Here is a 124,763-nt window from a genome sequence, read left to right on the forward strand (position 1 = left end):
ACAAATACACCCAGATAAGTGTTGCACTGAGCTTTGTGTTCTTAAAGTTTACCAAAGTTCTTCTTTTTTGAACTAAAGATGATTTATTAATAACAATGAATTAATTAATGCCTTGTAGCTTTGTAATAAGCCATTATAAGTCAGAGCAACAAAGCTTCTCGGCTCCAAAACTTTCTCAGTGTTTTTTAGTCAAAAGTCAAAATGTTAATTATTATTAAAAAGTATCTTGCGACATTTAACCCATACGTGCTGTAGCACATAACAGAAATGGTCAAAGGGTATTTCTGAAGCTCTGGTAAAGGAGGGAAAACGCAGCTTCTCAGCCTTCCTTCAGCAATTTTGTATGTGTCTCTAATGAATGTAGTTCAGAAATGAGTGAGGTACAAAGAGATGGGAACTATCTTTGAAACTCTGTGCTTGACCATCATCGCTGTCAAAAGCCTCAGTTGCTGTTTGCACTGTGCACCTACATTATCAGCACAGCAGGTATAATACACACCATCATTAAATAACTACACTGCTCTGTTTTTCTTACTTCTCCACTGCTGTTGTATGTCACAGAACAAACCTTGACAAAATGCTTACAAAGCAGCTATCCACACATGACTAATCAGAGCAGTAGGGTCTAAGAACTAGTAGGGCCCCCACAGTTAGGCTGAGAGACAAACACACACACACGAATCAGGACTGGTGCACCTCCTTTTTCCATTAGCTGGTGACAGACTCCCAGATGAATAAAACATAGCAGATGATCACGCTGCAGCCTTCAGATTAGACTGCACACATACATGCATGCAAACACACACAGATACTGTACAGTCTCATTTATGGCAGTACATGAGAAACCAATTCCTATTCGTCACACCCACCTACAGGTCAGAGATAATCATAAAAAGTAATTGGTACACACTCTTGAATATATTAGTGTTTGATATGCGCTCCATCGAACTCCCACATATCCATTCTCTGGACTGGCAATATGGCACACCGTGTTAATCAAGATTTTCCTCTTCTCCCAGGATTTTTCCAAATGATTTCCGTGTGGCAAAAATATATACACACAACAATGTAGGAATGCTGGTGTCTTCTTTTTGATTCACAGGCTTTTAGGAACTGACCTCATTTCTAATAAAATGTTCTCTCTTCAGTTGTATCACTGTCCTCGGTAACAACATAAACAGCAAAAATTGTGTTTTAGCCATTTATAACCCTATGTAACCTGCCAAAAACATAAATGCACACAAATCCTCAGTTAAGCCATCAGAGTTTGAGGGAAATAATAAAGAAGTTTAAAGATGAATTTAACGCCAGAACCTTTTCGCCCTCAGTGGTTGTGATGGTCCTACGTTGGGCTGTCATTTGTGTAATCCCACTTTTTCTGCTATAGTTTAAAAGTAAGTATCACCATGTTTAAGAACAGTGGAATTACAAAATCTCCAGATACACATGAGAATAGGAGAACGCCATGTATTTGACAGCCTCTTGTCTATTTTTGAGTAAGAGCAAATATTCACCACATATATTATGAGGTAGAATGAGTAAGAATACCACCACACCAGCTTTTAATGGCCTCTACGCTGCATTATATATTAGGTGTGATCACATCAGAGTTTGCAGGGGACAGACAGAATCATAGCACAAAGAAGGCAGAGAAAAAGGAAGCACAGATTTAAGGAAAATCTGCTCTTATTTTGTACTAGCATTTACAATAGCACCTATTTATTTATGTCAATTCCACCAAGGCATCATAACACATTTCTCAATGATATATTGATATTTTAAAATGCTATGTGCAGCAGATTTAAGTACCTCGCAGTAATAACTCCCCAAAAGAGCATCTCTGTTTCCCTCTATTTAATCTCCTCTTCCCCCACCCCCACCCCCCTGCCTTCTGCAATGTCTGGGTGTCATTAATCTGATGGTAGTGGAGTGGTACCCATTACGGTCGCACACCCTAAATCAATGACTGATATGTGTGGGTGTATGTGTTTGCACAGCTGAATATTGCAGTGAAGAATTTGTGATACCCTTACTCCTCTTTTGATTCTTCTTCCTTGCATTGCTGATGATCTTACTCGATAGGAGGGCCTAATGAGTTGATGTGCCATCATGAATAAACAGAGACAACCCTCGCACACATATGTGCACGCACACACATACACACAAATGACTCGACTGTTTGTTTTAAAGAGTGTGATAAATCACAAATGCTAGTTAGAAGTAAATATTTGCATGTGCTAATTGGACTCATTAATGACAGAAATATGAGTGGGGGTGGGGAGGGAAAAGAGATGAGTGACTACTTAAATATACACCACTGATCAGCTATCTAATTGGAGCTTTGTAATGCACATGCACACACTCTGCACTGTTTGTGTATTGGTGTGTTGGGCTGTGGGAGAGGAATGATTAATACCTGTTTTAGACACCCATGTGGACTCTCTCTCTCTCTCACACACACACACACACACGCTCAGACACACACAAACGGACAAAGACTCACTGAACCCCCATCTCCAAAGAGGCTTTCAAGTAAATTGAGTTTGGGTTTAGGGTCCTGTTTATATTAATGAGTCCACTGCCGGTTCAGTTAGGCCCAGTGCTCTGTGTTATTACCTGCTTGATAATGAATGCCAGCTTGACTAGCAGCAGTCAATGGAGGATGCCTCACACAGCAGATAATGCTGCAACTTGCCACTGGCTTGCAAGAATAGATTAGCTGTGATTTTCCCAGACTGGAAAATGTTGGCAAATAGCAAATGCAGAGAGAGACTGTGGTGGACTTTGCTGCTTGAAAGACTTTCACAATTACTCTATATGGAACTTTGATCAAACAGGATTAGCAAATAATTGAATGCATTTGTTTCCTGAAATAACAGATTGCTGGCATTTGTCACACAGGACGATACAATGAGTGCAAAGTGTAGACTGTTTTAGAGGTAATGTGGTAAAGATTTGCTGGTTGACAAACAATAATTTTAAAGCTATGGAGCAAAACTCAGGTGTTCCATTGATATTCACTGGACAACAAGAACAATGATGGTCCGTACAACAGCATCTATACAACAACACTTTCTACAGATGAACAAAAGTTGTGTCTAGTTAGACCATTTTTGTGCTTTTAGCAGAATACAGACAAGATGGTTAAAATACATACTTTAGTGCTAAAGTTATGTTCATCTAGGAAGCACAGATAACTTCATGTTCCTGCTTATGACATACAACATAAGCTTGATTTAATCAGTTTAATTAAAGCACTAAGCACAACATGTTATGGTTTATTTTCCACCAGTATAAAAATATATCAAAGCAATTGCTCTTCCCACCCACATGTTTATTGCAGAAAAGAATTCTGTTATGACCCAAAACACCAGCCAATTTCCACAAAACCTCAAGGTGGCAAAAGAGAATCCAATCAAACAAATGACAGAAATATTTAACTCATTCATGTCATTTATATAACATCATTCCATTTTACATACATGTAAGTGGCTAAAGTAATGTGAGCCTGTAGGACTGGCAGTTTATTTGAAGGTCAAATTAGAATCCCTCTGTTCGGAGGTATTTTTACTCAGTGAAAGATGCCAGAGAGTTGCCCGTTTACTTTAACAACAGTGATTTATCAAAGTCCGATCTTCACAATGTGTTTGTGGAAGTGTATAATGGCACAGACAACAGTTGTTGCTCATCAGGCTCGAAAAGGTTGCACAACAAACTCTGTAGAGTTTAGACTCCACAAATCTACAAACAGACTGTGTAGAAATGGAGAAATTTTAGTCCATTCTTACCCTCTTTACGGGTGTCCTATCACTCCAAAAACTCGTCATGGAATAGGCCACAGGGTTAACAAAGTTACCTTGTGGCAGAGTAGCCTCCAAGCAGCTAATGGCCTCTCTCACCTATTTATGCAAAAGAAAATTGTATATGGCTCACAAACTATCAAGCAGAGCTGTATATAATACAAATTAGCAATATACAGTGTATGTTTTTGATTTCTCAGGGGTGCTATTGAACAAACTAAGTATAACAGCAGGTAGTAATAACCTAAAATGCCATAATATTGCACATGACAAAACAACTTTTATACACATTTCAGGTTGTAAAACAGTATAGTACATTGAGTGAGTACAGAAATGTTGGTGGATGTTAGGGGTGGGAATCTTCAGGTTCCTCATTTTTCCCTGAACCTGCACTGCAGCCAAAACCTGCCAATAATTACAGAGCTAGGTTGCAACTCAGAACAATTTGGCCTTTTATTTTCCATCAACTGTTAAACTAATAAAACAGAAATGCCATCAGAATGAATCTTTAAAAGGTTAGAGAGTGCACAGCAGCAGCAGCTCTTCATAAATTTTGTCTGAGTCTGGAGCTGGGTTCAGCTTACAAGCAGTGAATATTGTGAGACAGGTGAGATGATTTTTTTTCTTCTGCAGTGAACTGTAGTGAGAGTATTCTATAGCTGGACATTCGAAAGGCTTGAGTAGTTCATCTGCAGTTGCAAACAGTGAAATCCACAAGCTTTGCTCAGCATGAGCAGTCAACATTCTTCATGTGTAGCGATTGTGAGTATGGTACCCTGTGGGTAATACATTGAACTGGCCTCTCAGTGTGTGTGTGAGTGTGTGTGTGTGTGGAGTCTCAGTGGTCTGCTGGTTTTCTATGAGTGAAGCTTCAGCAAGCTTTAATAATTCACCAGTCTCTTTTAGCTTCCAGACAAACTGAGTTTTCACCAACAGGGGATTCAAGGAGCAAGCACAGAGGCAGCTTTGATTTAACTGGAGTCCAGTTTCTCTCTCCAACATGCACACACACATACATGCACAGAGGCTTATAATACAGTCCTCTGATATGCTCCCACAAATACTCCCCTCAACAGTAGCCCATGCAACCCCAGTGAAGAAAAAATGCTGGAAGTCTGCATTTTAATGCCAAATAAGTCAGTGCTTGTCGACATGTGCTGTTCTAGCTTAAAAGTTTCCCCAAACATGGACAGCTATTGCTTGAATTTGGTGAACACAATCATTGTTTCCCATGGTACAGGTAGGGTAGGAGATTTTGAAAACTCAGTGAGAGTCAGCCAGATTTAGAAAGTAAACGCAATGAAATCTCCTACCCTACCTTTAAATGACATTTTTGTGTTTCATTATGTCCAAGTATGGCTAAGCAGCAACGTTCAGGTGTGAGACATGAAGCCCACACAGAAGACAGCCCCTAGAGGCTGCAGGGAGAACTGTCTGTCCTTATGACTCAGCTGTGTTGAATTACAGCTGTTCCTGTTCAGCAGATATTTTTAATTAGCAGACTGTTGCTATGCGTAACACACTGTTGATCACTAGGGAGGGTCATGTCCAATGCACTAAATCTTGATCAATACTGTCACTGAATAATAATATTTAAATCAATATTTGGTGTCAGGTTATTATATTTATTAAGTAGCCATTTAATAAGAAAGTGATGTGCAGCAATGTGGTCATTGTGACCTGTGGTCATTTTAAACTAAGCTTGTCACTCTTACTCTTTATTTATATTAACTCATCTCAAACAACCAAACTGACTAATCAATTATTCTGACCCCTATGAATGAGGAAGTGGTTACAAATAGTACAGGGGCATTTTCAGCTTGCCCTTTGTGTCCTAAAATACCCACATTGATGGGTGAAATATACATCTTGATGGGTGTGTATTTGAATGGTTTTCTTTACCTAAACATAAAAAATGTCCTTGTGTCCAACCTGTGAGTAAAACCAAAGAGAAATGTTATTTGATGATGTCAGAAGAAATGAACATTTGTTTGTCCTAATCTTAATTTATTAAATTATTTTAGTTTTGTCAAATATCTTCCTGTAATGACAGCTTGGAGAGAAGAACATTGGCAGCACATAACAACCAAACAATACGCCAGGAAGCCCAGATCCAGCAGAAATACAACGTTCACAGTACAGTACATTTAAAATAGAAGCAGGAAAAAATAAATGAGAGGTGGATTTTCAGGAATCTCATTCAATCTTATAGTAAGTATTCCTTCAAGTATTTACACATAATGGTGCGAAGCTCTGAACTTTTTCAACTAAACATTACAAAACTCATAATCTGTTTCTGTCTATATATCCTGAATTAAATTAAACCCCTGGAGATATCCAAATGTGTTAAATTTGTGACACAAGCTTTCCTAACTTTCTTAAGAAAAAGAACACACACACATACACACAAACTTGTCTGACAGTGATCAGTATTGAAAAGGCTACATTGTAACCCCATGTCTAATTTCACAGATGCTGAACAAATTGTCCTCTAACCTAAAGAACGTGTTCGTGCGGGTGGTATAATTTGTGAAACTGTGTATGTGTGAGTTTTTTTGTGTGCATATGTGTGTACTCATCTCAGATTCAGACAATGAGAGAATGTCAGGGAGGCGTGACGAGAGCACAAGATGCAAGAGGAATGTCTACGTGATTGTGTCTGTTCATACATCCTGACACTGTCAGAGAGTGTGTGTGTGCTTGCACACAAACAAGGGTGGGGGTTGCAGCCAATACCATACATGAGTACATCTCTGCATTAAGATACAGAGCAGAGCAGCCGGCAAAGCCTCACACAGACACACACACACATCTCTTCAAGATTCGAAAACCATCACGTATCCATTTGATGCAAGTTCACTTCTAAACCGATTTACACTAAAATGATTCATGCAGCCTCACTCACTGCTGCACAACCAACTAATAGCCAAACAAGTCATTTTTCCTCTCACTAGAATTGTTATTTTGTTTGATTGATTGCTTAATTGTGCGTGTGCATGTGTGTGTGGTTATGTATTGATTTATTTATTACATTTTTTTGTATCATGAGTGTGTATGGGAGTGTAGAGTTTTGATTTTAATGGACGTTGGTAAAAAGTAAAGATTAGGGCCACTGAGAAAAACTCTGAGGAAAAAAATAGATATAAAAAATAAAATAAAGACAACCTAACTCGAATCTCAGTCTTACACCAGAACCGTGAGGTAAAAAGATCCACACTCATGTTCTGTCTATCTCCTGTCCTGTTTTTCTTTCATCAGTTTCTCTTTAGTATTTTTCAGGTTAGGTTCTCAGACATTGGCATTGCTATTAAGTTGTGGCACTTTTCTTTTAGGATGAGTTAATCTTCCAGAATTAGGACTCTGGTTTTTGTGTCCTCCTCACTTTGGATGATCTGGCTCTCTGCTGCAGTTGGTCACTGAGCGCCTTGTTTTTGGCAGCCAGATGGTTCTTCTTCTGTTCAGACATTTCTGAGTGAGGTTCACCGTTGTTATGTTGGAGCAGACTCAGCTCCTGACTTAGAGCATGTGTGTCAAACTCAACGCCCTCAGGCTATCTGGTCCACACTGCAATGTCCAAAACATAAAAGATCTGGCCCAAATTTTTTTTTAAATGTAAGATTTTCATTTTTCATATAAATTTAAACTACCCACGATGTTCCACAGAATAAAACCACAGTGATACTAACAAAAATGATGTATTTTGTGCAGCAAAAATAACAGCAAAGATCAAAGGTAGGCGCTCCTCAGGCCGCTGTTGGTGAGAGAGCACAGCTTATAACTTTAATTGTTGTACAGCTGTTAACAATAAAGGTGTTTCAAGCCAAAAAAAAAGTGGATGATGACTTATCTACAAAGTACAACTAACAATCATAATAAACTGGAAAGGTTTCCACTGGCGGGAAAAACACAGAAGGAAATGTTTTTAACGTCATTTTAAAACTTAACTAACCTAATCAAAGAATGAATTTAAAGTAAGACTACACAAAACCACACAAACATACCAGCTGTATTTGTTGAATGATGGCAGGCAGAGGAACAAAGCTGCTTATACAGCTGAGAACCTTCATCGTTAGCCATTTGCACGTGTTCACTGAATGTGTGTGTGTGAGAGATCGGTTGTATTGTATATGTCCATTTCCCTGTTCTCTTCCCTTCAGAATTACATCAATACTCCACTAACTCCAGGAGCCACATATACATTTCAATTGTAACATTCATGGATGTTTACATAAATTAAATTGTGGTCTCCAGGAGATGATTAGTGCTACAGACCTATCAAGTCATGTTAGACTCCAGGTAAGAATTTATGGCGTGTAAACTGTTCTTCTGTGTGGGTCTGAGAGGCAGTTCCAGGACAAAAGTCCCAATAAGAAAATGACAGCTGAGAGGCTTACCTCGGTAACCACAGCCAGGGCAGAGTTTAACCTTATTACAAACAATAGCTCCCTGATGGATACCCAGCTGGATGTGAAACTGTACTGTGTGTGAGCGTGAGAGTGTGTTTGACTTTCCTCTTTATAGTGTGTATCTTTGAAAACACACCTATGCCTCACACACATCAATCTACCTCCCTATAAATGAACTGTCAAAAAAGTTGTTTGTGTTCAAAGAGAGGCCAGATAGGAAGCAGGAAGGAAGCCAGAGAGTGGAAAAGAGACAGTGACAGAGGAGAGATCAAAAGGAAAACTGAGCACAGAGCAGTGGGTCTGATTCTGCCAACAGATCCCGCCTGCTGGGTTTGAACCCAATCTAGAGAATACATGTTTCCAACTGTTCCTAATTACAGACTGATTTGGACATTTTGTCAAGAAAAAAAACAATTGACTAATGAGATATTAATTGTAAAGACTGGATTCTGCTATGACATACATGATTAATAAAAACTGTCCACAGATTAGAGTCATTTGTCCATGTGTCCAGCTCACTGTTATCTTCAATATAAGATGACAACACATTGTGACAGGCTGATCTTTCCCAGACTGTTTCCAGTCCACCCACACAATCCATCTGTAAAGAGCACAGACGCAGTCCCTGAATATTACAGTCAGATGACATTTATGGCATGACAGGACACTTTTAACACATTCCCCTCTGTATGCATAATTGTGTGTGTGTGTGTTCATATTTGTGTGTGCAAGCCCTGGATGTGTCGCTGTCTGGTCTAATGTGACACTTCCATGGTTAGAGCCTGCAAGGCCAAAGCCTCATTAAAGGTTATCTGTTAATTACAAGAACAACTTTGGGTCATATTGAGGTTACAGTGTCCCCTTCTCCCCTTTTTTAGAAACACACAAGTCAAATGTGAGATTAATAAAGAATAGGTGTGGAATTCATCAATGTGACATCATTTCCTGTGCATCAACCTGCGAAAAGTTACCAGTTATTGGGAAACAGCAAAAAATTTAGCAAAAACTACAGTATATTAGGTCTGCTTTCATATCCTACTCATTCTGCTTGACCAGCACACACCAAACCCAAATGGATTGTTATCACTAAATACAATTACACACTGCAACACAAAAGTACAATGCATCTCCTCACCTTCTAGACTAAAGAATTAATGGGTCTGTCTTCCTTTTCTCTGGCCAAAGCAGCATTGACTAGGAGAGTATGTCTCTTAGTCTCCTAGAGTATGAATTTTTACTGCAAACTATAAATTCAAGCTGTAATAACAAACTTTTCATACTTCACAAGAAACGTGTGTAGTCATACGGCTCTCCCACTGCAGCGTGCAGCGCATATCGTGCGCACATACAGGTTCTGACGTTTCCAAAACCGAGAAATCCCAAATAGTAGCAACATCTTCCTCCTAAACTGCTGCTTCTGCCGTTCAGCAGCGTAACGTCAAAATTGTGCTATACAATATGGAAAGGAGTGTGAGTGTAGTTCACTTGTGGTAGCATGATAGTCTAGCATGAAGAAAAGAAGAAAACAAGTTCAAAACTAAATGTTGGTAACCGCCACACTTGATCCAAGACTGTGCACATTTTTCAAGAACAATGTTCTGACAGCAAGAAGGGTGATCACCGGCTTTTTCCTCAGCAGCAAAGTGTCCTTAAATTGATTTGACTTGGCAGCAACGAAAATACACACCACGGCTCTGCTGACTACAAAACATCAATAGGTAAGCTACCAAATTATAAGACAATATACTACGCCTCACACTGAAAGATGTCCATATGTGTTTGTCTTTCTGACATGCAATGAAGCAGACATTTAAAGTGTAGCTTGGTTCAAGTTTTCTAGAAGAAACTGGCCTCATTCTTCCATGTTAATATAATCATATTACCACGCAGGAAAGCTACTGTCATATACTTCTGTCAAAAAAGTAATGGAAATGCTAGCAGGGCTTATATAAGTAAGAGGAGAACAGGGCCTTGCATAAGAGCAGAGCAGTGTAAAAAGCCTATGTGCAGGACCTAATTTCATGCAATCAACAAAGCCACTTTGTGTCAAACCTTTGCTCTTTCTAAATCCTCCTTTAAAGAAGCTGCAGGCCTCTGAATCAAGACTTGGACATGCCTCACAGAAGCTCACAATTTCATTTCACACTGAATGGAATTAGCCAGTAGACCAACCTTACAAAGTGGCTTTAAAAGATTTTAGTTACGCCCCAAAACACTTGGCATGTGGCTGTGAATATGAGCGCGTGAATGTGCATGTGTTTCTGTGTGTGAGCACATCACGACAGCAATGTGAAAAAGAAATAGATTCATAAAGGTCATGACTAAAATGTTCTTTTACTTTAGAAAATTACCCAGTAATGCTCCACTGCAGAGACGGCCTTTAATATCAATAAGTCCATTTCATCTAGAGCTAAGACTTTACTTCTCAGCCATCGCTGCTAAGAGAACATGAGGGGCAAGCAAGAGAGAAAATGCATAGAAAATGACTACCTCTCCCCTCCCTCTTTCTATCTGTATGTGTTCTCGCTGGGGGATGCACCATGCTGGATTTTTCCTGTTATTCAATATGCTGTCACACAGTTCTGGCCCAGCTGCAAATGGCAATACCGATATATGCATATATTTTTATACAACATTCCACTTTCAAACTCATTATGTGCATGCGGTTGATACTTGTGGTATTCTCATTGGGACCAGTTGTGAGGGCCAGGCATAGATTATGCACACATCATCTTCTCTCCAAATAACATACTGGGAAGCAAGCAGCAAAAAAATGTAACATATCAAAATAATGACACCAAGTTGTCACTGTGCATTTTAGGTGTTTTTAGCATTTTTGCACAAACTATAATTTATTAAATGTGAAGAATGATAGCCATTTAATCAAATAATAAGAATATTCAAAACTTTATAAGTTGTTGCTGTAAACAAGTTTTGACAAATTATATTTGAAGTTTGCACACTGTCTTCTCCCTGCTTCAGCAGCACTGAGTCTGTGAAATTATTTTACCATTATGATCTGAATTAGCAGAGGAAATTTTACCATCACTATTAAAGAAGTTAAATTAATGTGATGCATGTGCACAAACAGCAGAGAGAGAATTCCTAATAGATCACAGATGGATTTGTTATAGTAATGAAATAAATACAAATGCATTTTTTCCCATTTGTCTGCCATAACACATTTCACATGCCCTACCACAAACTTTACCAGGTAGGTAGGGTAGCAGGTAGGCAAGCAGGTTGCCCTGTTTAATGTAGCAGTAGGGCTGGACTAATCTGACCTCTAACCTTTACTGCTTATTTTAGGAGAAAATTATATAAATCCCTGCATATGACTTGGCCTCAGGAGCTGATTATTTGATTTTGTTTAATAAACAGTCACTGTGAGCACCTTTAATGTGTTCTCTGCATATGTCCTACTTCTCAGTATAAAACAGGCAGCTTCTACAGGGCAGAGGTTGTTTTCTCATATTTGTCTCAAAAGAAAATTAATTGTCAACAAATTCACAGGTTCAGTTGCTAAACCATGTTTTTAGCACAACAATCCTACGATAGTCATGAAGATTAAAACTCTCTCCAGGGGCCGCTGTCATTGTTAGGATTTATAAGACCCTTAAAACAACTCTTTCTCCTCCTCATACAGGAAACATACAAGGCTATAGAGTGAAAGTGATTTAGTCAGGCTAGGATTGGATATTACTGCTGGATGAAGCTACTTGAGAGACATGTTAAAACGACTAAAAACAAGCACCCTTTAGTTTCTCTAAGCAGTCCCAGTGTTGTTGTTCTATCCTGTTGTTCAATCCACCCAGAATATTTCCTTGTCAGACTACAGAGGGCTCTAACTGCCGGGCATGAGCTCAGTAACATGGAAGAAAGTCCAAATAAATATTTTAAAAAAAGATGCCCATTTGTCACATAAAAAGTCAGACTTCAGGCCTCTCACACATATTGGGTCGTTGTTTTGGTGCTACTGTTCTATCTAGCACTGGGATATGATGAAACAGGTAGATTTGGACTTATGGATTTTAAACTGTTTAAAGCCATTTACTACAAAGTGCAGTCTCAAGCTCTGTAAAAATAATGAATTCACTTATACATACATATACATATATATATGTGATCACATATATAATTTATGGCAGCTCCCATTATCTTCAAGCTGTGTCGTCATAGCAACATGTCATGCCATAATTACAAATGTTTGAATAAAAGCTAGTTAAAATAATTTAAATAATTCATCATGTTAAATGGTTATTATTGTATACACTCATTTTATTTGCAGAAAACAGCAAACAGAAACTCTGATTTCTCAGTTTCTGACACTTTAAAGACTTCCATTCTCCTGACAAATCTGTGGTTCTTTTACAGTGAGACACTGACATGATTTGTGATGTGTGAATATGAGTATTAGACGTCAGTCTCTGTCTGTCAATGTTCTTTTTTAAGGCCAAAACTGATATTCCATTTTAAAGTCACTATCAGTCAACTACATGTTTATATTACTATGTGTCACTTGTTTTGCATATTCTTCCCTGTCTATCCATCAATATCCGGTGTCTAGTTTTAGCAGATATAAGAAGACAAAAGCACTTCAGGTAGAGTAATGAAAAGAAAAAAAGCTTGACTGGCGCATAATTACTCATCCTCCAGAGGCAAGCTCACTGTGCTGTGTTTGGAGAGGGACCTTTCTAGGGCTGTAGGCCAGGGTTCTTTTGACCTGCATTAAACTTTCTATGTTTTGATTATGCAGTCTGACTTCACTTTTCCCTCCTTAATAACTATTGAAGTTGTAAATATTTGAACTGTCTCCATTTTTAATCATATCTTCAATTCCTATAATTATCCATGTATAAGCTAATAGATTAATAGAATATGTATAGAAAGGCAGAGGAAATTTAAACCAGAGAACAACAGAAAAAGAGAGTGTGTGTCGATCCTCTGTGTGTGCTGCGGTGTGGCTCTGGCCGGGGTCCAACATGGCCTGAGGACCCAATGTTGCAGCTCTGATGAAGAGAACTCTGCAGCCTACTCTTCACTTTGCTTACTCACAAACACTCCGTCCTTTGAATATTTCCCTGGTCCCCATAGTTCCTCCTTGCTTTCCCCTTACTTGTTAGCTTTCTCCACACCTCTCACTCCCTCCTTCCCTGTACCCTGCCAATGTGATCCATGTGTTGTGCTTCAGCACAGACTTGCTGAGGCAGCAGAAAGAAGGAATATTTACAGATCAGTCAGATGGGGTTGAGCGCGGCTCCTGCTGCACACTCACAGTTCCTCGTCAATCACTGCTACAACAGCTGCAACACACAGGCAGGGAGACTGCTGCACACACAGGCATTTTAGCCCCCGAATGTAAGTACACAAACAAACTACAATAGTAGTTAAAAAAATACATTTATCCCTGAATATTAAATAAATATTACTGAATATTAAATGGTTTTCATTCTAGCGTGTTGGTAGAAATTTTACTTACAGTGTTTACTGTGTTTGTATGTGCTTATAGTGCGTATGAACAGTGGCCCTATTATAAAGGACTCAAGAGGCTGTATATTGCCTGTGCGTGGGCTTCGGCAAATTTAGACATGTGATGTGAGTGATACCGGAAATAGGACAACGCTCCCTCCTTTTAAAAGTCCCACTGCTCTGTGTCCAAAATCTGTGGCTCTTTTTTTATTAAAATCATTTTCTCCATTAACAGACTCCTGTTGGACCAGTGTGCACAGCTGTAGTAGCCCAAACATTTGTGTGTGTGTGTGTGTTGCTGCTGGCTGCTTCTCCTTTATTCTCAGACAACACTCAGAAAAGAAAGTGGACATAATTGGCATGCATGCTGTGACAGGCAGTTGTTGCATGTCTCTGCCATGTATTATTGGGTAAACATTTCCCAAGCTTAATATTGTCATCAACCTGATATCATTCAAGATCGTTTTCTCACAGATCTCTGATTTTAGCCAAAACCAATTCTTTCTAAACCTAATCAAACAACAACAAAAAAGAAAAGTAAAAGGATGCCCCCAATGAAACATGAACTTCAAACTGCTTGGTGGGTCAACACAGACAGTAACCCCACCTCCTCCATTTGTGAACATCTGTGAGTCTTTAAATCTCATTATATAGTTTAGGAATAAAATATATTTTATGAAAAAGGAGCTGATACATAAACAACATGTTTCAAAATGTTAAAAGACAAGCAGAAAACATGTATAAAGTGTTACCAATACTTTCTCCACAAAGTTTTCAGGATATAGGAATAATCTGCAAATCCCCTTTGATCATATAAAAGATGTCCTACTTGAGAGATAGAATAGAAACTAAAGGAACTGGACCTGATGAGGAAGAAGAGTAACATCCACATTATATTAGCTACTTAAACTTCAAACTGTACGTTGCCTCTTGGGATGATGCGCAGATCGAACTAACTCTCTTTTCATCTTCACACAGGAGCACACACACTGATTCTAGGTGCTCACAGCAGGGATCCAATCAGAACAGCATACGAGTACAGAGTGAAGTTATATGAAAATGCAGGTCCAGCAACTACTTGTGTACGTGCAAGTAAATGCTGCCCTGCAGTCTTTTTGCAAGGACAACATATGCCGATATGTCAGACAAAATGAAAACTCACTGTTGCTTGATGCTCTTCTCCTATTTTTATATTTCATCTTTCAACTTGTGTCTACAGTACATAAGGGATGAATCAAGTCCAGTGTGGGTTTAACACAGACAATGCTACACACAGACACCCACAGACAAACTGCTGGGCTCTAAGCAAACAGGAGTTGCTGCCAAAGAGAGGTGTTGCACCTGCTAACTCTGTCAGCCCAACAAGGTCAACATTCAAAGCACAGGCAGCATGTGTGTGTTTGTGAATGTGTGCATGCATAAGTGTGTGGGAGTGTTTGTGTGGAGTACGTAAACAACATGGGGGACCTTGACATCCACTTTCTAAATCTACTACACAGCTGGGGTAGATCTACTGCGCCCTGATCACCCTGTTGCTGCGCCGACACCCTGCCAGCACCCTGTCAATCACGTTGACCCTGCCCACCTTCCGGCCTTCACGCACACATTACAGCACCTCTTCGTCCACCAACACACTTTTGGTCCTCACCTGCCAGTGAGGTCAACCGGAGTCATGGTAACAGTTTACCCAGCAATGATGTCACTCAAGGACAAACAGTCACACTGAATCAATGCAGCCGCCACGACCTATTAAAAACTTTTTTTTCATGCATTCATTACATACAGTATAAGGTTATCAGCTCCCACATATCTGACGTGACACTCACACTTGCAGGCTTAATGTCACGCTTTAATGCTTTGAAATCACACTTAACACTAATTGGAGATGACATGAGTTATCAGTCATTTTAATGGTAATACTCCAAACAGCATGTGTAATTTATGTGTAGCACATTACCAGTATAGCTAGTAGCGCATGGGTCGACATGGTCCACTTGCTGACACATGAACCAGCTGAACTCAGTTAGGAGCTGCTGTGACTTTGAAAAACCTTACAACAGTATGTGCTTATTTTAAAAGCTAACATTAAGTGTATACAAATCATATTAGATGTCAAACCTAAATGGTTTGTATTTTTCACTTTACATTGGGAAAGAAAACATGTCTTGAACAGCTGACCTACATCCATTTCCCTCATAGTTTCTTTCATACCCAATTACCACTCTGCTCTATGTAAAACTGATAACTGGCTTTTTGCATTTAGGGTCTAGGATTTATTTTCATGTCATACAAACAGACAAAAATATTCCATAAATGTGAAACACTTTGATCATCCATTAAGTTATTTTTTAACCTGATTTACGCTTACACAACTCTAGTGTGAAGGCTGTGGGCTGCAATATCTTCCACACCCTTCAAAATGATTTACTATTTACACATCAGTGACAACAGACTTCTTGGTATCCAACACATTGCCTCAAACTATACAAAACAGCACTTTTTTTATTTTTTATAATGATCAACATGGTTATTTGTAGCACTGTTGTGAGCTGTATGGTCATAGCTATGATGCATGTATTTCTTTTGTTTGGACTGCAAAAAAGAACTGACAAATTCCATTTCACTTGCAGGAATAAATTATCAAGCATGTATACCACATCCTGTCTGTGGGCTCTCTTCATTTTTGCTGTCATTTTCCTGTCTGTTTGTCCACCTGCCTGTGCCAGGAGTATTGGATAAGGAATGCCTTAAGTAAAAGTTGAGCCAACTCTCACCCAGACATTAATAATTGAGGAGGGCAGGAGGCGAGAGAATGGCTCCTGCAATATTCATATGTCATATTGACTTGACTGCCAGCCACTCGCCCAAGCTCCCAGTACTTATGAAGTCTCACAGATGACTGAGGATGCAACGCAATGTCCTCTCCCACCCTCCTCCTCCTCCTAGATCTCTCTTTCCTTTCCTCTATAAATTTTCTCATCTTCCATCCATATGCCACCTCCTCTTTCTCCACTCCCACCCTCCCTCTGCCATGTCTCCTCTTGTCCCTTTCTCCTCCCTCTGCCACTTCTTTTCATCCCCTTCTCATCTGCTGCCATCTCTCAGAAGAGTATGGCATGCCCATGGGCCAAATTCAATTATAGACCAAATTAAAGAGATGCTTCTCAACTCCCTGTACAGACAAAAGGAACACACATATGCACCAGATGCACTAGCGTAACAACCACACACACAGACACACACACAGCCACATCCTGCCCACCCAGCAACCACCACACACAGATATTCACACTTTCCAGCCTCAGCAGTGTGCAAAAGAAACTGACAACCACTGACAAGTAAATGGACAAATTGTAATTTCAGTCCTGCTCCCTCCCCAGTGTTACCATCACTGATGAAGTTTTCCTATTGTCCTCTCTGCTGCTCCCTGTCTCCAGGCCACAGATGCAGTCATTAATAAACCATATTAATGGTAACATAGCTGTGAATAAGAGGCCAGCTGCCTGCTCCAAATCAAGACAATTAGACAGAACCATCGTTATCAGCGCCTGCTTTTTAGCATTTAGCCATAAAACATCAAATTCTCAAAAAGAGTTTCTGAGGTCAACCAATTATTGAGCGCCGCGAGCTACACAGGCTGCCTTTCAACGTGATTAGATCTGAACCCACCGGAGGACATCCAATCCACTTGTTCTCTTGTACAGAGAGCTGAGATTAAAAAGCTCAGAATGGAATAAAAAAAATGGATTTTTGTATGCTGTATGTTTCATGTCTGCTGTTTTAAGAAAGGGGAAAGAGGGATGCCTAAGGCTCAAAAGGTGCAAAAATGTCAGAGGCTACAGCTGCTACTGTTAAACTACATCACTTACACTGTTCATACCTAAAATTACTTTTTTTAAAGTGCAGAAAATGCAAACCAGGCTACTGCAGAACATCCTTGTATTCCTTGTATGGCTGCACATAAAATGGCATTGCCTTATCATCACGTGATGATCACATTCAAGAAACAGACAACAAGATATAAGATTTATGCATATAGCTCCCCTGGGTCTGTGCCATGACCTTGGTGTTAATGCATGTGTAGAAAGTTCCTCAGGTCTGTCTAGGTGTGTGCATGTGTGTTGTGGAACCTAGCAGGTGGTAGAGGGAGTTGCTGTATATCACCTTTGCTCTTCCTGGGGATAAATAATAATTCTCCACCAAGCTGAATAGTTAGAGCTCAAGGCTTCAGACTATACATGGAAACAAAAATTTACACACACAAACACACACCCTTGAAACCATAAACCAACAGCCGCCCACACCGTTCTCACTGAACCGGGCATATAACATTAGTCTGCACCAACACCCAGTTAATCACACACAGACAATATCAATTTGTGGAGCACAAGCACAGCACAGTAATAAATATGTAAATAACCTCAGTTTGTGTATGTGCATTAAAGGAAACAAATAGTACCCACACACAGAGTAGGTGTAAGCTTTTATGTCATCATGCATTGAGATGACATGCCCAACAATGTGCAAGTCCGCACTCAACATCCACAAATAAAATGACGTATCCATGACAGCAACTGTCTACAGATGGATCAACAAATACAAATGGATCAATTGGAAAGAGTTGCATCCCATACACAACAATCCTAACACAAACACACGCTATCCATGGCTGTGACAGCGGGATGGGAGAGCGGGTGTGTGTCATTGTCCTGTAAGGGGATATCTGAGCTGATGTTGGCGACTTATCCACACTCTTCATAATCCATTGTGTGTGTGTATTTTTGTCCATGATGGTTTGTGTATGTGTGCAGCCAGCCAGGCCTGGTGTTGTTGATAAGGGCTGAGGGCTTAGTCCTCAGTCACAGGGACACACTCAGAGCATTAATGAGCCCACAGCACAGAGGAGAGCCTCTGCCAAAAAGGTCTATATCAGCCACTAGGATGTGTGTGCATGTGTGTGGTGTGACAATGAGAGAGGGATGGGGAAGAGTCCCTGTGTTTTCTGTTTTTGTTATTTGAAGATTGGACAGTATTTTTGGAAAAAGTATTGGTGATCATGCGTCTCACTCTCGCTCCCTCTCCACACACACACACACACACAGTGTTGCCTTGGTAGTGGATATAGCCTGAAGGTGATGCTGGAGGTTGAGATGCAACCCACAGCAGTTCTGTCTGAGAGGCCACATCCATCACATAGACAGCTTAAATCCAGTATGTGTATATGTATGTGTGTGCATGTGCCCATGCATATCATATCAGAGGTTAGTTAGTTGGGGAATGGGGTGATTTTGTCAGAGCTACCTCAGCCAAGCAACAAGGTGATTGAATGACAGAGCATTATATTGGTTGTCAGCATGAGGCAGGTGGATAAACGTCAGAAACAAAATAGAGACATGGACAGTATGACATGAGGAGAGAGACAGGGTGACGTAGGTTGCCAAGAGGAAATCTCTGCATTTCTGTCTGCACCAGACTGTTGCACAGAACATAAAAAAAGATGTGAATATTTCTAACCTCCAGTTCTCACATGCACAACAAGAGTTGTGTAGACAAAGCCAAATGAAAAAAAAAGCACTCACCGGCTTGAAACGCAAGAAAAAACAGTTGTCATCTCTTATTTTTTGATAAATGGCTTTCCCTCCACTCTGGCTCTCATTTGTCTCGTTTCAGTAACCAGAAGGCATTGCTTTTATCTGCAAAACGTACAAAGCAGGAGGAGGAAGTATGATGACATAAGGAGGTGTGATATATGCTGTCTGTGAAGCATCTGGATTTTATTTATCATTTACTTTTGAATTATTAAATAGAATCAACAAATCAATCAAAAGAGCAGCCAATCAGTCAGTCATCCAAAGAGAGACAGATGAAAACGAACCAGGCAAAAAAAAAAACGCCAAAGAGTATTTTTGAAGTGTTTCAGGTTTAGGATTGCACATTAAGAATTTATAGGATCTAAGCGATGCTGGTTTGAGATTACAGCAGGGGAGGATATTCACTGAGCTGATACTGGTGCGTGGCAGGGGGAAACTGCTGAGTTGTGTGCACATTTGACAGTAGGAGGGGATTCTCAGTTATACACATACAAGACAGGGAAGGGGGATAAAAACAAAAAGGGTCTGAGAAGAGTGATGAAAGAAAAAAAAGGTCTACACTAACAAACAGAACAAACAGAAGTCGGCCATATTGGGTTTGATGAAAGTTACAATAAACATCGATGTGGAGTGCACATTTAAATAGAGGGAGAAGCCGTTCCCACAGTTGAATTGTAAAATGAGTTGAGTGGATGTACAATGGAAGCAAGTATCAGAAATGATATCACGAATCAGAGGTGCATACTGAAAAAACTGAATTATTAAAACTGAATTATCATGTCTTCAACTTTCATCTTTTAAGTGAGTAGTAGGATCAGAGGTAAAACTAAGAACTCAAACGGGTGGGAAAAAAACATCTTTACACATACAACTGCAGAATAGATTAATTGCCAGTTCATCTCAAAACTAGTCCTGCCTTCACAGGAACATTTTATATTAACCTATATATACTATACCTATATACCAGGAAAAGGATGGGATTGTATATATATACACAATCCCATCCTTTTCCTGGTGAGACAGGGTAGGAAAACACTTCAACTTCTCCAAGTTCTTTATCAAAATGTACAGTATGTCCTTATGACTTTGAAAATTGACTATATGAAATAACACACAACCACATAAATACGTATACTAACAAACAATATGCAAAAGGATGACTACATTCAGAGGGATGAAACTGATTAGATCAGTATGAGAAGTTCTTATGAGGACACCAGCTCCACCTGATAGGAGACAGATTACAGTGTCTGTACTGCCTGGATACAGAAGAACATATGCTCACATAACATGTCTGGTTCCTGAAAAAGCATGTGTCTGCTTCCCTAGCCCTCGAGTAATACCAGTCATTACCTCGCCCGAGCAACACGAGCACACACTCACATGCGCACATTGTCCAGCAGGTTATTACAGTGGCAGTGTAGCTTATTACCCTGCCTCAGCACCACTCAATTATTCAGCCTGAGTCCACGGGGAAAGGAGAAGCAGCTCAGTGTGCTACTTACAATATGCCTAAGTAGGCCAAAGAGACCGACTAAAGTATGACATACAGACGCACCGCAGCACCACAGCACAGATGGTAGGAACTGGTAACTCTGGGCATGGGTGACACATTTTTTGTGCAATTCAATGCATATATCAGTATTTCACCGACCATTATATTGTGGGGCAGGCAGTGCTAGATTGGATTCAGGTCTGGAGAACGGGCAGGTCAGTCCATAGCATCAATGCCTTCATCATGCAGAAACTGCTGACACACATCAGTCGCATGAGGCCTAGCATTGTCATGCATCAGAAGGAACCCAGGGCCCACTGCACCAGCATGTGGTCTCATGCTACCTCTAGGGGTGAGAGCACTGACAAAGTGCAAAAGTGAGCAAAACATCAGTCAGAAAAGATGAGAGCAGAGAAATGGTCTGTGGTCAGCACCTGCAGAACCTCTCCTTTATAGGGCTTGTCTTGATAACCCTCTTATTTCCACCTGTTGTCTGTTCCATTTGCACAACAGCAGCTGAAACTGATTCACAATCAGTGTTGCTTCCTAACTGTGTTCCCTTTTTTTGAGCAGTATATATATTTTGTATATACCCCAGATCATAACAGAAGTCATTTAAGGTTACCTTTCCAATAGAACAGATATATACCCTCTTCTTTTATTAAACAAGCTACATAGCCCTATGTTATTAATCTTTTTTTTACACGACGGCATGTCATTTCTCATAATACTCATGTGCAGGGATATAAATCTGCCTGCACTTAAGGGGACTTCCTTCTATAGACACAAAGCAGAAATCCATAGTGTAAGTCATTAAACATTTAGGTAAAGCCTTAGATTATGTAACTAGACTAAGGTTAGGTTAATGTGGTAGGGTGATTCTCCAGTAATTTATTCAGTGTAATGGATAACCGGCAGCCACAGGCAGCCTAATATATCAGTGACTGAAGGAATCATTAACATACTAAATCTCAAAATGGTCCTAATTCTCCTTTTTTGCCAAATTTGTCACCATCACTGAAAAACAAGCTATTTTCTTCTGACAACATTCCTATTATTAGTATTATAACTGGTATCATGCAGTCATATATTGCCATACTGCTTACATGCACACAAACCACAGAGGTCGATACAACCTTGCTTGATCCCCTAGTAGTTTATTTAATACTTTTACAATCTCGCAGAGAAATACAGAGACAGGAGGCAGAGGGGCTGAGGAGGAAGAGAGAGGAGGGAGCAGATCTATTTTAGAGTGAGATTAAGCAGAGCTGCGTTGAAATAGAAGCCCTGACCGACCAAGCCATGATCTGGGGACTTATTAAAGACTCTTATTAAAAGTTAAGGAAGGCCCTAAGAACCTTACTATAAGCGAGGTGGGTGAGAGAATCATACAGTGGAGGGGGTGATGCGTGTGGCGGAGAAAGGATTGAGCTTAAGCCGTCTTCCCGTCTTCTCTCTTTTTCCATTCTTTCTTTTCTGTTTTCACACACACACGCCATGACCGTCTTTCTCCCCACTCATCTGCAGCAACTCCTCCTCACTCTCCAACCAGGTCAGCTAAATAAAGTCTGTGGTTTTTAGCCTAATTTCTGACAGCCTGAAGACTTCACACAAACACAGTCTGAACACACAAAAGCATTTGTGTGTGTGTGTAATTGCTGGTTATAGATTTTAGAACAAATCCTTTTTCCTGTTCTTCTTGACAGTGTGTAGCACAGTCAGTGAGCATAACACAGGCCTGATGGAGGCTGATTTGGTTTGCTGCAGTCCCGTGTAACTGCAGCCTATCCCGTAGAGAGTAAAGGAGTGCTGTACCACCTGCTTATTGATCATTTAGAAGATAAGGCCTGCTAGAACTAAACATCTGACGCCAAGGGAAGTGTTAGTGTGGAGCTGCCTTTCTACCTTCCCTGTAACCCTAGGGATGTGGATCGAAGACCACTGTGTGTGTGTTCCTGTGCTTGTGTGTCTGCGTGAGAGATGACCTTAAACAACCAGTAACTAAAAAGAAAAAAGTTTATCATACATTTTTCTTCGATGTTTGGCCCTTCTGTTTCCCTCTCTCTCTCTAAATATTACCCATCATCAGTGCTTTGTCCTTCAAACAAGAGCAGGCAGGAAGCATAATGGAAACCATGGCAACAAGACAGCAAATAGACAGCACTGCATAGAGTGAGTGAGAATGGATGAAGGTACAGATAGATGGGGTTTTCTGAGAGGACGACTGAAGGGGAAGTGAACTCAGAAGACATGTTAGAGGGGGAAAAAAATGATTCTCACTGCTAGTTTTCAACACCCTCCCCCTTACATGCGTATCTGAATACCAAAGAAATACATACACATACTGTGGAACTTCATTTTCTTGGCAGATCTGTAGGACTTTGAGTCATAATGTAAGCTGGTGCTTTGGTTTAATAAGGGCTCTGCAGGGTTTTCTTCACAATTTCCAAGACTCTGCTATCAAAGTTATTCATTAAACATATAGCTACAGTACAGACTACAGAACTGAACTGGACTCAAACCAAAGGAAAGCATGCAGTTCTTCAATAAGGTTTTGCCACTAAGTCTATTTTATGAACCATAGCCAACAGCATGTAGTGGCTTAAGGTTTCCTAAGATATTATGCTGGGTTCCCCCTGGCAGTAAGCTGGAATTATAATGTTACATTTAAAACGAACGTCACTGAAACAAACGTACCGGGATTAATGTGAATTTATTATAATTTATTCCAGGTTTAATCCCTCATAATATCCCTCATAAGTAGCTGTAAGCAGACAGATGCACATACACTCACACACACAGTAAACCTTTCAGTCAGACCCAGTTTCTCAGCAAACACCACCAGGACAATGTAGAATTTGTCTTTCTTGTGCAGATTTATAAAACAACACAATTAAATGGCTAATAAAGCAAGAAATGTACCTTTAGACTGGTTTTGTTTACTGCAGTAGAACTTGTTACAAAAAGTGTACTTTTAACCTAGCTTATTTCATGCCATGTGTGCTAGTGATGAGTTTTAATCTTTATGTAAAAAATGCCTGCCTATAAGCAATCCAACTACTCTTTCAGTTCAGCATAATTTAGCCTAATAAATATAAACTTATGGACCATATCAGCATATTATAGCCCACTGTAGGCTAATTATCCCAAACATATCCTGTAATTCTAAAAACGTTTGAGCCAACATTTAAATTTATAGCATGTTTGTTTTTTACAAACAATACAATATAGCATGGTAAGCCTGTGTTATTAACCCTTTCTTGTACCAGGGATCAGTAAATTAACCAGGAGGGACGACTAACCAGAGTACAGTGTATATAAAAACTCACCAAAACGCAGGGTTAGTGGGAGCTCTGACCCTGTTCCTCTGCATCACGGCGGTGGCAGCCGAAGCGTGTCCCTTGCAGTCTACTCCATGATTTAGTTTTGGGTGCTGTCACAATAGAAACACGTCTTCACTATATGGCACAAATATACTAGTTGTTCACAGTATCAGTATTACATTTAACCACATTAAAAATGTGTCAAAATAATAAATAATTATTAAATATCACATCCCTATGTTAAATCTGAACATTCATGCATTATGATAATAAATCTTTAGTTTTGTGTTACATGTGGTGCTTTATAAAACATTAGCACAGTGGAAGTATCAAAGTAATGTAAAACCACGATAAATAAAAGCTCCGACTTGACACTGCAGCACATTTTTAGGATGAATTAAGGTTGAGCTAAAGATATATTATTTACTTTATACTTGTTATGAACGTACATACATGCGGCGCAGTGCACTGCCTCAATGTAACTTCCCTCCTCTTTGAGCAGCATCAGTCACCTTAGCTAGCTAGCATAGCTAGCAAGGAGTGCTTAATGACGTAAAGTGCATTCAAATTGAAAAGCGTTGTTAACGTAACTCCTTACTTACACAATAAATTCCACTTGAATCCACAGTCAGTCGCACAGCAGCTGTTCCCCCTTTTTTAGAAGTGTTATGGAGTTTTTTTGTGAGCCTCGGCTGTCGGTCTTCAACAAAACACCGCCACTCAAACTTTCTGCCACTCAGTGTGACGTCACGTACACGGCATCATTATGTTTTTATTTATCAAATTATTTGTAGATCAGAGTCATGTCAAACACCTGTGTGAGGTGTGGCTCTGGACTTGTTATGACTGCTGTGCTATAAAGACATTAGATAGATACATTAAAATAATAACAATAATTTAAAATGCACCATCATTTCATTTTATCTATGCTATTAAATTATTAAAAAATATGTCTCAACCGATTGGTGCACTAATGAGCTGGCTCAGATATCTGAGAGTCGACCATAAACATACAAAATTGAAACAAAAACATTTTATAACTTAACATTCTTGTTCATGGTGTTCTTATGTGAAAGCCATCTAAAGACTCCTGCTGTGATTTGCCAGTTACCTCAGGTGAAGACGCACAACCAGGTCCGTCACAGTGGGTTGAATCTGTCTGACAGTGACTGACAGTCACCCCCCGTGTGGTTCTGAAGGATTCACAGGAATCACAGAGGAGGAATACAATGCACTGCTGCACAGACGGACACAGACATGCATAGGGGAGTGTGCTGGTTTTTGTTTTGTTTACCCTTAGTGGACATCTTGATGGTCAGGGGTAATAGGAGGCAAATGTAGATGATCTAACTCGTAAAATGTACTTAACCATCAATTTTCTATGTCAGCTTAATGTCAGTGCCTGCACCTGAGTAAACGGCTCTGTTACACGCTGTTCATTTTGCTCACAGGCCTGTAAAAAGAACTTGTAGAACACAATCCTAATACACTTACCCTGAGTGATTTGATCTATGCACTCCAACACTGAAAGTAACTAGTGTCAAAGCAACTGAGGAAGACCGATTTAAACAATTTCATCTCATCTCATTTCCACATCGTCTGGTCCCCCTCTGCTTGTGCAATCTTCCTTCCTCCGCTCCCTTCATTAAACTGCACCCTCTTCTTGTTGAAAAAGCTGGAAAAAAAGTTGGTTATTCAAATTTAAATCAACGCTGACAGAGAAACAGATGTAAAGAGAGAGAGAGGGGTAAAGAGAGCTACAAAGCTTGTACCTGATGTTGTTAGTATTAATGTGATTCCACTGCGAGGGTTGGGATCGATGCAGTCAGATGAGGGACTGTGTTAACATCCTAATCTCTAATAGCATCAGAGCAGCCAGACTATAAAAACCTCTACCAGTTCGACCATGAACACACACACACACAAGCTCAGATCAAGATGATAAGACAGACTGAGAGGACGCGAGGAGCCATTAGAGGAAGCCCTGTGTTGTGTGTTGAAAGAGAATACCCAGATAGCCTTGATGACCCCATGTCTGTTCTTCACAGTTGTTCACACAGTAGCTCAGTTCCTGGGGAAACCACAAGCCCAAAGAGGGTGAGTGTCTATTTTCACACCTATGAATTTACAGGTGAATCATTTGCCTATACTGCCTATGCCACCTATGGATTTGAAACCATACTCAAAATGAAAGTGGAAAATCACATCACAGGCTGATCCAACTTGAGTGGAAGTTCCTCAAGACAAGTCAGAATGAGGCTCAGTAGTGTGTGTGGCCTCCACGTGCCTGTATGACCTTCCTACAACACCTGGGCATGTTCCTGATGAGGCAGCGGATGTTCACCTGAGGGATCTCCTCCCAGACCTGGATTAAAGCATCAGTCAGCTCCTGGACAGTCTGTGGTGCAATGTGGTGTTGGTGGATGGAACGAGACATGATGTCCCAGATGTGCTGGGTTGGATTCAGAGACAGATATGTATATACTGCAACACTAAAACATCATCTATAGTTTCTCTGCAGCTTTAAGGCTGCACTAGACAAGGTTTGTGTGTGGGACAAAAAAAGGCTCCGATACCAGCCTACTTAAATGAGACCAGACTACACCAGAGACAAACAACCCCAGCCCAGCTTTCCTGAGCACCACAGTTTGCCCTATTTGCTAAAAATACAGTGTTGGTGCCAGCCAGGTAGTCAGTGAGGAGAAATTCAACCTTGCTCAGCAGTTTATCCAGAACAGTGATACAGAGATGAAGACAATAACATGCAGCTGTCATTCAAGTTGTGTTCTGTCAAGGTGTGTAAATACATATGGTGTGGTCCTCACATTAACTGCCAGACATTAGCCTATTGCTGAGGTTACTCTCTGCCCAACCCTTCACATGGCTCATAACCAAAAGGACGATGTCCATTGTCTTCTGGTCTGTATGAGTTAGACAGCAATGAAGAAGAATGAGCAGTCTTTCTTTCTCTATGGGCTCCATTGCTTCAAAACATTCCAAATGTAATTCTGACTCATTAGCAAGCCTCTGGAGTACTTCTGTCTCATACTGCAGACACAACCTCTGAGAATTGCATGTGTGCGTGTGTGAGACAGCATCTTTAATTACCCAGGTAACACAGCCAGATGCTCCATCACTCTGGCAATGGCAGTGATTAAAAGCAGTAAAATATTCATTTCAATCAGACACCCACATGCCACATGTATAATTAATGCACAGCGGAAGGACACGGCAACTTTTACCAGAAATGCACACATACATACACACACACACTTTTCCCCTCGCCATATTCCCTCTGCACATCACATCACAGCCAGCTGCCGTGCATGTGTCTGTGTCTGGGCGGATCCAAGAAATGGAACTGTGCATGAGCCATTTCGAGTTACACTCCACAGGGAGGTCAGGGGGCAGCCAGACTGCATTCTGGGACATCATTCAGCCACCTACACAGCAGATGTGTCGGTTGCTCCTTCACTGCCCTGACTCTCTCTGGGAGTGTTTTTGTTGTGGAAACAGCATCTTGAGTTTGCCATCTATCAGGCATTCAGCTTTCTCTGGTGTGGGTGTGCTGCCTTTACTGCTCCTTCTTCTACTTTTTAACGGCTCTGCGCTCGTCAATACCTCAAAATACCTGTGAGCAGTTTGTCGAAGGTCTCAAAAGCTGTCTGAAGTCCCTGGTGGGAGGAAGAATATACAAACACAAACAACTGAGACTTGAGGTGGATTTACAGACATAAAGTAGACATTTGATTTCTAACTTTCATTCTGAAACAAATTCTGTCCGCCCAAGGCTATGTGTGAGAACGCAAAGACAGCACACGGACTAGGACATCCAGCATGATAAAACATGAAAACACCTGATTCACATGTAAATCACACCAAAAAAGATTCTCCCTTTCACACTCTTGAAATAAAATCTTCTCTTCTCCTGTCAATCCCCAACATTTCTTAGTCTGTTTTCTATTTCTGTCCTTTCAATCCATCTGACTGCTGTCTCTTTGTTTTCCTTGATTAAGCCCTCTGCCGCAGTATTGTTTAGACTCCAGCAGTAGGCTACAATTACTCAGCGCAGTGTGTGTATTGTATCACACTCATTACAATTACCTCTAGGTGGGTGTGTGTCATCTGTTGCCTGCTCATGTTCCAATTTCTCTGTGAGTGGCGAGGAAGCCGCATCCAGCTGCTTGAGTGTGCATGCAGCAATGTGACCAGGAAATAGGAAGTCTCTATTATAATGACTGGGAGCTGTGCGTCCAAAAATATCCTGGAAAAAAAAGGTAACAACAACAACAGGACTATAACCAGGAAGAGGAACATTGGAGTTTTAATTCACTCTTGTCTCCAGCAGCAGATAGTTAAAAACAAGTCTCAGAGCTGTTTAACACACAGAGTCATCTTGTATTCAAGAAGCTAGAACTTGGCAAAGATTACAAATGATCTACGACGCGGATGACTGATGGGAATTCTAGTAGCTTTCATTTGATTATGACTGGCTTGGGGTAACGATGTCTATTGCAATCTAAGCAGCTGTGAGGACCCAGCAAGGATATTCCCCTGGAGCCCTGGCATCAATAGGTAACTGGCAATACTCACATGAACACTTGAGAAGAAAATAATCTTTCACTCAATGTCTAATTGGTTGGCGTGACGATGAAAAGGTTGTAATGTGCAATATAAAATGTCACACAGACGGATGATTTCACAAAACAACAAAGTTTTTTTTTTTATTTCTCACTTGCTGCTCGCACATAACACAGTTCTACTGTATTATTGATATGCAAAACCAGTATGCCATCAGTTTGTATTGGCATTGTTTGGACCAAAACAATCATTGATCACTTATTTCAGTGCAATAAAAACAAAGCCTCAGCAGGTGCAAGATCCTTGACTGGTGCTTTATAAGCTGACATAAGCTCTGTACCTAAAAAGCATGACACAAATAAAATAATTTATCCCAAATGAAAACCCTGTTGTGGCAATTTGATTTCACAGTCTAACCAAGTGCATTGTTTTATTTCAGCACACACACATGAAAGATTACCCAGATCTGAACCGTAACTGGCCTCCCCTATTCACTGTGCTCCCGCAGGCGATGGCTGTAAATACAAATGTTTTCTCAGTCAACTTGCCTTGTTAAGTAAGATTTGATAAAATCCCATGAAAGATTCCTCAAGTCTTGACAGCTGATATTGGCATTCTTGTGCAGAAGTCTGCGTTTTAAAACCTGTAAACAACCCAGCATAAATTTACACCATTAGGTCCCTCTGGCTAGAAAATGCATGAAGTGTTGTGTGTGTGTGTGTGTGTGGCATGAAAATGCAGTAGTCATAATGAGAATGTAGATGTCCTCTGCCTGCCATGGACACAGCCTCCAACATGCACACGTAAGTGCTTACTCTCGTCTGTTGCCTTGTGTCAATGAATAATGCACATATTAATCTTACAACGTATGGAAGCTTTTCTAATTAATTCAGTATTTCAACTTTCAAGGTTATCTAATTAATGTAGCATCTTCTTAGTCACGAGGCATGGATAACACTATTTTTGCAGGGTTTTACCTCCTATTTTCTCCTTATTGTGGCGGCACCTTGACCAACCAGCAGTGTCTGCATTGGTGAGCAGGGACTTTACTCTTACCTTTTTACTACCTGTGCACCCAGGGGCTGTAAAATGTAATAGGCAAAAAGGAAAAAGGCTTTCAGCAGCAGCAAATACTGTCAGTCACATTTGCTGAAGGACATTTGTGAGGATTTAACACTCCTGTCAACTCTGCAGTGCATGCTGGGATCCTTCCCCTGCAGCAGCAGCAGTGACTGGTGCTGCTACAGCTGCTTCTGAAGCTACATCTGGGACCGGGCCTTTACTCGACTGATCCACATTTGAAGTAGGAGGAAGTACAGTCTGGGCAAGCAATGCTGCAGGCAGCCCTGTGGGGAGAGAGGTAGTGCTGTAGGACAGGTGAGGCTTGTGTGCTCTCTCTGGCCCTGTTCCTCCCTGGTTTTTGGTGTTTTCCAGTAACACATGGACACTCTTGGAGAAGACAACCCGAGGGTCAGTAGCAGGTAGAGCTGGGCACATACAACTTTCCCTCAGCTCCAGTGCCTGGAGAGAGACGATGAAGGACAGACACAAAGATACCACAAATGTATCAATGCAGATATTCTTATATAGTGCAGCTACACTACAAAATCCAAACAAATGTAGTGCAGAGTTTAATGCATCTGAACACATTATCACCTGCAGAGGCAAGAAAGCACTTTGATTTCATGCAATGTCACATTTCATAGCTATACATTTCATTTCAACCTGTCTTTTCCCGACAGCAATGATGTAACCAGCAGCTCAGCTTTCGTCCAATCACAGACCAGTGTTTAGAATGTAGTGACAGCTATGAGTCAGGTTGGAGATTGCAACCAACTCCCTCACCCCTCCGTGTCCACGCATGTAGGATAACCTACAGAAGCTTTTAAGGCAGACCTTTATTTGACAGCAATATAGGTATTCGTAGTCACACAGCCACGTCTGTGTGAAAGGGAGAGTGAGCGTGGTGAAGTTGGACTCTATGTGAGGAAACCCGGTCACCATTCTAAGCTCACACAATTTGTAGTTACAGGTGATAATAGACACATAATAAATGTGTGAAGGCTATATTTCACATTTATGCTAACAACACAGAACCTTTAAGTTACCAACATTAACACTACATTAGTACTACATTTAACCAGTTAGCCAGAAACAACAGGGTAATTCTCAATCAGCCATCAGAAGCTGATAGTATGATAGCAGCATGTCTTTACTGAGATTTACCTCTAGATCTAAGTGGTGGCTTAAAATATAACTATAAACATAACAGCAGGCTACTTCTCTATAGGTTGATTAGACAAAGCTAGTAGAACTAACCACAGCCCCTTCACCAACAGTCCAAAACATTTCCCCTGTCTGTCTTTCTCCCTCTATCACACACATGCTCATTAATCTTACAATCACCTACAAGACTGAGCACATACATGCACTTGGATTCCCACTCAACAGGCTCTCGCTCTCATGCTGCCAATGGACTTAATGCGCTTTGCTTAAGGATGATGAGTGCACTAGTGGAGGTGGAGTGCACCCAGAGGAGTTGGGTTAAGTAGCTTGAGGCTGTCACCCTTCACAAGGTTAAAAACATCACATTGTGCTTCACTTTCACCTGACTGAGTTCAGCTGTTAACTGGCTCATCTGTGCACCTACGCTGGCTATGTATTAAGAGATAACAGAAGAAGAGGGTTTTCTCAGCACGCACACACACACGCACACGCAACAGGGCAATTAATCCCCAAACAACAGTCTTCATCACCTCACTGCCTGTGGCTTGACAACCATTGCTACTAGAGGTCAATCCACCACACAGTGACGTGATGCACGGGCACATACATGGGACACACGTTCTCAGCGACACAGGCACCTGATGGACAATTAGTGGTTTCCCCATCTGTTCATTTTTTGTGCTTGGAGCATCTGACAGTGTACCAACAGTCCAATTAAGAGGCAAGGTTAACTTCACTGCTACAATACATTATAAATCTCTCTCCCATCAGTTACAAATATTTAAGGAGTTTTGAATTGAAGCTGCACTTTAATCTACTTGTTGATTCCTCATTCCCACTGCTTATCGAGCTAGTGAGAAGTGTGTGAGTTGCTGATGTGGGACTGGTTTGTTTCAGGCCCTGGTGCAGCAAAATGTTTTTCCTGTCTTCGCTGCATCTTTCCCTTTCGTCCCCAAGTCTCTCCTTCCTCTCTGCCCTCCTCTACGTGTCTGCAGGTGGATATACATCTCTCCAGACGCATCATTAGTTCCATTAAGACTCCTTCCAACAGTTTCAAAAGCTTCACTGTTACTCCTAAACAACAAACAGGTGGAGGGCTGTCTCACACTTTGGAGGTCCATGAATATGGACTGTGTGTTTGTGTATATACCTGTGGAATAAGACGGTCCAGCTGAGTAAACCTGTTCCTGTGTGATGGGTGTGTGGACAGCCACTCGGGGAAAGAGGACTCTCCTGTCAGTTGGTCTCTGATTTCCATTTGCTGCCAGAATACGGGGCCTGCTCGTACATCTGCACACGCCTGGAAGGGACACAGACAGACACACACACCCACATGAAGGCATACACACACTTCATGAACTCAGACACACCAACACAACTTCTGTCTTGTCTTGTACTGAGCTGAAAATCTATACTGACAATTTGCCAGAGTTAAGTTTGGTAACAGTGCCCCCTAATGCTCTGTAGACAGATTACAAGGTTTGGGAGCAACAGTTACATTAGAGTATAACAACTGTAAAATTACATTCTGATGAGACTATAGAGAGCAAACTTTTAAATGAGTTCTGAATTGAATCCCAAAAAGGACCAAAATGGGCAAAAGTAAAGCAAAAGACATGAAAATAGAGAGGCTTTTTTCCCACATTACAGTCAAGATGCACTGCAGTATCCTCAAGCTTGGTTTCCTTTTTGATTTTTTTAGTCTACAGGCCAAGCTGAAAAACCCTTAATGATGTGATCAAGGCTGTGTCAACCTGTGTCAAAGTTTCTTTTGGATAAAAAGTAAAACATCAAACCTTTAGTTCAACACAGACATACAATCACCTGAATGACAATTCTCACAGGTAAAACCCCAAAGTGTCTCTAATTTCAGTCCTTTCAGGTAATTACAGAGTGATCACGATACCTTTGCAGCCAACTGCAATCCCACTTCGTCTGCCTCAGCTTCCAGTTTTCGACTGTAGGGACGGCTGAACATCAGCTAAGACACAAAGAAATAAGTTGCAAGTATGTGTGTAAGAGATTCCTGCACACTTTTCTTACATAGTCTTTTTTCATATTGAATCCAACATGGCTTTAATGGTCTCCATATATGCTGAGATGATGAAAAGTAATGTCTCACCTCTGTAAGCTTACCCTGTACCCACTGCCCCAGCAGCGCCAAGCTGTCTCGAGGACACATGGCCCAGATGGCTGTCAGCAGTACGAGAGACAGGAGGTCCACAACATGAGACAGACTGGCCTGTTCTGCCTGAGGTCGGGTGGGGTGGGGGAGAGAGAACGATATGGGATGAAGGAGAAGGTGACAGAGGACACAAAGTGTCAGGACTGGTGTACAAACGCAGAATGGACTAGGGACAGAAAAATAGAAGTTAAAAAGTTTTTGGGAGGTGAATAAGCAGCTGGAACATATTGATTGTTCCCATCTATTTTACTGGAACATTTACGCTGTAACAGATTTAGAGGTTTTAACAGCCAATCCAATAGAGCACACCTACTGGGTAATACCAAGCACATCGATGCTCATTCCCTTCATCTAATTAAAATCTCCTTCAAGCATTTCCTCAGAGGACGTTTAAAGTCTTGAAATACCCACAACTTCATTAGACACTTTTTGTAAAAGAAGAAGAATGGGCTTCTAAAGTGGGAGAAAAACAGCCATCTGTGGAGAATTAATACAGTGCGACAGTGCCCGAGGTTGACAGGACTTTGGTCATCATAGCGCAGGCAGGCTTAGTGAGTGTTTGGAGGTGATTGTCAGTGAGTCTTTTATCAGTGGATGATGCAACAACACTGCAACTGATGTCAGCCAATGTTTTTCTATTGAGATACAGTGGGGGTGAATAGTCAGAAGATTTTCATGTATAATTGCAGTATATATGACACCTATAAGCAGGGCCACAAGTATTTTTTACAGACTTGTGTAGGAGAGACTTGGAAGACATCCAGCTGTAACTTCTTCTCTGTGTGCCAGAGGCTTGTACATGGCGAAGGTTTGATCTATTTGCACTTCAAGTGTTTTCAGTGACTCATCGTCATGCACAACAAGGTCTGCTTCTGATCAGCTAAGCCTCTAAAATGTCAGCATACAGCACAGGTCTTTGTACAGCACACCACTTCAATGTCAGAAACTAAACCGGCAGACTTTTTTATATTAAATGACATATATAAACACACAGTTTAAACATTTTGAAGTGCATGAGGCAATTCTGTGATACATATTTTCAGATAATTACTGATATACTGTGTGAGTCGCAATGACAAGATCCAAAAATATATTATAAGTTTAACAGAAGTAGAGGGTAAAATCAATGCAACAGCAATCATAGCCTGAAGCCTATGTACTCACGGAGTGCCCCAATAAGGCATGAGCCATCTCATGTCCCAGGACAACAGTAAGCTGGTGAACATCTGCCACAGTGTCCAGCATCCCCGTAAACATAAACACTTTTCCGTTCTACACAAAAAAATAATAAATTATTAAAATAAAGTCTTTACAGGTGTTCAAAAAGTACACAATGCTTAAAGTCAATGAATTTCTATTGTTTTGCCTGTTTACTTTTTACTCACTGGCAGGACAAAGGCATTGACGTTGGGACTTTGCACCACATGGACACTCCAGGTGACATCAGACACTTGCGGGATGTCCTTGTTCCTTTGTGCCAGGTGCTGCACCACCCGCTCCACCACCTGGTGACGAGGGTCAGTGACTGGAACCAACAGCTCTGCAAACTCCTCCATGTACTGAGACACAATGACAATTTGATTTGCCTTTTAATACATTCTCATATTCTCCATTATTCCACTCTGAGCTTTTTTGTTATCACTGTTTTAATAGCAGACTCACTAAATCTTGTAAACAAAAATATCTGCAGTCATCTAATCATCATGATGTTTGCCTCCCTTCTCTCACCGCCTCTGATGTCAGAGCTGCCAGCTCCATGTAGTTCTCTCTGCTGAACACCAGGAGGCGGGTCCGTCCTGTCACTGGGGACTCATCCAGGTGGGTTAGGAGAAGAAGGGCTACAATCACCATAGCAACACCTGCCCCTGCTGTCAGATGCCATCGGCGCTGCCAAGCCCATTCTCGAAGGAGCTGCCGGCGGTTGTCTGGTAAAGCCACCCACCACTTTCTTAAACTCCTGAGTACACAGAAAAAAATCCAGACTGTAGCTCACACAACCTCATGCATCCATCAATCATCTGAACCCGCTTTGTCCTGCACAACCTCATACAGTACATCCAAAAATACTCTCTTCATTTATGAAGAACAGAGGGAAGCACACATTTTGCAAATAAGTAAAACAGTGGGTAGAGAGCTCACTTTGGCAGATGTTAAATGTTGGGGTTGGGAAAGTAAAGTATATATATATATATTGTGGTGTGGCAATTTGTGTATTCATTTGTTTTGTGTGGACACAAATTCACTGCTATCTGCCTAAAACATACATGAAAAATCATCACAACCACCAAAAATGCTCAAGTAATTCAGCCTAAGGGCTCAAACGGCATGCTCAAATATTTAATAAAACAATTGGAAAATGAGTTGGTATGACTAAGAAAAACAATTCCTACCAACCCAAAATAAACCCAATTAGATTATGAGGTGTCCCTGAGGGCATTTGTTATGGAGGCCAATGTTTGCCAAATGATGCTATGATAGTCACTTCATTTCAGTGATTCATTTGAAACTGTTAATTAAAAGCAGGTAATTAAAAACACAGAAGCTATTTAGACAGTTATTTATTTGTTCTTGTTTAAATAATACAATAACTATAGTTGTTGATAAAACAATTAGAAATGTGTTCTTTATTTAATTAAACAGCATGTACCATGTAATACTGTGCCAAAAAGCAACAGGAGCATTTTACAATATATATGCATTTAAACATAAAATGACTGTTTAGAATTTGTCTGCTTTCCTATTGGCCCAGCTTACTCTTTAAATTGGTTGTTGTACATTTTATTATTTTTTTAATTGCTTAAATAAGTGTGGAGTCTGAGTTTCCTGAATATTAACAAAACATTTAAGGCATGAGTCATAATAACACCGTACCTGCCCAGAATTATCGCCATAATCTTCTGCAGAGGTTTGAGTACCATCCATATGAGAGGACCAGGCAGGGCCCTCAGGCGGGCTGAGGTGTGGAAGTGATGAACCGGACCGAGCGGCAGTGGTAAGGTGATCCTGGAACGGATCTGGACCGTCCGTCCATTGCTGCAGAATAACAAAGGTGGTCCAGTCGGTGTGGTGGTTCTCAGGTGGACAGAGTTTGTTGATGTGGGACAGCTGATGTGAGACAATACGCGTCCGGGCTTCTTCACAGGATGACCAGCTGGTGTGGAGATCTGGAGGTTTCGTGTCAGATGTGAAGAAATTCGGAAGCGACTACCCCTTAAAATACTACCGCAAAGTAAAGCCATCGTTCTTTACGGATAACACAACTCTTCAGTCACGCACATACAGAATAATATCAGAATAATATCTGACAGGGCACGAAATGCTCGTCATCAGTGTGACATTATGGTACTAGGACAGTAACGACGCTTTTTAAAAAGTTCTACTTTAGCTAACTTCATATCGAGCTGTTCTCAGCTGTCAATGTCACTGCTAATAGTGCACGCTAGCTACAAGTAACCTTGTTTACCTCCGTCCCGCAGCGGAGCACTGAAATGTTTGCAGCGGCCCAAAGTTCGTTTTACAAAACCACTGCACTCCTGAATTTAAGCATTTTATTCGCTTTCAACGCGATACTTCTGCAACGAACCCAACAGAACTTTGCTTGTTTGCCCCATAGTTTGACGTTCCCTCCTCTCAAATAAACCCCCCTGGAAACAAGTCCCTCGCAAAGGTTCCGGGCACACATACAGCTTAAAGTTGCATGTACCGGTAACAAAAATGATACAGCTCAGGACAGACTCAACTGATTGCAAGGTAAGTTATATCAAGAGTTTGGTTGCTGGGCAACCAAACTAATTACATTAAATATACACTTGTTTTTAACAAGAAGGAGCAGACAAAGCCTTTTGCAACACTATAACATGCACTGATGCAAAAAAAACAAACTCAAATGCAAAATATGAAAATACATTTTTATTTTCTTGTTTAAAGGAGAACTTTAACCCTAACTCCATACAAAACATCACCTGTCTTTAACAGACACATACAAACACACACACACTCTGACTGGCTGGTTGATGGATTGAAACATTAACATTTTTTAAAACTAATTGAATAAGTTGGCAATACTGAAAAAAGTTACTCCGTGTTAAATAATGTACTATAGCACAAGTATAATTGACTAGTTGGTTCTTCACAGTAAATAGTCATGTTCTGTTGACAATACAGAGCCTAGATTTAACACTGCAATGCTGTTTTTTTCAGAATCTTCTTGTCCTTCTGGAGGTCTCTCCTCACTGATGTGCTGTTCAAAATTGAGGACAACTGAGTCCACTGGCTTAGTTTTGATGTTTAAAGATTCTCCCTCTTCCAGGTCTGAAGATTGCTGCTTGGAAATAAAGTCTGAATGGAAAAGGGTCTGGATCTGGGTAAGGAAGTGGTCTCCCTCTTCACCTGGCAGGGGTTCCAAGTACTTTGCCAGAGATGCCAGCATCTAAATGGAGAAGGTCAAATAAAGAGGCAGAATACAACAATAAAAACAGGTGCAACAAATCCATAAGCAACCAATTGGCAGGAGAGATGGGTCAGATGTACCTTCTCTAAACAGGTGAGATGGGAGTCTCTTCGGAACAGTCTGTCCATCCGCACACTCCTGACAAATAAAACAAAAACAAAGCTTTGATCAGCATCAGACCACATGTTTCAGAATGGCCACTAGTCTTACTCACCCTGGTGTTTGAGCATATTTATGGACAATCCACTGAGCCCTCCTCATTGTCTGTTCCCAGTCTGGGATGTCTTGTGATGACAGGAAGTCGAATCTGTAGGGCAGCTCTGGGGAGGAACAGACGGAGACACTCAGCCAGAGGATAAACTGTGTTATTGTGTACACAAATCACTGACCTACATTGTCAGCTTGATTTCAAAGCTTCTTGATCTTAACTGTTTTGATGTTTTGAATCATGTCTTTGAGTGTGTGTGTGTGTGTGTGTCAGACATACTCTGGGGGCCTGAGGGCTCCTGGCTCTCTTTTACCAATAAGCAGGTCGTTTGGGAGTGCGGGGAGGGATTGGCTGGGTCATACGGGCTCACAATCATTCCAATAAATGGAGCTCCGCCACGTGAAAAGTAACTCTGAAAACAATCCGGAGAAAGAAAATCAAATCTTATGTTCACATGTGCTAAAACCCACGTGAGCTCACCGATTGGTTCAGTTTTACCTGGAACTGGTCTTGTGTGTTTATGTCCCGTACTGAAGGGTTCGGGTGAAAGGAGGGATGTGAATGGTACCAGCCCACAACACTGAAACCCAGGGATGATAACACATCACAGGCCTGTGTCTGGGACACGGGGTCCATCTCACACTGCATACCTGTGCTCACACTGTTACATGGCTCTGCAACACAGATCTAAATGCAGAATGACTTGTCACTACATGCAGGTTTTAGAACATCTTGTAAGTGACGTCACGTCAGTCCAACATCTCCTACCCTCAGTACTTTTGCTTCCTCATTAAAAGTTCCACCAAGCAGACCAATGACTTCACCTCGGGACACGTGGGCATGCTGAATGCAGGATGAAAATGTATGCAATCAAGTTTGTTAGAAACATTAAAATGAAGGAGGCTTTTAGTTTAAAAAGAAGCATGACAGTTAAATTGCACTGCATTATATGACAGCAAGACCAGGAATGAATCCCTGATACATTTCTCACTGATTGCAGTAAGTGCTTTTCGCATGTGATTGTATGTATGTACCATGTCCATAATGAGAAGAGTCTCTGCACACACGATGACCTGAAATGGTTCCTGGGGAAAAACAGTGTGAGATTTAATAGACTTGATAAGATGATGAAAAAGATTCTGTTTTTCTTTTTTTTAAATGTGATTGGGTGTTGAGAATTCAATGCAGCATGACAGACAGCATTATTAGTATCTGGCTGATAAGAGAAATGATCACTGACCTGGACATTCTCTTCAAAGGACCTGCACAGAATAAGCTGGAAGGGATCAACAGACCTAAGAAACAGAGAGAAATTACAATGAGTATTCATGTGTGTGTAATTTGGTTCATGTCTCAATAGTCTATTGTGCTCACTCTCTGTATCTGGACATCTTAGAGGTTTTTGGCTGCTTCTTCATCTCCTCTCTCCGAAGAGCTAGTTCCCCAGCACTGAGATGCTGATAAACACATCAACAACACACAATCAGTAAAATATTCTTGTGAATTCATTGATTTACAGTGTTTATGTGTGGGTGTCTAAACCTCATATGTCTGTCCCTCCAAGTCTTTAGCGTCACACCAGTTTCCCCATATGTCCCGCACACGCCGCTTTCTGGTCCGCTACAGCCAAAAAAGCAGTTATGTCAACTCTGTAGTTTAAATAGTGTAGCTGTGTACAAGTGTATGTGTTTGTGTGTCCTTACCATGCTTTGCAACCTTTGGGCAAGCTGATAGGCCTCAAGCACATCTTTTCCTTCCTTATGCTTAGAACGATCAACCATCCTAGGGCGATTATACACTGCTTGCTCTGTAGGAAGAAGGTCAGGGCTCCAACATCAACAGAAAACCAGGAAGCAATATTCACAGATAAAAGCAACACAACTTAGTGCCGTTATAGACCCAGTGAGTTTACCACAATTGAAATTAATGGCCCCAATGAGTTCCAGGTATGTGTGTATTCTCCCTATGCAATTGACATCTCCACAGTTCTTCAGACCAGGGCGGACTGATGTCTTGTTCAGATACTTGGGCTTGCTCTTCAGCCTACAAGACAAAAGACTGCTTTAACACATCATGCAATGCTGAAAATAGTTACTAAATGTGTGTACTGGTACTTTTGTACCATTGGTCCAGGATGTAGTTTCTTATCTTCAGATATCTTTCAGGGGTTTTGGATGGTCGTCCCTCAAAGAACTCAGGAATGGCTTGTTTCTCGTCCTCAGTGATGGTCTCCATGTCCATCTCTATCTCTTGTTCTGGGACCTTGAGCTCCTCCTCTTCTTCATCATCGTCGTCACCCTCCTCATCCTGGTCATTGTCTGGCCTTTCACTTGGGCTGTTATCAGCAGCATCTAGGAAAAAAATATGTTAGCAAAGGAATGTGGAAAAACACAGGTGTGATCCTGAACTAGATTTACAAAAAGTAAATTACCTTTTTCATTGGGATAGGTTTCTTCATGTTGACCCGTCTGTGCTGCGACCTCACACTGGGAGCTCTGGTCCTTATTTGTGTCATCCTGGTTTTGTGTCTGGAGGCTTTCTGGAAATGAAGATATTGTCCTGTTGATGTCACCATCTAGCGCAGCATCACCAGGGCAAGCAAGGGAAGATGAGAGTTGAGGACTTAGTGCAGGAAGAGAGCTGTGGCTGGGTTGGTCCTTCATCTGGCAATTGCTCTCTGTTTCACTTAAGTCTTCCTGTTCTTCTGTAAACTGATCTGCTTGCATCTCAGTTTCCACTTCTTGTCCACAGACCTCAGTTTTGAGTACAGCCTGTGGTTTACCTTCTGCCTCTTCATCATCACTCAGATCATCAGTGATGTCTACATCCTCATCCTCATCGTCAGACAGCTTCTCTATGCGGACAGCATTGGCCAGAGTCGATGCATGACTAGATGTGGGCTGAGGAGGTTGTGGGTGCAGCAAAGGGCCTGCAGAGGGCGCTGGGGCTTTGGATTCAGATTTAGCCTTAAAAGAAAAGAAAAATGTATTTTTTTCCCAAGCCTTTATATGTCACTTTGAAAGCAGGATAACACAGGTAAGAACCAGTAAAACACAGTCTTACCTTATGTTTGAAATACTGTCTGGCATAACTCTTGACTTGAAGAACAGTACGACTTTCCATCAGCTTTGCAATCTTTGTCCATCTTCGACCAAACTGAGCCTACAGAAAAAACCCACACCTCAGGCACCTGACTGTGTAGACAATTAACTCACAATAAGCTAAATCTGTTACAGACCTACAAACAGCAGAGGAAAGGCTTACCAGTCCTTTCTCAAACAGTTCTTTCTCCTGTTTGGACCAGCGAGAAGATGAACTGGAAGCTGAGTTCTTAACTGGAGACCTGAATACCAGCAAGATGAAGAGTCAGTGTAGTATGCTCATGTTAAATTTTATAAGAAAAACCAACTTACTTCTTTACTTTGGGCTTTTTGTTAGCCTCACTTTGCCAGATGTGGTCAGGAATCTCCTTTCCTGTCAAATAATATCTTAGTAAAGTTCAGAAGAACTGCAGATTAAAATTGCCATATCTTTCTAACCTGCAGTCTGCAATGGAGCTGGAACAACTAGTGATCTGCAACTATTGTAACAACTGAAGGTGGAGTAAGCCATTCTAATACAGTATTTAGATGAATACCTTCTTGCAGTTCACATGTGGTACATTTAGTGTGTGCTCTAAAAATAAGTCACATTCCTAGTGACGTAAATCGACAAATAACAGGAGCTGGAGAGCTGTATCACTGTCTGGAGATAGTGTGAAAGCTTGGGAAGAATGCCTTGTGCTTTGATAAGTTGCAGCTTGTAGCTTGTAGAGTGCCATTCCTCTTAGTATTCATGTCAGATACTGCGCCTCTTTAGGTGCTGAGCAACACATATTGCGTCTATTTCAAAGGGATGGTTTGCCAAATCCACTCTACACAGTTCAAGCAATTTTGAGTGTTTACTTTGAGTTAAGTGTGCACATAGTTGGTGGGATTAGCTCTTAAATAACACGTAAAGCTAAGTGAGACGTAGTTAAGACAGATAAAAAAAATCCAGATCTGACACATCCTCAGATAAACCACAAATAATGGAATGAATGAAAGTAACCTTAATGCAGCTCCTGTGCATCTGTCCACTGTGTTTAATGTCAGTAAAAGGATACTGTTCCTCTAGCAGCATCTTCTCTATCACTTCTCTGTTCTCCGGGCTGATGGAGCTGTCCAGCTCCCAGGGCTGTGCAAACGAGAGAAACACAGTCAACACAAACAACCACAGCCACAAACATACAGGACAAACTCGTACCAGTATCCAGGCGCTGCTCTTCTCCGCTGACTGTACGAACTGCTCCGGAACTACACCTCCTCCCGCCATGTCACTGGACAAACAAGAAAATAAACAGTGACTGGGACTGTCAACGACAGACACATACACGCACAAACACACTTGACAACAACACAGCTTTCTACAGCTGTTATTCTGCACTGTGTGGGGCTGAAAACGACACACAGTCCTCGCACCGCAACGCAAGACACCAGCAGACACTATGGACATAAGATGTTGATGAAGATTCTCAGTCATCCAGGTCATCATACGTAGAGAAGATTGAAGCAAGGCGTCTGGACTTGTAGAGTTTTCTAGAAGACGTTTCGCTGCTCATCCAAGCAGCTTCATCAGTTCTAACTGTTTGGTGGGGAAACATGGTTTATATGTGGTTACAGACCTATGTGGGTGGGTCTGGGTAAAAAACTTAAAAAGCTTAAAAACAATAGCACTAAATGTTTCCATACTTACCTGTGATATTCTGGCTGACTGGCTAATGACTATGAAACTGCCGGAGGTGGACTGGTTGACAGCCCTTTGTTCTGATGTCTGAGGCCACCACCTCTGTTAAGGGAAGGTTTTTCCAGCTTAACATAGATGGTTTCCTTGACTCCTCTTTCAAACCACCTTTCCTCCCTGTCTAAAATGTGAACATTGTTGTCCTCAAAGGAGTGTCCTTTGTCTTTGAGGTGGAGGTGAACAGCTGAGTCTTGTCCTGAGGAGGTGGCTCTCCTGTGCTGAGCCATTCTTCTGTGGAGTGGTTGTTTAGTTTCTCCAATGTACAGATCAGAGCATTCCTCACTGCACTGGACTGCATATATCACATTGCTGTGTTTCTCCCTGGGAATCTTGTCCTTCGGGTGAACCAGTCTTTGTCTCAGTGTTGTCATAGGTTTGAAGTGGACCGGGATGTCATGGTTGTTGAAGATCCTGCGGAGTTTCTCTGATACTCCTGACACATATGGAATATGTGAGTGAGTTTGGTGAGTGCCCACCACCAGTGGGCACTCACCAAACGTGTCCACTTCAAACCTATGACAACAGTCCACCTCCGGCAGTTTCATAGTCGTTAGCCAGTCGTCAGACACACCTGGCCCAGTCAGCCAGAACCTCACAGGTAAGTATGGAAACATTTAGTGCTATTGTTTTTAAGCTTTTTAAGTTTTTTACCCAGACCCACCCACTGAGGTCTGTAACCACATATAAACCATGTTTCCCCACCAAACAGTTAGAACTGCTGAAGCTGCTTGGATGAGCAGCGAAACGTCTTCTAGAAAACTCTACAAGTCCAGACGCCTTGCTTCAATCTTCTCTACTATGGACATAAGTTACGCAGAATAAGTTAGCCTCCTTACCTCACTTTACTATCAAAGTCGTCTCCCTCGATGTCAATATCCACCTCATCCTCCATGTTGCTGAACAAACGTAAACAGCGCAGAGGAGAGAGGGACAGCTGAAGAAGTCGCTGCACTACGTTACTCACAGCGACACCTGGCGGCCGGATGTACGCTTTTACTGGCGTTTTACTGTTTTCAAGGCTTCATGGCAGCTGGTGTGGCTTTAGCGCCTCCTTCTGGACTGTATTATTATTATTATCTAAATGTCTGTAATTACAGGTTCTCTGGTGTGGATTAATGCCCTGCCTTATACTCGATAGTTTCTACTAGACAAATTAAACACTCAGGCATTTACAAAAATGTATGCATATGTCCTATGATTTAGCACCATGGGGATTTCAAACTATAGAGATTTAGATATTTTTTCCCTTAACTAATTGTTTATTTCGATAAATAAATTGATCATTTCTGGTACATAACCAAATTACGATATTATATTCATATCAGGAGCAGAAAGCCATCCATCCATTTGTAAAATGTGTTGCATCATATGGGGCAGCAAACCTGAAGGGCTGAGTCAGACACTGTGGAAAACAGATTAAAAGATAATTATTATTTATTTTTTTTTAAAGTTTTGTAGGTCTCTAGATCAGTGTTTCCCATCCACTGTGCTCAGCCACATTAGTCTATCATTAGAAATCATCAGGCGTGCTGTGGGAAATTATCTAAATTCATTTAATTGGTCCGAAAGTTATTATCCACTTACCATGCCATGGGATTTTTTAAAAATGTAACATGCGTGCATGGCTCAATAAAGGTTGGGTAAAACTCTAAACACACTGGGGATCCAAAATAAGTATTTTGACTATATTTCCTTTAAAATACTGAACCCTTTTGTCTTCCTTTTTCATGAAGTCTTTTCATGAAATCACAAAAAAACCCAAAGACAAAATGAAAGACAACAAAACAGTTTTATTTAGAAAGAATTCACAGTTTCTAATGGCACTACAGTTTTTGTAGTAACTCACTCCTGCTCAAAAATACTGTGCAGTACTCAGAGAGAAAGAGAGGGAGAGAGAAGAAAAAAAAGATAGCACTTGACATAAGGTAGAAAAACAAAAAGGCGTGAGAAGTCATACAAAGTGCACACTGAGCTCCTAAAATTTCTCTCCAACTTCCTTCTCCTCATTTGCCGCGTTAGATTTAAAGTAGTTCACAGACTCACACTCACACCAGATACTAACCAAAAAAAATCTCACATGCATACAGGTTTTTACACAGATAAACATACACATTCAACAAGGGTTAAAAAAAACCTCAGGGTTTGCTCGGCTTGTGGAACATAAACATTACATTAATAGTGTCCCAAATTTATCTTTGTTGCGTTCCCTTTATTCAGCATCAATTCATTTCCTCCTCGCAAACAGCCAGTCATTCAAGGTGGGGCAAACCTCAAACACATTGAGCCAAAGAGCAATGACAGGTGAGTAAAAAAAAAAGAGTTTACAGTGAGAGAGGAAACACCGTCACAGAGAAAGTCATGCAGTGGGTTGATATGTAAAGGATGAGAAGCAGTAGCAGCTGGTCAGAGGGAACAACGACGAGAGAGTAGCATTAAAGCAAAGTTCTGTCTCTGTCAAAATGTACTCAAGACCAACCGACCTCACAGAGCCGCTCAGAAACTGCATGTACACAGAAAAAAAAAACAATCTTCAGCGTTTAAAAACAGATAAAACTGAATAGCCCTCTTTCACATTTGCAGCCTCCTGCAGTCTTTAAACTGTCAGTGACGATGTAACAAACAGGGCAACATTAAAAATAAGTTAGCTCATCTAAGCAACGAAGACACACTTAAACACACACACGCGCACACTCACAGTGGACAAAACAATATTTAGTCCTTTTTTACCACTTCTAATTACCCAGCAGCTCTGAACATATACAGAAGCAGCAGTGTGAAGATCCTGATGTACATGTTGCAATGTAAATCAATAACGATGCTGGATATAAAATGAGACAAAAAGGCAAACGATAAAACAGGAAAAAAAAAAATGAGGCCGAGCCATTCACCTTTACTGTGTGTGTCGGTACCGCCGAGTAATATTTTTCTGTTAAACACTTGCATGAATAAACTACTGTGACGCTGAAGGAGTAGGAGGCTGACAAACCAGCATCTAGGTTAGAAAACTCTCTAGTCATTTAAATAAATAAATAGATAGATAAATAAAACTGGCTTGTCATGCATGTCTGCAGGGTCTCAGTAGGTAGGTGTGTGTGTGTGTGTGTGAAGAAGTGTAAACATTCAGCTCTGCTACCCACATTGTATCAAAGGAAATATTTCCTCCATACAATTAGTGAAGATAATTTAAACAAACTAATGATAAGGTAATGGCTCAGCTGTGGATGAAGGGAATAATGATGTATAATGTAAGGAAAACAGAATATAATAGTCTCTGGCCTGTCTACCTTTATCACAGTTACAAAATCCATTATAAAAGCATACTTTCTCTACATGGGATGTGTGAGCAGTGTTTCTGGGTCCAGCCCAAACTAACTGAACTTGTAGGATTCACAGACTGCTACTACTGTATTTGTATTTTAACTGCACACTAAACTAAAAGGGTTAACACACATTCAGACTGATTCACACCATAGACACGTATTTTCTTCATTCAGCTCAGATGGTTGGTTTAGAACACACTGACAGAGACAGTGGAGAAGAATAAAGAGAGATGCACAATGAAGGTTTAACGCTCTGGTCCCATACAAACACCTGCAGTCCTTTCAGGACTAAGACAAGAACGGATAAGATTAACCCATAGAAAACAGAAGGAAGTAAGGATAAGAGAAGTCATCTGTCATGCTTCACACAATTCATCCTAAAGAGCAGCCTAATACTTCCTGAAGGAACGTAGATCTGAGGCCAGCACCTCTCTTCACTGTGCTCAGAGTTGGGGGTGAAAGAAAAGTAATCATTGGTGCTCAACTGTCATGAGATAATGTGCTTATCCGGCAGGAAAAACATTTTGATGGATCTCATAGTGATGTTCTCCCCACCACGGTGTCTCTCTGTGCACATTAAACTTTCTTTCAATTTCACGGTTGTAGAATTAAAAGATACAAAGGCACATAACCGTAAAGGTCTTTGACAGGAGTGGGTAAGGACTGGATGACTGAGCTACTGCTGTCATAGCCACTTCAGTTCCACGGTGTGCCTGCTCATGTGGTTCTTTGGGATGTGGTCAAACCTCTTCTCCTTTGTAAGTCTGCTACGGTATAGTGTGTGTATTTGTGTGTGTATTCACGTTTGTATGTGAAAATGTGACTATTCAGACATGTCCGGTGACGGCTGCCACTCCTATTGTCCCGACACTCATTTCCTTGTTTCCCTTCATGAGCTGCTGCAGGCTGGGCAGAGAGCCGACACTCCTGTCCGTCATGTGGGGAAACGGCAACTCTGTCTGTCGAGACTTCCGCCGTTTCGTTGAGCGCTTCTCCTGACGGGATTTGGCAGGAGGCTGGCTGATGGGGAAAGGCAGGCCGTGGCCGTTGCACATACCAGCTGAGGGGAGTATGGGTGAGGGCGGGGGGAGGCGGCTCGTGTACGACTCCTCAGAATGTGTGGATGAGCTGCAGCTGCTGGTCTCTGAGGGGACTTCCTTGGAGGCGCACGTGGACAATGGTGACACCTCCTCTGCACAGGGAAAGGGAGGTAGCAAGGGAAGAGGAGGAGCGAGTGGAGGAGGTGGGGGTGGTGGCTCTGGGAGACATGGGTGGAAGCCGTTACACTTGATGTCCCCGTTTGTGAGAGGAACAGAGGGGCTGAATGCCTTCAGTGTCTCAACCTTGTCCAACGACTTTGACTTGCAGCGCTTTTTCTACAGGAAAAAACATAACAGAGGTGGAGAAAATATTTTAAACACTTCCAAGAAAACCAAGATACATCTAATAATGTGAAGCCATGTTAACCACTTTTGTGCCTGACACTGATGCCACACAAACTGGTGAGAAAAGGGCAGGAAAGTTTCAAAGGAAATGATGATGGAATACAGCAGGAGTGATAAACTAATGCGAGTGCTGTGCTGTAGTATAAAACCCTAGCACACCTTATTTTTACTCAGCTAATAAGAATAAAACACCAGACACAGTGGCAGCAAAGAAGTGGTTAACATGTGGGCTGAATCTTAACACATCTCGTCTGATCCCTCATCTTCTCTACTCACACATCGCTGACTGACGAAGAAATTGTCATTCCCTGCTCTAACACACTCACTGGTAAGACTAGAAAACACAGCTTTATGTAAGGCGACCATCACAGCCAACAGACACTGTACCTTTTTCTCTGGAGAAAACCTTAGAGGTTCTACAATGTACAAGTCATCTGGACCTACTGGGGAGGGGAGAGAGGGGCCAGGTTAATGATGGAATGGGAAACAGGAATACATACATGTAAACAAGCATGAAATGACCTTGCAAGTAGTTTCATATAAGACAACAATCTTTTCTTTTGGGAAGTAGCACAAATTATTTGATTAAAACTAAAAAAAACTAGCATTGGGCAGAAACCACAGGAAAGCATGGGTTATTTCATTATTGATTACTACTTGCAAATGTCTACTATGAGCTAGCAAAGCACTGTGCTCTATTATTACACTCCATACGCCTGCATGTGGACACAAGCTGGCAATGACAGTCTCTCAGCCTCAAGGGCAATGTCTGACACACACACACACACACAGGCGCACACACACTTAAGGGATAATGAACAGCAGGGGGAGTTTTGGGTTTCATGAGTCAAAGACTAGATTCTTTCATTGTTTGCACCAGCCTGTCCCCGTGGGTGTGTGTTGCTTCAGGCCTTGGAAACACTGCAGATATCAGCCACTAAAAGCCTGGCAACATGTGTGAGAGGAAACGGCGAAAATATAAAGAGTGAAAGATGTCGGGGATGAAGAAAGCCTGGGTTGTGTTTGGTTATGGTCAGCGCTGCAGAGCTTCAAAGCATTTTTGCAGCACGCTCTGACTGGAGATTCAAATCAATGTTGCTCATGTTTTAGTGACACAGGCAGGGGAGAAAATCATACACGGTGAAACAGAGAAGGTATGTTTTTAGGGAGAGACTTGTGTATTGTATGTGTGTGTGTGTAAGTGTGCAGTGCGCTTACTTTCTGTAGAGGACAGGTGGAACGACTTGGAGCGAACAAGCGGGCAAGTCACCCTGCGCTTTAGGCTCATATCATCATAGGAGGAAAAGCATCTGTCAAAGAACAACATGACTGACAGTTATGAAGTGTTTACACTGTAAACAGGTTCTTACAGTTAGTGGTAGGACAAGAGTGACAGCATTTGCACTTTGCAAATGCTGTCACTTTGCAAATGGATAAAATCTGAAAAGTTGTCTAGTCAAGAGTAGAGTCCTGACACAGAGTTGGAATCATGGTGACAGATCTGAACAAGTCAACAGATAAAATGCCTGAATTATAACCAGGAGTGTGTCTGTGTGACAAACCTCTTGGGGCTGGGGTAGTGGTTGCTCTTGGGAAGAACAGCAGTGTTGGTGCTGGGGCTGGGAGATGAGCTGCGGCAGCACTGCATACACAGCAGGAGGCCTAAAGACAGACACAGAACCAGAGAGACCACCAGGTAGCTCTGACGGTCCGATACCTGCAGAGGACATATATAAGACATGTATAGGACATCATACAAGTTTTTCCATTGTTGGAAAGTTTTACACTGTGACCTGTGGTAGAGACTGTATACTAGATATATTATATATAACATATCATTTATCTTATTTCCTCTATAAATGTAACTGTACATTTTCAATAAACGTATATATTTTCCAAAAGCGATTTTACAGCTATTGACTCCTGCATTCCAAAAGCATTTATTACTTATGAACCTACTGTTTGCATTTAATCCTTGTGTTCCAAAAACAAAAGAAAACAAAAGTTTCTGCCAAACCAGCTGAAAAGTAAGCTTGACATGTTTTAGAAGAGTGTGAGTGAGATTTAAGAATTTGAATAATCTTTATCTATTTAATATCTGTGCAAGAAAATTCTAAATTTGGCTTGTGTTTCTCGCCCTTTCTACATTTACTTGATTTACTTGCATTGTTTCCAACTTATCCAACTTATGAGCTTGCAGGAGGAACTTCACATATTACTAATAAGATCCCATGTATGGAACACAGCGTACAGTCAGTACATTCCCACATGGCCTGTTCAGTGTGAGAATGACATACCTTTGACACCTACACTACTCACCAGGAACATGCTTATTACAGCGTTAGCTCTTGAAACTAATAGGATAAATGGATTTTAAATGAAAAATGAAGCAATATGCAATCTAATCAGCAATCAGTGTTGTGTGTTACCTCTCTCTGCAGCTGGCTGACTGTAGCTGTGAGATTAACCATCAGTTTAGTAACGTTCTCCAGCTGGCTCTGCAGGACCTGAATGGATTCAGTCTGCTTCTGGTCCTGAAAATATACAAGCAGTCACACAGTTGTCAGTCAGCATTAAAATGCGACTCTTTCCTGTTCATTGCTCTGATTCAAGTTAACACAAAGTGACCTGTTCCTCAGCGATGCGGGAGGTGTTCTGCAGTTTGATGATGGTTTTATTGAACGCTCTCTGCATCTCCTCCATCTGTTTACGATACCTGGAGACCAAAGGAATCAGGATTAGTGACATGACTTCACTTTCTCAGAGGACCTTAAATACTTCTAATGTTAAAAAAAAATGTAATAGCAGCGTTTAGCATCTCACCTCTGGCTAAGCTCCTCCAAGTATCTGCTGGACAGACTCATGTTCATCTCCAGGGCTTTGATCCTGTTGTTAAGCCTCATGAAGACACTCTCCTTCTGACTGGACCCGTGAACTGCTCCACCATTCACTAACACACCGTTTCCATTAACCCCTCCACCATTATAGTCTCCACCATTCTGCAGCTCTGCATAAAAATCTGTAGCTGTCCGGTGGACGTTCCCATTCCCATTAGTGCCTAAAAGTTCCTCTTCTACTGTGTCTTCAACCCGATGGGTGTCTCCTGTCTGAGACACAGATTCTGCATTCTCACCTTGGATCTGAGAAGCCGGGACATTTTGTCTCTGTGAGTCTCCACTATCTGTGCCAGACTTAACTGTGTCTATGGAAGCTTCAGTAGGTGGTAAAACCTTTGGCAGTTCAGTAGGAGGAGGAATAAGGTCATCAGGTCTTGATGCAGTAGGAAGAGGTTGAACAGGCTGCTCCTTGACAGGAGGGACCACAACCCCAGGAGAGGCTGTCTCAGAGAACAGAAGCTCTGAGGGAGAGCTGATAGAAAGGGTGGGGGTGGCACTGTTGGCCTGCTGTGTCTCTGGGATTGAAACATCTTGGAGGGGATGGGTTGGGATGGGGTCAAGAGCTGCATCTTTAACTGGAGGTAGCAGCTTCTGCTCATGGGTGGGGGTGGGCCGTGTCAGGGAGCTGTGGATATCTGAGAAACTGTGAGGTGGGATGGTGGACGTTCTACTAGGCTCTAAGAGGATGCTGAGCTCCGGAGTGTGTGCATCAGGTGTAAAGGTGTTGAGATGTGTGTTAATGGAGTGTACCTCACCTTGAGGTGTACCCTCAATGTGGCCATTAAAAGGCACCTTGGGTTCAGGAACTGTTTCTGTGAGAGGAAGAGCTTCTTGGGGAGGTGTTGGGACGGGGACAGAGACCTGGGGAGGTGAGTGTGTGAGGACAGGGGTGATCACAGGAGGGTCAGTCTGTGTTTGAGCACTAAGCTGCCTCTTCTTAAGGGTGCGTAGTCTCTCTTTGGCCAGCCTGGCGAAGCACCAGCGATGGAGTAGCTCTGGCAGGGTGGCCATGCAGGACAGAGACAAGGAGGAGAAAGGACAGTATGTCTGGCTCTCCCACTGGTTCCTGTCGGGCTCCTTTCTTGTCTCTTCCTCGCTCTTCTCTTCTTCCTCCTCTACTTCCTCCTCCATAAGAGTGACAGTCGACTGTCTGGGCTCTTCATCCTCCTCCTCCTCTTCTTCAACCAGAGTGACAATCTGTCTGTCCTCAGGGGAGTCAGGTGATGAGGGAGAGGATGTGGAAGAGTCACTGGAAATGTGAGAGTCCTCGTCAGTTGCAGATTTTTCTGGCTCTGCAGACTCCGGCCTGAAGGAAAATATAGGTTGCATATTGGAGAAGAAAACAAAACATTAAAAGCATTGACATCATAATCATAATTTCCATGATGCATAAATAGAATATTTATCTTTCTTTTTTGTTCTTACACTGCAGAGTCTGGTGGGGATTCAGCTGGTTTAGGTTTATCATCTGTCCTCGCCTTCTCTTCCTTTTCTTCTGTTGTTGTGTTACCTGAAAAATATACAACAATTAACAAACATACAATAAGATTGTTGCAACTAGACAGAAGCACATACCCCAGCAGTAACATACTGTGCAGCTGTAGAAGGCACAGTGTGGCTGAACGCCCATGTTTGGCAAATAGGGGAATTCTGTGAACCGGTTTGGTCCAGTTAGAACTGATTCCTCTGCTACAGCCTATTTCTTACTCTGTGGGTGCACATTTCCATAGAGCCAGCTGTAACAGAGACAGTTTCTAAGTTGAATTTGTGAACTTTTTTGCTTTCCTAAAGGGTTGCAGGGCTGGAGAGCACTAAAATATATGATATAAAGAACTTTGTAAAACCTTCAGAGCTGCCGAGGAAAACCAGAGTGAGAGCTCTCCGTGTGGTAAACAAAACTACGAGCAGGCTGGACGTCACCGCCCCACCCCTCAGTCAAAATTTAGCTGAGCTCTTGGCCAAGGAGAAAAACACAGATAGCCAAAGTTCTGCTGAAACGCTGCAGGAGACCCCCCACCGACAGCCAAACAAACATCTGGCTCTCTCAACACATATATACAACGTGAACATTCAGGCAATGCATATGTTAGCACTTTAGAGAAAGAGAATAAAGTGACCCAGATTTCCAGGCAGTTAATCCAAACAATATGTGGGAAGACAAGACTGGCCGGTGGTTAGGAAGTGAATGAGAGAGGGAGAAAAGGGTAGCAAAAATGCAGCAGCATGAATTTCAGTTTAACTTTAAAATATATAAAAACATTTGATTATTTTTGTTTGACATACCAATACTGAGTCTGCAGAGGAAGCTGAACTACATGTAGAAAGCCGAGTTGTTTTTATTGCATTTTTCTTGCATTTTTTGTTTACTGGCATTTGCAGTGGCCACCTCGGGCTCAACATAAAAGGGTTTTGTTGACACTGACATGGATATAATCTATTATAATATTATAATGGATTATATAATTTATTAACTAAATGTTTATTAACCAACTAGATGTTTAGCTAAGTCCTGCAAACATTAGTTTAGCAATGTAAATATATCAGCTGATAAGTGAAAATGCTATGTTTAACACAAACAGGAAATCAGAATGAGTCAGCTGTGGTTTGTAAGCAGTTGCACTAGACATCTAGTCTATTTTTATATAAAAAAAAGTTCTAGTTTATCCCTGCCTATGGTAATATGTTTATATATAGTTATGGTAATAATGACTTTTAATGCGTACTGTGATGAATCAACAAATGGCTGGATGGATCGCAGAGGCAGAATCTATGTATGTATAATTATCTTTCGAACATTGTATAAAATAAGTGCCTGACACCATAGCATGCTTGAAGGTGTGCTGTAGGATGTCTGTGGAAATACCAGGAAAGCAGACATTTAAAAGAGGAGTGAGTTGTGTTTTGAGGATGATTACCTCCCGTTTCTGCTCCGCCCTCCAGTTCGGGCTTGCCCCCTAGCACATTAGCAGCAATGTTGTTTACCATGTTGAGGATAGCATCTGAAGGGAAGGAACAGGCACACACAAAACATTTATTATGCAAAGGTCTCTGACAGGAGCCGCTTTAAGCCAAAACACATGAAGAACTACAGGCTCTGCACTGTTTCTCCTTTTTCCCCCAATGACCCTCAGTGATGACGCTGTTCTGCTTCAGTTTCCCCCTCTTACATTTCTGTCATGAACTCTCTTTTCCACATTTTCCTCCAGGCTTTGCCACTTTTTTTAAAACTATCTTCTGCTGTTTTGGATGATTTTGTGGTTAGAGGCCTAAAGATTTGTGTTTATGATATGGAGTACATGAGCAAACCACGTCTTGGCAAATTCAGGAGGCAGCAGGACACCACTTTATTTGCGCATGTGGTTGAAGAAAAAAAAATCCACAGTTCAACCAATCCTGCTAAAAACACCCCAGCCAAATGGGTATGTGTGACACCAAGTGGGTTATTCATGTCTGTGACACTTTGAAATGAATCTAAATCTAATCTAGCAGTATATAACTGGTTTGTAGTTTGACTTCATTTATATTAAAATAGCATGAAACGGAAACATATTCTACTTTAACATACTGTGGTTGACCTTACAATTTAGTCTGAAGTCTCTAAAGTATGCACACCGATGCTGTACATTTCTATAACTTGCACAGCAATGTACCTGCATAAGAATGTGTGTGTGTATATACATACTTGTTGCTGACCCAAGCAGGTTTTTAGAGGCCTTGTCCTCTGATGGTTGGTAGCCGGGAGGGTAGTCTACATAACAAACACACAGAAAAAAAATGTTACAAATAAAACACCTGATGAAGCAAAGTGCAGCAGTCAGTGTAAATGGTTGGTTTTGGTACAAATGTATTCCTTAACTGATTTGTTACACAAGACAAGTTATTATGCTCTCATTTGTGGTCAGATGATTTAAAGTGAGGGTGCTCAATTGTTCATATTAAAAATGCATTCATGTTTTATAGCTGAACAACATAATAATAAAACAATTAACATTGGACATTACCATAGTCTTCATCCAAGTACTCCAGTCTCTCTGAGGGGTACTGGGAATCTGCAATCTCCTCATACTCCTCCACCATGCTGGTACCAAACACCCTGGACAACACACACACACACACACAAACTGCATTACACAAACATACCTACAGGAAAAAGACCTTTAGAGTTTTTACTGTAGACAATCTGTAGGACATTTCTGCTGCCCATTTAACCCCCACCAGCAGAACGTGTCCCTGGTGACCCCAAGGACAAACATGTGTCTACACATGTTTAAGTATAAATAGAGCAATTACTCCAAAAGGCAAGAATCAGAGATTGTCTTAAATTGTCAATTACACAAATGTTATAAATCCAAATCCAGTCTTTTATTTGTTATTTTATGCAGCTAACCGAGTACAAGATTGGATTGTAGTTATGTTAGTAGATTATCCTGAACATACACAAATTTGTGCATCTATGTGCACAACAAAAAGTGCACATCAGTATGCTTTTGTTTGCAAACAAACAGACCTGATAGGAGTGCACTTAACCTACTAACAACTGAGGCGCAGGTTGTCACTTGTAATCTGACAAACAATAGAAAATTTAAGAAGCCAAAGAAGTTGGCTGCAGTAGGACTGGAGGTCTAAGTGGAGCTTCCGATTACCTACAAATTGCGGCACAATTAGCAGTGATCATTTTACGTGCGGGAAAGATCGTCCATACTAAATTATGTATGATGTGTTTTTAAAGCCAAAAACCATTTGTATGGGTGTTGAATGTCCTCCAGAATATTACAGTAATGAATCTTTCAAGCTTCAGCAGAGTACAGTCTAGTGTGAACCAAGACACTAGTCATTATTCAAGATAACAAAATGACATTTTCACTGTGTAAAGTCAATCAAATGACTTTGGGAAATATTAACTTCAATGCATTGATATTCTAATATTTAATAAGATTAATAATAGGATTCCGCTTTTTTTTTTACTTTACCTGATGAGACTGAGGGGACAGAAGTGTTCAGATCCAAAATGAGAGAGGAGTTCAACCTGCAGGGAAAACAGACCAACTGTTAAACTGAGTATCGCCTAAAAATTAATTAACAACATAAACCCCCAAATAATCTACATATGCCCTCTCCCCAAACCCATAATCCACCAATTACACACTATAACCTGCCAAGCTTTTTACAGTACAGTCTGTGTGCATGTCATGCATTAAACTGGCCACCTGAAGCTCACCCATTATAGTGTATACCCATAACAGGAGTGTGTGTGTGTGTGTGTGTGTGTGTGTGTTTTACAAGCGCATCAAAACATCTGACAGAGAGAGAAGAGTGCTAACCTTAATGTACTTGATGAACATCTGATGCGACAGGAAGAGCAGGAAGAGGGACAGGAGGAGAGAGAGAGAGAAACAGAAATCAGTAAAGACGGATTCAAGCTACAAGCAAGTCAAGAATCTGCGTACAGTTCAGCTGTTTTAAAAGACACAATGGATCAATGTTCTGCAACAGTGCAGACAAGATAAAGCTAAAAAGATGTTATTAAAAAGCTGTTAAAAGTTGCTAAAAAGTGGTTAAAAGTTGCATAAGCAAGACAGAGGAACAGACAAACATGGAGTTTTAAGAAGAGTGGTGACCGTTTATGTAATAAACATTACTGTGTCAGCACATGAATCACAGTGAGCTCCCACTCATAACACCCACACTCATCACACAAAGAGTACAATTATCCAAGCCTCACTCAACTGTTTAACATGTCTACGGTGTATAATACTTAGCAAGCGACACTGAGGAAAGAGACAGCACAGAATAGCACAGAGACTTTCAAGTTATCACATCGACACACACATTCAAATCAACACAAGCCAGCTTTGTAGTATGAACAAATGTCTGAAAACCCATGAATGACTGACAATAACTGAGGCTTAAAAAGTGTTATTACCCACACGAGTCAGTCAGAGTGTGGCAACATTTTATGTGTGAAAAAAAGAATCCATGAATAACATATAACATGTAATAACATATGCCCTATGCTAATGTGTATTGACCTTTTCTCACAAATGAGCCTGTGTCACACCCTCACAGTCTTTATCCATTCATGGGAGGGTTTACAGGCAGTCACTATGACATACTTAAATTAGCATGCAGTCATAAGAAGGTCCCTGGAGCATTAAGCAGAGCTAAAACACATACATACATGTGTCTGTGTGTCTGTAATGAGCATGAATGAAATTACTGTTAATTGTAACATCACTAGCTGCTAGAAAAAAGGAATACCTTGACATATTTTGCGTAAAGCTGTTCATCCAGTGGAAAGCTCTGGACTATCCGCTCATCACGGGCATGGAAAGTACCCAGCTTTACCCACTTGTTGGTGGGATATCTGCAAACAGAGACAGAAAAAAAAGATGTGAAGGCCACAAATTTATTTACGATACGTGAGGCAAGATGATGCTGGAAATAAATTCTAAAGGTGAAACAACTCCAATTCAGACTGCACTAAAGTTAGAAGTGATAATGCTGGAGGAAGAGGATGATTTATAGCTGTGCTAGAAGTGTGGACAGGAATTAAATTACACACAGCTGTGTAGGGACCTGACAAACCAACAATGACCTTAAGAATGAAAATGAGCAGTAAAAATCTTCACGCAGAAAAAAAGCAGTGAGCTAACAACAGTACTGATGGCATTTTACTGTCACATAAGGAGTGAATGCTGGAAATTCACCTGAAGGCCTATGCATACTGCAGATAAGCCTAATTCAGGCTTTGGTTTTGTAATAACACGCTGATTTTAAAGGAACAACGTGTTTACCTGTCACTGATGGAAACCAGAAAGTCTTTAGGTGTGGATGAGAACAGCTCAAAGTTAGCTATGTCCAGCTGCTTGACTTGGATAGGCTCACAGAGCTCTATCACAAACCTGGAGGGGTAAACACAGCAGGTTTATTAAAAGATCACATAAACTCAATCTATGTCACACGTGATGACTGTTTTTGTGTTTGTTAGTGCACCTACCAGATTTTGGTGCTGCATGGATTTAGCATGTAAAGGTCCATATTCTCCATGAGAATAGCTGACGTGCTCTGAAGAAAAGGGAAGAGGGAATCAGCATCCAACGAATATCATTATCACTTAGTGATACTAGTTTATGCTGTGTAGGAATTTGTGACATTTAGCAATGAGATTGTAATCAAATGTCCCTGCTGGGCTACCATAGAAACACGGTGCCAGGGAGCCTTCCTCTATGTATATACAGAGAGCTAAATATACAATAACAAAAACAATCAATAAGAAAACTTTAAATCATTTTTGCTAACAGAAACTCTTAGGACTGAGACACTGGTCCTCCTTGATGCATTCACTTTATGTACCAGGTTAAAAAAAAATTATCTATATGCTAACACAATGTAACGGCATGACATCAGTTTTGTGTGGGTGTGAGTATGTGCGCTTTTGTGTAGGCCACAGGGGATGGGAGTGATGTTTAACCTTGGCCTCATTGTTGGCAGAGAGTATCTTGGCACCACACTCCACAGAAGCGTAGTTATTCTTGAAGTTTTTCTGGACTTTCTTCACTGGATGGGGGCTGCCGCTGGTTGAAGTATGGAGAGACTGACCTTGAGAGAGGGAGTATTCCATTAGGCCCATTACAGTCAGTGGAACTAAACAGTGTTGCTCAGGAGGAACAAGCAGAAAGGTTATGCAATACACACACAAAAAACAGACACTCTACTGACCACAGCACATGGCATGCACAGCTATAGACAGAGAAGAAAGAGATGTGGAAATTGAAAGACAGGATGAGGACACTAGGAAGGAAGTAACAGGAAAAAAACAATGCCCAGAAACTGGCAGTATGTAGGACAAAAATAAGAGAAGTAGATTTAAACAGACACGTGACGTTTCCTTGGTCTGCAGGGACGCAATGCTGCAAACTAATCCTGTCTCTGTGTCACAGACATTAACATCATCAAGCTATTGTTTAGTTATGCAGCTTTGCAACACCCACGCTTAAAACACAACGTAATGGGGCAATCCTATTTGTTGCCGTCATGTGTTCTTTTCCATCCATGCATGTGCATCTAAATGTTTTAATTATGCATGCACTTACTTTTCTCTTTTTCCACCTCCATGACTTGCTTCTTCCACTCATCGAAGGTGGGTATGTCCTCTTTACTGGGCACAGAAGGATCTGTCTCTCTGGCAGTGTTAGCCTCCCCTGTCTGAAATCCAACCAGACAGAGGTATACACAGTATTACATCTCTGCAGTGAATACTTTGCAGTTGCATTGCATGCAAGCATAGTGTGTGGTAGAACAATTATCAGACTCTCATCCACAAGCCATGATAGTCAGCTAGCCTTTGGCCACTTAATGCATTGAGATTCAATGAGCTGTGAATAATACTTTAACAGATTATATAACCGCCCTTTCGGTCCTCACAAGAGGGCCTGATCTGAAAAATCTGCCGACTCAGACAGCCTCTTATGTAAACACCCCAACAGTTCGACAAGAGTCAGTGTTAGCATACAGATTAGTCATCAGATTCTTAGCTCCAAATGAGCAAAACAATGTACTAATACACAATGAAAACATGTGCCCCAGGAAATAAGTACTTTCCCCTGTAAACATCCCATGTAAAAACAACACAACACAATAAAACTGACTCAGGCACCCTCTTAAAGTCTGCCCTCTTCTAAAGCAGATGTGCACACTGAATATTCATAAGGTTCAAGGCTAGGTAGCCAGCAGTTGCAAGGATGTGTGGAAGTCACTGTGGACAGATGGACTGACCCACAGCATCTTTAGGCCACTAATCATACTTTCATCCCTGTCGAGTGTTTGTGTTTGGCTGTGGCAGCTGTTCCAAAACTGTCATCTGAAACATGTGCGCCCACTGTGCTGTGTTTTTACACCACCTGTCCAAATTTTCCATCATGACACGTGCAGCTTTGCACTGTCTCCAAAAATGAGTCCTCATTACATTTCTGCTTTTTAAATGCAAGATTGATGTTTTTTCTTTTAATATTTGTTAAATTAGCTTAAAAACACATAGAGGATGCACTGGAAAAGCTGCTGACCTGCTGCTCTTGGTGGTGCTCAGAGGCATTGCCCTGATTGTCCAGATCAGACTGCCCATCCCCCAGCTCCTGCTGCTGCTGCTGTTCCTGCTCCACCGGGCCTGGACTGGACTGAACATCTGCTTCTGGATCAGAACTGTGCACCAGGTCTGATCGCTGGTTCTCTTGGTCAGCCTCATCCAAACTACATTATAGACACAGGGACCAATGAGGTGGACAAGGAGGAGAAGTTTGAGGGGTGAGGGGAGGAATAAGGATAAAGAAGGATGAAGAACACAAATAAGTGCACAGCGATGCTGGATGCATACTGCAAAAAACAAGCAAACATGACAGTTTTGACAGCCCTTGGCTGGGTCAGGCAAAACAATGGAAAAGTGAAATTAAAAATAAAAAAAAGCAGAGGTAAGTGAAGAGCAAGGCCAGCGGTCGACGGTTGCGCACAGCAGAGAGGTGTAGCTTGTACCTGGATTACCTGCCTCTGTGCTTTGATTGGCTTCTGGTGGTTAGAAACTCACCTGAGGAGAGGGCTGCCAAAAGGGGAGTTTTCACAGGTTGCCAGTTCGGGGGGAATGACCTTGCACTGTGAATCAGAGTGCTCAGCAAAGACAAAGCTGTCTACTGGGAGTTCAACTCCTGCACTGGCAACCCGCTCTGCACTGAGGGAAAGAAAGGACATGGCGTTTACCACACCTCCGTACACTGGGGAGGGTAGAGTCAGGGGAGAGGTAGGGGTGGAGACAATGAAGGGGGAGATAAATACAGAGCTAAAGAGATCAGGGAGAGAGAGAGGAGGAAGAATATGAAGAGAGAGAAGGAGATAGAGAGAGGGGAGAGGTTGCTTTCGAGGGGAAGTTGATGGGCATGTCCTGAAAATGTCCTGCTCCTCACAGCCGCTTTGGGGAAAAATGCTGAATACCAAAAATCCACACGGTATATTCTTCTTGAAGGTTCAATCCATATCTCAGTTATCTTGGTCAATATCTTGGTCAGGTGATTTTCCACAGTGTGCATGAACTTCAGTTTTTAAAAGTTCTTTGAGAATAAATTTACTGCACACAAGCAGTTCCATGGTACTTGACAATGTCAGCCACTGGCTCCATCAAAGTCAAATGTCCAGGTTTTAAACCTCCTCCTTCGAGCTTCCTTGTGATCAGTCATTTCATGATTAAATTATATGACAAAATAACTAAAAACAAACAACAACTGAGAGGAACAAAAGTTAAGCAAACAAAATACAAAAGAAATGTACAGGGTCTGACATGTCAATACAGCATTGGGAGATCTGAAATTGGCTTTAACCATTATAAGAGGAACATGCAGTTTATCTTATTTATAAGGCAATAATTTCAGTTCTCCAATGTGACTGCTCTGTGGTTATAGCCAACTTCAAATGACAGAGAGCAAGTCTCTGGAATGATGAAGTGAATCTGAGCTTACCCTGTGTGGGTCAGGCCAGCACTCTGTGAGGTAGGTGTGTGTTCAACTTCATCTGCAGATGTGGCTGGGACTGAGTCCTGGCTGGAATATGCAGGATGGGCATCACTAGGGGTTTCTGCTGGGGCCTGGACCAGGGCTTCTGTGGAGATTTGTCCCTGTGCTGGAACTGGTTCTGGAGTTGGGAGCAACGAGGCTTCCTGGTCTTGATCCTGGGTGTGTGTCTGTAGGTCTAAGTCTGGCTGGGGGTCTGGGGAAGGCTCTGGCTCAGGAGCAACAGGTACAGTATCAGACTCTGGGTCTGGCTTTGTTTCCTTCGCCTCAGCTTCCTGAGGATTCACAGTCTGGGCAGAGAAAACAAAGACACACATATACATGTGTTATTTACTGTGTTTACGCGTGACTACAGTTTAACATTGAGGCTTATGTGCATTGTCCCATTCATAAGATGAAATCTTAATAAATGGTATTCCTTAGTTAGTGTGCAGTTTAGTAATGCATTCATTAGTAATAATAAAAGCCTGTCTGTGATCACTGTCAGGCCAAAGTCTGAAAATTAATCAATTTAAGCAGATGTGCACACTGAGTTCAATTTAAAATGTATGTTCTGACCTGTTCATGGTATATGTTGTGTTTTGCTAGCTTCTCTTGTGCTGCTCTCTCTGTCTCTAATCCCATATCGTATGATGTGTGTGTCGTCCATTCTTCCACCACCTGCAAAAGAAGAAACATCATTTACACCACCTTTTACACAAAAACCAAACAATTGCAGTATAAGTGTTGATAACAATACCTCCTCAAGTTTTTTGTTTCTGTTTATTTTAATCAGGTTCCTTTTATGTAAAAATGTTAGATGTAAAATTGCACCGCAGGATGTGAAAAGCCTTTTGTCTATGGACAAAGGCTGTGTTATAAGGCCAGTGACAGACTGCCAGGCCTGCTGAACCACCCTGGCAGGCTTGGTTGTTGCTGGATCCTAAACAATGATTCTTCTTTTTTTTTCCCCTGCACACAAACGCATACCACACACACCACACCAAATTATCATTCATTCTAAAACTCAGTCACACATAAACTCACAGGCACAACTTTGAGGCCCATTCATAAGAACCATGGGTATTTAATATTTAACCGAGCCCAGCAGCAGCCCACTTCAGGCCTGCAGGATCAATGAATGGAATGACGTCCTTGTACTTGGATGGATTAGTCTGGGCCATTATTTAGTCACAGAGGCTACAGAAAAACTGATAATTACAAAAGCTGTGTAGACTCTGAACTCTGACCCCACAGGGCATCACAACCTCTGTGACTCATGCTACAGAGAAGTCAATGTTCCTGACAACGTGTACCTTTCCATTTACCTTATTTATCTAATCATTTTTTGTGAGGCTGCAGATAAAATTTCAATTATTCTCATCAGATGTAAAGGTGAAATCATTGTCAATAAATTTCACCATGCTAGGAATTACAAACATTTGCCTAATACCCTCTTCTTCTCACCATCTCGGGCTCCAGAATCCAGGACCTTCCTGATCGCTGCTATAGCGACTCATTCCCTCTCCATGCCTCCTACTTTTCATCAGGGGTTAGTAGGTCACTAAGGTGTACGACCCACCTCCCACCACTACCCTACTTGTATTCTGCTAACTCATACATTTCACCCTGAGCAGTGAGTCTAATAATATATCACACCATCCCACAGCTGATGCAGCAATGTTAACTGTGCTGAATATTTAATTTATTTCTGTTGTGAGCTTGACAAAATTATTTGTAGTTAGTGTGTTTGGAATTTATCAACAAGATGGTGTTAACAGGGTGTGAAATTAACCAAACAACTGTGTGTTAAAACCGGTCATCAAAAGAAATGCTTGACTTGACTAAGACAAGTAAAAGTGCAAAACTTAAACACACCTTGTTTTGTGTGGAGTCCTGCTCCGGCTCGTGGCTATCAGGGTCTTTGTCCTGGGCAGACTGACCTGGACCAGACAAGCTCTGCTCTGAACAATACACATATTGACTGGGGTACCTGAAACACAAACAGGGGAACAGCTGTTAGCAAAGCAGTTACACAACATCATGAAACTTGCTGCAAATAATTACACCGAAACAAAGATGAAAGACTCAGCATCAACACAGCCGTGTCTTATAATCAAATAATGCCTTTCACTTCAACTACATCACATCCTCAACAGTGAGAGCACTTCCTTCCCTCAGGCTGAGAGCAACTGACAAAAGGTCTTTGGACAGGCAATGAAAGCTTTGAGCGTAAGAGGGCTCTGAGTGGAAGAGCAAAGGCTAGGAGGCAAAGGGATGAGCAAAAACGAAAGGAAAAGAGGGAGAGGCAAAGAGCAGGAGAGTGAATAGACAAGTGCAAACAGCCAGCAAAGGCAAACTGGATTCTGCTGGATTTAATATTTTCTACCCCCCTGTCCCACTGGTTCACCTTTCTGCTCCACAGCTTTAGCAGGGTTTAGGATATTGCTGCAGTCTAGGTGAACACAGCCCAGTGTGAGCTATATATTTCACTATCCACATCTTGCACCTTAAGTGCATGGTTTGCTACCTTCTAAATTACATTCAACTACATGCAAATTAGTTCCACTCATGTACAGCACAGAATGGCAGGAAACCATAGTTGCTCTCAACCTGCAGTGTGTTCAAGGCCAGCAGGGCCTGGAGCACAGATTAACCTACATTATCTCTGCCAGACAACTAGGAGCCTGCAAGAAGTATAGAGGGGTGCTGCTTTTGTATGCAACAGTTTGAGCATACTGTCCTTGGAAAAAAATATCATATGAGAGTCAGATCTCAGCAGCAGAACAGACTGATCACACTGGTGTAAATAAGGATAGTTTTTGTTGTTAGGAAACCAAAAGATGGAGCTAATAGAAGGCAGATCAAGATGCGGTCAGGCAAAACAGGGACAGCTCCACTGCAGTTACCTTATCGGTGTTGAAATAAAGTGAAGAATGTAACAAGAGGTCTGCCTAAACATGTTCCCTCTGCTATGACTAAGCTACAAACTACATCAAGTCAGGAAACTGCTTTGGAGCCATTAGTCTAACTTCCTAAACACAAATTGAGTTAAAGTGATAGACATGTCCATTGAGCATTAGTTTAAACTAGAATTCCTGAATGGAAATACCAAAAAGCTGAAACCTGGAGCATGACAACACCTTGCATCAGTTGCTGTCATACTGGAAGACACAAAGGCACAGCAAACTGGAGTTCCCTACAAGTGGTCAAATATCAATGTCAGGACAGAGAGGACACATGGACACTCGTGTTAACACCCTGTCAGCCTGGCAGGCAGGAGGAGCAGGATGAGCAGACTACCATCTGTACAAATCAGTGTGCTGTCACTCACCCAGCCTCTATCTATGTTCTGTTCATTTGGAGGCGATTGAGTGATAAGATAAAAGATGACAAAAACATAAGGCTAAGACCTTATGAGAGCCATGATGTATACGCCATGAAAGTTATAAGCAAATCTTATTCTTGAAATTATTTCTTTGTCGTTTTCCACATTTATCTGCAGGTTTTAATATAAGACTTATGAGCATCTCTGAAATATGCCATGTTGTCAGAAGGCTCTAGTGCAGTAACTAAAAATTCTATGAAGAGGATTAATTCTATGATGGATTTATGACATGTACCAAGACATGACATTAATCGCTGCCATTTTGCTGATGATGAAATGTGGGAATGTTCCTAAAAGCATTAACACCTCATAATATACGCTTTCCCCGAAAGGGCTATAAGAAGTCACAAAGTCAGAAAGGGTAAACTGATACTAAGGAGTAAATATGAACCACAGTCTAACGTAAGCTCCTTGCTAAACTTAGATCCATAGCTTCAAACTATGCTGGGTTTCAGATGTCTGCTCCCCCCCCCCCCCCACACAAACTCTTGATCACTCAAACACACACAAGCCAACTTCCACATACTTCACTCACTGTCATGAGGTTATGTAAGACAGCCAAGGACACTGTGAGGTCCCTATAGATGCAGTAATCAGTGTGTTTTTTACATGTGTACTAATATTGCTCTCTTTTTTGAGTGTGTGTATATCACTTTTTATGCCTCATTAGAATAATGTATTTATCAATGAGTAAACTAACTGTTGACCAACACAGGCTGACGAAACAAGCAAAAAAACACATGTTTTTGTCATGTGAGATCTGCTGACATAAAAAAAAAAAGCATACAGCCCCCTATACTGGCAAGTACAAAAGTCATTTTTATGACTAACCTCTAGAACAACGACAGGACTCTCATACACGTCAGCTTTGCTTCAATTACTTTAGGTGCTTTAACATATTCGGGGCTTTATCTAAACATATGGCTTGGCCGACCAGCACATGTAAAGAGTATCCACTGATATACAGTCTTATTCTAGTTAGATACAAGAAGCTGATATATAATTATCCAAACCTGGTACAAAGACAGCCAAGGACAAATAAGTAACTTAACACAATGTACACACATATTTTCTGCTTCAGCTCTTTAAATATAGTATTATTCATGGTTCAAATGAATTCCTTCTTTTCTTAATGTTTAACTTACAAACTCACCGTTTGCATGATCAGCCTACAAAATATCACCAATGGTGACGTAACAGAAAGTGCAACAAAGTTTTGGTGTTGCTTAAAAAAAATGGCTCACATGTACTGAAGACTTTGCCAGGTGTTTTTATGTTTGCATGCTCTCGAAAACAAACCTTGGCTGTTTAACCATACATTTTCAGACAATAATCTGTCACAGTCTTTAACTACGCAAATAATATGCAAAATTCTTAAAAGACATCATCTTATTTAAATTGTTTTTGCAGTTACAGCCATACATATGCAATAAAACAACAAATGTTATTAGCATTTTCAACAGGCCTTTAAATCATTCGAATAAAGCAGCACTTGTGTGAAGAGATGTATGTGGCAAACACATCACATACCACAGTGCAGGTTTATGGGAACACATCACTGAGTAAACCACCCTGAATACATTTCTGTGACGACAGATACAGAGACAAGCTTGACGGCTTTTGTGATGTGACTCATTGTGCCAATGTTTAACTAAAACTTGCCTCACCTTCTAACCAAATTATATTCAAACAGAAACTTAAAAAAACATAAAAGGCATATTAAAGAACTGCCCGATATGAGAAGGGTATAAACATACACTGAACTGTGAAGAAAAGTGATGCTTTCTGTGAATGAATGAGAAACCAGAGCGTTGACATTCCTTCAAAGGTTAGAAAAGGAAAGCTGGTGAGGAGAAAAAGAAAGTTGAATGAGGAGTTGATCTGAGCGGATCTGCTTTGGGGGTGTACTCTGACCTACTTTTTAATTCAAATTCTTATACAACAGTGAGATGGGACCCAAATTACCTGGATATGGAATCAAACATGGAGAGAAGTGAAACAATAAATCTACTTAAGTACACTGTTTATGATAATACAACATACAGGTTAAGTCCAAACTCATGATGGAGAAGCCTAAGGCAAAACTAATGAGTCAGCAGTTTGCAAATACCCTCTTCCTCATTCTGTGTCAATCCCTGTTTCTGTCCCACTTCAGCAGCACCTGGGGATTTACAGGAAGTCTTTCTGTCTTTAGAAGACTGCAAATGGCTCTGTCATTGCCTCTGAGTGCTGAACATTATCATTGTTGGACAGATGTACACAGAGACACTGGACACATGTCCTAATGCACTGTCTCTACTGGTTCCGAGCAGCTAAATCCCCTGATATATCCTGTTGGCTTTAGGACTATTCAGATTGAAGGGACATGGCCCAGCTCTGCCAAATCAACTGTACTGTACAAACCGGCTCAAACAGAGGATACAAAACCGAAAAAGACAACAGGTCGGGGATTGATTAGCCTGCCAACAGCGACTCGCATATTATCACCAGCCACATGGCATGCAAAATGTCCTCCCTCTCAGGCAGGATGTTTTCAGATGCATCCAGCATGACAACATAGGTCGTGCTGTTGGTGTATACATTTCACCCTGACGGGTCTGGATCCTTCAGTCTCATTTATTCATCTGTCACTAATTTTACATCCTTTACTTTTCTGCCTACTCATTGATCTTGGACATACCATAACATGGCAAAACAACTGGTGTGCAAAGAGAGTTAGAGCAGATTAGATTATGCCTTTTGCTCACTTGACCTAAATCTCAGAACAGCTTGTTGGTCTTTATTACATAAACTCCCCTCTCTCTCACATACACAGTGGTTTGAAGTAACTAACGTCATGTGGTGTACACTAAGTGTTTACTGCCCTAATTGTCTTAAAAATAATGTCAGCATGTCAAGTGAAGCCACAACACATAGGGAAAGGACAAATAAACAAAGGTAAAAAATGTCATTGTGAAGTTACCAGGAGTATGTTATTATGAAGTTACATTAGGAAATTGAACACTACCTCCGTCTGTCCTCTGCCCTAAAAAACAAGTCTTGTGAGTTCTCAGATTATTCTTGATACATGACGTGAGGTCCTGGTAATGGACTTAAGAGTAGGAAACGCAGATGGACAAGTTCAAGATTCCCTTTAAACTGGGCAGTTAACTCACTCAAGCTTAATCACATGCTTGGAAAGCAAAGGCAAACTGAAAAAAAACAGATGCAGCTGTTTCCTCCCTAAAAGATATATTTTCCTCTGAGAATCAGAGACACTACGTGTGCATCTAAATAGCTAAACGGAATAAACTAAAAGCCAGGACGACAGAGAGAAAAAGAGCTGAGGAGAGAATCCAGGATCCACGTGGTCAGAGATGGATTGTGGGGCAGGGAGATGGGTCGAGGCTTGCCAGGAAAAGTAGGCCAGCGCATCTGCCAGGCAGACAAAAACATGTCGTCACTGTGTGAAAAAAAAAGGAGGGCAGCCTAAAACCTCAGCCTTAAGAGGAGTGACCGTGTTTGTGTGTGGAAGTTTGTGTACAGCGACCCCAGTTTTCTTTCACATCGATGCATGAAATAATGTAGAGCAGCAGTTCATTGTAAAGCCTGCTGATCCTCCATAATCCTCTGCACTGGTGTATCCTCATGGCAGCCTGGTCATAGAGCTGAACTGGTACACAAAGTCCTTAACTAGACCCCACCTGCAACCACATTCACTGACATATCCTTCACTGATTACAAATAAGTTAATTACTGAAAGTTGTACCAGGATACAGAGACAAACTCTTACGGTGATCTTGCATTTTCTATTACTGATTCTTATTGTTGCTCTAAACATCTAAATACCGTCAAATGTTAAAACACAGATTTAGGAATGAACTGTCAGATGATCAGCTGACTGCTGAAAATCTGCAAGTTGCTTAAGGAATCTGCTACAAGACACTTCACCAACTAACACACAGTGCGATCATGGATCATCATTGCCATGTTAGCATGGCAGCTCTCAACTCTTCAACTCTTCATCCACATGGAGTGACTTTAGGCACTGAAAGTGTTGAGTGGAGCTTGTGTTAAGAGATCATTTTCCTTAAGTGCTTTAGTGCTGTGTTGGAGTAGAATTACAGCAATATAATAGTTCACTCAGACACTAAAACACAGACCCGTACAAGCATTTTAGACCAGGGACCATGACTTGCCAGGACTCTCACAAGTGATGCTGCTTTGGCCCAGTCTTTAGGAGAACAATTTATTCTCTTTTGTCCTGGAATATAAATACTTCTTAGCAGCAGCATGTGGATCTAAGGGCTGTGCACCTCCCTGATGTATGGTTCAGACATCTGGATCTCAGGAATGAACACTATTATATGCTCATAAAAATAAAGATTTGTTAAATAGAATATTGTCCTAAACTTCTGTTTAAGGAACTTAATTGATGTCTCACTGACTAATCTTAATTTGACAACATTATAATGCTGACATAGACCTGGTAGTTTCTGATACAATACCACCACTTCATCCTGTTTCGTCTAAAAGGCACATGGTTACAAGTGATACAGTGCACATATTAAAGGTTAAATAATCCATCACTTAAACTATTTATAAAGCAAATTTGTCTTTCTGATCTGGAAGGACTTCTCTTTGACTTTGCCTGTGGCTGTAACACAAATTTACCCTTCCAAATTTACACAGAAGCCTTTCTCTAGGATGTAGTGTGAATGAACAGACACACCTTTATTTGGGAGCCATCCTGGAGCACTAAGTAGGCCAAGTCACAGAGTGAAAGAAAGACTCGTACAAGTATAAGTTCACCTAAGACACCTGCAGCCCACAGACAAGAGAAATCTTATCAACATGACAACATGAAATAACCATGGCCATCCCTCTGTTGTTCCACTACAACTATTAATGACAATCTAGAGAGAGAACTAAATATCACACTAACGTCAAGACTCAATAATAGCACAAAGACTGGCAAACGCAGCGTTTTACACTCAAGTGTGAATGAAAACCAGCAGAGAGTGCAGACAGCATGGATCACAAGGATTGTGGCCATAAATGTGCTTTAATTAAATTTTAAAAAGATTAAACACACATTTCTCACGCCAAGCTACACAAAAGACCCACAATCACAGCGTGATGGCAATCGGGGCGCTGTGAATTATTGCAGACGTCCCAGTCAGACAGGGATCAAAGAGGCTTGGGAATGCGACATCAGGAACATCGGCCCTGGACAATGGGACAGAAGGACGCAGTCATGTGATATAATGCAATCTGATAGCAAAAGCCATTTTGCCAGGGAGGGCCAGCATGGGAGGATGTAATTGCAACAATACACATGCATTCTTCATCTGAATATATATGCCTGGGTTGGCACAGTAGGAGAACAAAAACCCATCACCATCCTCTGTACACAGAGTACCAACGCGCTGCAGCCAGGTAATACATGTAATAACCAAACATATTCTAATCATGCCACCACCTAGCAAGGAAGGAGACAACATGTTTTCAAAAACAAAACACTAGAAAGTGACACTAATACTGTGATGTTGTAGCGCATTCATACAGTAGCTCTTTTATATTAAGGCGATATCAAACAATCTAATCGTTTCTGCTGGTAATAAAAGCATTTTTCTTTTGGTTTCAGCTTGGAGAAAGTACATTAGATAACACTGTAACGTTTTTATGCACAATGTTGTACAAAGCATGTCCTTATCAGCTATAGTACACAATGTTCTTAAGTAACCCTGTGTGTCAGCTATGGACAGGGGTCTCTCTCGCTCGCTCTCTCCCTCCCTCCCCCTCTCTCTCGCTCTCTCTTTGTGTGTGTTTATGTTAAAAGGTACATATAAAGAGAAATACACTCAAGCTTGTAACACTACAACATGCCAACAAAAGACAAAAGGAGAAATGGTTCCTACACACGCATGCGAGCAAGTCAGTAGCTGCAAAAAGGTAAGCAATACAGAGCAGTGAGTGAGAGAGGGGGAGGGGAGAACAAGAACCCAGAGCATTTTCAGGAAGGGAAAACAGGGCCTTTCTCAAAGAGAGCAGGAACTGGCAAATGTAGGCAAATGTAGTCCAAAATTTAGGGTCTACGGTGCTTTTATTCAGCTGTTACAGATGTCTTCAGATGCATTAGAACAACTGAAGATGATGAATAATACGAAATTAGCCACCTGATAAACTACTTTAAATGTTCATTACTGAAGTAACCACATTAAACAGAAAAGAAGCTCCAACTGAAAGCTCGACCGTCACACAGCCAAATGAATCCACTTGCTTCTTTTTGCCGTACCCTCATCTCCCACTAGCAAACACAGGCCTGCTGACGTAGGTCTCCACCTTTAAGGCCTAACAATCTCCACCCTCATATTACTATTCACTAACACAGTAAACAGTAGTATTTTCTTTCCAACCACTGACAGAGCCTTGGGCTACTGGCCTGCATTCAACTCTCACCGCAGGACTACCTATTCCCAGAAAAATATTATATGAGCAACCGGATTCTGCAGAAAAGTTCCTTCTTCTAGAAAAGGGGAAAGAAAATTACAACATATATAATTCAAAAATATGTTTAGATGCATTTGTGAGCTACCGCTGGTGTTAGCAGAGTAAGAACGTGTTAGTGTAAAGCTTTAACATAAGAGAGGGTTGTGCAAGCAGGCGAAAGAGAGCTCCGTGTGCTCATCAGTCTCTGGCCAGTGGGCCGGAACAATGCTGTGTGCCAGTCCAGCTCTGCCACCTCTCATAAAACTGGAGTCGCAAACCCACACAGCTAAACCTTGGCCTGACCCAACAACAGAAAAATGGACTAAAGTTACTGAGCCTACAGAATCTCAGCTAGTAGGAAGGTTTTATGACTAAATATTAAAGAGATTAAAAGTTTAATACACTCAGAGGCAGCTTATTGGAACCAGGATGTCTGGCATTTTACCCCAGTGTCACAAACAAAATAAACTCAGAACAACTTAAATGTTTGGACTAAATATTTGGCATTTTTATGGCATAACTAACTAAAATATTCTCTTCTGATCATGACATTGACTGACTAATCTTTTTGGGTTTTAATCTGTCTTCAAACTGCATTCTGAAAACTCTCAACGTGTCATAGTCATGTTTGCTCAGACAGATAACCTTGTATGTTTTTGGTTTTGCTTTAAAAAACTATTTGTTGTTACAAGTTAATCAATGCTTTAAATTCCAATGTTTTTTGTTTGTCTGTTTTAAATGGAACTATGATATCTTATCAGGCCAAAGTTTAGAAATTATTTGGTAATAAAGTTACCAATGCTAACAATACTAACAGGAAAACGTATGCACATTTAAACTGTTCACTTAATTTGTGCATGCATTTTAAATCATCTTCAAAACATAGCCATTATTTAAAATTGGCTGAATTTAAACTACTCACACCAAAATCACACCTTTACTTATCCTGTCAGATTATGCAAGCCCAGTGCAGTGAAAAGTCGATGTTGTATCCTTAATATTATTATAGATCATTTGCTTCTGGGAAAAACAAACACATAACTGCACACCTACAAAGAAGAGCTTACATGACTCATCAGAAGATGGTATGCGGCAATGTGCTGCTAAAACAGCTGAAATGTGGAAAGTACAAGGTGAATACGGAACAATTCCTTCAATCTTTCAAACAGAGAAAGCATTCATAAAGGCATCCACATGAACAATGACCACAAAGAGCTGATCTGATGAAGAAAGAAAAAAAAGGAATGAGCACGTGGATGAACACACATGTCGTAAATCACTGTAGGCAGATGGTTTTACAAGACCATAAAAGTTACAACAACCCGGCTGGATGGAATGGATAGCTGGGAGGTGATGTGCTTCAGGAAAGAGCTAAAGTTAGCAATACTGTCTTCTCTCAAGGCTGATGTTGTAATCTTACTATTTACTTTCCGACCGGACTCCCCTTTCATAGCTGTAATAACCAAACACACACAGAGCCCTGTCTGTGCCTCTGTCATTAAATCTCAGTGCCCACTACAGGTACAGTAAGTGCTGACAGTGACAGTCTCCACAAGAGCAACATAAGGAGGATGCTTCTTATGTAACAGACGGTCTTAAAAGGGAACTTTTACGATGGGGGCAGAACACGTAGTTCTTCTAACGAGAGGGTCTTCCGCCTTTGCCTAGTGCTCACTGCTCACATTGCCTTTCTGCTAGTTACAGAGGACAGACATTTGAGAATTCAGAGCTGGTTAAGAACTGGTATGGGAATATTGTGCAAGTGAAAGGACAAATAGTGCATTTCTTCCTACAAATGATCTCAGTAAGGAAACAGGTTTGACGAGCAGATACCCTATGCTGTTTTCCTACTGGGTAAAAACATCAAAATGCTTCTTCAAGTAGAAGCAGACACCCAGGCCTGCACCACAAAGGCAATAGATTTAAATCTAAAAGCAATCTAACCTGCACATACCCCAAAATTGGCACACTTTTTAGCTCTGCTAACAATGATTACAAAGTCTCTACAGCATAATCAAACAATAATTTAAAAAAATCCCCAACTGATCAATTAGATGCAGTCATCTTATAAGCACTAATCGTGTTGCATAATAATAATCTTAAAATGGCTGTAATACTAATAAGCCTATGACGTGGAGACAGAACAAGCTGACAAGACATGCGGTCTCTTCAGTACGCTACTGTGCAAATGCAATTCACAAAAATCCTACACAACAGAAAAAGGCTGGCAGTATGAAAAGTTTGTAACCTGCATCTAATCAAAGAAAATTATATGTTTGTGGCAAGCTATCATTAAACCTGGCTACAAATGTGCACCCTCATACAAACGTTAGAGAAAATGAACACGCTTTCTCCAGCAATGCTGATGTCAACAGCCTGTGCTAGCACACTGAAGCACACAGTAAGATCCCTGTTGCTGACTACGTGAGTGAAGGGGCTGCATGACACACACAGAACACATTCTGCTGAGCCTCTCTGAGCACAGCAGCACAGACATACAGCCCAGCAGTTCCAGTAATACGCAGAAGACAGGGATACATATAAGGAACAAAAATAGGAACATGAACAAAAATATTAATATTAGTTGTGGCCATTTCAAGCAGCACAAAGTCACTTAAAAACAGGTAAATCATTACCCCATGGTCATTTACAACCAGTGTTCTCACACAGAGCCCCTTTTCAATGCCTAAAATCACTGCTGCCTTGGAAACCTTTGGATTACTCCAAGGACTGCATTCCCCATTTCTCTGCTCCTACTGAGATGTGTGAGAGTTTGCACAGAGGAGTGAGTAGCCAACAGTGGCACGCTAAAAAGGGTTTGCATTAGTAATGAAGCCTGAGCGTGTAGCAGCATGGCCATTAGTTCGTTTGTGAGAAAGTGAAAATGTGCACCATTTTAGGAAAGCAAACATGTACTTGTAATCAAATCTAGTTGTTGCTAAGGATTGATGACTGACTCGTGAGTTCTTGTAAACCTTTTTTTTTTAATGACTAGCTACAAATATTCCTGTTTCACAGGTGGTAGACAAAAAATAGCATCTTGTTCGACTTGCTCCAGTGCTTTCACGTGTATTCTATTGTACATTTACTCATGTTATCCATTGTGATTCTTCTCTTGTCATTTTTCTGTAGAACAAGATGAATCCCCTGCATAGGGAAGTTTATTACAACATAAGAATTACTACAAAATTACAGCCACTAAAAAGTAACAAATATTGCACCAAAATTGCATCTCTTGTTAAACATAAACACAATGAAGGTATAATGCACAGAGGGAAGTTTTACTTATTGATGAGGATATTACATAACACTGATTCCTGGACGATCAATAAATCATGAGCACTAAAATCAGTTTCCAATGCTATGAGAGACTCTATCAGGAAAAAGTACCTCAAGTATCAAAGAAAGCACATGATCACATCACACTATCACTAGCACATATGTTGTCAGAATCACTGCCAGCTTTGTGCTGGTAAAAAAAGGACTGATTGAAAATGCCTTTGAAACCTGTGATGTTTAATCTTCTGGTAAAGATCAGAGTTTGTAGTTAAAAAACGTACATTCGGGCAACTATGGACTTTCAACAATTTCTGATTTCACATATTACAAACAAATGTCCAAGGACCAATCAAAAACAGTCTGCAGAACACTGTGGATATTTAGCTGCTCCTGAGTCTGGATAAAGGTGGCACGTTAGCTGGACTGTTAATCCCATTCCACAAACCTTACTGCTCTGCGAATAAACAAATGTATTAGTTGTGGTAATGCAACAGATGCCACCTCTATGTGCGTGTGCTTGAGATCGACATCGAAATGTGATTAAACATTTTAATTATAACACTAATTATGGCTAATATGACTGATGATTAATATTTCAAAGGGTTTCTGCTCTATATTTGAACTATGAAGCCTTTATATCTTTCTGGGTTCATATCAGGTGCCTGAAAACTGTAGAATTTACAACAGTTATTGTGGACTAGACAATAAAAATTACCTATAACAAAAGATCTTTGTCAGGAAAAGATTAACCATAGTAGCAACCATTAGCACTCTTGCTTTTTACAGCTAGCTAAATTGCTATTCAACAGCTGGCTAACATAATTGACCTACCAACCCAATAAAAAGACATTTAAATAATCAACTATATCATTTATGTCAAGCACACCAATACTCCCTTAACCTTCTTCCTCTGTGTTACTTGTAGAATACCACATGCTGTAACAAGATGATTGTGTTAGCAATGTAGCAGAAGTGACTCCTGTCACTGAACACTGGTGACAAACTGGTATTATGCGGCAAAACATGTCAGGACAGTATGATTAACCCGGAATATTGTTCACATATTGTTATGAATGCTATTCGACATTAGTGGTTAGTGATGTGAACGAAGATGGAGATGCAGGAGCAAGCTTACCAGCACAGGAGAGCTACAATGAGGCACACCAACAAAACGCGCAGCCTCTTCATTATCTTCCCGCGGGGACCAACATCCTCGCTCTTTTGGTTTTTTTCTAATGTATCGCGGCTTTATAAAACACCGAAGACAATCTTTATGTTGGCTGCTGGCCTGTCCTAGTTTTAAAATAACAAACGACTGTCTCGTGGAGGTAAAAATCTACACTTGAAGAGTGTGATGTCTCATTGTGCGGACGAGCTGTCCGCCTCTTTTTCAGCTTCAGTAGCCACTGCTGTTGAGGAGTCGCTCGCTGTTGGTAAGTTCATCCCCCGTTTGACGTTTGACCAATCAGATGACGACTAACAATTTCTCAACCAATCACGAGAGAGGCAGCAACACTGTGTTTGATAAAACGCCCCCCCCCCCCCAAGATTGAGGATGAGTTGGTAGCTCTGGAACAGGACGCGTCACCTATTCTTGATAAGCAATCACTAAAACCACGCAATGTTTAAAAGTGTTGCGCAATTGACTGGTGAAATAATTACTGTCGCAGCGTCGTTTTTTGTCAAGGCAATTTAGTTCACATTTATTTAAGTTCACACCACAAAATGAGATGTGTGTCAGCTGCTGGAAAGAAAATGAACACGGTGTACTCTTTACTACACGTCGCAAAAACTGTATTTTTAAAATTTTAAATATATGTTAAATTCATGCTCAGGCTCTTATCTACAACATCCGCACATATGTTTCTTTAACGGGATAGAAAGAATTTCTAGTTATTGCAGTTGGTAAGATCAAACAAATAATTACATTTATATAGTAAATTTAAAGGCGTAAACTGAGAAAATGGGAAAGAGGTCAAATTCATTTAATGTGTCTACATCCATCTGTTAGCGGTGTCAATGGCAACGAAAAGAAAAACATGTTAAACACAGGCTTTAGTGCTTCCTGTTTACGCCACATGGGACAAAAAAACTACGCTCCCCAAAATGCAAATCAATACAGGTCCCTAAAAATGTGCCTGTTATTTGTGCTGCGTAAAATCGGGATCGCACGATGAAAAAAATATACATCCGATTTAATATACATCTCATTTAATAATAATAATAACATACCATAGCGAATAAGTCAACAATATTTGAAGGAGTAACTAAAATGCTGCAGTTTTAAACAGGCGGGGTCCTGAAGTGTCGACAGTCTGCAGGCAGAACATTTTAACAGAAGTCAACTTTTGGTGAAGGTAGCTAACTGCGCTGCCGCTTCCTCATTAACATAGCGGGCGGCTGCAGTAACGCCGTGTTTGGCTCTTTTGGATATTTAGGCACGTATGTTTGACTATGGAGCTAGTCCGGGCATTTCTATGTGTCCTGTCCGTATTTATGTCGCTGGTCTCGGAGAGGTTCGTGGTGCTGGCTGCCTTCTCTCAGTCTATGGACAGCGACTTTACGTTCACACTACCTGCCGGGAGAAAGGAATGTTTCTACCAGACCATGAAGAAAGATGCCTCACTGGAGATTGAATATCAGGTCATAAACCTTCAGATTACTTGAATAATCTGGTATAAAACCGAGAGGCTACCTAAACAAACAAGCAAAAACTTCATGTCTACTGCGTTCTGTAAAACCCTGCACCCTCCAAAGAGTCGAAGTTGTTAATTAACCCTTTAATAATAGTTATTTTTCGCATGTATTCTACACCTATTGCCACGATCAAATCATCTATAGAGAATGAGCAGGTTATGTGGCTCACACCTTGGGTGTCATATTGTTGGGAACCTGTTTTGCCGGTCAGTGAGCAGGTTACAGCACAATGAATATCTTCCTGATGTGTGTAGAAGATATTAATTATCAGGGTTTTACTATTAGTGAGTTCCTGGGGAAGACATCCCACCAAAAAAGGACAATTAAACTTGCAGTAGTGTAGCATCAACATACATCTGTTTCCTAGTATGACTGCCCCATTTACTTCTGATTTATTTCCACCATCACCAGGTATTAGATGGTGCAGGTCTCGATGTAGACTTCTTCATCTCTTCTCCTTCTGGCCAGTTGCTGTTCAGTGACTACCGCAAGTCAGATGGTGTCCACACGTAAGCAACATAGATCATAAGTGAAAGAGACACTCATGCTGTGTGTGCAAGTGTCTGCATGGTCTTTCTCACTGCTTGTTCTCTCTTCCAGCTTAGAAACTGAGGATGGAGACTATATGTTCTGCTTTGATAACACGTTCAGTGCTGTCTCTGAGAAGCTCATCTTCTTTGAGCTCATCTTGGACAACATGGATGGAGATGAAGACCCAGACAACTGGAAGGAGTATGTTCATGGAACAGACATCCTGGACATGAAGCTGGAAGACATCATGGTGAGAGTGTTTTCAGGCCTGTTTTAAATTTGACATGCATGTATGTGTGAGGCCTTTTACTCTGAATTGAGACATTAAACTTCTTTTTTTTAGTCTAAGTTGGTGTGTGAGACTTTGTCCCTTTATTATTTGCCCTTGAGATATTTGTCACACTGCCACATATGCTCACAGGATTGACACGTGACTGAGTGACCCAATAGGCTGCCAACACAAAAAGGCACGCCATCCATCACATGGAGGCACTGTCATAAAACCAGACAATGTCATGAACTCTCACCTATTAGCACATGACGGCACATTGTTTCAGCTTGCAGCATATTGGCCTGCACCACCCCCTCACTAGAACCAGCTCTAATTCGTGTCAGAAGTCACATCACTTGGTAAAAGGCAGGAAATGTGCTTTCCAGCTGTGTGGGGAGAAATTCTTTTCCTTATGGAGGAAGCAACATACCTGATTGCTTTGTTTACAAAATGAGATTGACCATTGTGCTGTTCTCTATTGTGCAGTTGTTTGCATTGGGCTTATTTACTTTAAAGGGATTTGTATTGTGAAAGTCTGACCTGCTTATCTCCTCTCCTACAGGACACCATCAACAATGTGAAGAGTCGCCTTGGTAAAAGTGTGCAGATCCAGACAATGCTGCGGGCGTTCGAGGCCCGTGACCGCAATCTACAGGAGAGTAACTTTGACAGGGTGAACTTCTGGTCGGTTATCAATCTCGTTGTTATGGTGTTGGTTTCAGCCCTTCAGGTCTACCTCGTCCGCTCGCTGTTCGAAGACAAAAGGAAAGTTCGTACATAACACCCCACCACTGTTGAGGGAAAGGGAGAAACTAACACAATTGCCCATTAATACCATACATTTGGAATTTTTCAGCTGGTCTTCTGGCTTGTGACTCTTTAACACAAGATGTCATGTATACATATGCACACACACATTCAGTCTAAGATTCAACTGGAACTTGAGGATGAGGTTTGGAACAAGAACTGACCCCAAACACATGACTTCTTTTCTACAGGAAAGAAGTCTCTGTATCTCTAAAACTATATTTTTTTTGTTTATTATTCTTCCTAGCTACTGTAGTTCTATACAGAAAGTGACATTACAAGCATGTTTCGGACTATTTTTCTAATGGAGTCTAAAGTTGCCAGGCCAAGATTTGTCCTTTTGTTTGGACGAATATTGAGTGTTAAACAAAATTAGATGAAGAAATGGTGTGTTTGGAGAATTTCTTTCTGCCAAAGAAAAGCAGGAGATGCATGACGTCTTCCCCATGCTGTCAAAAATGTACATTTTTATGTAACTACGATGCCTTAGTGATTTGAATTTAGCCTGCCAGCCTTTTTTTCAGTGTGAGAGAATATTTGAATCATTCTCCTGTTGCCACAAACATTTATGTTGTCACAACTGTGTCATGCTTAGATTCTAATACTGAAAAGTATCATTTTGGGAGGGATGTGCTGCTATTGCTGCTCTTTGGCATCCAGGAGCAAGAGTGTCTTAATGACTAGTGCCCTACTCTCCTTTGCCATGATTTGCGACTTGTATGGCTGCCAGCTCCACTGTCCCAATGGCTGCTAGTGAGTGTCTTCTTACAGCCACCTACTGTGTGAAGATGTTGAGCCCGCCTGTCTATCTGGTGACAGGAGTCTATTTCTATCTTACTGACACCTGGAAGGTCATTACCACTACTACATTGCACTGCTTAGTTTAAGTTGCACAAATCATTCACAGCCTTGACATCAGCCTTCTACTAAATGTTCCTATGTGTGTATTTAATCAGAAAATACAGGTTTCAGGAGCAAACATTGCTTATTAACATCTGATTATTGCACCGTTTTTATGCCACAGAATAACATTTTTTGTCTTTTTGTTACATAATTTAACACTTTGAGCTCTCAATTGTTTGGGGGAGGCCGAGGGGGAAACAACTTGTCTTGGTATCAGAGGCAGTAAAGAGATTTTTGAAATACAGATGCTACTGTGACTTGGTGTTTATAGTTTTTATATGCATTTCCTAAGCTACAATGATGAAACCTGGCTGGAAGCTTCATGTTGCTGTCTGAATTTGCGCTGTGCTCTAAGATAAACATCATACAGTGAGTTCATGCCTTTATTGTTTACACAGCCTTATGTTGGAAGTGCTTAAAAGTAGTAGAAGTTTTAAAATTAAACAATTTTGCTATTCAGTATGTGCATATATTACACTGATATTTGTGTATACCTACAGTAACACATCTGGTAGTGTAAAAGTGTCATTCTCTGACCTAGTTTCAGGGCTTATTCCTTATCCTTCAGCTGATGTCACCCTGGCATCCAGTGTTTATGTGTTGTTTGTCTGAAAAACTATCATGGATTTGTTACAAAAAACATTTTCTGAACTATTTTAAAATTAATCAAAATTCTATAAAAATAAAATACATTTTAAAAACTATTTCTATGTTACTGAGATGTTTGAGTCAGCAACAACATTGTCTGAAAAATATTTTTTACTATTCTGAAGGTGCAGTGGAAGAAGCAAAAGTGATACAGTATTTATTCAGCTAATGTCCTATAGTTGTAAATGTGTATAAATTAAACAGTACAACCTTTTTCTGACCTCTGTGTTTTGTTTTGTGTGTAAAAAATGTATTTTGTTTTGCTTATATGTACAAAGGATCTGCCATTTTAGCAAAATCTGGTAGAAAATCCAGCATGCTACACTTCTACTTTTTGTCTCCTTGTGGGTGTGGGGTACAGAGGTGTGATGATAAACACTGTTCTAGTGCAAGTAAGGTACAGTGGATAGCTGAAAGGAAGGGAAAGTCTATTAGGGCTTGGCTGTTTTGTTATCTGCACACTGATTTATAATCCTTACAGGCCTTTCTGATGCTGCGTGGATGATGCAGTCTTCTGAGATGCTATTACAGTGCAATATCTATAAATACATGAAGCATATAAATTGTCCTTTTAACAAAACTGAACGTTACCGTGTATGTGGATTAGAGGAGATGGCAGATGGAAGAGGCGGACGTACTGTGGCAGTCGGTGTTAGCCGCTTCTTTGAGCTGACAGATTTACTGGCTTCCTGAGTTGTTACCAGGTGGGCAGGAGGCTGTGGTGTATAGACTGAAGAGCTGTTGTTATGATATTGATGACTCAGGAATATCACAACATGATGAACATTTTTGATATATTTGTATTTGTAAGTTTCGAGCTTACCTTTTAGCAGGCCTGAATGATTTCATTAACGTTCACCACTGACACATTGACACAAATAACTGTCTGACTGACAGATAAATTGCAGCGCTTTTTAAAAATACAGATATAAACCCCAACAGCAGGGGACGCTGTGAGCGCTGATGTAGTGCTTTACTTCCGGGATAATGACGTGAAGAGATTGTAGCATCGTCGCTGAACGAAATCCCATCACCGGTAGGTGTACAAAATCCATGAAAATATTTATAAAGATATTATTGGCAGGTTTTAACATATCATCGGTTATATACACATGCGTAGCCATGGCCTGTCTTGTTGTTATCGTGGCGTTAAAACCGGAAGTGCCGGTAGTTCCGTAGCCCTGTTAGCCGTAAAAGCTCAGATCCATTCACTTGACAGCAGAGACATAAAAATCAAGGCCATGTTTAATGTAGGAGTTAGATCAATTAAATTTTTGTAGTTCAAAACCATCGAAAGGTTGGAGCTAATTCTGTGTTTAAATGGCAAATCTTCAATAAACCTCCACCTCCATTCCTCCTAATGTGTTGTCTACTATTATTTGGTCTTCTCTTGGCATTATGCTACATAAAAGCTCAAACAGGTTTTTAGATAAACCTGCAGCCAGGGGGCTCAATGTTTAGGAGTTGACCACAATGGTGTTTGCTTTATCTGTAGATTAAAGGCAGAAAAATCACACATATAAGCTCAAACCTCACCCCTAAATGTAGATGCTTGGTAAATGCTGCCATATTGTGTGTGTGTTCAGGGTGATGGGGCCGGACGGAGCCCCAGGTCCAACTGTTCCCTGGCGAAAGGTGCTGTGGGAACGGCAGCCATTCCCTGATAACTACGTGGACCAGCGGTTCCTGGAGGAGTTGCGGAGAAATGAGGGCATCCGGCAGTATTGCTACTGGGCTGTGGTGAAAGAAGCAGGCATTGTAGGACAGCAGCTGTCCTGCGTGGCCATTTTTATCACTCTCTGGCTCTACATGGAGCAGGTAGGTCTTCAGGACAATTTTGTCTGCAGTTTGTTTAGCAGACTTGTTCCTTTACTGAATGGATCTCTGATTTATCTACAGGGTCTGTTGCCCCCTGAGACGCTGTTGTGGATCAGCCTTGCCAGTGCCCTGCTGGGTTATGGGCTCCATCAAGCCTTGACGTCTCATGACGAATCATGCAGTGAGCCTCACACTCATTTGGCTGATTTACAAAGTGCCACCATTTTCCTTTCCTTCACCTTTGGCTTCTCCCCAGTTTTTAAGACTCTCACAGAGTCTGTGAGTACAGACACTGTATACGCCATGTCTGCTGTGATGCTGCTGGCCCACCTGGTGTCATTTCCCTATGCACAGCCCTCACCTCCTGGTAGCCTCTCCTTAAACGCAGCCCTGTTTGCCTCTGTGTGCTTAGCCTCCAGACTACCCGGGACTCTGCACACTTTTGCCATGCTCAGCTGTGCCCTGCTGGTGTTCGCCCTGTGGCCCTGCCTGCTGCAGAGACTGAGGGAGAATGCCTCTCGCCAGTTTACTGGGGTGTGTGTGGGAGTATGTATTGCAGGCGTTGGAGGGCTGGGGTCCCAGTCGCCAGGAGGAGCTGTGCTGTTAGCTCTGGCCCTAGGTTGTGTCACTTTGCTTTGTCCCTTGCTGCTAGTCATGCTGCAGAGACACAAGGACAACATCCACGGACCTTGGGATGAGGCTGAGATTGATGAGGACATCAGCCGCTTCCTTCACTAACTGACAAAGTCAAGACTAACACTGACCACTCCTGAACAAACTGACATTTATAGAGAATTTTAAATACGTCAATTTATTGTCAGGCTGCAGCTTTGGTGGTGCTGCACATGTAATTAACAAACTCTTTTGCCACTGGTCCTTGTCTGTTTGGTCAGCCACGTCATTCTCTTGCAGGGAATATGAAGATGTTTTTTGATATCATGCTGCTAAGGTCTTGTAAATATTAACCTCAGAGTCAGCGCAGATAGTAACAACTAATGCTGACTTATTAAGCACACCATGATGCTATGCACCAATTTGATATCAGTGATGTTTTAATAATCTTTGTGCTATGTCTCTTTAGTTATTGCTGATGTGTATAAATGAATATATTAACGAACAGTGTTTACAAACAAGGGCTATGGTTCAAATAGAAAATGACACTTTAATGGATGTGAGGGTATTTTTTTTAAGTAAGCTACAGTATTCCCTCATTGTTTTTTAACAGAGACAAGCCAAGTTTTAGCTGGAATGCACAACAAGCCTTTTATAACTATAATGTAACTGTGGCCTCAGGTCATCCCATCAGATGTACAAAATGATCACTTGAACATTTGAAATTATAAATGTGTAACTGTTTTGATGTTTGCTTAACAAAACACTTTGTTGTCATTTGTATTCAGGACTAGTTTCCGCAGCAATCAGTGAAAGTAGCGAGCTTAGATGAGAACTGTAAAAGTGTAGTATTGCTGCTGTCAATCAATAACAATGAGAAACACCTGCTGTGATTGACATGCTACGTCACGCCGCAGACAGACGCATGGCGGAAGTGGAGTTAACCAACGCCTCTGAATGTTCATCAGTCACTGAAAACTAAATGTTTTTATATATATATATTATTTGCTGTATCAATATATTAAAAACCAAACACTTTGTGTCGCTAATGTTGTGGTTTGACCCACCGTGCAAACAGATGAACAGCCTGACAGACATACAGCAGGAGTTCAGCCTCCATGGTCGCTAGGTGTCATACCTTCGCTACTTCTCTCCGGGTCTTCATGGGTCCGCAGACCGAGGGCTGTGACTGTGGTTTGGATGATGTGTCGGCGCCATTGTCTCAGCAACGTTACAGCTGAGGCCTGACTCTTAACACACACAGGTTTAGTCCGGCTGACTGTGCGGCCTTCAGAGAACCACGGACCACAGGCGGAGAAGGCGCCCTGGTAACTGCGCGTCACTGGCTGTAATTTACGCCAATAAATAAAGACACAAATAATACCACGAGAGTAAATATAAATACAACTTCAACTCCACAGTATTTCAAAAATGTTTAAATATTATATTTAATAAATATTATTAATCTGACAGCTGTATTTCCTGTTCAGCTGAACTTTTAAATGTCTAAAACACATTAAAATTATACATGTAAATTACGCCACATGGCATATAGTGCAATGTAATTAATTAAGTTTTTTCACATACTTTTTCTTAGCTCTGAAAAGGTGGACATTGATCTAATTGAGTATTATAACAATAATAATTTAAATACATTTAAATTTCAATGCGATACAGCCTATTAAAAACATGTGAGTACATCCATCATATTACCTTGACTTTGTGTAATTCCTCAATGCAATTATGTTTTTGTTTCTAATTGAAGTGAAAACATCTGATTGTGATAAATTATTGCATCTGATAATAATTATTGTAAACATTATATGCTTATATTCTAGTGAGGATAAACAGTATTAGTTGCGTAACAGAGCTTGTGCAACACTCCTGAAGTCCTCCAAAACACCCATTAGGTTTTTTTTCTCCATGAATTTCATCTAGCATGCTGACCTATACTATACTACTATCTCAATGGGCAGCACTGTTTTTTTCTTACAAAGGCCACAAACATGAATAAAAGTTTTGACAAAAAATAAAAGTTGAAAATGTGATTAAAAAAACAGGATAGATGTTGAAAAATAAAACTGTTTATTCACAAACAGTAAAAATAGTGCATATGTATTTTCTTTTAACAGAATAATTCAGAATATTCACAATTGGTATTTTTATGTACATAACGTTCAGGCACTTGAGAGAAGTCAGCAGACAGTCGTGCACATTCCTGTATTTATAGGCAATGATATTATGTACAAAACAGGCTCAGGACGGAGTGAATTTTGCAGACAGCAGCTCCCAAAGGTGAAGAAGAGAAGCTCCGCATAGTGCGTCAGCTGGATTACACATCAAGCAGGTCATGATTGTCTCTGGGTAGCAGTCAGCTGCAGCTGGAAGGCCCACATGGGCAGATGGGTAATGGAGTTCTGAGGAGGGAGGACTTATTTCACATTTGGGATTGCTGGTGGGGGTCTCCTGGAGAGAAGATCAGATCAAAGATCTTAATACAGAGTTTAATCTAATATTATTATAAATGAATGATGGAAAGTAGCTTGGCTTCACCAAATGGTCTCACATGGTTTGATTTCAATACAGAGTTAAATGATCCAAAATCGTGTGAAAATGAAAGAACACAGAATGAATCCTCTGATGATGCACAGATTATCTGCAGGCTGTTATAAGGAAGCTCCACCTCTAGCAGTTACAACAGAAACATGCATTACTGTTTACATCATTTATTACAATCTAATTATATCATATAGGATAAGGCTGTATATCCAAATCAACAGCTCAAACATATACATTTCATCACCACGATTTAGGAGTGTTTGGTGAGACGGTGCTGTCCTTAACCACAGGTTTTTAATGAGTGACCCAACAAACCATCCATCCATCTTTTGACCCCGCTTTGTCCTGCAGTGCAGGGTCACGGGGGGGTTGGAGCCTATTCCAGCTATCTACAGGTGAGAGGCGGTGTACACCCTGGACAGGTCACCAGTCCAGCACAGGGCCCCAACAAACCAATTACAGTGATAATGTCTCATCCGTTTTCGTCCTACTTCTGGTTTGTCTAGTTACACAGGGGCTAGGTTTAAACTGATTTTAATAGCAGTCGGTTAACATTCACACAGAAGATTATATACCAGCTTTGTAGCTTTACATACTCAAGTTTCAACAAACAACCACATACACATGTTTGTAATGCAAGTCTGCATCTCAACTGCATCTATAAAACACGGCATGAGCTAATTGCTGACCCCAGGATTAGGATGTGGTCATTAAAGACAAGAAAACTATTACACAGTTACATGGTGTAGTGGATGGGTTTGGCAGTGTTTGAAAGCCGTGAGAGGAGATATGAAGGGTGAGGGGAAATGATTGATTATTGCTGCAGGATGGACATGAGAACATTAGAAATTAGATTTAGCACGGAACTAACCAGATGTAGCTGTGTGAATCAGGGTCGCAGCTGTTCCCTGTACAATATTTATCTGCATATATATTTATTTGCACATAATGGCACATATTGAATTATCCAGGTTTTCAGTGTGTGTACATTAATAAGAAATAGAAATGAGGCATATAGAAGTCATTGTGTGTGCCATGCTTTGAATCAAAGGGGCATAAGGTTGGATAGAAAGAGCCATGAAAGAAAAAGACTGTAAGCGGGAAAGAACCTAAAGAACCATTGGAGAGCACAAAGGAAATGAGGCAGAGAGAAAAAGAAGAGACAAGCCAAAAGCAGGGGAGTAACCAGTGAAAAAAACAGAGAAGTGAAGAAATAGTACCAGAAAAAAAAGGTACGGGTAAAAGGAAAAAAATAATGGTTACTTCTTGAAGGAAACTGAGGAAGGCAATAAAACAAATGCATGCTTGGAGAAAAAAATGGGGAAAGGGGGATGAAGGAAAGAGAGAAAGATGAAAACTTGACAGTGTGCTCAGCCTGTTGTCTCTGGCTCAAGTAGAAAGCTGCATGGAGAGAAGTCCTGTCTACTGAGGCTGATGGGAATGAGAATATGAGAAACACATTTTCCAACAGACCCCCACCCAGCTCAAATAACAACTTTCTCTACCCCTGTGCCTGTGGAGGAATATCTGATTGTGTGTTTGTGTATAAATGCCAAATGTCTGCTGAAACCTGGAGGTCGTAATAATGTGGTAGGTCAGGTTACAGGACCGAATTTCTATGGTGTGAGAGTTACCTTGGCACGCTGGTTGGAGCACGGTTGTGTTGACCAAGGTGCAGATGAAAGCTGTCAGAGGAATGGTTGGGTCCGGTGTGAGGCAGTCGAGGAACAGGTGGAGCATGGCCACGCATCCCTGGCTTCCCTGCACTCACTGAGTTTGTGGGAGCACTAAGAAGAGAAGAGAACCTACAGGGTTGCTTTTTCATTGCATGTATCTACAGTAAATGTGCTGTACTGTGTGTATGTTTCTACCTGGTGGGTTGTATCCAGGAGGAATCTACAGGCGGAGGCAGAGGGGTGGTGCAGGTAGAGGTGGAGATCTCTCCGATGACAGTCAGCGCCTCCTTCAGGGCAGCGTGTTTGTGGAGCACTTCCACCCGGTGCTGCTGCTGCTCTGGTGACTCATCCATCAGCGCTGAGCATTCTCCCAGAGCGTAGAGCTGGGCCAGGAGCTCAGAGCTAATGAACTCCTTCACCTACAGAGAGGGATTGTAAACTGCTGTGACAAGTAAAACTGTAGACTTTGTAAAGTGATATTTCTCTCAGAATTTGGGTTATGACTGTAAATTTTTAAAGGGGTGGTTTTCCTCCTAAGGTTTCGTTTTTTTCTAGTTGTTGGGCTATGATCAAAATATGTGTAGATTGTGAATACATGTATACTAGACAAAGAAAGACTTTATCTTAAGATTATTAAGTTACTGCATGAGACTTTACTTACATGGAGGAGAGGAGCTTTTAGAGGATTTAAAAAATGTAAAAGTAATAGCTTACACTGTTGATCATGAGGTGCATAATGGTCTTTGGCATTAAGTCCCGGACAGTCTTATAGATTATGTTCATGTAGGAGTCAACCAGGTTACTAATGGTCTCCACTTGACGCTCCAGCTGTGGATCGCTGAAGTTATCAGGAGTTCCATTTCCTTGTCCATCCACCTATATGACAGACAGACAAGTTAGGACAATATACAACTAACTCTATGCAAACAGCCCTTCCATTTTAACCATATAACTTAGTGTAATATATCAGCAGTACTGAGATAACACAGATGGTAATTTCATGCTTATACAGATGTCAAGTGATAAAGAACTGTTTTATGAGTATTGCCATATCTTGTCATCTATTTTATGCCAGTGACAAGAAGAAACACATTTAGTAGGAAAAGAACAGGGAGAGCTGCGGAATGGACTTTGAAAGAGGGAGGTAAGGAGGAGTGGGCTGTAGAAAAGGGGGTGGGGGGTGGGGGGGTTGTGAGGGACAAGGAACTGCTGATTAGAAACAGACTAGAACACACACACGTACACACATACACATATTGTAGTGACATCATGGACCAAGAATGCTGTGCTAAAGAGCCAACGACAGAGCGAGATGGAAGGGGTGGGGGACTTTCTTTTTTGCTTTGGCAGGGGGAGAAAAAGGGGAACATAGAGAGAAAGGGGTGGTGGGGTTATGGCTGGGGGTTTAAGGTTAGCAAAAGGCAATGAGTGCATTTAACACAAAGGTAAGGTGTGGGCAGGTGCAGCTAAGGTCAGGGTTGGTTTTAATTAGGTTGAATTAGGGGTCAGAGTACTAACTTTCTCAGGGTAGACTCCAGCCCGTAGCAGAGAAGCCTTCCAGCTGTCCAGCTCCTCCTGAGAGTTACAGGCCAGTTCCAGGCATTTGTAGTCCTTATACACGTTCCTGCAATTGATTACAGTCCAGTCAGATGTCTCCGACAAATATGTAGTGACTACACCACAATACAGAATTATATACATATAACTTTACAAGACATAACAAAAACACAAGTTGTGGAGAGCATGGCTCAGTCAGTGCTTACTTCAGGAGGAGAATGATCAATGTTCAGTGATTATATACTACAACAGCTATTAACCTGACTGACATTTTTTAAACATGAGGGGCTAAAATGCACCAGGACCACAGGCTAGACTGCAGTATTGTAACTTTTTAGTAAATCTTTTTCATGCACCCTCGACCCTCTCTGTACACTTGTCAAATACTATTGTGACAAAAACGCCTGCAAGCATAACACACTGCAATTTGTATACAGTGAAAAGTTAACCCTCTCAGGATTTAATAAAAATCTTAATTAAGTGTGAATAATTCACAACATGTCTTAGCCAAAATTATGACTACAAAGTGGTGTCACAATCATAGTCTATTGTGTTTAAGTGGTTTGCCTGGTTGACCATCTGATGTCTCAAGGATTAACAGAGACAATTTGGTTTTATGTAAACCTGCTCCATGCTAGGAAGTACGTACGGAAGGAAGTACAGCATCAACAAATGACAACTTCATTTAGTATATTAGACCAGAGAAGACTCTGCAGAATCACATGTAATATAGTACGCTATCAAACAGAAAAAGAGAATGAAGGAATAATGGACAAATCCATCCATCCATCCATCCATCCATCTTCTGAACCTGCTTTGTCTTGTAGTACAGGGTGGCTAAATCCTATACCAGCTATATCTATCTATGGGCGAGAGGCAGGGTAGAGACACACACAAACTACAAGCTTTTCATCTATTACTCCCCTAAATTCAGTGCTTGGCATGACCACCCGTACTGCAGCTTAGTAACATTATTATCATCATCATCAGTTTTCTCACTCTTTCCTCTCGTGTCCCTCGTCGCAGCATCTTACCATCTCTATGCTTCAGCTGTGGGGTGAGCACGGCAAAGTAAGAAATGAACGAAAGGATCTGGAGCAAGCTGTGGCCCATCTGTTTAACATTTTTCTTTAATCACTCACTTGTTTCTTTCCTCCTTTTGTTGTTCCCTTCTCACATTCAGAACACATAGCAATTAACCTCAAATATGTGAAACCTTTGTGTGTGAGACAACAGAAACGGAGATGAAAACAGATCTGGCTGCAGCAACAGAGCACTACATGGAGAGAACATGAAATAGGTTTTCGTGTTTGTGTGCTTATGACTAAGCTAGGATGGGTGAGGCTAATAAATCAGGGCGTGGTGGCTAACAGACAGGGCACCAGGCCAACCATGACAATACAAGAGTGCCATTACACTAAGGATGCTAAAATTTGTGTACACGAGTGAGCACCGATAAAACCACACTTAAAGCTGATTTATCTTTTTCTATTATCTCCTCAGCTTTGGGCTTGTGTGTGAGTTTTTCACTCATCTTTAGGAATTTCTGCACAGCTCTGACTGCTTTAGTTTTGAAGAGTTTCCTGAGGTCTTTGATTACCGTCAGACAGGGACAAAGCCACTGCAATGTCTGCCCCCCCCCCCCCCAACACACACAAATACAGAACGAGAAACAGAGCGAGTGAGGGCGCAGGAAAGAGGGGAGTTGAGGGGGTGGGGGGGCGCCACAGGACAGACTTTGACACATTCCTGGCCGATGGCTCAGATACTCTCTCTCCCGCTTTCTTTCTCCTCTCAACTCTTCCAGTTCTTCTCTCTCCCTCCTTTTTGTGGTGAGTCGAGCAATTCTTTCCAAACAAGAGCAGCCTCATCTCTGATCCAAGCTCTCTGGCTTTGATTAGCTGCTTAATGAGCCTGCCGTCGGTATGCTGTGGTCTATACGCACTTTTTGAAGGCACATACACACATGCATAAACTTACACATGCACTTACAAACCCAGTTTGTGTGTCCGAATGCAGCATAGCACAAAATTATAAACAAAGCCCACATGCTCTGGTATAATCAGCCAGGATTTGAGCCTGTACCAGTTCCTACAGTCCCTCTCTTTCTCTTTTATGCGCTTCTTTTGTCTCTTTGTCCTTTTCAATCTGTTTCACACACGTAAACCCACAAACTTTAAACTGAACTCTGCTAACAACAGTCTGGCATATACTGGAAGACAACAACAACAAAACAATACACACACTAGAAAGCCTCTTGGATATCCTCTAAGTTCCGGTGGCAAAGAGGTCAGAGGAAGGGCAAAATCCTGTTCTGACATCTCCTCCCATTCCTCCTCTGACATGTCCACCCATGTAAAATATCACCAAAATTTCAGCAAGCAGGTGACAAGAACAGAACTCCCTTTTCTTTCTCAGACACTTACTCACCAAACAGACACATACACACACACACACACATAAATCCAAACGTAAGCACAAACCTCGACTCTGTGTTGAAGATAGCGAAAACAAATTTGCTGGACATAAAGCCCCTTTCCACATCTCTGAGCATTAGGTTGTCCAGAGGAAGCATATACTTCTTTTCTTTTTCCTGGAAAAGAGAGAAATATGAAAAGATTAAGTTTGACAGAGCTATCCAAAGTAAAATATAATGTCACAAAAAGGTAACACAGGTGTATATACAGCAAAGAACAACATAGATCAAGGCTCATTCACTTGGTGAATTTAGCTAAATTTACTGTGTAAGGTAGTAATATATTAGCCTGTTCCACACTAGGAAGGGGCATCACTCCATCGCTGATAGAGATTCAAGCCCTTTTAGTGAGCATGTTCATGTGCCCATGGAAGAAGGGACAGCCCCACAAGATGTTTCCCACATACACAAGGTTGTGTGTACTTGTGTACTGCTGTCCTCTTAAACACTTACAACAACTGGACAATGTAAAATGTCAGTCACGACTATTGTTATAATTAGCAACATATTTAGACAAGAATTTGATATCACCCGGGACAAAAGCCCCCAATACCAACTGGATGAAGCATCACTGAAAGGCTGACTGAAAGTTCAGTTAGTTTATTAATGCCATGGTAATTATAGTTATTTTAGTGGTTATCACACGACATGCTAACAGTACATGTTTATGCATGATGTTTTTATGTTACTGGACACACTTAAATAACATTTTTGATGCCTTAGGACATTCTAAAATGATAAATGAACCAATGCCTTTGGCATCATAAGATGCACCATGCATTATAAGTGTGTTCTAACACTAAACAAAACGGCACTACACAAGTGAGGGAGGTGAACAGCGGAGCATCCAAGTTCATATAAGATGATGCGTCGGACTGTCAGACAGGAACAACATACTACCTAGTAAAAGAAAGTCTGAGGGGAAAGACTTGCCATAAGTCTATAGTCTGTCATCACCATAGGGACTTATGAATGACAGAGCACAGTTGGAGGAGTGGAGCAGCCAGTGTGAGTAGAACCAGACAGTATGGAGGCAGGGTACAGAGAAGAGAAGCAGGGAGGGAGGGAATGAGAGGAGGAGTACAAAAAAGAGGGCGAGAGAGGCCAGGCCCACATGTGAAAGTCATTACTCAGACTCAAGCTCTAACACAACATTTCTCCTAAAGTGAAACCCATCCCCCCCTCTTCTCTCTCCATCTAACCTTTGAGAAGGGGCCTTCCACGGAGGAGAGTCACAGATGTAGTGAAAAGACAATGACAATAGGAGAGAAAAGATATACAAATAATAATGCTTCAATTCCCCCTTTCTCCTTACTCTTGCAAATATAGGTGCCCTCTAAATCCTGGATAGGGTCTCTGGTGCACATGTGTGCCTGGGCATGTGCCATATGAAATCTTTTGGTAGTACATTTGGTCTTTTCTCGCTTAGTGCTCCCCTGAACCCTACGACTCTCTTCCTTTGCTCCCCTTTCCTTTTTTTCCAAAGAGGCCCACTTCCTGTAACAGAGGTATAAAAAAATGACAGAACGCGATTGGCGCTCATACAGCAACATCTGGGATCGCTTTAGACAAAGGGGAGGAGACTGGAGCGAGTATAGGGTGCTCTGATGGGGTAGAAATAGAAACTAGAGATGGGAAAGAGAGGAAGAGGAGGGATAGAGATGGATAGAGGGATTGAGGGAAGTAAAATTTGCAAAAGTAGACAAGGAAATGTTGAGGAACATAGCAGGAGAGAGCGTGCAGAAGAAGTGGGGAGAAACTGCAGACCACTCCAAAGTTCATTCCCCATGGGTCCCATCAACCCATATATGGCTGCTGAGTTCCTCCCTAACTCTCTCGCCTTCTCTCACTCCCCTTATTTCCTTATGCCTTCCCTGAGTGAACAGGCAGATCCCTAGCTGAATGAGTGAATGTGCCACGTCAAGACTGGATACTACGCTGGGACACAGCCCTGCGGACGACCGACTCAAGATACGCCAACATCTCTGAAGGATGGGACACCCAGCTGGGAGGATGTCTGACGCGTGTGTGTAAACCTCTTGCCTTGCAACGCAGCATAAAGACCGGATAAGAAAAAAAAGAATAACAGAGGAAACCTTTTGCCTGTCTGCCTCCGGCAGGACTGCTAACGGTCAACTAGAAGATGGAAAACGCAAGGCCGAAGAGAAGAGAAAGTGAGAAAGGGTCCTGCTCCGTCATCCCAGTGTTCAGACTACCTGTTCAGGATCTTACTGGTGTACAGTAGTCTGCACATTGGTTAGACTGTGCAAGGAAGTGCCTCAGCAGCCTACACTAATAACACTTACATATACACAGCACCACAACCTGCATGTTGCTGAGACTCATATAGGGTCTAATATTCTCATCTATTGCTTGCAGATGTAGGAATGCCTGTAAGTGCGCATATATATTATAAATAGCTTTCATTTCTTCAGACACTGTGATCAACTCTATATGAAGTCTTGCAATGCAATGTCTCATTTCGTAGCATGTCACCTTGAATGAAGTTTAAGGCAAAGATGTTTCCCATTCAAGTAAGAGGGGCTCTAACTTGTGAATGACCGTTGTTTTACAGTTTGAAGGTCTTAAAGTAAGAGGGCCTTAAATGAGTTAATCAGCTGAACATTTGTTACAGAAATTCAATCTAGAGAAACTATAAAATATAATCCACACAGCATATTGCATTGAGTATGCTGTTTCTGTGTATGTGCATCTGTGTAGCAAAATGATAGTTTTTGTGTTTACAGACATCTACTACTGCTACCACTACTTTGTAGATGCATGTGTGCATGTGTATATGTATGGCATTTTCCCAGTAGCGCTCAGGATGGTTGTGAAGCATTGTAAATCAGAACTGTTGTGTCTCTCCTTCTTAGAGACTAATGGATTTGAGATATGGAACAGGCCTGGCACACACACAGAGGGGTGCATGTAGATTAAGCGTATAGCCATGAGCCGTCTGTTTTTCTTCAGGCTGCCTGGTGGAGCCCTGGCAGGCGAGGGCTGATGGAATGTATGTCTGTTCAATGTGCTGCAGAGATTAAACTCTGAACTATTACCCAGCATCTCTCAGTGTGAGGTCAAGACAGGGTACAACTATTGTTGTAAACAGATAGTTGATGCAATGCTCAGCCTGAAAGAGGTTAAAACCAGTGTATGTGTGGAAGTAACACAGGGATGGTGAGGGAAAGTTGGAAGGAGAGTTTTTTGGGGGGTGAAATGGGGGAGGTTGGTAGAAGAGGGGTATTAATGAGAGAGACTATAGGGGAGATGAGAGGAGAAGAGGGGGAGTCAAAAGGGGAGGTCTGCAGTGTAGAAACAGCCATGTGGGATTTCTCTGGGCAGATCTTGGAAGCTGGTGTTTGGACAAAGCTTCAGATTTTCCAGCCAGGAATGTGCACAGTCCCAGGGAGACTGCCAACCACAGAAAGGGGGAGAACGAGGGTGAGACAGACAGAGAGTCAGAGAAAGGAGGAGTAAAAGGCAACAGAGGCAAAAGAAAATGGGAAATAAAGGGGGGCAGCAGTCAAAGCAAAAAGAAATGTCTGTGGAGGTAGTGTGGGCGGAGAATTATGAGAGCGGGAACTGTAAGAGAGAAGAAGCAGACGCTTGGCTTGTGTGACTGCGTGTGTGCGCACAGTGAAGCATGTGAAAAGGCCATAGATCTGATCTGCAGTGATAACATGGGTGACTGAAATTATATTGAAGACCACAAAACAAACACACAGCAGATAACCTTGCAGCATACAATGGATGGGCAAAAATGTAACAATAACTGCACAAACCAGAGAACCAAAATTACTTGGTATGGGTTAGTTTCTTTATATTCATTGCAATGCTCCCATGGTGATCTGCAGACAGCCAAAGTTTGTTGATATAATGTGGTCAACAGATATTTGCTTGCCTGCCTTTGTATTATTTCTTGCAGATGTGCCAGGTCTGCATCAGTGAGTTGATTTGTAAATTGCTTAGTATGGCAATGACAGCAAGAGAAAACCTATAACATTGTGTGTGTGTGTGTACAATATGCATGCCTGGGGCTGTGACTGGAACACTGTGTTTAAGCAGTTCAGTGTTTATATGAAAAGTGACCATGTGTCTGTGTGAGTGAGTGTATATTTTTCTCCACTATTTGCATGCCACATTGTTTACATCAGAGTCTGCATGTGTACTGTATACTGTATATACAACTTTGTCTACTGAGTGTACTAAGTGTGTGTGTGTGTGCTGTCTTAGTTTGGCTTGGGGCAGCTCCAGCTGTGTCAGAGTGAGCCGCTCCAAATGCCTAAACTCCCAGAAGAGGAAGAAAGGAGGGAGTAAGGGGGAGGAGGAGGAGGGGGGAGCTGGACGAATGGGGTTGGGAGGGGGTTGTCAGAGGAATGAATAGGGAAAATGGTGGGGTTCAGTTGCAGGTCCAGGTGGCAGGAGGAAAAGCAACAGTTAGATAGAAAAAAAGGAGGATTAGATATGTCCTTTCAGCTGGAATGTGAGAAAACTTCCATTCTGACAGGAGTGTATGTTTAGTTTTCACCCTTCCATCTATGTTAGTGCAGTTACCAAAAACTGTAAAACTATTCCGCATATGGTTACCTCCAACCACACACTTCTCAATCTGTCAAACAGTACAATTCGAGTTCATCAGCAACATCAGGATTGTTAACCATCCATCAACAATGTTTGTTTACAGGTGCTTGTGTGTATCCGTATACAAATGTTGCAACATGTGTTCCCTCATCTGATCTGCCTCCCTCATCTCTGCTCTTCCTTTTTATGACATCAGCTGTGACCAGATGAGACTGTTGTGGTGTGTCTGCCTGTCTACACTTGCTGTGCAGACCTTCTGCTCCTGTACAGCAGGCACAGACAGGCAGACAGATGGCAGCCCCACTGACATCAGAATAGAGGGACACTCGGACCGCTCTGCCACCTACTCCAATAAAAAAGCAGTACCATCTCTACTGAAGCTGTGACAATATCAACATATTGTAGCATTCCATGCTACATATGTTTTAATAAAACTTCTGATGACTCCAGGGTACTGTTTCTGTTATACTGATTTAATAAAGTGTAACAATTAATAACCTTTAGTAATATGTATAAACACACACACGCTTGTGACTGTCAGATTAAAAAACGGTAATAAAATGTATGTGAAGACCTTACCACATCATCCTTGAACCAGGAAAGGGTCTCTGCAGAGAGGATAAACCAGTAGTCTCTGGCTCTACCTTTCATAATGCCGATGTTGTGGATGGTCAGCCAGCCTTTGCGTATGACCTGCACGACAAGCATTGGTAAGGAATTTAGATGTCAATACTGACATGATCAGTGCAAATGTGCTGAGAGCACAGGTTTATAGCAAGGTGTAAGATCTATGCAGGTTGGAGAGTGAGCCTCGCTGATGATAAACAAATAAATAAAAGCAAGAAACACTAAAAGAAGAAAAAAAAATTGTGCAAGAAAGACAATATGTGAAGTAGATACACATCCTGTCACAATCACCAAAGCATTTCACTGAACACTGGTCGACATAAGAGATCTGCAAGTAAAGAGAGCAGTGAGCATAGAAATGAGAGTCACATTTTGAAAAAAACAGGATGGAAGAGACTTGGCAAATGTGACACACAAGGACACTGTAGAGGAAAGATGTACAATGATTAAAGTTACAGGAAATAAGACATAATACCAAGATATGACATTCACATCCTGCAAATGAGGAAAGTGTGCACATCTGTACATATTTATGGAGCAGGGGAACTACAGGGGATGTGCATTGCTACGGTGGCATACAGAGAAGTTGAAACAGGTGAAACAGTTCCTGACTTTAGTAAAGTATCAGTTACACATGACGAATAAAGATTTATAGAACTTCAAAAGGAATGTTGCCAGAGTGCATCATTTCTGCCATCAGCAGCATGCCAACCCAAAAACATTAAGCTTGACTGTATCTCCAGCAGAGGCAGCAGAGAGTAAGAAAGCTTAAAGAGAATGGTATCCTACTATAAGACTTGAAGGAGGGGCCACACCCTGGAGAAAAACAGAAGACGATGAAGTTAACTTTTACATCATATGACTTTTTCTTGGGATGATACTGATGTCTTATCATTTAATAGCAAATGTTGATCAAAACAGCCTGATACTGTGCAAATAACTTGTTCTTTTTTGTTCTATATGCTGTGGCTACATATTACTGTTCTTTAACAAAGGTCATCAATCATACTTCAGGTTTCCTGACTATTACTGGAACTGTGTTTTTAATTATCACTGCTCCCATATGTCACACCAATAATATGTTGCACATTAATCATAACAGATTGAGACAAAAATGCCACTTTTTTGCTTGACTTGACTCCAGGGAAATGGCAAGATGAACTATGGCTACATTACTGGAGCATAAATGCTGTTCAGTAAAATCACAAATGTTCAAAATTATCTGTAGCTGTAAATGCTGGTTAATGCATAACATATGTGACAATGATTTAAGTGAGAAGAAGATAAAAGTTTCTGTTTATACCCTCATGAACGCAATTTGTCTCATTTGAATGTTTTGACACTGTTATTAATGGTTAAACAGTAACAAAGATTAAAAGACACAGCCAGTCTACGCTTTTGTCAATGATAAAAGTGTAATGATGGACCAATGGACTGGGTGAACACTGAGGCTGACCATCAGCTGTTTGACCATCATAAATGTCATTTGCATGAGTAAAAATTACAAGAAAAATACATGTAAAAGATACTTGCGCCAGAATTTGTCATTCATGTCAATTAATGAATGTCCATTGTAATGAATTCTCACCTGGTTTCCTGCCATTCCTGCAAATGTCTTCTTATTACATTGATTGCTGACCTGCTGGGAACTGGAGGCAAGAAGACCAATTCTTACAGTATTTACTGATACGTTGTGCAGTTCATTTAAATCCAGTGCTGTTACTTACTTAGTGAATCCAATGAAGTCTTCATGGTTGGTATTTATGTAGGCAACCTGTATGTCAACGAGCAACAGTACCTAAATAAAGATGATATTCATAAGTTAGTTTAATATGCAGCATTTAAAACAAAATTGTGAATGCAATGTGTAAATATGGGTGAAAGACCTGTTGTCTGCATTTATTCTCCTGTTCTCGAATTTCAGTGGTTACAATTCTCTCCGTCTCATCTCGCAGCCTGGGAAAAGAACTGAGCTGTAGAGGGACACACCAGGCATAAGACACTGTTCACACCATTCAATGTACAGGACGTTGCACGAGTTCAGGACACAAGTACATTTTTTACCTTGTTGATACACTGATAAACCGTGGTGATTAGTTCTTGACCGACCATGTCGATGCATTTCATGCATGGCCCTTTAATACTTGATATCTGTTTTTTCACTATGGCCTCGAATGCCATGTCAGGAGTGAACAGGCCTGTCCTGCAGGAAAAAATAACCATTACAAGAAAACTACATGATACAAACATATATATTCTCAGAAAGCTCCACTGCACCTGACTCCATGGGTGTTTCTGATGGCATAGTTGATCTCCTGTCGCATCTTCCTCTCATCTGACTCAATCTAAGGGCAACAGCACATCATAAGTCACCAGTTGAGGATGAGGAGAATTATATTGATGAGTAAAAAGTATTCATGTTACGAGTATATGACTATCTGAACACTAAATCACACACAAAACCTCACCTTGACTAGTTCGTAAGGAAAGCGCTCATGGAAGATTCGATTGATCCTGGCACCTCCTGACAGATGAACAGTATCGACTTTATCACCCGAGCCCTCAATTAGCTTCTCAAAGTCAACAGCCAAGCGCTGAACTAACCTGGAAGACAGACCCAGAAAAAAACAAATCTAAACATGAATATGAAAAGACAGTTTATAGACACACACATGCATAGGGAATGACTGACTGTAGCATTGTCCTGGTCCTGCGTGAAGCATCATTAGGACTATGCTGTCTGTACTCTTCAGCCTCTTTGTTTAAGGCCAGAAGTTGGCTCTGGAGATGACTACGGAAGTTTGGCAGTGTGTCTCGAATGTGGTTTGTCAGTTGCTGCAAACAAAAACAGTCAATAACAATCCATTTCATAATGCATTTGCATCTCTGTTTATGTACAAGTGCATTTTTAACCTGGTTAAGTGTTCTTTGTAAATATGGGGTCCCCATTCTTTTAGCCATGTGTTTGTAGGCCGGATGGGAGATGAAGAACCTCTTCTCAGCCTCCAGAGCTGCCTGAATGTCCTTTTTCCCATCAATGTCCTTCTGACTGCGATTCACCACCCCTATGTAACCTAAGGAGGATTAGGTTAAAGGGTTATTAAGTGACACAGTACGTAAGACAATGTGCAGCAAAAGAGAGAGCATTCAGGCTTCTGATTTAATGCAGATTCACAACTTGCATTTTTTGACATATCTTTGGGAACTCTTTCCAGACTGCCATTTGCTCCATTATGACTATATGTTCCATGCAAGCAGGAAATTTGTATTTGTTTGTGCAACAGCATAGAATGTGTAAAGAGAGCCAAAGCCCCTATTTAACACAGTAATAGATATAATAGCACAAGGCTTCATACGGATCTAATGTTTCAGCTCTATGCTGATACTAGGCCTGTTATTTCAGTGGGCTTCCGTGTCTAATGCATTTGCACTCTAGGAGAGGCATGAAGGATCCAGCACCTGGTGGTGCTTTACCCAGTCTGTACACTGCCCCAGGAGCCTCCTGCACATACACCACACAAATCAATGGCATAAACAGTATAATCTGTTTTCCTCTTCAACACACACAAAATAACAATTGCACACATAGAGACACACACTCTCAGTGGCACTACAGACTTGTCATCAACACCTTGCATATCCCAGTACTTGACTTCTGGCTGTTAATCGCATACACAAGGCTTACACCTTTACACAGACAAGATTGCGCGAACAAACAAACATGTACACACACACACAAAAGTATCACACCTCTGCGGAGGGGAAGCAATCTGTTCTCTAGTATCTCCCTGGCATCTGTTCCTTCATCCATCAGGTCCAGTTTTGTGATTACACCAACTGTGCGCAGACCTAAAGGGAACATTAATCATTTTATTGCCTTGCATATGTAATTGTATACCGATGGAAATAAGAATGGTACATTGAGTATTATAATATTGGATTAACTTGCAGTGTGGAAAGACAGCAGAGTGAAGAGCTGCAGTCACATGATACTATACATAGATGCAACTTGCCTTGTGGGTCAACATCTTTAGCCAGTTTAAGTGCATCAGAGTTCGCCAGGTCAGTGTTGGCAGGTGTGACAGCCAGGATGAGACAGTTCTCCTTACAGATGTACTGCATGATCATGTCTCGTATCTGGTACTCTATGTCTGCTGGCTGATCGCCTACAGGCACTTTAGTGATGCCGGGCAGGTCCACCAGAGTCAGGTTCAGCACTTCAAACATACACATACAGGTGGAGGAGCACAAATAAAAACACCAATCATGGTTACATCAGGGAATACTTTATATGTATATGCACACAAATGCACACTGTGTTACCATGTGGTGAGTAAATCCGCAGGTTGATGGGCAAAGGAGAGATGGCTTTATTAGACCCTGTGAGTCTGCGTGTGTCTGCTTCAATTTCTTTGCAGATCTCATCAAAATCAGTAAACTTCTTTCCTTTACAGTGGAGAAATTCGCCATACTCTGAGGAAACAGACACAGAGGAGAAAAGGAGGAGGAGATATAAAACAGATTTAAACATAGGATGTACAGCTAATGCAAAAATACTATGCATCCTGCCACCCTGCTACTTCTATACTATCACACTGCCATCTGGTGGCAGATTTTGATACAGGCTACAGTTCAACCAATGTACCATGTGTGCTTGCTTACCTGTATTGGCATTTAATAGCTGGAGGACTAAAGGTCTGCGAGTGACAATTCCTGAGCCCCGTGGAAGGAAATCTCTGTTGGAGAAGGAAACACACTCTTACAAACTCTTCTCAATCTCTTACAAACTCTTCTCAATCTTATTATAACATTTTAACTATTTTACATATTATATGCACATACAACCATTCAACTAAATTCATATAATTTGTAAGAGCTCTTCTAGCAATGGGAGCACAGTCAGCTTTTTATAGGAACAATATCACAAAATATGAGCAACTTGAACAGGAAGGCCAAAACAGGAAGGTTTCCATATGATCAGCCCAACTTGGCTTAAAGCTAAATGTAGCCTTAAGTACAAAGAGCCAGAATGCACATAGTAAAAAATAACCCTGCTCCTTCCGAGTAAAATCAGATTCAGGAAGTTTGCTTTATTACATCCTGTCCTAGATACAACTGCGGGTAGTGTCCTCCACAAAAGGGTGTCATAACAAAGCCATGGCTAAGACAATGAACTGAAGTACGTGATAAAACATCAACACACCCTCAGGAAAGCCAGCATTAACAGCCTTTTGCAGTTACTGGCCATGATGCATATTATGGCCTGGATGGTCTGCCGCTCTAGACAATGCACAACTAGGTCTGCTTCGGTTAACAAGGCTTTACTGTCTCATCCATGGCCGCAGGAACCTGGAGGACTGCCGACTTGCTCAACAGAATTCCTTTCTGATAGTAAGACTTAGTCTCCACATTACACACCAAGGCACTTTAACTTTACTCAAACAATTGTGTTATTCATGATAGGCCTGTGTTATTTTTAGGGGCTTGAAAATCTATGAAAGGTCAGAAAAAAATTATGATTTTCAGTTCAGTTTTGGTGAGCTAAATGCTGTTGCTATTATGTCTCAAGAAAATAACCTGCATCCTACACTGGCAACACTACACAGCCAGTCTGTGAGATAAGGTGCTGTACTGGTGCAGCACTTCAGTCCAGCAAATATAGCCATAATACTAGAGCTGGGTGGGGGCCATGATATGGAAAGTATGAACACAGTGAGTTGCCTTTAGTTCTTGTTTCACTTCAGTGAAATCAGGCACATCCCAGTTTATTAACATCTTAATGCCCGATAAATACAAGCAGTAAACAAAAATTCATACTAGCAGAATTACTATGAACATATAACCATTTTTGCAAACATTTTTTTCTGACGTCATTAGTGTACTCAAAGACAGTCCTGTAACTGTTATGGAAAAGTTAAGGTTAGTAAATAAGCTTAGTTGTAATTAATGTTGTTTGACAAATCAGTTACAACTTAATAATGAAAGCAACATTTATCTTGTCTAATGGGATGTTCTTAAAATATTAGAAATGATCTGTAAATAATTAGGTAACTAATCTGTAACACACAATGACAGTAGTGCTCCCTGCTTTCTTGTCTTAAAACGCCTACATGTAGATTGTCCGAAATGTCATTTATTGTACAGATCTGAGAGAGTGTGTGTGTGTGGTTTACCTCCCCACAAAGTTTTCCAGCACTGAGCTCTTTCCTGCACTCTGGCCGCCCACCACAGCGATCTGGGGCAGGTAGAGACGGCAGCTCTGCCCCACGTTGTTCAGGGCATCTTGAAGCCGGTTGACCAGCGGGATCAGCTCCTCCATCCCGCGGTTGCCCATCGCAACAGGGGAGGCTACCTGTCCAGCTGCTTCTGAATCCTGTTTTCCTCCGGTTCTAGTCCACACCAGTCGACAAAGTAACAATCATACCTAATGTTAAATTAATAGCACTATTGTTGTTGCTGATATGCGAAGAAAACCCGACAAATAAAACTGTTTTTGAAGGTCGGTGCTAACTTTTAAAGCTCCCAATCTTCAGCAGTCGCTAGCACGTTACAATTAGTGCGTCTGGTAACGACGGCAGTGTTCACGTTTGTACTCACGTCTCCGAAAAAAGCGCGACAAAGACATTTCTGTTGTCCTAAAACTTTAAAAATCCATTAGTGTATTTCTACATGTAAACTCCGGACACATCTAAGGAGTTGGTCGCTGGTCACTGCGCTGCGTTTGGTCCTCCGTGGAGACGAGAAAACATTTTGCTTTGACAGCTAACGGAATAAAGTTTTCTGCGCATGCGTGGTAATGAGCAACTTTAACTCTGCAACCCCCTTATACAGAAGACAGACAAACTTAGGAGCCAATTATGAAAGTACTCTTAGACTTATCAGACACCGAGCAACGTTCACTCCTTTGGCCGACACTCAGCTATTTGAAATGCCACACATCCAGTGAGGGAAGGGCTTCACTGCAGCCCTATAAACACTGCAACCAGAACCAGAGCGCACGATTCATCTACTGTAAATAACGCTGCAGCATTCTTAGCCAAGGAGGGAGTGTGCACTATGCAGCTCGCTGGAAACCAGATCGAAGGGAAAGAGAAAGTGAAGGCTACATGCTGGAGCAAAAATACAAAAACAAAGGAAAAAAGAAAGAAAAAGAAAAAAATGTTGTAAAAAAACTTTTCTGTATTACTGTATATCATCCCACTAACTTGTAAACATAAAGGTCATTTAATAGTGGCCGGTGTATATTGTATTACATTGAATGGCACATTCTCATATTTCATCATCTTCAGCTTCAGACCTTCTGGTTTAAAACAAACTTTATGCTACTTTTAGATCTTTCAAGAGCTCTGCAATGTCTATATGAGGCCTGCGGTCGGATTCAGTCCTGTTAGAGTCCAACACGCTCTGCAGATTCTTGGCTGCCTGGGTCAAGGATGGGAGGATGCAGGTGGAGTCTGATGTCTCCTCTCCTCTGGAGCACAGGAGGACTTCATTTATCTCCTCTTCGATCTTTCGAGAGAGGATGTTGGGAAACACACCACTCACACGCTCAAGCACGCTTTTCCTCAAGGCAGAGTCGCGACATGCAAGGTTCAGCATGAACAGACCTGAGACATGAGGGGCGACATGACACACAAATCTGATCTATTATCTGTAACAACACATTTTATTTGTGAAGAGAGTATTTTTATGAAAATAATATATATATATATATATATATATATATATATATATATATATATATATATATATATATATTATATATATATAGTAATAACAGACTGAAGTGCACGGACATTGTTAATGATTCTGTACCTTTGGGCGTTAGCAAGTTGCTGACTTTCTGCAGGATGGTGGTTTCTACAAAGGCAGCAGGAGGACAGCTCATACCCACACTGCTATCTTTATTGTCTACATCGAACATGATGACATCAAACAAACGACCACCTACAGAGAAAGAAAAACCACAGTGACTTTTGGATAACGTGGGTGTACCTTTTCCTTGCCTTCAGTTCTTCTACTGTACTGACCTTCTTTGTTCAAGGCAGAGATGCGTTCTAAGCCGTCCCCAAGGGTGACAGTCAAACGATCATCTGGTGTGAACCCAAACCATTTCTTTGCTACTTCCAGCACAGTAGGGTCCAGCTCTACAACCTCAACCGTTACAGAGGGCACAAAATCCCGCAAAAACTGAGGCAGGCCTCCTCCACCGAGCCCCACCAGGAGCACCGACACAGGGACATCTAATAAGAAAAGGGTAGTGAAAAAAACAGATCCTCTTGTGTCCCCTATTTACCACACTGACAATGATGTACAGAATTGACACACACCTTTGCTCTTGGGCATCCCCACTCCAAGCATTGCTAGACCAGCCACCATGACCTCGTGGTGAGTACAGCACAGGAAGCCGCTGTCCACAGATAGCGAGGCTGAGGATGATGATGCTAAAGCAGCTGTTGGCTTGTTCTTTGTTTTGTTTTTCTTCTTGAGACCTGAAGCTGCAAGAAATATATACTTATTTATTTACAGTGTTTAAATTATAATAAACAACTCTATAATAAACACCGGACTGTAAGTCAGGTCATCCAATAAAGTTCCTTTAAATGTGTGTATAACTGTATTATTAGTTAATATTTTAGTTCAGTTGCTTTTAATCCATGCATTTATCCTCATATTGACCAGTATAGCATTGTTGGGTGTGCTTTATTGTTTAACAAATACATTTGAATGGGATAACAAAGAAAGGGGCATTGTAATAAAGTTAAAAAAAGAGGAAGAAATAGATATAAATTGCCTGTTTTTGATTGGACAAGCCGGCTCTCTGATTGGACAAGTGCAGCGTTAGACAGGAAGACAAGCCTGCGATACAGTTCTCCATCTTCTCCTTTGACGTTCTCCACACAATACTCCCCACTCAGCTGACTCACACCCCTGCTGACCTCTTCTCGCCAACCAAGGTCCCCTCCCACCGACAAAAAAGGCACCTGATTGTGAGAGATCAAAGTTTGTTGTTATATTAGTGATCTAAAAATGTTTTACAGGTATGAAGTACATTTTAAAAATAGCTGTTTACCTGCTGGTTGGCTGGCATACCCGGGGGAGCCAAGTCCATTACCATTGGTGAGAGTTCTGACTGGACAGCTTGCATGTCAGTGTACTCCTGATTTCGGTGCATTGCAACAATTACAAGGCGCCGGAAGTTAGCGCTGGCTGCTAACTGCTTTTGGCCCTCGCTGGAGCTGTAGAGCCAAGCTGTCTCACTCCCTTGAGGTACTGATAATAAAGCAGAGGGAATCAGGCAACGGAGTCATCAAAAGAATGGATAACACCTATTATGATTTACAGAGATCACAAAAAGGCTCACCAATAAATATAGCAAACTGGTTTGATCTTGGCACCTTGGCACCTGGTGGACAGTCTTGTACTGTGAGAGTGTATCTGGGAAGCCCGGTCTTGGTGTGACAGAGAGTGAGTGAGAGGGTCGAACTGGCATCAGTGCTTGTGCGGAGCCTCTTTCTCAGGACAGAGTAAGCCTGGTATTCCCTCACAGCAGACAGAAGCTCTAAAACTTGTGTGTGGCGGACAGGGGCTCCATCTTCTCCAAGACACATTTCAAGAATGGGTGTGGGCATAGGCTGACGGAACTTAGTGCAGACCAGAACAAAAACAGGCAAAGCAAAGGAGTCTTCTTGTGCACTGCTTTCTTCCTGTAGGCAGTGAAGCCTCACCGCCCACCCGAGCTGAACAAAGTGCTCCACAGCCAGCTTGATCACACTCTCCTGAGCCAGTGTCACACAGACATACCGCCCCCCAGCTGTAAGCACTCGGCCCACCTTTAAACACAAGAATACTATGATGAGGAAAAAACAAAGAAAAGTTTTTGTTCATGCTCCTGACAAGCAGATATCCCACCTCTGTTAGCATGTTCCTGGCCAGAGCTCCTTCTTCTTCAGATGCCATGGCATCTAGGGTGCCCTTGTCAAGAGCGGCTTGGTAGCTGGCAGCCTCATATGGAGTTTGAGTAGCATCCACCTGATGGAAAGTCAGACCTGGCCTGCGCTCAGCATTTCGCTGGTTCATATGTGTCACCACTGTCTCACTGATGTCTATATTGGTGAGATGTTTGTAGCCAACATCATATAGCTGTTCACTCAGCTCAGAGTTGCCACAGCCAACCACCAGCACCTACAAGACGGAACACAACACAAGGACAAGGCATGAAAAGGGCTGCTGCAGTCAATTTAAAATGAAAAACTGCTGTATTGTATATGACTAAATTACCTTATCTTGCACTTTGATGTATTTATGTAGCACGCCGCACAGTTTGTTGTAGTCTCCATACCATTCAAAAGCCTTCTCTCCACGCTTCTTGAAGAACTTCTCCCAGTACTCCGCAGAGCTAAACTCCTCTGCAGTTCGAGGTAAAAGACTCATTGTCTGCTGCACTCTTCACAATTCTCCGAAACGTTTCAGTTTACGGTGACAGGATCCGTTCTCAGCCACTTCTCCACATGGCTCTTCCTACAGACTTTTCCACCCGGACAACATTGCTGCCTGTACCGCTCTCTGATTGGCGGATACTCTGTAGGCGGGGCTTCACACTATCCAGCCATTTGCTGAGACTCACAGAGTGGATTTTATTGGTCAATGCAGAGCCGGAAGTTTTCGGTCCGGTAAATTTAGTCTTCCGGGTGTCATTTATCATGGCCGTGCCTGCAGGAAGGTCTGTGGTGTTCGTGACTGGAAACGCAAAGAAACTCGAAGAAGTAAGATTCACACATTTCATTCATGCGACGGAATGTAAAAGCTACAGCCGTGCGCTCATATCCCGAACAGTTTCTAAGAATACGTATAGTTTTACTACCTTTACGTTCTTCCAGAGTGTGCTAAATATAGGCAGGGACTCGAGCTGCCATTTGAGTCGAAACTGTCTCATTTGATTTGGCAACGGCCTCAGTGGATTTATGCTTTGCTCTGCTTTTACTTACAGGTCATCCAGATCCTGGGAGATAGGTTTCCCTACAAACTGGTGTCAAAAAAGATCGACTGTAAGCATCAAATGAGACCATAAAGTTCTGTGTCGATGCTGTCATAGATTATAGAATGTTTTATTATTTTTATCCAGTGCCTGAATATCAGGGGGAGCCAGACGAGATCTCTATACAGAAGTGTAAGGAGGCCGCACGGCAGGTACAGAATACTCCTTAATACATCAGTTTATAAATATGTGACTCAATGTAATAAAACCATTGTATGTCTTTATGTTTTAGATTGATGGGCCAGTCGTAGTAGAGGACACCTGTCTGTGTTTTAGGGCTTTGGGGGGACTACCTGGTCCTTACATGTGAGTGTAATAATCCCTTTATCTTTACAGCTCCTTTGTTGTGTAATGAGCTGCAGTTGATTAAAAATAATGTACTTTGCTGTGCTATTCTCACAGCAAATGGTTTCTGGACAAACTCAAGCCAGAAGGTAGTGTAACACAATGAGTATATAGAATGATTTCTATGGTATAGTATGGAATATATAAGCTACCAGCATTTTGTGTTCTTTTTTTAGGTTTATACAAACTCCTAGCTGGGTTTGAAGATAAATCAGCTTGGGCTCTCTGCACCTTTGCTTTTTCTGCTGGGAAAGATGAACCCGTTCTGCTCTTCAGAGGGAAAACAGAGGTAAGAAGAATCTGTCTCTGTGTGTCTAAAACCCACCATGTGTTACAGTGTGTGTGTGTGTGTGTGTGTGTGTGTGTGTGTGTGTATACTTGTGCTCACTTGTGCTATTTTTAGGGACACATTGTGGAACCCAGGGGGCCTCGAGACTTTGGATGGGATCCCTGTTTCCAACCAGATGGATATGACAAAACGTAAGCAAAGGCTGTTTGAAACTCCCAGTTCATACCACAAGGGGGAGCCAGAGGTTAACTCAAGTATCAGCATTTTTTTTCTGCATTTGTAACAAAGGAAACCATCTGCAATGTCTTTTCTCTGATCTGCAGCTATGCTGAACTGCCCAAAGAAGTGAAGAATTCAATCTCTCACCGTTACCGGGCGCTCGCTGCCATGTCTGAGCACTTCTGTCAAAATAATGATATCTCACCGCAAAGCAAGAAGAAGAAGCAGGAAAATTAAAGATGGACTGTTCATATACTTGTAGATTCTGAATTTACTTTTTTCTTATTTTATAATAAATTTTAAACCCTTCACATGTCTCTGTTATTCTTACGTAAGATGTCGGTTTGAGTAATATATCTTTTTTTAGGAGAATATCATGTTAAAAGTATGTTCCAAAAATGACTGTTGTAAGACTTGTGAGTCTTGTTTCATTGTTCCACAGTGCATATTCCAAGGACTGACAAAGACAGACACAGAGATGAACATAATTCATAAGAAGAGGAGGTTCAGTGTCCTAATGAGAGCAGCAGACCGCTATGTAGCCAACACTGACTCCTTAAGTTTGGTGAGGGAAACTGAGGGTTGTTCAGTCCAGAGAGGGGTGGTGGTGTTGTGGGAGCAGAGAGGGTCTCTGATGGGGAGAGTGGGGTGCTCAGTACAAACACAACAGTGATAACAGGGGACTGTGGATAATAAATGACTGTGGAGCCGGACGTCTCTGAGCAGGAACTATGCATACACCTGTGACTGATGCCTCCCAGATGTACTGAGGAAGTCACACATGCTCATTCGCACGCATGCTCTGACTAAGACCAGTAAAAATAACTTGTAATGGATGCTGTTCCTACTGAAGCTACTGATTGCAGTGCACCCCCCCTCTCTGTTTTTTCCCTTTTTGAAGCTGTTTAGGCAAGCCACTTGGTTTGTTGACAATAAAATTCAAATGTGTTCAGATTGTCCTGTAAGTCATTAAAAGCCTGGATCTGTCTGTTTGCCTCTGGAGTTCTGTTTGGGGACTTATCAGGAAGTAGTAAGTTGTTGTGAGAAAGAACAGGAAAGCTGTATTTTTCCTCATCAGGGAAACTTCAGCCAAGTTTTTTACCAGAGCATGGATGATGCCTGCCAGACTTAATGTTACTGAAGGCCAGAGACATCACTATGAAAGCAGCCTATTTTCCTCTGTGAGTCAAAGTCAACACAGCTACTGTCTGTGCTGTGGAATTCAGAGGGGCCAAAGGGGCATGTTTGAATTTTGGATAATTTTTAAATGGACAATGTAAGCTTAGATCTATTTTTATTTGACTGTGGAAATATTCTGTGTATAAATATGTTGTTGGGCCACAAATAATGATTACTGACACAGTTAATGACTACTGTATACTTATTATTATTTACTTATGTATTTTTGCAAAATTGTCATAAGTTGGTATTTAAATCTACTCATTAGAGGTTAAATATTGTGCATAGGAGCTTATCAGCTGTTTTAGATTTTGGCAAAACAAAAACAAACCTCTGTCTATGGTTTATAGTAAATTGTCTCCTTACATGTCCTCCACCCTCATCAGTTCCGAAAGAGGGGCTGTTTTTAGACTTTATTGCAAACAGCATGTTTTCCGAGCTGGGTTTTGCTGTTGTTGTGCTGTGGACGTTGTGGTTAATGAAGGAATGTGTGTGCTCCCCTGGGATCACTGAGAGGATAGTGACTCTATGAGGCCTTATCCTCCTAGGATGAGGAGGGTTTGATGTGGCTTTGGTGAGACAGGCTGTGCTTCCTGTTATTTCTTATGCAAGACTTACCTGAATTCCTCTGCTGTGATTTATTTATTTTTTTTAACAGTTGACTCATGTTAAAACCATTTTTTCAACAGCACATGTTTCTGGAAACACCTCTGACACACACACTGAGCAATGTTAAAATCTAAAACGGTTGGTTTTAACTTCAAAGATATTATAACTGATGGCCATTTTCTGTTAAATAAATTCAGTTTCACCAAAGTCACTCTTGAATGAGGTCTTTCCAGGGTTTTTTAGGGTTCAGACTAATGAATTGTTCCACCATGAGGCCACTGCTGTGAACGATGGAAAATGTTGACCTAATACATATTACCGCTGAGACTCACTCTCTCAATTTTCACTGTTTATGACCAAAGCTGCACTGAAGAAACAGAGGGCTCCACAAGTATTACCAACGGTTTAATGGCTCCAGGGGGATCTTGGCTGTGAGATCTCGTTTCATGCTTAACCTTCTGACTCCTACTTTAACCTTTGCCATTACCATTGCTTTTATCACTGCCATACTGGAGGAAATATGGAGATGTCAGCAGCCAAACATAGGTTGGGTAGGTTTTTATGTCTGTAAAGAGAGTGTTGTAATTTATAGATAATTTTTAAAGCCTTTATGTTACTGGTTTTAAGAAACAATCAATAGTTTTGTAATTTTGTGTAAGAAAGAAGAAAAGCTTGAAGAAATGTCAGAAATGAAAAGAAATGTAATTTGGAAGAAATCTCACATTTCTCCTGGTACATATTAATTAAATGTGTGTAAATAATACTACAAGCATTTTTTAGGCAATCCAACAATGTTATTCTGACTATGTGATTTAAAAACAACAAAAATCCCACCGTTTTTGTTTTCAGCTAATTTTAATTGGCAGAACAAATAGGAACATTCCTATGTGTTAGGGCATGTGCTTAGGTTGAAACTTCAAACATACCAATGGGCCATTATCCTCAGCAAAAAGACATTATGTTTTTACGATATGTTTTGTATATTAAAGTGTGCACGTGTCAAAGGTTTGAGGACACATACTGCGCTTGTTTTATCCGAACAGCCCAGGGTTGTGCAGAGTGAGAGTCTGTAACACACGCTGGAAGTCCTGCACTGTCCACGGCTCTCTGTGTGTCCCCGCTGCAGATGCACTGCTGCTCTCTGGGCTAATACTCTGCGGGTCGTTAAAAGTTATCAGGACATCTGTGGAGAACTGCGGCAAACGGAACAAACCCAGGTGAACGGTCACTGTATTTCTTGCCTCTTCATTGAACTTAGATACACACTGTGTCCCAGTCAACATCCAGGCAGAGCTGCACACTGACAGGGACAGTTCAGATTTCGGCAACGCCACTACACTGGTTACTTCAAAAGCACCAGGCTCCAGTGCTTTGTTACTGCCTGCGATGTCGTCAAAGTGGTACCTGGCTGCATCCTGGTCTACCACCTGACCCTGATACTCCACCAGCTCCACGATCAGGCTTTGGTCGGTGTGAGCGTGGGCAAACACCTCCTGGTTGTCAGGAATTTCCCTCAGCTCGCTTATGTCCGTGGCGCGGTCGGGGATGACAGCTGACAGTGCTCCTCCAAAAAGAGGCTGAACAGCGCTGACTCCCGCGCTCTGCATCTCTCCGTGAAGCCTGTCACCGGCCCTGGAAAACGGCAAGAAACACAGATACTGTAGGTGACTATGTATTACACAAACACCTATTGTTTAAATAAATTAATTTTGATTTGAAAAGTGATAACAGCTGTAAATAAAACATGACAATCAGAGACATACTGCGTTTAGCGTGCGTTCACTTCCGGTAAACAATTTTCTTCTTCTTCTTCTTCTTCTTCCTAGCCATGAAATGCGCTCTGCTGCCACCTATAGGAGCAGCAGCCGTTCGGCGTCAAGGGGGTAAAATAGATATAAATCACACAGATCAACATAAAAATACAACATTAAACGTAAAAGCCCTAGAACTAAAACATAGAAACATACGAAATACAAAAAATGGCGTAAGTATAAATCTGTATCAAATGTTACGTAACGTGCAAACATCTGCAGCAGCCTCCCTGCTCTTCCAGCTGTTTGTGTTGGTTTCCTGGTCAGCTGATTCAGGCGGAGGAAAGACTGAAGAGGGGACCGCTGTCATCCACAATGATAATTGTGTCAAGTCGTCCGGGCGACTGTTGAAATGAGTTGAACAAACACAGAAAGCTATTTTAAACGTTGAAAACTCTGGAATAAATACCGGAGTCTGTGTGTGCGAGTTCACCAGCAGCGAGCATCGGACCTTTTGGCCAACAGCAGGTAGCTAGTAGCGTTAGCATCCCCAGCTTAGCTTAGCTTATTTTAGCTAGGTAGCTAAGCGGCCTGTCTTATTTGGGCAAATTAGAAAGTAATGACGAAATGTTAGCGTTAGCCATTGTTTGTTTTTTACTTACTACTACGCGGTTTAAGTGAACAGCTACACAGGGGAAAGAATGATATTCAGAGTTATTCGCTTTGATTTAAGCTAACAGGCAGCTCGCCAAGCTAAAGTTGTTAACGACTGTGATATAACGTAATTAGCATCTATGTTGCTGAGATGTCAGTTTAATTTTCCACCAGGCGTCCATGTGGATGTTTTCTCAAGTCTGTCCTGAAAAAGAAAAATACTTCAGCTAGTTTTCTGAGTAATCTCACATCTGGTTTTCCTTTCTTGATAACAAAAAATTGATTGCGGTATTGTGTTGCTTTCTGTTTCTGCTCTTTGCTTCAAGTTGCAGTCCATAAATTGATAGCACTCAATAAAAACCAACATTTCGCAATTCTCTGCAGGTCTTAAGTCCAAATCTGCCATACACTGTAATAAATTACACCTTAAAATGTTGATTTAGTTTTGCTTTTCCTAATGGGCTGTACCTTTAAAATGCCGACCTTAAAATTGATAGAAATAGTTTTTTTTCCTTCTGCAACACTAACGTGTAAGCTGTGGCTTCTTCCCTGTCTCTCTTTTTGTTTGTCTCTTCATGCTGTCACTGCTTCAGATCTGTCCCTTGCCTCCCTTCTGCTCTGTTTATTGGAAAGTTGCTCTCCTGGCCACTAAGAGGCCCTTTTCCAGCCACAGTGCCAGAAAAGGACGCTGAGAAAGCCAAAGTGTCAGACCTAACTGGATTCAATGGTATCAGTTATATTGTTGTTCTGAGACTTGTGTGTCTATTCCTGTGTCTTCCCATCCTAATCGATTGTATTACTGCTGCGGCTCATGTTGTTTAGTTTAGTGTCATGGAAATGCTTTATTGAGCCACCCGTGCATTTTGTCTCACTCTTTGGAACATGTAACATTCAAACACAGACTTGAGGGAGAATAATTGGAAGAACAGCATGTTTTCCATATCTGACTGGCATAGAGCTTAATGATGACATTTCCATGTATATATAGTGAGACTCAGAGCCTGTGCTAACAGAAGGAATAGGAATTAGGACAGCTTAAGATATCTTCATTTGTGTTTGGAAGCAAGTCCTAAAAATAGTAGCAATAGGCTGAAGAAAAATAAAGAACATTCACATGTGTTGGGGCTACAGGCCTCATCAGATTGCTTAACCATGACCTCCATTTTCCTTTCAATTACTATAACTGAATGAGTAAATGTTATTGTTGTGTGTAAGGTATAATCGTCATCTTTACTTCCACATGTCATGCTCTCAGCAGCCAGAATCTGGCTTCGCTTATTATCTGGCTTTGCAACTAAAATTACTCACTTCCTCTTACAATTATTGCAGTACAGTAATTCAGCTTGGTGCCACGTGTAAAGTAATATAAACAATGGGACCTTTGTGGCACAGTGCAGGTGTATGACACTGTTCTTGCACAACATCCTATGGGACGATTGTGTAAATGTTTTACTTTCTGTCCTACAGAGGGAGCCAGACCAGGAGGAGCAGCCTGAAGACAACATGCCCCCCAAGTTTAAACGACATCTCAACGATGATGAGGTCACGGGATCTATTCGGAGTGAGAGGGTGAGGCACAGAGGAAGTGTTTGTGTTGTAGCTATCACCGAGAAACACTGTACACACACAAATGAAAAATGTTTTGCATGTTTTGAACACACTGGAATTTTTTATTTGGTTAAGAACAGATGTTGGTAAAACGATGCATAGTTTGCAGTGACTAATATTAACAATGGAAAAACAAGATTATGATAGATGCTTTCAAGAAGGTGAGGGTAGAAATTCTAGAAGCTTCTTTAGCCAAATGCCTGGTCTTCATCAAATAGTCCAGTTGCCTTGATTTTAAACTCTTGGATGTCCCTCCCACCTTTGTCTCATCTCTCTGGGTTCGATGCTTAGCTTACGGGGAGGCTTGCATAACAAACAGCTCTCTTCCACCTTCCATGCCCCTGCCTCCTGTGCTTGGATAATTACTAGCAGTCCTCTTCATGTCCTTTTTTCCCCGTGGAAAGAAAATTTGCACAGAAGGAGAAGATTAGTGCCTTAATGTATAAAATGCTTTATGGTCATATGGCAGCCATTCCCACAGCATTTTTGCAGATGACATTTACAAGAAAAGTAAGACATCTGTATTGGCACCACATTGGCTGGAAGCTATCAACGTTACAGTGCAACAGTAGGGCTTTTTCCCCACTGGTCTTTGTAGTGGCAGGTGATGGTATGATGGCATGGTTGTTTGAGGACCAAAAATGGAAATGAAGCTGAACAACAAGTTTGAAGTGGTAAAATCCTCCTCATAAAACAACATATCACACAGTTTGCACATATTGTTAGGGTTAGGGTTAGGGTGTATCTTAATTTTAGATTCTCAGCATGTTGATCCTTGTTGTCAGACATTGTATCTTTGGAATATCAGCGATTGAGTGCACTGGACCAATATTATGCTGGTACTGTATTTTCTTTCTGAAGAAAAGACTTGTATTGGTCTACAGCAGCTGTAAGACTCTGGAGGAGGCAATTTCCCCATTGTGGGACTAATAAAGGTTTCTTAATCTTAGGTTTCTTAATCTTAATGCAGCCATTGTCATGTCTCTCAGACTGATCAATCACTAGGGCTTTAAAAATGTTAGTTCTTCTGAACCAAACTTGGAAATCATACTTAATTACTACATCCACCAAAAAACACCAGGCAGTAATAGAAACTTCAAGTCCTCTAGTGATCACAGTTTGTACATCTCTCTGTCCTTCACTCATAAAATACTGTCAAAGGATGAAAGGAAGATGAGCAACAATGAGAGTTTTAGCTGTGTATTGCACCTCTTTATATGTCACAGGTTACTGAAAAGACTTCATAGACCTGTGCAGCCTTCAATCTGCTCCAGCAAGATTTAGGAATTTTAGGAACACAGACAAGAGGACAAAGAAGATGAGAGAAGCAAAAAAGAAAATCGAAAAGAGCCACACAGTCATTTAATATGCAGTGCTCACCCTTTCCTGACCTCTGACTGCTTCCTTTTTTTTTTTTTTTTTTTTTTTACAGAGGAACCTTTTAGAGGAGGACTCTGATGAAGAAGAAGACTTCTTTCTGTGAGTTTGTGTGCTGATATATATTTACACACTTAGCCTATTTGAACATTAATTAATAAATACAAAGCATTTAAAGCAGTGCAATAGTTTTACATTAATTAGTAACTTTGATTTTTGTTGCCTGGTGTCCAGGAGGGGCCCTACAGGACCCAGATTTGGACCTCAGAATGACAAAATCAAGCAGTAAGTGCAAACATATTCCTCATTACAGCTAAAAGCCACTGGTCAGAGTAGTATTTCCAACATGTTTTGGTAGTAGTGTTATGTAACTGTGGTTCGTCATGTGTACCAGAACCTGCCAGTTGTTAACACATTGTGTAAGAGAGGCCATCATGTGCAGTTTATTGTGTAACCTTCCCCAGGACACCTCGTCCCCTCTGCGGTCTCTTTCCATATAAACGTCCAGTCAGAGTCAGTGAGAGAACAGAGAAGGTCATTGTTGAGACAGTCTGGCACCCAGATATGTTTCTCCATGTTCCCTTCATACCTCACAGCTTGTCATTGTTGTGAGCACATGAAACTAAATGCCATCATTACAGATTCCTGGAATTTCATGTGTAGTGTTCAGACTCTTCACATCTGTGTCTACCTGAACCTGAACCCCTGAGGTCAAGTCCCCACAGTGAAGTTTTTTATGTGCCCAAGTTCCCACCTTCAAATTAATCAAGCAGAAGAGAAGGCTGATCAGTTCCTCCAGTGCATAATCTCTGACAATATCTGAAGGTGGTGGAAGCAGGCACTTATTAGCGAAATGTCTTTGTTTTATATCAGATTTTCTCCTTCGTGAGGTGTGATTCTCACTTTTGTGCATTTGAGCACCGGTATGACATCATTCGGGCCTGAATGAACCCATTTATCAGACAAAACAACCACACTGAGAGGAGGTGCCACACAAACTCTATAGCAGTTCATTTAAAGTGGAAACTCAACTTCCAGGTGCAATAGAGCACTAGAGAGCTCTTTTAGCCTTTAGCTTCTTGTCCTGCTTGAGCAGCATGTCTTTGCAGCGTGTGGAGCAGTATGAAGGTGTTTCCTCTGAGTGCAGTCAGCATTCTGATTGTATGGCTCCTGTTGCCCATATTGGCCAAACATTTAACCTGTTATACAAATGCTGTTTTTCTATGATGATGAATGATATATGCACATGTCTGTGTGCAGTTATTATTCAGTATCTCACACCCCTCTGTTGTTTTCAGCGTGCAGTCGCAGGTCGATGAGGTGATCGACGTGATGCAGGAGAACATATCCAAGGTGATAGAGAGGGGCGAGCGTCTTGACGACCTGCAGGACAAGTCAGGTGAGTCGCTCGGGGACAGCGTGTGCTTTGTTGTTTCACAAAGTAAAACTAAGCTAACTTTGCAGGGAATCTAACATTCTGTTTCCACTGACGCTTATTTAGTTAATTGAAACGTTGTACCGGCACAGATTTACTCTGAAAAGAAGGGTTAGAAATAAATATAACTTTACCTTTGCAAGAACTCTTTGCATAACTTAAGACTGTGATTTCTGCCAGTGAAGGTGTTACTGTGTACTAAAGAGGTGTTACTCTTATATTTTGCCAGTGTGTTAAATCAATAAAAAACAAACCTTGAAGAAATATGTTTAATAAGTTTTAGTTGGAAGACTCAACTAAATATCAAATGTATTTTCAGTCCAGCTCCAGCAGAAGTCTGCAGCATGTAAACATAGTTAAGGGTCCAGGATTAGTGTTTTGCCAGGTGTGTGTGTGTGAAGGTTTTGACAGGTCTCACCCTCTTGCTCAAAATGTGTTTAGCGCTCTGTTACACACATGCGATGCACTTGCTGGTCTTCCGCTCTTCTTCCTCCGATGAAGACATTAGGCTGAACTGCTCGTCTCTGTTGCCAGTTTATCAGGTATCATCACATCATCCGCTGCAGATGTTGTACAGCTGCGTCTCTATCATGTTGACCAGCCAACCAAGACAATGACGCACATCTGGAACTCATTTTTGTGCATTTGAATGTGAGCGCATATGCGGACATCTGTGTGGCCAGTTGTGTGTCTCTACTGTGCGTGTTGCCCTTCAGACCTGTCTTTATGTATTGTGTGATTGACACTTGGAGTTTGCGCTCTGACCTCTATACAGGTAACCTGTTAAATTCCACAAGATTAACAAGCATCTTCTCAGAATTCTCGTCTCAGTGCGTCTCTTTGTAGTAGCGACAGGTCGTAAACAGGCATGCTAAGATGAAAACAGCACACACAAAGACTCTAAAGAGGGACGGGGGGCTTGGACAAGTACAGCAACGCACGCTAGAGAGCTGTAACCTTCCTGTTAACATGCATAAACATCAAGTATCCAAGGAACATGGAGAGACACAGCAGTGTGGGCGGGCTGTTTGGATGGGGCTGTCACGACCAGGACAGGAGGGAGGAAATGTGGTTTCGCTCTGTTGTGTTTTAATTTGGAAACTTGTTCAACATTTGAGGCCAATTGAGTTAAAAAAAAAGCAACTGTTATATAACTCCAACACTTCAGAACGGCACATGCACAACAGAGAGTAATATCAGAGTGAAAGTCCTGCTTATTGTTTGCCTTGTGATGAGCAGATGTCCTTTTTCTCTCTAATGGATTTCCTTTCTCACGTGTCCTCTCCTCTTCTGTGGTGCGGTTACGTGATGCTGCAGAGAGCCTGTCGGACAATGCATCTGCCTTCAGTAGCCGAGCCAAACAGCTGCACAGGAGGATGTGGTGGAGAGACATGAAGGTGGGCTGTCTGTTTCTTCTTTACGAGTGTCTTCACCATGCGTCTTATTTGGTGTTGGAGGAATGTGCTGAATGTGTGTTTCTCCCACAGATGAAGATAATCATTGCATCAGTAGTTGTTGCTCTCCTGCTGATTATCATCAGTGAGTATTTAAGTGCACAAGCACAGTTTAAGTTTAAAGAATGTGAAGGGCCTCTTGTCTTACTGTTACTCTCCTTCTTTTTCAGTTCCAGTGATCCTGCGGTATCACTAGTGACTGATGAGGAGGATGAGGGAGAACTTCCTCTTCATCCTCCATCTTCCCCCTATAAACAGTCCTCCACTCCAGCTAGGGGCACCAGCCAGCTTTCCAGACCCTCTTCAGTGTCCGCCTGTGTGCCCTCAGTACAGATCTTATTGTTATATTCCCTCTTAAGTCTGCTGTGAGATCAGTACTAAGGCTCAGTTTCAACCCTGAGCTGCAGTAATGTAACATGGGGGAAAGGAACGACACTTGCTGCCTCTCAGCCCTCTAGTCAATGTGAAGGAGTGCTCCATTCCATGATACATATCATCTGTAGGGCCCTGGCTTTGCCATGACAACAGGTCCTGCATGTTACATCATATAGATAGCTACTGTAAAGGCAGGGAATCCATACTAACTTTCTCTGAGTTTAACTGGTCTGAATCTGCTGCTGTCATATAAAGGAGCCCTGTCAGATGAACCTCTGATGTCTACCCATGATTCCTTGTGAGTTCTCATGCTCCTAAAAAACATAAAAAAAGGATATTTAAAGGGAACACTTTGTGAATGAAAGCACATTTTCTTCTGTCCAACACAAGGAGAGGGAACATCTGAGCTTCATCTGCGTGGTTCATAGTTTAATCATCAAAGAGGTTTTTTTTTTTTCCAGAAAACTGATCTCACTTTTCAGATGTTTATCAGTCCTGACAATCTGAAAAGAGACATGAAAATAACTACAGAACAACAGCCTGCATACTAATACATCTCCTGTACAGAAGGTCTGTGTCAAACCGAAACACCCAGGTTATGAATGTCTCTTCACCGCTCTACTCCCCAGCATCCTCAGTTGTGCTGAGCTCTGGGCCGGTTTGGTCACGGCTGTCCTACTTTCCTGCTAGTGACATTAAACCTTTTCTCACACTGCACATGGGTCTGTTCGGTTATAAGTTCTTATTTCTGCTGGTCGGTCAGTGTGATGCTTCGTATGGATGCTGGTGTTCCTTTGCCGCCGCAGGGAGACTTCCTCTCTGTGTTGTTACATTTAAGGAGCGGATGTGAAACGAGCATAGGTGTAATTGTGTCTGGATTAACATTGTCATTGTATTATTTTTGTTATTGTAATTTATTTTAGCTGTAAATATTGATTCTGTACTGATCATGTACAATACTCTGGCATTGCATTGGAAGACTGTGATCCTTTTTGCTCAGAAATAAAGTGACTTTAAAGGGTGCAGGTCTGGTATATTCTGGTTTGAACTAGTTCACCATCATGAGAGGGGGGAGGGCTGAGTATGGGATGGAGGCAGTGATTAGGAGAATGTAGGAGAGAGATGGAAAAAAGGGGAAAAACTAATCATGCCCCCACTTCTAAATACATTTCCATTGAACTCACAGCAGCCAGCGAGGTCCTTAGCTTTCTTTTATCTTCTCTCATTACCTGACTTATTTTATTGGGTTTTGACTTCACTGGCAGTTTGGAGTCCCACGATGGCACTAAAGCTGGAGGGAATGGTGCCTGTGAAGCACTATTGTTCTGACAGACTCGCTGCTGTCGTTCTCATAGGACAGTAGACAGAAACACAGACTGACAGCTCTGGCCTTTGCTCAGCCAGCACTACACAGCCCTTCTGAAGCAGTAGAATTGAAAATCCCCCCAAGGACCACTTGCTTTATTGATTTATGGCAGATGGCCTTCCAGCTCAATGATGGGCTAAGAATGGGGAGAATTTGACCCCCTGAACGTGCTCACCACGAACGAAAAACTCACCAAACCTGGCACAAAATTGTCCCCCGACGAAAATTGCGACTTGGCCGCATGGCTCTACAGCGCCCAATAAAGTGTGAAAATATTTGTTTATTATTTGTTTTATCTGATGTTCAATCAGATAACTGATCCGCACATAAATAGTGTTTTAATGGTACACTGCTTTTACCAAGGAGAAAGTGCTTCATTTTGTAATTCAAAGGTAATTGACACTAAGTGATAGAGAGCTCATGGTCCCAAACAGTACCATACTGTATGGTGGATGGGACAGGTCTTGTTATGATCCTGTGTTTGATCTTTGTTTTGTTTCCATATTGTTTATTCCTTCCAGTTATTTATTATTATTTTGAGATTATTTAGCATTTCCTTGCCTCTCTTCACCCTTCTCTCCTCTTGTCTTCTCTGCTCCTCCTGTCTTCCCTGCTGTTCCTCCTCCCTCCTGTTCTTTCAGTGGTGGAAAGTAACTAAGTATTTGTACTTTGTGTAAATTAACTACACATTGTCCATTGTAATTTTAAGATGATTTCTTTGATTATTTTAACCTGTTCAGGTATCCTTTGCAATGGAAATCAATAATATATATTCAGTGCGTGAGTACTTTTACTTTTAATACTTTAAGTACATTTAAAAGTAAGTACTTAAGACTTTTACTTAAGTAGGATTGTTGATGTAGCACTTCTACTTTTACTTGAGTATATATTTTGCTGGGTATTTGTACTTCTACCTAAGTACCAAGCTTCAGTACTTCCTCCACCACTGGTCAGGAAGTCTTTGAAGTCTTATCTTTAATATATTTTTTTTCATTCCTCTCATTACTCTCCTCCTTTCATCTGTCATAGTATCATTATCAGCTTATTGATTGTCTGAGTTGCATTAACCTGCACACAAAGCTTATGCAAATAGCCAGCATTACATGTATATGTTCTTTATTAGTTTATGTACTATAATAATAAATTATTATAAATGCTTGTGCCAGTGCCCAGCTTTAACAGGAGTTTTTCTTATATTTTCATGTTTTGTTCTTTCATAGGTCGGTTGTCACACCACAAATGCTTGGTAAGGTTTTGGAAAAGATGATGATTTGCATAAATTCTCTTCCATTTTCAGAGTTACCCAGAAGACCAGCATGCACATGAGCACAATGCGTCACTCAGGTAGTCTGTGTTGCTTTCTATTTATCACTCATCACAATAGATGATATTGCACCTTCTGGCCTATAAAAGGGTAAAGGATGGCTGTACTGGCCATCATCATGACATGGAGCACATCTAATAACTAATAACCCTCTATTGGGCTGAGGTTGGCTTCAGTCATTGTCTTGAAATAGAATAACCTATAAAGTGAAAATGATAATGTATAATATAAAGTACCTTTGGCAAGAGAAGATCTGCGTATCCTTCTCGTTTCTGAGGTTCATGTGCGATCCACCGAATGATGGCCTCAAACACAACTCCCTCCTGTCTCACATTGAGGTTGTCACTGCTGATGATGTCACTGACATCTTGGTCAGAGAGCTGCAGGAACTCTTCGCCGAAAACCACTTCCTCAAAGTGACTGAGAACATAGTGGAAAGCCTTGAGATGCAGTTCAGGGGCGTGGTTGGTTTTTGTGAACTGCCAGATGCCGATGCAGTTCTCTGGGCAGAGCATCTTTTCAAAAAAGTTGCAGCATATTTGCACCAGCTTCACTATGTTGAGGTAATCAGCTGCCATGAAAAGCCTCCGTGCATTGGACTCTGTCACGTTAACAGAGCCGGTGTATGCAAACTCAATGATGAGCTTCATCATGTCTGAGGATAGGTCAGGAATAATGTAGACTTTCTTGTCAGGTTCAGACCAGCGTGTGAAGAGAGCTCTGAAAGACACAGAAAAAGTTCCACAACATTATACACCACTTTGATGCATTTGTTTTTAAAACAGATACTAAAATTAATCACTAAGTCACTGGTGGATTTATGGGTAACTTTATTCAACAGTCTAGTCAAAGGTCTAAATCTGATTGCTGTAACATTATGTAATTCACTTCAGACTTCTAAACTATATATCAAGTTTAAGTTTAAGATAAAATAAGTTTGAGCCTATAGAGGGAGAAATCACTATTAGATGCTTTAATGTCAACATGTCATACATGTCATATCATCCAAGTCCCACCTGGGGCCAGCAGATTGACACTTGTTCACCGGTTGTTTTTGTCATGTTCAAACATTAAGGACTGCTGCTGCTTTCTTTATGAGGTCAGGCTGACAACATTTTCCCCAGCAGCTGACTAGTCATCGCAACAATATCAGCAAACACACTGAAACACTGTAAGCTATAACAATAAGATTGCAGTGAATAATCTCCAACACTCACATCATAAACTACAACAAATCCGTGTTTTTGTCTCCCTATGTAAAGGTTACTAACACATTCATTTAAAATTGAGATAATCAGTTCACCTGAAGTAAGGGGTGCAGTTCGCCAAGATGACTTTGTGGATATTAAAGTCAACCTCCTCCACTCTGATGACGGCGTCACAGAAAAGCTCCTGGTCAAGGAGATCCTTGTAAACTAATTCCCCGTCTTTTTGAGTCATGTTGACTTTGCAGACTTTATATTTTCTCTCTGTTTGTTGCCTGTCTCCTCTCAGTATATAACAGAAGTGCAAAGACACACTGTGAATGGAACTCTTGTCATCAAAGCACTTCACATCGCCATGGAGACATGTATACATGTTTACATTTAAAAGCCACCCATCCTGGCATTGCATGTTTTTAGTTGATTTTTAAATAATGCCCACCTCTACTATGACAACAACTACAACTTTATCAGGTGCTCCAATACATCCCTATAGCCTTTCATCCTCTTTCATAACATGGCTGTATTATTAGTAATCCATGGCTGAGCTGTTGCATTTAATTTTTTACCTTAAATTTCACCTTTAGATGTTGGGAAAAGAAAGAAGTAATTTCATATGCAGTTGTGTGAAGGTGAGTGGGTGTAACATGTCTATGAGATCTGACATGTGAAAGGGAGCTACACCTAAGAGGGGAGAAAGGAATCTAACAGGTGATTTTCATTTTGAAACTCCTTCACATGCATAAAAAGGTCATAAGTAGCTATGAAGGACTACTTTTCTGATATACCTTTTAAGATAAGATAAGATAAGATAAAACTTTATTAATCCCGAAGGAAATTCTTGTGCCAGAGGTATCCAGTTACATTAAATGCAGTTAAGTACAGAGTATAAGAGTAAATACAAACCATAAATATAAATATATAGACCAGTGGAGGGAATGACAGTGATGCATGACATGATCATCTAGCTCCTCTCCCTACAGAAAGGGGAGGAGTTATACAGTCTGATGGCCACTGGCAGGAAGGACCTCCTGTGGCGTTCTGTGCTGCTCCTCGGTAGTCTCAGTCTACTGCTGAATGTGCTCCTGTAGGACAGCAGTGTGTCATGCAGGGGGTGAGACATGTTGTTATGAATACTGAGGAGTTTCCTCAGTATCCTCCTCTCCGTCACCTCCACCACAGACTCCAGCTCCACTCCCAGTACCGAGCCGGCCTTCCTAATGAGCTTGTTGAGTCTGTTGGTGTCGGCCGTCTTCATCCTGCTGCCCCAGCCCACTACAGCATAGAAGATGACGCTGGAGACCACCGAGTGGTAAAACATCTGCAGCATGGTCTGGCAGACGTTAAAGGACCTGAGATACAGGCGACTCTGTCCCTTCCTGTATATTGCCTCTGCGTTTGTGGACCAGTCCAGTTTGTGGTCAATGTGGACACCCAGGTATTTGTAGCTGTCCACAATGTCCACGTTGGTCCCTTTGATGCTGACCGGGTCCGGGAGTGTCTGGTGCTTCCTGAAGTCCACCACCAGCTCTTTTGTCTTTGTGACATTCAGCTGCTGGTGGTTTTGTCCGCACCACTCCACGAAGCTGTCCACCACACTCATGTACTCCGCCTCCCGACCTCTGCTGGTACAGCCCACAATGGCAGAGTTCTCCGAGAACTTCTGCAGGTGGCAGGACTGTGAGCAGTGTCTGAAGACCGATGAATAGAGTGTGAACAGGAATGGAGACAGTACTGTGCCCTGGGGTGCCCCCATGCTGCTCATCGTGTCCGAGACGATGTTCCTCAGCCTGTTAATGGAAGGTGGGGTAAGGGGGGCAGGGTGATGTTAGTGATGGGGAGGTGAGACTGGTTAGTGTGGTTAGGAGGAGGGGGATGATGATGAGGTACATTGTTATACAGGTACAGGTGTGTACAGGTGTATGTACAGGTGTTAAGACAGGTGTTTATGGTGCATCACAGGAGGGGTGATCAGGGAGTGGACTATCAAACCTGTCAAACCTGTTAAAAAACAGGTTCAGCTGGTTGGCCTCCTGCAGATCTCCATTCATCAGCTGGTCAGAGATCTTATTGTGGCCTGTGATGGTTCTCATGCCACTCCATATCTCCCTCAAGTTGTTCCGGGCAAGTTGGCTCTCCAGCTGTCTCCTGTAGCTCTCCTTGCCCTTAATATTGATATAGTTGCAGTAAAAGGGCTGCATGCCATTGGACAGTCACAGAGTTCCTCATAAATTGCAGTGACCATAAAGGTTGTAAAGTCCTGGCTGTAAAATGTTTTGTTCTGGTGTCATAGACATGTGTCTGTTTGCTTTGACTGTAAACTCTACCAACAGTTAGCTGTGTGTGTGAAAGGAGAATAGATTTAGAGTTAAAATATGCTGTGTGTGTCCCAGCTGCAGAGACACACCCGCACTGGCAGCAGAGGATGTTTTGGTCCTCTGTTAGGTGCTCGTGCTGGATGGCTTCAGATTCCAGGCATAGCCATGGCTTTATGAGTCACGTAAAAGTGAATTAAACCCACAAGAGAGTAGGGTGGACAATGTGCCAAACAGCACCCGCACACACACACACACACACACACACACACACATACACACACTCCAGTGGAGACAGTTCATTACTAGAGAAACAATAAATGGAGAAAACAACATGTGATAAACTGTAAGCATTGTACTGATATCATAATTTATCACAAACAGTGCCACATTCATAAATCTTTCCACTCTATCATAAGTCTCAATAATCAAGGAAAATGTTCCTGCTGTCTGTAAACAATCACTGCTACAGCAGGTGAGAGTCAACCTGTAAGCAGAAGTGTGTTTTCTGTCAGGAGTTAATGAGAGAGAGGATCCAAATAAAGGACTAAAATTCAGCGGAGTGCAATATTC

The 124,763-nt window shown here is 41.5% G+C and overlaps 10 protein-coding genes across 18 annotated transcripts; 4 read left to right on the forward strand and 6 right to left on the reverse strand.

Moving 5' to 3' along the window:
* Positions 1–28,785: 28,785 nt before the first annotated feature.
* Positions 28,786–36,696, reverse strand: oma1 (OMA1 zinc metallopeptidase). Its single transcript, XM_028404866.1, has 8 exons — positions 35,948–36,696; positions 34,805–35,033; positions 34,462–34,635; positions 34,241–34,348; positions 33,014–33,142; positions 32,798–32,872; positions 32,042–32,191; positions 28,786–30,186 (listed from the first exon to the last, which is right to left on the reverse strand). Exons 1-8 carry the CDS (start codon positions 36,313–36,315, stop codon positions 29,848–29,850), a joined length of 1,572 nt encoding a protein of 523 aa, XP_028260667.1. The 5' UTR covers positions 36,316–36,696; the 3' UTR covers positions 28,786–29,847.
* A 274-nt stretch (positions 36,697–36,970) lies between these two features.
* mysm1 (Myb-like, SWIRM and MPN domains 1) lies at positions 36,971–43,477 on the reverse strand. 3 transcript variants are annotated; one of them, XM_028404719.1, is made up of 20 exons: positions 43,392–43,477; positions 42,019–42,091; positions 41,879–41,949; positions 41,148–41,222; positions 40,999–41,077; positions 40,798–40,896; positions 40,166–40,700; positions 39,857–40,085; positions 39,647–39,777; positions 39,438–39,541; positions 39,277–39,354; positions 39,109–39,191; positions 38,975–39,029; positions 38,769–38,819; positions 38,503–38,577; positions 38,233–38,421; positions 38,014–38,146; positions 37,741–37,846; positions 37,607–37,664; positions 36,971–37,505 (listed from the first exon to the last, which is right to left on the reverse strand). In XM_028404719.1, the coding sequence occupies exons 1-20, from the start codon at positions 43,445–43,447 to the stop codon at positions 37,206–37,208; spliced, it is 2,580 nt and encodes an 859-aa protein (XP_028260520.1). In that variant the 5' UTR covers positions 43,448–43,477; the 3' UTR covers positions 36,971–37,205. The 3 variants fall into 3 exon arrangements, with proteins under 3 accessions (XP_028260520.1, XP_028260522.1, XP_028260521.1); XM_028404721.1 differs by lacking the exon at positions 43,392–43,477 and having other exon boundaries at positions 41,148–41,208; positions 41,824–41,949; positions 42,019–42,088; XM_028404720.1 differs by lacking the exon at positions 43,392–43,477 and having other exon boundaries at positions 41,148–41,208; positions 41,274–41,949; positions 42,019–42,088.
* Positions 43,478–44,325: 848 nt separating this feature from the next.
* suco (SUN domain containing ossification factor) lies at positions 44,326–75,283 on the reverse strand. Of its 3 annotated transcripts, XM_028403143.1 has the most exons (24): positions 75,020–75,283; positions 62,625–62,739; positions 61,326–61,427; positions 60,717–61,057; positions 59,795–59,935; positions 59,280–59,463; positions 58,311–58,422; positions 57,689–57,816; positions 57,215–57,282; positions 57,012–57,119; positions 56,476–56,581; positions 55,539–55,559; positions 55,188–55,243; positions 54,219–54,310; positions 53,900–53,965; positions 53,133–53,216; positions 51,643–51,727; positions 50,144–51,523; positions 49,949–50,036; positions 49,750–49,854; positions 48,883–49,037; positions 48,539–48,630; positions 47,708–47,763; positions 44,326–47,251 (listed from the first exon to the last, which is right to left on the reverse strand). In XM_028403143.1, the coding sequence occupies exons 1-24, from the start codon at positions 75,070–75,072 to the stop codon at positions 46,703–46,705; spliced, it is 4,287 nt and encodes a 1,428-aa protein (XP_028258944.1). In that variant the 5' UTR covers positions 75,073–75,283; the 3' UTR covers positions 44,326–46,702. The 3 variants fall into 3 exon arrangements, with proteins under 3 accessions (XP_028258944.1, XP_028258946.1, XP_028258945.1); XM_028403145.1 differs by lacking the exon at positions 59,795–59,935 and having other exon boundaries at positions 46,703–47,251; XM_028403144.1 differs by lacking the exon at positions 55,539–55,559 and having other exon boundaries at positions 46,703–47,251.
* Positions 75,284–76,210: 927 nt separating this feature from the next.
* tmed5 (transmembrane p24 trafficking protein 5) lies at positions 76,211–79,961 on the forward strand. The gene is made up of 4 exons (XM_028404701.1): positions 76,211–76,527; positions 76,993–77,090; positions 77,182–77,362; positions 77,946–79,961. Exons 1-4 carry the CDS (start codon positions 76,339–76,341, stop codon positions 78,162–78,164), a joined length of 687 nt encoding a protein of 228 aa, XP_028260502.1. The 5' UTR covers positions 76,211–76,338; the 3' UTR covers positions 78,165–79,961.
* Positions 79,962–80,706: 745 nt separating this feature from the next.
* On the forward strand, positions 80,707–83,220 carry pigc (phosphatidylinositol glycan anchor biosynthesis, class C). The gene is made up of 3 exons (XM_028404030.1): positions 80,707–80,777; positions 81,328–81,559; positions 81,641–83,220. The coding sequence occupies exons 2-3, from the start codon at positions 81,332–81,334 to the stop codon at positions 82,295–82,297; spliced, it is 885 nt and encodes a 294-aa protein (XP_028259831.1). The 5' UTR covers positions 80,707–80,777; positions 81,328–81,331; the 3' UTR covers positions 82,298–83,220.
* A 1,019-nt stretch (positions 83,221–84,239) lies between these two features.
* dnm3a (dynamin 3a) lies at positions 84,240–102,590 on the reverse strand. Of its 4 annotated transcripts, XM_028403138.1 has the most exons (22): positions 102,248–102,589; positions 101,824–102,039; positions 100,313–100,386; positions 99,974–100,123; positions 99,664–99,867; positions 99,401–99,499; positions 98,564–98,724; positions 98,343–98,485; positions 98,119–98,254; positions 97,928–97,995; positions 97,715–97,853; positions 97,537–97,623; positions 97,378–97,448; positions 97,239–97,299; positions 96,440–96,466; positions 95,603–95,716; positions 90,447–90,556; positions 87,925–88,030; positions 87,121–87,282; positions 86,602–86,825; positions 86,365–86,517; positions 84,240–84,637 (listed from the first exon to the last, which is right to left on the reverse strand). In XM_028403138.1, the coding sequence occupies exons 2-22, from the start codon at positions 101,982–101,984 to the stop codon at positions 84,604–84,606; spliced, it is 2,484 nt and encodes an 827-aa protein (XP_028258939.1). In that variant the 5' UTR covers positions 101,985–102,039; positions 102,248–102,589; the 3' UTR covers positions 84,240–84,603. The 4 variants fall into 4 exon arrangements, with proteins under 4 accessions (XP_028258939.1, XP_028258938.1, XP_028258940.1 ...); XM_028403137.1 differs by having other exon boundaries at positions 101,824–102,589; XM_028403139.1 differs by lacking the exon at positions 96,440–96,466 and having other exon boundaries at positions 101,824–102,589.
* A 268-nt stretch (positions 102,591–102,858) lies between these two features.
* Positions 102,859–106,177, reverse strand: mettl13 (methyltransferase 13, eEF1A lysine and N-terminal methyltransferase). The gene is made up of 9 exons (XM_028403142.1): positions 105,932–106,177; positions 105,563–105,835; positions 105,015–105,483; positions 104,724–104,923; positions 104,445–104,634; positions 103,981–104,148; positions 103,681–103,893; positions 103,466–103,597; positions 102,859–103,257 (listed from the first exon to the last, which is right to left on the reverse strand). Exons 1-9 carry the CDS (start codon positions 106,082–106,084, stop codon positions 102,968–102,970), a joined length of 2,088 nt encoding a protein of 695 aa, XP_028258943.1. The 5' UTR covers positions 106,085–106,177; the 3' UTR covers positions 102,859–102,967.
* A 166-nt stretch (positions 106,178–106,343) lies between these two features.
* Positions 106,344–107,852, forward strand: itpa (inosine triphosphatase (nucleoside triphosphate pyrophosphatase)). The gene is made up of 8 exons (XM_028404136.1): positions 106,344–106,416; positions 106,641–106,698; positions 106,776–106,840; positions 106,921–106,994; positions 107,091–107,122; positions 107,210–107,322; positions 107,437–107,513; positions 107,646–107,852. Exons 1-8 carry the CDS (start codon positions 106,354–106,356, stop codon positions 107,776–107,778), a joined length of 615 nt encoding a protein of 204 aa, XP_028259937.1. The 5' UTR covers positions 106,344–106,353; the 3' UTR covers positions 107,779–107,852.
* A 2,342-nt stretch (positions 107,853–110,194) lies between these two features.
* Positions 110,195–111,401, reverse strand: rangrf (RAN guanine nucleotide release factor). Its single transcript, XM_028404169.1, has 2 exons — positions 111,093–111,401; positions 110,195–110,961 (listed from the first exon to the last, which is right to left on the reverse strand). Exon 2 carries the CDS (start codon positions 110,934–110,936, stop codon positions 110,361–110,363), a length of 576 nt encoding a protein of 191 aa, XP_028259970.1. The 5' UTR covers positions 110,937–110,961; positions 111,093–111,401; the 3' UTR covers positions 110,195–110,360.
* A 68-nt stretch (positions 111,402–111,469) lies between these two features.
* Positions 111,470–119,004, forward strand: vamp4 (vesicle-associated membrane protein 4). 2 transcript variants are annotated; one of them, XM_028404171.1, is made up of 9 exons: positions 111,471–111,608; positions 112,328–112,461; positions 113,202–113,303; positions 114,775–114,821; positions 114,954–115,004; positions 116,018–116,118; positions 117,472–117,551; positions 117,642–117,693; positions 117,779–119,004. In XM_028404171.1, exons 2-9 carry the CDS (start codon positions 112,459–112,461, stop codon positions 117,802–117,804), a joined length of 462 nt encoding a protein of 153 aa, XP_028259972.1. In that variant the 5' UTR covers positions 111,471–111,608; positions 112,328–112,458; the 3' UTR covers positions 117,805–119,004. The 2 variants fall into 2 exon arrangements, with proteins under 2 accessions (XP_028259973.1, XP_028259972.1); XM_028404172.1 differs by lacking the exon at positions 112,328–112,461 and having other exon boundaries at positions 111,470–111,608.
* Positions 119,005–124,763: the final 5,759 nt, after the last annotated feature.

The sequence above is a fragment of the Parambassis ranga genome, chromosome 4 (assembly GCF_900634625.1).
Source record: "Parambassis ranga chromosome 4, fParRan2.1, whole genome shotgun sequence".
NCBI classification, from domain to species: domain Eukaryota; kingdom Metazoa; phylum Chordata; class Actinopteri; family Ambassidae; genus Parambassis; species Parambassis ranga.

What these genes read in the sequence shown, in the direction of transcription:
- oma1 (XM_028404866.1), bottom strand. Translation starts at nt 36,315, where the DNA reads ATGGCTTTACTTTGCGGTAGTATTTTAAGGGGTAGTCGCTTCCGAATT. An exon ending in ATGGCGATAATTCTGGGCAG is followed by an intron (nt 35,034 to 35,947) that starts GTACGGTGTTAT and finishes CTGTGTACTCAG; the next exon opens with GAGTTTAAGAAAGTGGTGGG. An exon ending in GATTGCAGTTGGCTGCAAAG is followed by an intron (nt 32,192 to 32,797) that starts GTATCGTGATCA and finishes TGTCCCTTCCAG; the next exon opens with GCGTGTGCAGATGTACGAGC.
- mysm1 (XM_028404719.1), bottom strand. Translation starts at nt 43,447, where the DNA reads ATGGAGGATGAGGTGGATATTGACATCGAGGGAGACGACTTTGATAGT. An exon ending in AACTGTTTGAGAAAGGACTG is followed by an intron (nt 40,897 to 40,998) that starts GTAAGCCTTTCC and finishes TTTTTTCTGTAG; the next exon opens with GCTCAGTTTGGTCGAAGATG. An exon ending in AGGAAGCAAAAGTACTGAGG is followed by an intron (nt 38,422 to 38,502) that starts GTAGGAGATGTT and finishes TTCTGCATTTAG; the next exon opens with ATCTGTGTTGCAGAGCCATG.
- suco (XM_028403143.1), bottom strand. Translation starts at nt 75,072, where the DNA reads ATGAAGAGGCTGCGCGTTTTGTTGGTGTGCCTCATTGTAGCTCTCCTG. An exon ending in AGGACTCCACACAAAACAAG is followed by an intron (nt 61,428 to 62,624) that starts GTGTGTTTAAGT and finishes CTTCTTTTGCAG; the next exon opens with GTGGTGGAAGAATGGACGAC. An exon ending in TCAGCCAGCTGCAGAGAGAG is followed by an intron (nt 49,038 to 49,749) that starts GTAACACACAAC and finishes TGTCCTCTGCAG; the next exon opens with GTATCGGACCGTCAGAGCTA.
- tmed5 (XM_028404701.1), top strand. Translation starts at nt 76,339, where the DNA reads ATGGAGCTAGTCCGGGCATTTCTATGTGTCCTGTCCGTATTTATGTCG. An exon ending in CACTGGAGATTGAATATCAG is followed by an intron (nt 76,528 to 76,992) that starts GTCATAAACCTT and finishes CACCATCACCAG; the next exon opens with GTATTAGATGGTGCAGGTCT. An exon ending in TGAAGCTGGAAGACATCATG is followed by an intron (nt 77,363 to 77,945) that starts GTGAGAGTGTTT and finishes CCTCTCCTACAG; the next exon opens with GACACCATCAACAATGTGAA.
- pigc (XM_028404030.1), top strand. Translation starts at nt 81,332, where the DNA reads ATGGGGCCGGACGGAGCCCCAGGTCCAACTGTTCCCTGGCGAAAGGTG. An exon ending in TCTGGCTCTACATGGAGCAG is followed by an intron (nt 81,560 to 81,640) that starts GTAGGTCTTCAG and finishes ATTTATCTACAG; the next exon opens with GGTCTGTTGCCCCCTGAGAC.
- dnm3a (XM_028403138.1), bottom strand. Translation starts at nt 101,984, where the DNA reads ATGGGCAACCGCGGGATGGAGGAGCTGATCCCGCTGGTCAACCGGCTT. An exon ending in GCGGATTTACTCACCACATG is followed by an intron (nt 99,868 to 99,973) that starts GTAACACAGTGT and finishes GTATGTTTGAAG; the next exon opens with TGCTGAACCTGACTCTGGTG. An exon ending in AGAAACACCCATGGAGTCAG is followed by an intron (nt 97,854 to 97,927) that starts GTGCAGTGGAGC and finishes TTTTTCCTGCAG; the next exon opens with GACAGGCCTGTTCACTCCTG.
- mettl13 (XM_028403142.1), bottom strand. Translation starts at nt 106,084, where the DNA reads ATGAGTCTTTTACCTCGAACTGCAGAGGAGTTTAGCTCTGCGGAGTAC. An exon ending in CCAGTTTGCTATATTTATTG is followed by an intron (nt 104,924 to 105,014) that starts GTGAGCCTTTTT and finishes CTTTATTATCAG; the next exon opens with TACCTCAAGGGAGTGAGACA. An exon ending in GTATGCCAGCCAACCAGCAG is followed by an intron (nt 104,635 to 104,723) that starts GTAAACAGCTAT and finishes TCTCACAATCAG; the next exon opens with GTGCCTTTTTTGTCGGTGGG.
- itpa (XM_028404136.1), top strand. Translation starts at nt 106,354, where the DNA reads ATGGCCGTGCCTGCAGGAAGGTCTGTGGTGTTCGTGACTGGAAACGCA. An exon ending in ACGCAAAGAAACTCGAAGAA is followed by an intron (nt 106,417 to 106,640) that starts GTAAGATTCACA and finishes TTTTACTTACAG; the next exon opens with GTCATCCAGATCCTGGGAGA. An exon ending in TCTTCAGAGGGAAAACAGAG is followed by an intron (nt 107,323 to 107,436) that starts GTAAGAAGAATC and finishes TGCTATTTTTAG; the next exon opens with GGACACATTGTGGAACCCAG.
- rangrf (XM_028404169.1), bottom strand. Translation starts at nt 110,936, where the DNA reads ATGCAGAGCGCGGGAGTCAGCGCTGTTCAGCCTCTTTTTGGAGGAGCA.
- vamp4 (XM_028404171.1), top strand. An exon ending in GAAGAAGAAGACTTCTTTCT is followed by an intron (nt 114,822 to 114,953) that starts GTGAGTTTGTGT and finishes CCTGGTGTCCAG; the next exon opens with GAGGGGCCCTACAGGACCCA. An exon ending in TCTCCTGCTGATTATCATCA is followed by an intron (nt 117,694 to 117,778) that starts GTGAGTATTTAA and finishes CTTCTTTTTCAG; the next exon opens with TTCCAGTGATCCTGCGGTAT.